The following is a 141,116-nucleotide window of genomic DNA, read 5'->3' on the forward strand; positions in this document are numbered from 1 at the left end:
CAACCAGGATCGACGTGATGGCAATAACGATCTCCGCCGTTACCTCAGGGAATGCGATCTACGCGATCGCATCAACCAGAGAGCCAACGATCACGCATCCCACAAGAGCTATCACCGTATGGAATATGACACTGCCCACGGCCTGCCGGGTTTGAAGCAGTTTATTCTGCAGCTTCGCCAAGTCATATGACCCAAGAACTTTAAGCTCGAGAAACTTCAGAAGTACGATGGTAAGGAGAACCCCGAATTATGGGTCATGCTCTATGAAACTGCGTGTAGACCAGCCATGGCTGATGAGCACGTCATGTCTAACTACTTCCCAGTCACTATTGGCCATGTAGGTCACCAATGGCTGGTCAGCTTGCCGACGAACAACTTTGATTCTTGGCAAGAGCTCAAGCAAGCCTTCATCGACAACTTCATTGCTACTTGCGAGCAACCCGGCAACAAATATGATCTGCAATGGATTCGAGATCGAAAAGATGAGCCACTGCGCGAGTACGTCCAGCGTTTCTCGGAGATGCGCATCAAGGTCCCATCAATCTCCGACAACGAGGCAATCGAGGCTTTCATCACTAGCCTCCACTTCCACGATGCCCTAAGGGACAAGCTCCTATGCAAGAGACCTGAATCGGTCACAGCGCTCCTAGCCACCGCTAAGAAATATGCGGACGCCGACGACGCTAAAAAGATAATTATCGAAGAAACAGCAAGGATTCCACGCTCCAACCACCCCCCACACCGCGACGACTACCGCGATAGCCATGGTCAGAACGACAATTTTGACCGCCGCAACCAGCGCAATGACTCCCGCGACCACCACGACCAACGTAATCAGCGGCGTAACCGCCATGACGATTACAGGGGCAAGCGTGCTCGGGAAGATGACGGCAAGGTCAACACCATTAAAAAAGGTGGCGGACATCATAACTATGAAGACGACTACGCCAAAGCATTGAAAGGGCCCTGCCAGCTCCATCCCAAGTCAAACCATACCATGGAGAATTGCCGTGTTCTCAAGTCTATCTACACGCGTCAACAGGCTCCGGATACATCCGACAAGCCTAACGATGCAGGGGAACAGCGCAATGAGGACAACGATGATGAAGACGCAGATCCCCGTCACAAGTACGTCAAGCCAACCGATCGCGTGCACACCATCATCGGAGGCAAAGTGTCCATCGAGACCAAACGAGAACGCAAGCTGCTCGCCTGCGCTTGCTTGAACGTGGCCAACACCGACAACCTGCTCATCGATCCGCGGCTCCCTCCATGGTCTCACTGCGAGATCTCCTTTAGTAGAAAGGACCAATGGGCCGTAATACCTAAGCCAGGACATTTTCCCCTGGTCCTCGATCCTTGTATCAACAAGGTTCAGTTCGACAGAGTGCTGATCGACGGCGGTAGCTCCATCGATATACTGTTCAAGAACAGTCTGCCCGCCTAAAGATAACCTAGGCGGATCTCAAGCCATATGAGGCACAGTTCTGGGGTGTTCTCCTTGGACAGAGCTCTACACCTCTCGGGCAGATCACGCTACCTGTGCAATTTGGGACCCCGGACCACTTCCGCACCGACTACGTCAACTTCATGGTCGCTGACTTCGACGGCACCTACCATGCTATTCTTAGTCGACCGTCGCTCACCAAGTTCATGGCCATACCTCATTATAGGTATCTGGTGCTCAAGATGCCTACCAAGAAAGGAGTTCTAACCCTTAGGGGCAACGTATACGTAGCTTATACCTGTGAGGACGACAGCTTCAAAATAGCAGAAGCTCATGACCTCTCTATTCGCATGGCCGAGACCATGCTCGACGCCAAGAAGACCTCCGCCGACCACCTGGAGATCCCAGAGCTCGAGGCTCCACGCAAGAATATCAAGTCCAAGGAGCACAAGGTGATTCAGCTGGTCGATGGTGATCCTAGCAAAACGGCCCTTATCGGGGCCAACCTGGATCCCAAATAGGAAGACGCGCTCGTCAGGTTCTTGAGGAGCAACGTGGATGTGTTCGCATGGAAACCTGCTGACATGCCTGGTGTACCTCGGAACTTGATCGAGCACTCCTTGAATGTCAATGGCAAGGCCAAACCTATCAAGCAGAAGCTACAACGGTTCACTCGCGACAAAAAGGAGACGATTAGGGTAGAAGTTACACGGCTTTTGGCAGCCTGATTTATCAAAGAAGTGTATCATCCGGAGTGGTTAGCCAATCCGATTCTTGTACACAAAAAGAATAATGAATAGAGAATGTGCGTTGATTACACTAATCTCAACAAACACTGCCCTAAGGACCTCTTCGGCTTACCTCGCATAGATGAGGTCGTAGATTCAACCGCCGGTTGCGAGCTACTTTTCTTTCTCGATTGCTACTCTGGTTATCACCAGATCGCTCTCAAAAAGGACGACTAGATCAAGACATCTTTTATCACGCCTTTCGGCGCCTACTGCTACATGACCATGTCGTTCGGGCTCAAGAACACCGAGGCTACCTACCAACGCGCTATACATGCATGCCTCAAAGACGAGATAAAAGATGACCCCGTCGAGGCTTATGTTGATGATATAGTTGTCAAAACCAAGGAAGCACATACCCTTGTTGACAACCTGGAATGCACCTTTGCAGCCCTTAACACATTCCAGTGGAAATTAAACCCAAAAAAGTGCATCTTTGGTGTTCCTTCTGGCATACTACTTGGCAACGTCGTCAGTCACGACGGCATATGCCCTAACCTGGAGAAAGTCAAAGCTATCTTGGACATGAAGCCACCCAAAAAGGTGAAGGATGTTCAGAAGCTTATCGGATGCATGGCCGCCCTCAGCCGTTTCATATCAAGATTAGGCGAAAAAGGATTACCATTTTTCAAACTGCTCAAAGCATTCGAAAAGTTTGAGTGGTCGGAGGAAGCACACGCTGCCTTCACATAGCTGAAACAATACCTTACGTCACCTCCGGTCCTCACTACTCCCAGAGAAGACGAAACACTCCTGGTTTACATTGTGGCTACTAATCGAGTGGTCTCCATGACCATGGTGGTCGAGCGCGACGAGCCTGGCCATGTCTACAAGGTACAGTGACCAATCTATTTCATCAGTGAGGTACTCAATGAGTTCAAGACCAGGTACCCACAGATTCAGAAGTTGATCTACGCCATACTGATAACATCCCGAAAGTTGAAACATTACTTTGATGGATATCGTGTGGTGGTCATGACTGAGTACCCTCTGCGAGACATCATTAGCAACAAGGATGCGAACCGGCGCATCGTCAAATGGGCAATGGAGCTATGCCCCTTCTCCTTGGAATTTGCAAGTCATACTACAATCAAGTCTCAGGCACTCGTTGATTTCATCATCGAGTGGGCAGACTTAAGCACGCCTGCCTCTCAGGGGTCCGATGAGTATTGGAAGATGTACTTCGATGGCTCTCTCAACATCGACAGCACGGGAGCAGGAGTCCTTTTTGTGTCACCATCCAAGGAGCAGCTCTGGTACGTCCCCAGGATTTATTTCCCAGCATCTAATAATGCTGCCGAGTACAAAGCATGCCTACATGGTTTGCGCATTGCGGTTGAGCTCGGTGTTAAACGTCTCTATGTCTACGAAGACTCGGCTCTAGTCATCAACCAACTCAACAAGGACTGAGACACGACCAGCGAAAAGATGGATGCATACTGCAAATCGATCAGAAAGCTGGAAGGCAAGTTCTACGGCATTGAGTACACACACGTGGTCCGGGACAAAAATCAAGCAGCGGATGCGCTGTCAAAGTTAGGATCATCCCGAGCCAAAGTCCCACATGGCGTAATCGTCCAAGACCTGCTCACGCCTTCCATCGAAGAGGAAGATTCAACGGTCGACAAGCCTCCAGACTAGCAATTGGTGGCTACGGTTCTGGTGTCGAGCACCACCGAGCCGCCTCCGACCACTCATGAGCCTGACTAGAGAATACCTTTCATCAAGTACCTGACAGATGGCAGCGGTTACACTGATCGGACAGAAAACGAGCGCCTGATGTGTCGCAGTAAGCAGTATCTGCTCGTCGATAGCAAGTTATGGCGCAAGAACGCAAAGGAGGAAATCTTGATGAAGTGTATAACCTAGGAGGATGGCGAGCATCTCCTAGACCAAATCCACTCTGGCTCCTGCGGCAACCACACGGCCTTAAGAACGCTGGTCGGTAAGGCTTTTCGAGCAGGGTTCTATTGTCCGTCAGCAGTAGCCGATGCAGAGAAGCTAGTCCGCCACTGTGAGGGTTGCCAGTTCTTCACCAAGAGAATCCACATACCAGCACATGAGATCCAGACAATACCAGCCTCTTGACCCTTCGCATGCTGGGGACTGGATATGATCGGGCCCTTCAAACCGGCTCCTGGAAAATTTACATGTGTCTTTGTGCTGATCGACAAATTTTCTAAGTGGATAGAATACATGCCTTTGGTACAGGCATCCTCAGAAAAGGCTGTCATGTTTCTCGACCAGGTCATCCACCGTTTTGGCATACCCAACAGCATCATCACTAATCTGGGTACTCAGTTCACCAGGAACGCTTTTTGGGACTTCTGCGATGAAAGGAGCATAGTAGTAAAATATGTCTCGGTGGCGCACCCTAGAGCTAATGGACAGGTTGAGCGGGCAAACGGCATGATTTTGGATGCATTGAAGAAGAGGATGTACAGAGAAAATGACAAGGCTCCCGAAAGATGGCTCAAAGAGTTACCAGCCGTGGTCTGAGGCCTCAGAACTTAGCCTAGTCATAACACCGGCGTCTCACCATACTTTATGGTTTACGGTGCCGAGACAGTCCTCCCAGTAGATATAGCTTTCAGATCAGCATGGGTAGAGAACTTCGACGAAGGCAAGGTCAATGAAGTATGGGAGCTAGAAGTGAATAGTGCAGAAGAGAAGCGGCTCGATTCTTGCGTACGTACAGCCAAATACCTTGCTGTTTTGCGCAGGTACTACAACAAGAATGTTAAAGAGCGGTTCTTTATGGTCGGGGACCTGGTCCTGAAGTGGAAGACGAATCAGGCTGGTGTCCATAAACTCGCAACCCTATGGGAGGGGCCCTTTCATGATCAAGGAAGTCACACGACCAACGTCTTACAGGTTAGCTCACCTGGACGGTATAGACATACCAAATTCATGGCATATCGACAAGCTTAGACGCTTCTATGCTTAACTACTGAGATATGTACTCATCTTGTACTTTCGATTTAATTCAATAAAGCTATTATGATTTCTCCGACCACTCTGATGTGTCACTTCGAATTTTACGGTTATTCTAACTTAGCCAGTCAAAGCCGACCATCATTCCTTCTAGGGTTTTCGGAGCAGGCCCTGTCTCCGGTTCCTCCCAACGCGTGCATGGGATCTGCTCTCTACGCTACGGGTGATCGGCAGGTCCCCCCTGGTTTGACTTGTCCGCGTCTACGTGTGCACAGGTCACGCACCTCACACTCCGACCACATGACAAATTAGGGCCGTACAAACTTTTCAGGATGATGTGTCGAGTAAAATGGTACAACTAAACAGAACGCTAACATGTTCTCACTTAGTTACACCAACATGGGTTTCATGCTTAAATATGTTTTATACAAAACAAACAAGCTTATGATGATATACAGTTACGTTATTACAAGCTTGCCTGAAGAGGCCCAAGTTTACAATAACACAACTGCATCCTTCTTCTACAGCTCTAGCCTATCCTATTGGCTGGTCGGGGCATGCAGCACCCACTGCTCGCTGCCCCCAACATCCTGTTCGAGTCTCGGGGACTCTTGTACTGGTCGAGTTGAAGAGGACGGCCCCACCGATGCCTGGCTAGTCGAGACTGCAGGTTTCGCCAGTTGGCTCGCAATTGATGGCCTTTCTAGCTGACTTGTTGATGGCGTACCCTGTACAGTTGCTGTCCCACCTCCACATAGGTTAATGTCGCCAATTATCTTTGAAGATAGGTCCAGCTGGGTCATCCGAAGCTCCTCGGCCTTGTCTGGATCTACCTCCTTCGGGTACCCAGCCTCTAGGCGCTTGAGATTGATCAGGGGGTAGTGGGAACGCACCATGCTTAGCACATGTGCGCCTGTGTACTCACCCGCCTCCTTCACGAACTCTTGGAACCATCCCCATGCCTTTCAGCATCTCTCGACCAGTCCAAGCTGCGGTGTCCTTGGCACTTCTTCTGTAAGCGCTGGGTCGATAAGGTCGAGGACGGGCAAAATGCCAGTTGCCACCTCCTGGCATCGGTTCTTCCATGTGTCCCGATCCTCAGTGATCTCTAGGCATCGTGCCTTCCAGCCATCACGATCTTTCATCATGGCTTCCAGATGCTTCTTGGCATTGACTTTTAAAACTGCAAACCACACAAGACATTAAAATGTCATGCCACGACAAGATAAGGCGGGTAACAGAGTGAGCAAGGTGGTCTGGAACACTTACTTTTTAGTTCCTCCTTCATCTTGGTTGTGCGGTCCTAGAGTTGCGACTGGTCGTGCACCAGTTTCTTGTTGTCTTCCTTCAGGCGACCACACTCTACGGCCACACGACTATTCTCCTCTTGGAGATGGACTACTTCGGCTTCTAAGCCTACACTACAGTTGTAACTACCAACAATGCAACAACACTTGGTGGTCGGATCTTGCTATGTCTCATCGGTGTGCTATCAAGCTGCTCCATGCTGTTCGAATCAGGGTGCTGATCTTAGACAGCACGTCTGGAGTCTTGATACGTGCATGTCAGATGATGTCGGTAAGCTTTCAGAATTCTTTTCTTTGACCTGCTACAAGATTCATTCTTCATCTTCCAGCAGACTTGGGGACGAAGTGGCTACACTTCACCTGACGATGAATGTAGTGCTTATTTCTTGATTTACCCTTCTTATTGACGGAGTCTAAGTGACTACACTTCTCCTAAGTGGAAGAATTTTCAAATTTTATCTTGAGCCCCTTACATCCTTCTAGCAAGCCTTACTTGGCTAAGTCTGAGGTCTCCTAACCAATTAAACTGGTTGGCATTGACTTTTACCACCTAGGTCACCAGTTAAACTAGTCGGTTTCGACTTCAACTGCTCGGATCACCAGTTAAACTGATCGGCTTCACGTCAAAGTGCTCGGACTTGTTCAAGACAGTGTTGCTCAAAGGATACAAGGCGCTCGGGGATTAGCTGTGGGGGATATGACTCCTGGTATCTATAAGACAAGACATGGGCCGCACCATCAGAGGTGGCCCAGCCCACAAGATCAAGGCATGCACGGCATTGATCGACGTGCACCGTAAGATATTGTATAGTTCCAAATAGGATACTTTCCTTGTAACCCTACCCCTCCAGAGTATATAAGAAGAGGCAGGAGTCTCCCTAGTCGACATCTACATACATCTCATATTCAATACAATACAACCAAAGACACAAGACGTAGGGTATTACGTTGATTATACGGCCCGAACCTGTCTAAATCGCTGTCTCTGCGCCTTTTGTCACCATCCGGTTCCTATCACGCGCACCTCCACCGATAAATCTACCTTCGTGGGATACTCCTCGGAGGACTATCAAGCATCTTTTGTCGACACTAGGAGAAAAAACCTTGGTCACATGTGCCGAGCGCTGCGAAGCCACCACAACCAAATCCTATTTACCAGGCTCCTAAAGGATAGCCCACGTACGGAACCAATGAATAACGAAGAAGATACAAAGAAGATGAATATTTTTTATTTTCAAAAATCATATCATTTCTATATAACCAAATCGACCAAACAGGTGGTGACAGCTCCTATTAGAACTAAGTGATTCAAATCTTTACTAATCCCTTCTATCCAATTGCCAAACATATTTGACACGTTACAAGGTTTAGCTACACCTAACACCTAAGAACACTTGAATTATTGACTAAATTGTCCAGGCGAATCGGCAATCAAAAGAAACAAGTGTCTAATTATCTCTTCTTTGTGATAAAATCAACATGTTTTTTTACCTTGCGAGTTACTTTTCATTGAATTATTTTTTGTAAGTACTACTCCTCTACGTAGATACCATAAAAAAATATTGACCTTCAAAGGTGCTTTTATTTGCCAGAAGTGTTGGTTTAAATTCTGAGACGGGCAAGTCGTCCACCTCTGACCAAAGGTTACCGTAAATCATCATTAAGGAGTCCTTCTTAGGTCTCAAACCTGCGACCTATTACTCTGCAATAGCAACTCCTTACCACTGCATCGCATACTTACTTGTGAGTATGTATATAAGAATACGTTAATTTAAAGCAAATATTTGAGACACTAAAAATTTTCAAATAAAAAACTTATTACTGACGTGGTTTTTAAAATTAACACATTTCAGGTTACTGACGTGGAGGTTAAAATGAGACAAAACCTTGTACTGACGTGGATTTTAAAACAACATCATGGCCCTCCTTACGTGGCAGTACACTACCATTATATCTTATTTAATTTAAACAACATCATGACCCTAATGACGTGGCAGGAGTTTACATGTTCTCACACAGTAAGTCAATGACACAACAATCCCCAGACCCCACACGAACGCCATCGCCGGATTACTGCTGCTGCTGCATCGCCGCGGCCACTGCTTTGACCTTGTCTTTCTTTGCAGTTGCAGAGAAGTGGCCTTTGAGATGCTCTATGCTCGGTAGGCACTGCATCACAGCTTCGTTGGAAGTGTACTCCTTCGCCCAGCAACGCAGAGCAGGAAAGTCGTCGTCTGCCAGCAAGCTCACGCCGGTCATCTCCTCGAACACAGCCATCCAATGAGACATTCCACTGAGTGCTATGTCCAGGTAGCCGACCGAGTCGCCTCCAAAGAATCTCTTGCCGTCAAGCTGCGCCTCCAGGAGGGCCAGGTTCTCCTTCGTCTCCTTGAGGAACCCCTCCTGCTGCTCGCCCTCCGTCAAGAACGACAGAACTAGTGGCGTCCGGCACTGCTCAAGTTCAGTAAAAAAAAAGTCTTCTGTCAGATCAGAAAACGCATGCATATGTTGCAGCCTTGCAGGAGGATGAAGCAACAAGCCAACAAGTACCTTGGTATCCATGAAATGTGCCCAGAAGCGTGCCATGGCGCGGTCGTAGGGGTCGGCCGGCAGCAGCGGCGGCCCGTCGAAGGCCTCGTCGACGTACTCCACGATGACGAGGGACTCGCAGACGGCGCGGTCGCCGTGCAGGAGCACGGGCACCTTCTTGTGGATGGGGTTGTTCGCCAACATTAGCTCGCTCTTGTTCTCCAGGTCTTCTTGGATGAACTCGTAGGGCACGCCCTTGAGGCGCAGGGCGGCTGCAGCGCGGTGCACGAACGGGCTGGCGAAATGGCCGATGAGCTTAACAGGTGGAGACGACGACATCTTTGCTTTGCTTTCTAGTTCTAGCTAGTTATGTACTTATGTTTTAGCTTGGCCATACAATGTCTCTATATATGGACGACAAATAAGAGATCTCAGCATATATTGTCGAATCTTTTGCTTCTCCTCCAAGAATGACTTGTGTTGTCAGTGAGTGTGTATGCCTTTCTTCTCAGTCATTAGTTCAGTCATTAGTTGTATATATATATGGATGACGAAGAGTTGTCAGCATATATTGTCGAATCTTTTGTGCTTCTTCTCCAAGAACGACTGAACTCAGATGTCTCCTTCAGTCATCAGTTTGTGCTTCTTCTCCAAGAACGACTGAATTCAGACTTTCTTTTTCACAAAAAAAAGGATTACGTCCCAAGGCAAAATCATACGTCTTAGGTTGATTCAGTCAAACATTTGGGTTGATTCTTCTATAGATGATTTCCCAGTTATTAATTTTCAGAGTCAGACAACGCAAGGGGTCAAAGTATTGTTTGGGTAGCTGTTCTCTAGAACTGCAGACTGTACAGTTATGTGTATCTGTTCTAGAGCTGTAGATTGTTCAATGTTGTTTGGCTAGATGTCTAGAGGACCTTAGTGTGATTTCTAAAACATCATTCATGTTGTATTTCATGCCATGTTCCGTACTGAACAGTACAAGACCCAACTTGCATGAAGCTTAATGTCACTAAAGGACTGTACATCTTAGTCCTAATAATATCATTCCAAGTTCTTGTGTCGCAGGTATGAGCGTGTCCTCAAAATAATGATTTTGAGTGTTCTGAAGAAGACGCAGAGGCCAGTGTAGTTTCGGTTCACAATTCTTTATTTATCTCCACAGCTCAAAGTACATGAACTGTCTTTGAGTTAGTTAGTTAGTTAATCAATTAACAAATGTTAGATAATATCTATTGTCTACCCATCCTGCTGCTAGGATGTCATACTGCACATGGCTCAGGAATATGGATTTGAGTTTTTTTAATAAAGAAAAATTTTATTACATTTTCAAGCACATTACATCGAGTTGATACAAAGTCTTAAAAATTAATTCTTCTGACTTCTACCTGACAAGAAGCACAAAAGCATCATAAGAGGGAACCACGCATACTCTAGTGACTGTCGATCCGAAGACTAAAACGTCATCCGTGTGCCTAGGAGAAAAAAACCTTGGTCACATGTGCCAAGGGTTGCGAAGCCACCGCAACCAAATCCTGTTTATCAGGCTTCTAAAGGATAGCCCACGTACGGAACCAATGAATAATGAAGAAGATACAAAGAAGATGAATATTTTTTTATTTTCAAAAATTATATCATTTCTACATAACCAAATCGACCAGACAGGTGGTGACAGCTCCTAGTAGAACTAAAGGATTGAAATCTTTACTAATCCCTTCTATCCAATTGCCAAACATATTTGACACGTTACAAGGTTTAGCTACACCTAACACCTAAGAACACTTGAATTATTGACTAAATTGCCTCGGCGAATCGGCAATCAAAAGGAACAAGTGTCTAATTATCTCTTCTTTGTGATAAAATCAACATGGTTTTTTACCTTGCGAGTTACTTTTCATTAAACTATTTTTTTGTAAGTACTACTCCTCTACGTAGATACCATAAAAAAATATTGACCTTCAAAGGTGCTTTTATTTTCCAGAAGTGTTGATTTAAATTCAGAGACGGGCAAGTCGTCCGCCTCTGACCAAAGGTTACTGTAAATCATCATTAAGGAGTCCTTCTCAGGGCTCAAACCTGCGACCTATTACTCAGCAATAACAACTCCTTACCACTGCATCACATACTTGTGAGTATAAGATTATGTTAATTTAAAACAGATATTTAAGACACTAAAAAATCAAATAAAAAACTTATTCCTGACGTGGTTTTTAAAATTAACACATTCCAGGTTACTGACATGGAGATTAAAATTAGACAAAACCTTGTACTGACGTGGTTTTTAAAACAACATCATGGCCCTGCTTACGTGGCAGTACCCTACCATTATATTTTATTTAATTTAAACAACATCATGACCCTAATGACGTGGCTGGAGTTTACATGTTCTCACACAGTAAGTCAATGACACAGCAATCCCCAGACCCCACACGAACGCCATCGCCGGATTACTGCTGCTGCTGCATCGCCGTGGCCACTGCTTTGACCTTGTTTTTCTTTGCAGTTGCAGAGAAGTGGCCTTTGAGATGCTCTATGCTCGGTAGGCACTGCTTCACAGCTTCGTTGGACGTGTACTCCTTCGCCCAGCGACGCAGAGCAGGGAAGTCGTCTCCGCCCAGCAAGGTCACGCCGGTCATCTCCTCGAACGCAGCCATCCAATGAGACATTCCACTGAGTGCTATGTCTAGGTAGCCGACCAAGTCGCCTCCAAAGAACCTCTTGCCGTCAAGCTGCGCCTCCAGGAGGGCCACGTTCTCCTTCGTCTCCTTCAGGAACCCCTCCTGCTGCTCGCCCTCCGTCAAGAACGACAGAACTAGTGGCGTCCGGCACTGCTCAAGTTCAGTAAAAAAAAAAAACTCTTTTGTCAGATCAGAAAACGCATGTACATGTTTGTGTGCGGGATTGTAATAGGTAATAACTATGAATCAACAAGTACCTTGGTATCCATGAAATGTGCCCAGAACCGAGCGGCGGCGCGGCCGGCGGGGTCGCTGGGGAGGAGGCGCGGCCCGTCGAAGGTCTCGTCGACGTACTCCACGATGACGAGGGACTCGCAGACGGCGCGGTCGCCGTGCAGGAGCACGGGCACCTTCTTGTGGACGGGGTTGTGCCGCAGCAGCAGCTCGCTCTTGTTCTCCATGTCTTCTTGGATGAACTCGTAGGGCACTCCCTTGAGGCGCAGGGCGGCCGCAGCGCGGTGCACGAACGGGCTGGCGAAATGGCCGATGAGCTTAACAGGCGGAGACGACGACATCTTTGTTGCTTTCTGGAGTAGCTAGCTAGTTATGTTAACTTCGCCATACAATGTCTGTATATATGGACGACAAAGAGCTGTCAGCATATATATTGTCGAATCTTTTGCTTCTTCTTCTTCTCCAAGAACGACTTGTGTTATCAGTAATTATTTATGCCTTTCTTCAGTCATCAGTTGTGTTATATCTCTGCCTGAGATCAGCAGCTAGCTTAATTAGGTTGCTTCGGGCCGAAGATCAGAACTTTTTTATACAAAGAGTATTATTGTTGTTATTAAGCAACAAAATTGACTTGCTTATCAATCATCCAGGGAAAAGTAAGCAACAAAAAGTATTTTCCCTGGGAAGGCAACAAATTGCCTTCTGATGGAAAACTTATCTTCACTAACTCCTGCCTGTCCAGTCTGCCTATGTGCACAATGGAGTTCTAGTTACTCCTGCCCACTGGGGTGCATGCTAAAATGGACTCCTTAAGATCCACATGCAGTAATTTAATTTGAGGAGTTGAGAACCATCCGGGGCGGGCAAGTCCACAAGTGGAGTTTGATTCTTCACAAAATCCGAGGCGATTTGATGTAAAGAAAATAGAGGAGATGAGTTGTACAATTTAGGCCGAGCCTGCCTATTGGGATGGCCCAGAACATGTTGGGCCTTATTGGCGGTGTCTGTTTGTTTTGGTTGGGCCATGTAATTTTCATTGGGCCGGAGCGCCACCTCTTTCATCTATCAACTCAGAGAACCGGCAGCCCGCACTCCTTAGCTTCCATTCAATTCAATGGGTGGCTGTACAGTACGTACGTTCCACCGACACGTACGGTGACGAAGCAGCTACAGATTTCGCAAGCGCGTCGCACGGTATGGTACAGGGAGGGAGAGTTGCCGTACCTACGTAGATCGCGCGGTACGTACGGTGTCGGTGTGACGACATGCGATGCACACGTATAGTACGTGCTAGAAGAACGCAGCTGAAGTACAGCGTTAGGCCAAAAACATGTTACGTTTAATATAATCAATCAAATTTATATGAAATCATAATAGATATTTTGTATTATTAGATTCGATGTGAAATTGCGAATAAGGTTTATAAATATCAATACTATTTGTATATAAAATTAACTAAGCCTAAAATATTTTGACTTAGGCTAAATATAGAGTTGTATTGTTTGTTGGATGGAGGTACTACCTTGATCCTAAAAAAACTTTATGTTTTAGAATAAACTAAGACATGTGTTATGTGTGAAAATGAGCATGAATATCTTTATCCATTTTTCTAGAACCATGGCAGCTAATGATTGGGCGAGACCGCGAGAAAGTGATCGAGAGTGTTTAAGTGAATCCTAGAATGTAAGTTTTATTGAATAATGTACTTGTATGCGTACACTACTTCTATCTGAAAAGAATGTGATTTTGTTTCTAGACTTAGTCAAACTATCTAAGATTTCACTAAGTTTTTTTTAAAAAAAAAACTATCAGTATGACACAAAATAGGTATACTATACGAGTTATATATTCTATGTCGAATCTAATACTACTATAATGGCTCCGTTCGGTTTACCAAGAAACCGGCTTGTTCGGTTTGTTTTTTCAGCTGGAACAGTGTTTTTCTCTCACAACAATTCAGCTAGAATAGTGGTTTTCAACCAAGTTTCAGCGAGCCGAACGGGGCCAATATTATTTATTTGGTATTATAATATTAATATTTTATATAACATAATTAGATTCACCATGGTTTGACTTGGTACTAATTGTAAAGTACACAGCGACACTCGCTTTTCGTTCTCGATCTGTTGCTTTGCCGGCGACCAACTGAATAGATAAGAGGGCACTGGGATGAACACCACGCACGTACTCTGCGCTCGTGTCGTCGTGTCCACTGTCCATATGGCCAATCCTGAAGCAGATGTACTGTATTATCCCCCGCTTGCATTTGTTCATTGTTCTTGTCTCCAACCTGCCATTTACCCTAACCAATGGAATGGAACATGCTACGTACTCGGCTGAATTTCTTTTCACCTGGCCCTTCTGTTTCGTGTAGGACGGCAAGGTCGGCGCATCGGTGCGTATGATGCAATTGTTACCTAGTCATCTCCCAAGAGATAATAAGACTATAAGAGGCCACCTAAATGACTCTGTCCTTGCCAAGCTTCTCGCACAGTGACCGGTTAGAGACGGTGGCGAAGGTAGAGAAAATTATAGGGTGATGTCTTGTGGGTGCATAGACAAGTTTAATAGGGGATACATATAATGTGAAATTTTAGTCAAATTCACTGTTTTTGTATTTTTTGGGTGGTGCATCTAAACATAACTTACCTTCGCCTTTGGTTAGAGCAATGAGCTCTGGGGCTCTCTCGTCTGACTTGGATTCAAAGCCTGGCACCTCCTGATTTCAATAACATAGGGAGAGTCTTCTCCTATAGTCTAGTTTTTACTGCATCTGTCCTTGAATTATTTTAAATTAAATATTTTTAAATTTAACTAGATTTATACCCCAAAAAATCCAAAATTATAATATCAAATTAATATCATTAGATACACCATAACATATGTTTTCATAATGTACTCATTTGGTATCATCCATATTTGAATATTTTTATTTGTCAAATATAAAAAAATGATTTATTCAAAGATAGAGATAATATATATTTGGGTCTACTAATGCTGATAGTTAGCTAACTAATAGAATTATTAATAAGAGACTACATTTAATATATAGATGGATGAATAGTGTATGTGAACCAATGGCCTCTTTCCCCTGGTAAGCGGAAGCCATGCGCGTACTCTTTCACGTGAGGCGCCGCCGCCGTCGTGGTTCGGCGACAGACGTCGAGTAGGCTAAGCATTCCCAACGTTTTGTCTTGTTGTACCCACGGTCGTAGATTATACTACCGTATAGTCATTTGTATGTGTTGTAGTTGCTAGGGTCTAGCTCTAGCTGGTCGACATTCTTGGTTGGTCCTGAACGCTAGTGTCTTGCCGGTGGGTTTGAAACAGCCATATCTTGTCAACGTCGTGTAACTTTAAATCTTTCATGTCCTCTTAATGAAAAACAGGCTACGACCCGATCGAGAGAAAAAATAGTGTATTTGAACAATTCGCATTCTCCACCAACTAATGAAGTAATAATGGGTTTTGTTATACTGTGTTTGACCACTCCATATGTTAATTTCTTTCCTTTTTACTTCCACCAGCTTGCATTGTTTGACTCAACCCGAGTTGACCAACCATCTGTTGCGTCGTTGATTTTTAGATTTTTGTTTCTTCTTCATGTCCGGGGGCTAAGGCTTATAGTCCATGGATGGAGGGGGAGTTAGGATACGATACCTTGGCATCCTTATCGCTTTTCTCGTGTTATCTGCATTATATTCTCAGGGACGGATTCAGAACAAAGAAACTTTGATGTCGCTAGTGTTAAAAACATTCTTATTGCTCTTGTTTTGTGTTAGACCAACAATACTTTAGCTTTGGGTTTTAGAGGATAATTGTTGTCAAGTGACATCACCAAAATAGCTTGGATCCGTCCCTCTGCGTTCTACAAACACCATCCAACTATGAACCTTACCATACTGGGCTCTGTTTGGAGCGTGAGAATTTTTTTTTGATTTTTGTGTTTTTTCTAATAAAGTTAAATTAATTTATGTAAAATTTCTATAAAATTAATCCGAAATTCCTAGTTTCGAAGTTTACCGCTGTGAATGAGTTTATACCTGCAGATTCTCTAGGGAGGTTCCAACACCAGCAACAGGGAGGCGAGCGTGGATCCCTCTGTTCCGGCGTGGTTTTAAAATTTGGATTTGGAAGCAAACGGCCTCGGAGTCTGGAGCCGGCGGGCGCTCCGTCCTCACGTGTGCTGCGTGACTTCCCAACACCAAAAAGAACTCGTTCATTTATGGACGGATGCTTATGCCGTGGCCCGTGGATGTCTCTGCTCTGTGGGCAGTGTGACCGGTTGGTTCATCCCATCCTCTTTGGATGACCGGTTTTTATTGAAGGCTTGAAATCCAAATCCAAAACAAAAATAAGCATGAGCTTACTGTATAAACAAAGTGACATGGTTTTAGCGTTAGCAAACGCCAAGGGTGTGGTACAACAGAGACCGACTGTCCGGCTAGAAATGTTAGGCTAATTACGAACGGGTTTTGTTTCGGGGTATTGAACAAGCTACACCACTTCATTTTGAGATTCTTGTGCTTATGCACTTGCCCTGCTAATCCACGACTCAGCGAGAACTAGAGGAATTTTTTAGCACCGGTATGGTCACAGTTTTTTTTAAGATAAAGCATGTCACGAATGATTTGACAAAACACACACACATAAAAGCAGGTTTTCTTGGACGACCTAAACATGCCTGCATCAATCCAAATCACAACAAAAAGATACGGTAACAAAAGACATTCGAATGTAGCTTTTTCTCAGTGACCAAAGCGTGGATGTGTCAATTCAAACCGTACCCCAAGAATACACTAACGATTTGGCAACAACAAAAACAAAAAAAAAACATGTGAAGTGAGATATCCCAACCAAACCATGGGCGTTAATCTAAACCGTGGCCAAAAGATACGGTAACGCTAAAGATTTGGTAGATGCACAATGGCATTGATTACAGTGGCTAACCCTGCCTGGCAGTGTGGTAAGCCCGGTGTAGAACAACATCGACAAATGGCGGAAGTGGCAACGATGGCACTTGGGCTACGTGGCTTACAACAGACTGCAGCGGCTAGCCCTGCTTGGCGGTGGCTAGCTCGGTGTGGGTCATCGTCGATAACAATGGCGCAAGCAGTGACTAGCTCGGTGCGGGATAGTGACAAATGGCATGTTGACTTGTTTGGCCTTGTCTTTTTGGTGATGGTGGTGCAATATGGCTTTGGTGAGCAGTGGTGTGGAGCTTCTAGAGAGGTTGTAGCTGTGGTTGTGCACTGTTATTCCGGTTTGTTTGTTAGTGTTAGAGAGGTGTTCTTCAGTTGTGTGGTGGCGTTGTGTGGCACGTGTCTCGGTGCAACCGGGTGTGGTTGTTGGTTTTTTTTTTTTTGCTATTGCTTTCGTTGTTGTTGTTGTTTTCTGTTGTTGATCCTTTTATGCCGTTGTACTGTGTTCTGGGTTTATCCTTCTTTTCAATATAATTAACAGCTCTCTTGTCTTATTCGTAGCAAAAAAAAACCATCAAACAAGTGGCAATCCTTGTACTGAAATAATTCAAGTATTACTACTAATGTGTTTAACGGTGTAATGCCTTTTTGTTTCAAAACATGGAACACCATGTAATACAGGCTTGAAAATCCTTTGATTTATTGACTCCTACTACGTGGCTTAAGGATAGTAAATCCATACATCATTAATACGGAGTAAACTACTGTATAAAGTAACTAAACTCAACGTTAAATTTTACCTTCCCAGAAAACGCAGTCTTAATTACCTTCCCAGAAAACAGCTACTGTACTCCTCCTATATAAGACGAGCAGTGCTCTGTGAGGAGTAGAACGAAGGGAGGCCACAAGAGTTGGTGCACAGGGTGCTCGGCCACAGAAGATACGGCGAACGCATTCAAAATCCAGCCCCCTCCGAGTCCGATCGCCCCTCTTCGACGATTCCAAAAACGTCGAGCCGATCCACCCGCCCGCACCTCGCCGCCGCCGCCGCCCTCCGAATCCAAAGGAGAAGCAGCAAGCCCAGCAACAACCCCACCCCGAATCTTGCAACGATCACCACCTGACCTTCCTTGTTCGCCTTCGCCCCCACCCTTGCCCGCCCACCGTCCAGCAGCCAAAGCTTCCCCTGCTCCCCCCGCCACCTCTTCGTCTCTTCCCTTCCCTCGCCCCTCGCCCCTCGGATAAGCAAGCGGACCGCTCCAAGAAACCTCCGCCGTACGCCCCCACGCCATGGTGCAGAGGAAGCCGGCGCGCAAGAAGCCCAAGGACCCCGACGCCGTGCCGGCTGGGGGCGGTGGCCCTGGCCCGGGAAGCAGGGGTGGCGGTGGCGGCATGGCCCCGGCGCCTCTCCCCAACTACATGAGGGCGACGAGCTGCTCCGGCGCCAAGGTCGGCGCCTCCGGGGCCCCCGCCGCGCCGCAGCCGCAGCCACAGCAGGGGAGGGCGAAGGTGGCGCTGACGGCTGCGGCGGCGACGGCGGCGCCGCGCGCGGGCAGGGCCACGTGCTCCTCCGCCATGAAGGGGCCCGGGGCCAACGGGCCGGCGCACGCGTGCCCGTACGCGTACTGCTCCTTCAAGGGCCACGCCCACGCGCCGGCCCTGGGCACTTTCGTGGCGGAGCGGAGGCGGCTCATCAGGACGCAGCAGAGCATGAAGCTCAAGGGCGCCTCGCCTTTCCGCAAGCCCAGCACCGCCGGAGGCCGCGGCTATTTCGTCGAGATACGCGCCGGGTCCACCGCGCCGACGGTGACCTCGGACGTGAGCCGCAGCGACATCTCTGCGGAGGACGCGCCGGAGGGTTTGGGTGCTGCTTCCGTGGATGACGGTTCATGCGCGTCCAGCGACGTGATCTCGGTTGGTTCGGTAGAGCTGTTGGGGACAACAGAGCATCGCGCCCGTGAAGAGAACGAGACCTTGGTGGTCATGGTGGATCATGAAGGCGGGGACTTCGGTGGCTGCAAGTCTGACATCTCCGAGAAGCTGCTGGATGCTAATCATGGAGGAAACATTCCTGAAGGTGAAGTTCCTTGCAATGCTTCCTCTATTCCTACCGCTCGTGCACATGTTGGAATCGAGAAGCAATTGTTCATGCCTGATGGACGACAACGACATGGCGATTTTGCAGGTGGCGTCGGCGATGCTCCAAAGGAATCATCAGTCGATAGCATTTCCAGCTCGCTCAGTGGGATAAGCTTTGAAGATGTTAGCTCTGCTTGTGTCTATGCAGCATCCTCTCAGAAGAAGAACAGGTCCAGCATTGCCAGGAGGAGGAGAACATCCGAACAGGGTGTCAAGCAAATTCGTCCTTTCAAACCCAAGCCTCCAAACTTCCTTCCTGCAGCCGGTCCAGAGGCGGAGAAAGTTGATCTCAAACATCAGGCGGTGGATGATCGGAGGGCCGCTGAGGAGTGGATGGTTGACTACGCTCTGCGGAAGGAAGTAAAGAAACTGGCTCGTGCTCAGAAGAGAAAAGTTGAGATGCTTGTCCAGGCCTTTGAATCTGTTCTACCCACGGTTGCAAATGAGAAGAAGCCCGAGCAACACGATAATGGCGACAAGAGAACATTCACTCTTACATGGCCTTCGCAAGCATGTAGCTGATAGATAGCCTTTTAGAGGTAAGGAACAGCGGCGAGGATTCCCCTGTTAATAGACTCTCCTTTGGTACAAGATTGTTGATTGAAATTTAATGCCGTTTTTATCTGTCTTGCAGCTTGTGGTTCGGCTGGAACTAATCATGATCTGAACTTCTGAAGGTTCTAATTCAGCAGTTGCTTCAATTTAGTGCCAGAGGATTGCTTACCACCATTATTTTCTTATCTGATTGATAGTTGAGCTACTAGGAGCTCGCTGAGTTGGGTTAGTGGAGGGCCTAGGCATGTACATATGTCTCGTGTGCTCAGTTTAGTGATGAGAAACGAGTGTAGGAGACCAGCACACTGGCAAGAACGTTGAGATGTTCCTTTAGACAGATTAATAAAGCTCTTATTAACCACATTTCTTTCCCGGTTCGGATGCTGGTCATATACATGGATACAATAACTTCAATTTCTTTGTCCTGATTCATATGAATATTCCATTGATTTTCTTATCAGTATCTCGTATAACTCATTTTGCCATGCCCGATTTCCAACATTTCAGTGATACTGAACAGCTGTAGTCCAATTTGACCCAATTGTTGATTTCTGAATATCTGAATATTTCTGGTGCTTTATGATCATTATGAAGGTACTATATAGGACACAAAGATAACTGATGAAGTTAATTATAACAGCCCTACTCTGGTCCTGGACTGAAACTGTAGACCATCACAGATTGGGGTGTAAGCAGTCTGCTTGTGCTGATAAAACAGATGGGCCAAACCTGGCACGGCCAGCAAACCAAAAGATTTGTACTCCTGTTCATTGGTGAACACTCCGAACAGGCTTCCTAGGAAAGTTTAAACACATCTTGGAAACCCTGATGAATTCAAATGCAAGTCAGCAAATTTGTACGGCTGGTGTGTGTTTTTAGATCAGGAGGAACCAATCGGTAGAGAAGATAAGATGTTCATCACCAAGAATGAATGGCATTGATGGATCCAAAAGTGCATCCAACGGATGAAAGTAGATCAAGCATTGAGGAAATACTCCTAAACGGCACCAGTATTGAAAACACAACTACTCCTACACAAGTAGGCCGTGACAACTTCAGGTAGATGAAACGTTTCAATTTCAATTCAGGCAAACATTAGACACAACGGATACAAGGTTTGATGCTCCCAACAACCATAACGAACTGAAAGAGCGACACTCGTCTTGCTGACCATCGCTCACATGTTGTGCGGTCAAACTCCCGTGGACCATTCAGAATGTCAGCATAAAACGATACAATAGGCCATGGCAACTTCTGGTGTAGTTGAGATTTTTTTTAAAAAAAATCACGCAGGAGAGTTGCCGACTATATCTATGGCCCTAAAAGGGTCAAGCACCAGTGATTATGAAATCCTCTTTGCCTTAGGCAGGATATAAGAAAAATCCCAATTTATCTTATCATAGTTTTTTTTCAAAAAATGAACGGCATTGATGAATAAACATAACCAACGCAACGGATACAAGGTTTGATGCTCCACCAACCATGATCTGAACTTCTGAAGGTTGTTGATTGAAATTTAACGCTGTTTTTATCTGTCTTGCAGCTTGTGGTCGGCTGGAACTAATCATGATCTGGGCTTCTGAAGGTTCTAATTCAGCAGTTGCTTCAATTTAGTGCCAGAGGATTGCTTACCACCATTATTTTCTTATCTGATTGATAGTTGAGCTACTAGGAGCTCGCTGAGTTGGGTTAGTGGAGGGCCTAGGCATGTACATATGTCTTTGTGTGTTCAGTTTAGGGGGTGTTTAGTTCCACCTCCTAAATTTTAGTCGTTGTCACATCGGATATTTGGACATATGCATGGAGTATTAAATATAGACTATTTACGAAACTAAATACGCAGATTGAGACGAATTTATTAAGTCTAATTAGTCCATGATTTGACAATGTTGTGCTACAGTAAACATATGCTAATGACGGATTGATTAGGCTTAATAAATTCGTCTCGTGGATTACTGAGGACTTCTGTAATTTGTTTTTTTATTAGTATTCGAACACCCCATGCGACACTCCATATGACATTTAATGTGACATCTCTTAAACTTTAGTTCCTGCATCGTGATGAGAAACAGGTGTAGGAGACTAGCACAGGCAAGAACGATTGAGATGTTCCTTTAGACAGAGATTAATAAAGCTCTTATTAACCGCATTTCTTTCCCGGTTCGGATGCTGGTCATATAAAGGGCGTACCTAGTGCAGAGAGCTCCCGCTCTGTGCGGCTCTGGAGAAGGGTGTCAGTGGCAAGCCTTACCCTCGCCTGTGCAATGCGAGGAGACTGCGACTCGAACCCGGGACCTTCCGGTCACAGGCGGTAAGACTCTACCGCTTGCACCAGGCCCGCCCTTCATGTTGGTCATATACATGGATATAATAACTTCAATTTCTTTGTCCTGATTTATGTGAATATTCCATTGATTTTCTTATCGGCATCTTGTATTGAAGAGCTGCAGTCCAATTCGACCCAAGTGTTGCTTTCTGAATATCTGAATACTTCGGATGCTGTATGATCGTTATTAAGTTAAGGTACTATAGTAGGACACATAGATAATCGATGAAGCTAATTGTTTACTGTTAACACCCAATAACAGCCCTACTCTGATATTGGACTGAAACTGTAGACCATCACAGATTGGGGTGTAAGCAGTCTTGTGCTGATGCAAACAGAATGAATGGCATTCCTGATGAGTTTGTACTCCTGTTCATTGGTGAACACTCTGAACAGGCTTCCTGATGAGTTTAAACACATCTTGGAAACCCTGATGAATTCAAGTGCAAGTCAGCAAATTCGTACGGCTAGTGTGTGTTTTTAGATCAGGAGGAACCAATCGGTAGAGCAGATCAGATGTTCATCAACAAGAATGAATGGCATTGATGAATAAACATAACCAAAAGTGCTTCCAATGGATAAAAGTAGATCAAGCATTGAGGAATACTCCTAAACGGCACCAGTATTGAAAACACAACTACTCCTACGCATGTAGGCCGTGAAAACTTCAGGCAGATGAAACGGTTCAATTCAGGCAAACACTAGTCACAACGGATACAAGGTTTGATGCTCCCACCAACCATAACGAACTGAAAGAGTGACACTCGTCTTCCTGACCATCGCTCACATGTTATGTTGTCAAACTCCTGTGGACCATTCAGAATGTCAGCAAAAACGATACAATAGCCATGGCAACTTCTGGTGTAGTTGAGAGGTTTCTCTCTCTTTTTTTTTTAAAAAAAACAATGAAGCAGGAGAGTTGCCGACTATATCAATGGCCCTAAAAGGGTCAAGCACTAGAGTGATTATGAAATCCTCTTTGCCTTAGGAAGGATATAAGAAAATCCCAATTTATCTTGTTATAGGCTTTTTCGAAAAATGAACGGCATTGATGAATAAACATAACTAACACAACGGATACAAGGTTTGATGCTCCACCAACCATAACGAACTCCAAGAGCTGACACTCATCTTGCAGATCCAACCACCGATCCGTTGTGAACTTGTAGTAGAAGCAGGCCACCGCTGACATGCCATGCTATCAAACCACCATGGACCATTCTGAATGTCAGCTTCAAACGTTACAATAGGCCATGGCAACTTCTGGTGTAGTAGACGAGGAGGGTTTCAACTCATCAAAATTGAGTATATTTCGGTGGAGTAAAATTCAGTTCAGCATAAACACCGTTACAGTAGGCCACAGCAATTTCGGTAGGAGGGACTCTATGTAGAAACCACTTTTATGCACGTCAGTGCAGTGTGTACTTAGTGATAATTTTTGCGCATAAAGATGAGAAAAACAGTATATATATCTCATAGAAAGACCGGCAGGTAACGAGAGCTTCAAACCTTCAACCATATACGCGTAGAGTGATGGGCATCTGCTTCCATGACATTGCAGCCATACCACATTGTTATAACTTAGAATTAAACCATGAGAGATACTAAGAAACTACCAGAATGCTTTGAGCCTGAGGCTTGTATCAAGATTTTCTTTATACGAGTAATAGTTACAATTCACAAAAGGGCAATATGATCAAAATATGGAACAACAGGTTTTACAGTTACATTCTAGGTCTCTGAAGTTCGAGCCTTCTGAGTATCAGATCCTTTGAAAACAAAATCGTTCATCTATAGCCCAGGTAGATGTTCAATAATCTGAAAACTCAATGTGATTCTGCCAGACTTGGAAAGTTCGTAGACCGTAGTGGTTGAAATTCCAGGCCAACTTGTTCATGAATCTCATGCAACCTCTTCACTTACCTTAATATCTGAGCATTCATGCAACAACAACACAAGATCCTTTGATAGGCTTTTCATCCTATTTGATTCTGTAGATCCATCTGATGTTGATGTTACATGTGATCCTGATCCCTCTGAAGGACGATTGCTCTGGCACATACTCTCATGGAACATCTGAAGAGCGCCATCTGCTGATATTTCTTGCACGGAGCTGTGCAGACCCTGTAATTTTCCTCTACACTGAACATCCGGCACCAGTTTTTCTTTCAAGCTGTCAGGAAGACTAGCTAATGCACTGCTTGGAAGGACCACAGATAGAAAAAATTAAAATCTGAAGGATCGTAACGGGCGACCAGAGGGGGGGGGGGTGAATGGTCGTGGAAGCCAAAAATTTCTAACAAAAATTTCTAACCCTTCCCTTAAACACAAAACCTGAATAAATCACGTTTTTCAAATCTGGACAGAACTCTATGTACCTAGTAAACCTGATGTGGACGAAAATCCGTAACTCCGATCGACCTAAAAATTTGTCAGATTAAACTTGATGAAATTACGAAACTAACCCAACTGGAATCACGTCAATCGGACTTACGGATCTTGAGATAAAAATAAAACAAGCAGACTATATCAGATGCTAACGAGAATTGTAAAGAACGAATCGAGATGTACAAGATCAATCATTATAGATGAAAGATTAAATTGAGTAATTGAACTTACAAAAGTGCATCTAGCCTCCGCCCGAACATCCTCCCTCTTTTAATCGGAGAGATCAACAAAAACCTCTCACTAGAATTCAAACCCTAGGCTAGACCGGAGAGAGGAAAACTGAACGTGGAACCCCAGGGCACGAGTACTGTTCACGGGTACTGTTCACGCGTGAATAGTAACTCGTCGGGAGTCCAAAACATCCTGAAACTCTCAACCCTAGGTGCCACATATTTATATCTCCAAAGAGTGGCACGACCTATTTTCACATAACCCTCTACGCTAAATAAATCCAACGTAGGGGCGTAAATTCCAATTACGTCCTCCATGGCAAATTCCGCGATGTCCGCGATCCCTCCATCTCCGCGATGTGATCCTCGCGATGTCGCCGCACGACCATCCGAAATCGTATCGCGATCGCCAGAATTTCCATCTTCGGCCAACGCACGCCGCACGAGCGTCCCGGTACGATGCATGGCTTTGTGGCTCAACCAGCGAACTCCGGATTTTGTGGCGTAATCTGGAAACCTCCCTCGACGTCCTCCCACCGTGTAGCCAGGTACAGTAGATGTACACCACACGATCGCCTGTCCCTCGAACGTAAGCCTCGATCCGCCCTTCTCCGCCCCCACGGTTCTTCGGCACGGCATCCTATCCTCGTTCTTCACTCGTCGCCACATGTACCTTGTCTCCACCTGTCACCTACAACCACAACCTGTCGAGAGACACGTCACACGCACACCGTGTTGTCAATCGCTCATCACCAAGGTGCTAGCTCACCGGCATCTCAATCTCCCACTTGATGAGTGCATTGACAACACCACACCGCACAAATTTATTGGAACAAAAAAAAATAAAAAGAAAGAAAAAGAAACAATCTTGATCCCCAAAGACATGGGCTAGCAAAAAAACTAGGCTCGACACAATCAAGACAAAAAAAATCACTCTCCCCAAAATGAATCAAAAGCCATATCAATCTCCCAAAAGCAACCTCAGCAGCAAAACTCAACAATGTCAGCAACACTCCCCCTCAACCCCTCAAAACAAGCATGCTAAGTCTCAGCAAAAACGAAATCAAACTCCCCCTGCAAAAATGAATTTGTGCGCTACTCACTCTCCCCCTTGTTGACAAAGCACTCCATCAAGATAAAATGCAAGGAACCAATTTAGAGAAAAGCATGTGAGAAAACACAAGTCGAAGCTTCTGAGACATATATAAAATATTTATAAAAGCTAACCAGCAACATGAGCTACTCAGAGAAGGAGCAACACAATGCCATGACCAATAGAATTGTAGAACTGAAATCTCTTTGAAAAACCAATTAGCCAGGCAAAAAAAATGCATATTCCAAAATTAGTGCCAAGCTGAAGACAAAACATATAGCAAGCTGACACGATGGATACACAGCTTCAGTCAAAGTTCACTGCAACGCCCACAAATGCATGCACTTGTCATATTTAATTCTGGCTTTTGTGAGCATGCCAAGCAGGGATATGGGAAGCAAGAGTTGTGCCCAGTCAGTTTGTTTAATTTTGATTATGAGCGAGAACCAGCAGGGACATAGGAAAAATCAGAGTTGTGCCCATATTTAAATTCTCAGGAAAGCAAGCAGATCATGAGCGAAATAGCAGAGATATGGGAATTCAGAATTTTTTTTTCGCTCACAACCATACCATGCACTCCCAAGTTAAAACTTGCATTGTGAGTTACATTTGCAATGAAAACCCATTAAAAGAAGCTAACAACCGAACCATGAGCAAGACATATGTCAAGTATTCAACAAGTCACTAGATCCAGAAAAGCAAGCATAGCCCAACGTAATTTTTTAAGTATATATCTGTGCTGTTTTCAAAATAAAAATTGGTCAAGCAAAACATTCAAACCTCTCCAAAAGCATCGATCGCAAACTAGCCAAAACAAGTATAAGGCATATGTAACTGAAGCAACTTACAATGATACTAGAATGGGTAACACACCCCGAACTCACCACGCAAACGTGCAAACGTGGTTTGATCGAGTGGTTTAGTCAGAATATCAGTAAGTTGCTGACTAGTATCAATGTATTTAAGCTTAATATCACCCTTCTCAGCATGATCCCTCAGAAAATGATGACGAACCTCAATGTGTTTCGTCTTAGAGTGAAGCACAGGATTCTTTGCAACACTTATAGCGCTAGTGCTATCACACAAGAGAGGAACGCGAGAAAACGACAAACCAAAATCGCGAAGGGTAGCTATCATCCATAAAAGCTGAGAACAACAACTAGCAGCAGCAACATACTCAGCCTCTGTAGTAGATTGAGCAACATTAGATTGTTTTCTAGAGGACCAAGAAACAAGCGAAGAACCCAAAAATTGGCAAGTACCCGATGTAGACTTTCTATCCAAACGACACCCAGCAAAATCAGCATCCGAATAACCACACAAACTGAGAGTTGAAGCAGCAGAGTACCAAAGGCCAAATGCAGGAGTAAATCGAAGATACCTCATTATGCGCTTCACCGCCTGACGGTGAGAATTCCTGGGGGACGCCTGAAAACGAGCACACATACACACAGCAAAGTGTATATCTGGCCTCGTAGCAGTCAAGTACAGCAGCGACCCAATCATGCTTCGATATTCCTTCTGATCCACGGGCTCTCCGTCCTCATCAGCATCCAAAGCAGCGCTAGTCGGCATGGGCGTAGAAATTGGCTTCGCATCATCCATCGCAAACTTCTTCAGGACATCCTTCGTGTACTTTCCTTGATGCACAAATGTACCTTCCGAAGTTTGTTTTATTTGTAAGCCAAGAAAGAAATTCAGCTCGCCCATCATAGACATCTCAAATTCTTTACTCATCACATCTGCAAACTTTTTCACAAGAGCATGAGAGGAACCACCGAAAATGATATCATCCACATAAATCTGAACTATTAAAGTGTCATTTCCTTGCCTGAGGAGAAAAAGAGTTTTATCAACTGAACCCATTTTGAACCCGTTTTTAAGCAGAAAAGTTTTCAATCTAGCATACCAAGCACGAGGTGCTTGCTTCAAACTATATAAAGCCTTTTGCAACTTAAAAACACGATTAGGAAAATTGGGATGTTCAAAACCAGGCGGTTGTTTAACATAAACTTCTTCTTCTATAAAACCATTCAGAAAAGCACTTTTCACGTCCATTTGATAAAGCTTATATCCACGTGAAGCAGCAAATGCAAGCAAAATACGAATGGCTTCTAAACGAGCAACAGGAGCAAAAGTTTCACCATAATCAATACCCTCTTTTTGAGAAAAGCCCTGAGCAACCAGCCTAGCTTTATTTCTAACAACATGACCATCTTCCCCTTGTTTGTTCTTAAAGACCCATTTAGTTCCAATTGGTTTACAAGGAGGAGGATCAACCAAAACCCAAACCTGATTCCGTGCAAAATTTTCTAACTCCTCATGCATGGCATTGACCCAGTTAGAATCAGATAAAGCATGTCCAACATCTCGGGGTTCAAAAGAGGCAACAAAGGCAGTATGCGCAAAGACACAATAATTTTTATTTTTCATACCTCTGTTCCTTGTCGTGCGTTCATCCAAATTACCTATTATGTTCTTGGCAGGATGACGATTCTGAATGTGTCGTGGTGCTGTACGTTCTGAAATCACCTCCCCCTCAACTGCAGCCGGTACATGATCAACAGTCGGTGAAGCTGCAGGCTCTGCTGTAGATGTACGTGTCGACGATGGTCCATCCTCTAAAGTGGTGGAGGGCGCCTGCTCAGGCTGGGCGCCAGGCTCCCCCTGCATCGCAGGCTGGGCATCATCGTCATCGTTGTCGTCACATCCATCTTCCTCTTTCTCATCCTCAAAAATATCCTGCCCGATCTCGTCATCACTTGCACACTCAAAAGCAGAAGAAAAACAAGGCATTGTCTCGTCGAAGGTGACCTCACATGTCTCATCGATGCGGTTAGTATCAAGATTAAGCACATGGTACGCTCGCCCTTGCAAAGCATACCCCAAAAATAACCCATCGGAAGAACGCGATTCAAATTTATCCAAATTTCCCTTTTTCAATATAAAACACTTGCAGCCAAAAACTTGAAGGTGGAAAACTTTGGGAGGTCGACCAAATCTCAACTCATAAGATGTTTTTCCCAGAAAAGCTCTCAGAAAAATGCGATTAGCAACATAGCAAGCGGTGTTGATAGCCTCAGCCCAAAAACGTCTAGGAGTTTTATGTTCATCAAGCATTGTCCTAGCCATCTCAACAAGCGTATGATTTTTACGCTCAACAACACCGTTCTGGGGAGGAACATAAGGTGAGGAAAACTGATGATCTAAACCTTGTTCTGAACAAAAAGCTTTCATGCGAGAATTCTTGAATTTCGTACCGTTGTCACTGCGAATTGCTCTAACGGCATTATTTGACAACTCATTTTTCAGCTTCAGAACAAGATCATGAACATGTGAGAAAGCCTCATCCTTAGATTCCAAAAAGAACACCCATGAATATCGAGAAAAATCATCCACAACGATGAGCACATACCACTTCCCACCAGCAGACCGAACACGGGCTGGACCAACAGTGTCCATATGTAACAGTTCACCCGGTCGTCTTGTCATCACCTGAGTCACAGGTGCATGAGAAGCAGCAACCATTTTTCCATGTTTGCAGGGAGCACAAATCAAATCCTTTTCAAACTTGAGTTTCGGTAAACCATCAATTAAATCCAATGAACTCAAACGACAAAGCAAATCAAAGCTCAAGTGGCCCAACCGACGATGCCACTTCCAAATCAGGGGGGAACCATGAGCAACTAAACAGCGAGTTTCACCAAAAGATTTAGAAAAATCAGCTTTAAAAATCCGTCTAAAAGGAGAAATCTTGCAAACAAGGTTACCAGCAGAATCAAGAACACACGAATTTCCTTTCTTAAAACGAACCTCAAAATCATCCTCAAGAAGTTGCGAAACAGACAGCAAATTATAATGCAAATTCTTTACCAATGCGACGTCCTTTAACATGTATTTATCTGTTACCTTGATGCAGCCATGCGCCATTACCTTACCTTGACTTTTATCCCCAAAAGTGATGTTTTCCTTTACGCTCGTGGGGGTGAGGCTGGAGAACCATTTATCATCTCCGGTCATGTGGCGCGAACAACCGGAGTCCATTATCCATATGTCCTCCTCGCCTCCAACCTGCAATCAACAACGAGAGCGAGGGTGAGCTAATGACTCAACACTGGGGTTAGGATAATATAATGAAAACCAGTGCTGAGCCACTTGCTCAAAAGAAGCATTAGCAAAATCAAAGCTCTCAAAAAAACGATGAGAACCACGAGGGGGAAAACGTGGTCTGTCATCCCGATGTTGTGCAAGAGCACGAGTACGTGAGCGAAAACCAGAAGAGCGAACAAATGGCTCACGTCTCAAAACAGGACGATCATGAGTACCACGTACAGGGTACTGCTCATATCTAAAAACACGACGATCATGAGTACCACGTGTGGGGTACTGCTCACGTCGTTCAGCACGCATCCTCCGATAACAGAACTCATAAAGATGACCATCATGACTGCAAAAATCACAATGATAAAGCTTGCGTGTAGGAGCGAAAGAAGCCTCAGCATTAGAACTAGAAGCAACAAAAACAGGCTTAGCAAAATGATCACAAGAAGAACCATTTGGCTTAGTATTTTGTACACCCTTGAAGTGTTTTGGCTTAGGCACCCAAACCTGCTTTTTAGGAGCAGATCTAGATGTCTCAACCAGCAACCCATCAGAGGTGACACCTGAACCCTTCCTAGGAGGTGGTCCAGTATATTTAGCCAAAGGTGGATTCTTCTCATCAACAGGCGGTCTACTTTTTTCACCAAAAACATGTTTCAAGTCATAACCGGGACCAAAACGCTCACCCCGTTTAATTTGAGCAATAGCCATACCAATTTGAGGCTCACGAATAGAACACCAACCAAGAATAGTTCTCAAATGCTTATTTTCTTCTTCCAAATCAGCAAGTTTGGCCCTTAAATCATTATTTTCAACAACAAAATTAGGACAAGTTAGGCATGAAGGAAGAACCGGACAAGTGTGTTTTTCCAACTCAACAATATGTGATTTAGCAACATTTAATTCAGATCGTAAAGTTGGACAAATCAAACAATCCGGCAAATCAGGACAAGTGTGTTCTTCAAAATTTTTTACCCGACATAAAGCATTATCCAAGTCAACTTTCAGAAGCGGGCAAGAAACACAAGTACCAAGCAAATTTGACCGAGAACGAAGTTCATTTAGTTCAGCATAAAGTTTATCTCGATCATCAACAATGGAAGAATACTTGGTTTGCAATTTAGAAAGCGAAATCATATGAATTGAGCATTCTTCACATTCATCAGGTTCAGCAGGATTAGATGCAGCATTTTTGAGAGTAGCTAGTTCAGCACAAGTTTTATCATAATTAGTTTTAAGTTTAGCCAACACTTTATTTTGCTTATGAACAATTTTAGTTAAATTAGCTATTCTTTGTTCTGCAGAAGTATCTACCTCATCATCAGAAGTTTCATCGTTGCTGTCGGTTGATGCATCACCCTCCAAGGCCATAGTACATATCCCACCATTGATGCCGGCGTCAGTGATGAAGCAAAGTCCATCTGTCTTCTTCTTGGGTGTCTCATCCTCGGAATCTGAATCGCTGGAGTCTGACGAGCCACCTGAAACATACTGTCCAAGAGAAGATAACAAAACATTTGCAGCCTTAGCGACTTGCTTGTCAGAGTATTTTTGTCCGCCTTTCTTCCATTGCTTATCCTTCTTCTTCCTCTCCCTGAACTTCTCCTGGCGCCTGGAGGAGTTATTGCCCTGCTCAAAAGATCTCTGCTTGTTTGGGCAATCAGCAGCAAAGTGTCCTCGCTCACCACAGTTGAAGCAGCCATCTGAACGTCTTCTATTACGCTTGTTGTCATACACACGCTTAAACTTGTTGGAGAGCAGTATAAGCTGATCATCATCTAGCACCTCCAACTCCTCATCTGCAACATGACACAAAGAAGACAAAGCAAAACTGGAAACATTTGGATTAGCATTAGTGTTAGTCTTATTTCTAGAAACCAAAGCCATTGGAACGTCAGAAGAAGAAGCAGCTGTGGGATTTTTTAATTTACGCTTAGAAACAATTTCAATCTCTTTTGATTTGAGCTTACTGTAAAGCTCATCAGTGGCGAGAGTCTCATAACCTACAGATTCAACGATCGCCTCAACTTTCATATCCCATTCATCATTAAGTGAATGTAATAATCTGAGAGCCCTAGCATGATCATCATAAGGCATATTGCTATTCATGGCCTTCATCTTATTAACAATCACTTGAAAACGTGCAAACATGTCATCAATAGACTCACTAGGCAATTGGCAAAAAGCATCAAACTCTTTTCGGTGAATCTCAAATTTTCGGTTTTTCACAGTGTTTGAGCCTTCATGATATTTTCTAAGTTTCTCCCAGATCTGATAAGCGAGATCTTCACTAGAAACCCGATCATATTCAGTTTTACAAATAGAAGCCTGTAAAATAGCAACAGCACGATGATTTGTTTCAAGAAGCCCGATCTCAGCGACGTCAGTCGGTTCCTCAGCTGGAATCACATATGTGGCATTTTGTGTGATTTTCCATAGCTTCAGCGACTTGCCTTTGAGATAGTTGGTCATACGTGCCTTCCAGTAATCATAATCAGTCCCATCAAAAAACGGAGCGCAAACATCAAACTTTTCATTGGTCGCCATAGCTTTCAGCACCGATTAAGGTATAGAAAACATAAACCAGCTTTGATACCAATTGAAGGATCGTAACGGGCGACCAGAGGGGGGGGGGGTGAATGGTCGTGGAAGCCAAAAATTTCTAACAAAAATTTCTAACCCTTCCCCTAAACACAAAACCTGAATAAATCACGTTTTTCAAATCTGGACAGAACTCTATGTACCTAGTAAACCTGATGTGGACGAAAATCCGTAACTCCGATCGACCTAAAAATTTGTCAGATTAAACTTGATGAAATTACGAAACTAACCCAACTGGAATCACGTCAATCAGACTTACGGATCTTGAGATAAAAATAAAACAAGCAGACTATGTCAGATGCTGACGAGAATTGTAAAGAACCAATCGAGATGCACAAGATCAATCATTATAGATGAAAGATTAAATTGAGTAATTGAACTTATAAAAGTGCATCTAGCCTCCGCCCGAACATCCTTCCTCTCTTAATCGGAGAGATCAACAAAAACATCTCACTAGAATTCAAACCCTAGGCTAGACCGGAGAGAGGAAAACTGAACGTGGAACCCCGGGGCACAAGTACGGTTCACGGGTACTGTTCATGCGTGAATAGTAACTCGCCGGGAGTCCAAAACGTCCTGAAACTCTCAACCCTAGGTGCCACATATTTATATCTCCAACGGGTGGCACGACCTATTTTCACATAACCCCCTACGCTAAATAAATCCAACGTAGGGGCGTAAATTCCAATTACGTCCTCCATGGCAAATTCCGCGATGTCCGCGATCCCTCCATCTCCGCGATGTGATCCTCGCGATGTCGCCGCACGACCATCCGAAATCGTATCGCGATCGCCAGAATTTCCATCTTCGGCCAACGCACGCCGCACGAGCGTCCCGGTACGATGCATGGCTTTGTGGCTCAACCAGCGAACCCCGGATTTTGTGGCGTAATCTAGAAATCTCCCTCGACGTCCTCCCACCGTGTAGCCAGGTACAGTAGATGTACACCACACGATCGCCTGTCTCTCGAACGCAAGCCTCGATCCGCCCTTCTCCGCCCCCACGGTTCTTTGGCACGGCATCCTATCCTCGTTCTTCACTCGTCGCCGCATGTACCTTGTCTCCACCTGTCACCTACAACCACAACCTGCCGAGAGACACGTCACACGCACACCGTGTTGTCAATCGCTCATCACCAAGGTGCTAGCTCACCGGCATCTCAAAATCAGAGGGAAGACTAGAAGAGAACGGTAATACAAGAAATCTATTCTTGGAAGGATATACACCTGGCAACCCCGGGAACAAGGCCCCACTTGTAGCCAACGTTTACAGATTGCCTGAACCCAACATTGAAGCCTTCCTGGGCAGAGTCCTTCTGCCCTTCTGTTATACCATCCCGATAGCCCATCTAGAGTGAAATCAAAAGCAAAAGATTTTAAACATTTCTGCTATCAGCAAAAACTGCAGAAGAGTAGCTGGCATTAACAACTGCATTATGGATAAACTCTAGGGTATTTAATACCTTTTGAAACTGGTTCTGACTGTGGGTCCATTCTCTGTCTAAGGTATACGCGTGCCGAGGAGAATCTGAAACGTCTTCCCATACATCATCGAGCTCTGCAGCAGCAACATCACTGCCATTAGCTGAGACAAAGTTTCGCATAATCAACTAACTGCAACACGAGATAAGATAATACTACTGCAAGCAGTACTACTAATTAAGCACAACGCATGGTACGGATTAACTATGAAAAGATCAAACAGCACCCAGGGTTGCCCCCTTGTCAAGGATACGCACGGTGCTGGGGGACTTGAGCCTCGATCGATGAAGGCGCTGCTTCTACGCTCGGCTCCCCCATGGAGGAGGTGACGCCCTCCGCATCGCCGGGACTGGCCATTCAGAAACTCCTCCAACCTGCAGCCTGAAGCCGGAGCACCGCCTGATGCGAGACTACAAGAGATCCGAAACGGAAGGAAGGGTGTGATCCATAAGCAGTAATTTCAGGCTAGGCTACGGCCGCTAAGCAAATCTACACTTGAATTCATGAACTGGAAATTTGGAATAGACAAGCCAGACATCAGTTAGTCACGCGCTCTGCGCTCACCACAGCAGAGATGCAGCAGGGCTGGAGCCAGAGGGCGTCTCTGCCACTGCGGCGGCGCTGGAGGAGGACTGGAGGAGGCTGGCTCCGCGCTGGCGCGGAAGGAGCGAGGGGCAGGGCAGGGAGTCTGGAGTTCGCCGCCTTCCCTCGGGGCTCGGTTCGCCGTCGCAGTGCTCCGGTCGTGCGTCTCTGGCTCGCGGATGTGTACCATGCACACGGTTGCACGGGCTGAACGGGCAGATTGGGCTAGGTTTAGGCACAGGCAGTGTTTTGGGCCTTCGAGCCCTCACAAAAATCTGCTACGCACCCTGGAGGCTGCTCCGTTTGGGACTGTGCTAATGGCCGAGAACCCACCCCGTTCCAAATCAAATTAATTATTTTTCAATTCCATGCCATCAAACAATGACTACACTACCTCAATCACAACCGGTTCCCACAGATAGTATTATCTGAGGTAGATCATTTTTCCCTCTGCTTTTCACCCATTACTAAAGGGTTAATTTATCTGGATGAGGTTTCATTCTTGTTTTGCTAAACGACATAAGAAAAGCTCTTATCATTATATTTCCATGGGTATGCAGTTCTGCTTTCTTGGGTTGCGTAGATTCCTGTTACATTACGGCACTAATCATCCGATGTCTAAACTGTGTTGAAATCAATTCAGGTTCTCCTTCAAAATTCGTTCAATCACGTCACGTGCATTAACAAGATCATTCAGGTTCTCCCACTCTCGTTCTAGCTTCAGCTCTCGCCAAACATGTCTGGCCAGCTTGCATTTCAGAAAGAGATGCCCCCCATCTTCATCTAGTCATTGGCATACTGGGCATTTGGTGTCAAGCTTCATTCCCCTCCTTGCTAAGTTTCTCCTCAAAGGGTGGCTATTATGTGCAAAATGCCACAAGAAATGTTTCACTTTGTTAGGGCAATTTGTCTTCCAGATTTTCTCCAAGATTAGATCAGGTACTTGGTTGCTGCCTCCCAGCGCACTCCCCCTATCTTTCCTGCGTAACAAGTCATTGCGGCAGATTTTGTAGGCGCTCTTCACACTGAACAAACCATGATCATCATAGTGCCAACTGCCAAGCAAGAAAACTTTCCCTCCCTTCATGGACGGGCAAAGCCAAAATAATCTCTGCATCCTGCTCCCAAAAAAATAGCTATGGACTCCGCTTGGACTCTCCCTCTCTCTCACTGCCGATGGGCCCCCCTCCCCATCCCCTTCTTCCTCCCGAAGGGGTTCCCCCGAAGGGAGCTACCACGACATGTTCCCTCCATGGTCTTAAACAATAAGGGTGTGTTTTGGTTTCCTGCATAAGTCATAACCGGGCTAGCAATAGAGCATGGCTAGTCCAGCCCTGGTTCCAGGAAGCCAAGGGGTTGTTTGGTTGGTGTGCTCCCCTTGGCCTAGTTCAACTAAGTTTTTGTTTGGTTGGGTGAATAAGCTCCTGGTTGCACAAGTGGAGCCAACCTGGGGTGTGTTTGGTTGGTTGTACACAGTGGGGTGCTAGCACCACTTCTGTCAAACGGTAGCCGGGCGGTGGGAGGAGAGTGAACAGTTTCTAGGAAACCCTAGTCGGGCGGTGAGAGTCGCCTTATATACGGTGGCCAACACGAGGCACCCAGGCCCACCACGAGGCGCGCGGACGGAGCTAGCCACTCTTCCATGGACGGTGGCTGATGACATGGTTCTCTACGACGGCCGTCTGTACATACCGCCGACCTCGCCACTCTTGCAGGAGATCGTGGCGGCTGTCCACGATGATGGACACGAGGGCGTCCAGCGCACTCTGCACCGTCTCCGCCGCGACTTCCACTTCCCCAACATGCGGCGTCTTGTGCAGGACTTTGTGAGGGCATGTGCCACTTGTCAGCGATACAAGTCCGAGCACCTCCACCCGGCCGGCCTCCTCTTGCCACTGCCGATCCCCACCGTCGTCTGGGCGGACATCGGCCTCGACTTCGTGGAAGCCCTGCCCCGTGTCAACGGGAAGTCAGTGATCCTCTCCGTCGTCGACCGCTTTAGCAAGTACTGCCACTTCATCGCCTTGGCCCACCCCTACACCGCCGAGTCCGTGGCGCAGGCCTTCTTCGCCGACATTGTGCGCCTCCATGGCGTGCCGCAGTCCATGGTGTCCGACCGCGACCCGGTGTTTACCTCGACGTTCTGGCGCGAGCTTATGCGGCTCATGGGCACCAAACTGCACATGTCTTCGGCCTTCCACCCCCAGTCCGACGGCCAGACGGAGGCGGCCAATCGCGTCATCGTCATGTACCTGCGCTGCTTCACCAGTGACCGTCCTCGACAGTGGCTGCGTTGGCTGCCGTGGGCTGAGTACGTGTACAACACAGCCTACCAGTTTTCGCTCCGGGAGACACCGTTCCGCGTGGTGTATGGCCGTGACCCACCCACCATCCGCTCGTATGAGCCTGGTGAGACACGGGTCGCTGCGGCCGCGCGAGACATGGAGGAGCGCGAGGCTTTCCTCAACGACGTGCGCTATCGTCTAGAGCAGGCGCAGGCTGTTCAGAAACGCCACTACGACAAGCAGCACCGGCCGGTTTCCTATGAGGTGGGCGCCTGGGCGCTTCTTCGTCTCCACCATCGCGCCCCATCGTCGCTTCCCCAGTCTACAACGGGCAAGCTGAAGGCTCGCTTCCTCGGGCCATACCGCGTCGTCCAGCTCATCAACGACGCAGCCGTGCGCCTGGAGCTGCCCCCGTAGGCTCGCATTCATGACGTGTTCCATGTGGGCACTCTCAAGAAGTTCATCGGGACACCTCCATCAGCCCCGCCACCCCTGCCAGACATCTACCATGGCGCCATAGTGCCAGAGCCGGCTCGGGTGGAGCAAGCTCGCTTGGCGAGAGGTGTTCGCTAGGTCCTTGTGCATTGGCGTGGCGAGCCGACGACCTCTGCTACCTGGGAAGACCTCGAGGAGTTCCGTGCCAAGTACCCAGATTTTCAGCTTGAGGACGAGCTGGACCTCGAGGGGGGGGGGGGAGATATCATGTGGGGACAGTCGTACAGCAGACGACGGCGCACCAGGGACGTGCGGCGTGCTGCCGTGCACGCGGAACGCGCGAGACTGGGCCAGGCCGAGCCAGCCACAGGTGGTTAGCAGGAAAGATAGGATTAGTTGCTATTCTTAGTCCTTAATTCTAGGAGCCGGTTGGCTCTAGTTAGTTAAGCCTCAGGCTATATAGATTTGTATGGGAGACAATTAAAGAAATAAGAAGGATATTACCATCTAATCTTCTATCTCCATCTCTCAACCAAGCCTGCGGCAGGGGGAAACCTCGCCGGAGAAGACGACGGACCGAGGCTACGAGTTGCGTAGCCGAGGGCCAGCTATCCGAGGGTTTGAGGCCCTTGACAACCTAGCTCCAGAAAAACGAGTGGCGCTCGTGTTTTTCCAGAGCCAGGACTGGGAAGTACAGCCGGCCGCCCCTAGCCAGGCCCCGGCCCATTTCCAAGCAAACAAACAGCCCAAACCTGACTCTAGGGAACCAGGCCAGGAGTTGGCCACCCAACCAAAAACACCGTAAGTGAACAAGGTACTAAGCTAGGTACTGCAGCACAAGCAAACTAATTCCAGAAAATTCATCTTAGTTTCTGTTAAGTACAAGCATCATAGATCAGGGATTCTGAGGTTGTTAGTGATTCTCTTTTCCCTTTTTTTTCGGGTTGTACCTCGTGGTTTGAACTATTACAGCCACATTCATTTGAGATTTATCACACTGGAGCCATATTCCACAAACTAGGTTCATTTGACATGTTACTATCGGCTTGTTGGTACTGGATAATTGAAGTTTATCTTTTCTCCTCTTGGAATTGTGTGAGCTTCTTTTTGTTTTTAATGTTGTTCTTGTAGAAATGTAAGATTGGTCTCTACATCAAGCAAACCGTGATGTTTTATTTGAAGGGACAAGTTGAGCAATGCTCCATCTGAGCATTCATGCAACAACAACACTTACATTAACATCTGAGCATTCATGCAACAACAACACAAGATCCTTTGATAGGCTTTTCATCCTATTTGATTCTGTACCTCCATCTGAGGTTGATGTTACATGTGATCCTGATCCCTCTGAAGGACGATTACTCTGGCAAATACTCTCATGGAACATCTGAAGAGCATCATCTGCTGATATTTCTTGCACGTAGCTGTGCAGATCCTGTAATTTCCCTCTGCACTGAACATCCGGTACCAGTTTTTCTTTCAAGCTGTCTGGAAGACTAGCTAGTGCACTGCTTGGAAGGACGACAGATTAAAAAAAAAACTAAAATCAGAGGGGACACTAGAAGAGAATGGTAATACAAGGAAACTATTCTTGGAAGGATATGCACCTGGAAACCCCGCGAACAAGGCCCCACTTGTAGCCAACGTTTACAGATTGCCTGAACCCAACATTGAAGCCTTCCTGAGCAGAGTCCTTCTGCCCTTCTGTTATACCATCCCGACAGCCCATCTAGAGTGAAATCAAAAGAAAAAGATTTTAAACATTTCTGCTATCAACAAAAACTGCAGAAGAGTAGTTAGCATTAACAACTGTGTTCCAGATAAACTCTAGGTTAATTAATACCTTTTGAAACTGGTTCTGCCTGTGGATCCATTCTCTGTCTAAGGTAGACGCATGCCCATGAGAATCTGAAACATCTTCCCATACATCATCTTCGTCGACAACGGCAACATCACCGCCATTAGCTGGGACAAAGTTTTGCATAAATAAATCAACTAAGTTCAGACACGATATAAAACTACTGCAAGCAGTACTACTAATTAAGCAAACAACGCATGGTTATGAAAGCACACGGTTGCCCCCTTGTCAGGGATACGCACCATACTGGGCGATTTCTTTGTCACCTGATGAAGGCGCTGCTTCTACGCTCAGCTCCCCCGTGGAGGCGGTGACGCCCTCCGCATCCCCGGGGCTGGCCATTCAGAAACTCCAACCTGCAGTGCGGGGCTGCGGGCGGAACGCCGCACGGTGGGACGCCGAACGCAGATCTGCAGCACCAGCAAGCAAGACCGGAGCGCGAAACAGCAGGAGAGCCGAGGGAGAAGGAAGGCGCGGAGGAGAAGAGAGGCGCCGGGAGCGGAGGCGGAGCCGCCGGTCGGGGCTGCGGCACGGGAGTTGGGCGGGGATGCGAAGCGGCGTGCGGAGACGGGAGATGCCACAGGTAGGGCTCAACCTCTGGGCTCCTCCTCCTCATGGGCTGTTCCTGGGCTAAGTTGAAGACTTGTCCCTAGGATTTGTTGGGCCCGCCCCGGGCTGCAGCCCCCAGCGCTTGAGCCCTGAGGCGAGACCGCGGGAGGTCAGAAATGCTCACCGAGGAAAACGGCTACAAGGCGTTTGTTGCAAGTCATTACTAGTATCCACTTATCCTTGCATCTTCATTCTTTACAAACTACAAAAGAACAGTTTAATTTAATATTTTACTGATGTCTAGAGTCAAATCACAAATGGTTATTCTCCGGAACGGAACATGATGTTGTGAGAAGTACAAATCAGCAACAAGGAAAACATAACCAAATGCGTAATACTAGGGAAGATTCGACAAATTAGGTGAGGGAGGGAGCCAGGGAGGCCTATGGAATTACATGTCTTTTGACTGCATAGAAGTAAAATCCTAACTGAAATCTGCAGGTGAGCAGCAATCATCATGCAGAGAAAAGGAAGAAGGAAAGCAAAGTATTGGAAATGCTATTCAAGATCATGTCACCAAATTTCTTCTACAGTGTTGTCCTGTTGTATGGAGTTTTTTTCCCCCCGTAAACAGTGTCGTATGGAGTTGTATATGTGACCTATTCACATGTGTATTTATACATAGCATCATGCTTACAAAGGCAAAAGGTTAATCAAGAGGGTTGGGTATTGAGATGACACATGCGTTGAATCTCACTAGTTCAGCTTTTTGTTTGGATACTCCCTTGGTCCAAAAATGGTTGATCCAATCCTCACATTCGTGCTACCCATTTCAATCTGCATAAATTTGACATTAGTTAATGGAACTCCAGGAGTCCTATCGTGTGCAAAAAAAAAAAAAAAACCAATTTCGTGGTCTGGTTTCGATGTTCCTATTTTACAAACCGCTTGCTCGAAGTCACCAGACATTCCCATGGAGAGTTCAAACTGTTCTGCTGGTATGTCAAGGGCCTTGCAAACTTCAAGCTTACAATTCACTAATGCCTGTATTCAAAGCACTTACAACAGGTTATGAAAGCCAACACAGATTGCTCGTTGTCGTTTGTGATGAAGTAAGACTGGATAAGCACCTTAAAATTTTCTGGTGTTGACGAGTAGTCTTTCATTCCTATTGTCATCAGACCTGAAAATATTAGGTGTGGACATGCTAGTTTCACATGCTTAGCAAGGTCGACGCATCTGGAGGGGTCGATTCCAGATTTAGCTGAACAAAAGAAAACGTTTAGTCCATGAAACTGCTATTGCAGAATGATAAGCTAATTATATGAAAGATAAATGTGAACATTGCAGAATGATAATGATTTGAACTTGGCCACAAGCTCACTTGTAATTTAGGGTATGCTTCTGAAGTAATAAACTGATTTCTCATTTAGCAAAATTAATTGCAAAACCAATTAATAGCAATAATAATAATCTATCAGATCAAGGCAAACAAGGAAACAAATAGCACAAGTGCTTTATCTGGGTAAATTAATCAAGAGATAAGAGTTCTGATTTATCAATATTGATTCTGCACTCACATTCTTCTCCACTAGTGTTCACTTGAACCAAAACTTTCAAAGGCTCCCTTCCCAAACTGTTGACAGCTCGATCTAGGTGGTTAGCAATCTGAAAAATGTAGACTCTATGTGTTAATAAAGAAATCCACAATCGTAGGTAACAGGTACAAGAATTTGAATCTACATAACAACTTAACAAGCGTTAAGCTATATATTAGTCTTCATCTTTTGTACAGACATGAGATAATAAATAATAAAAGGAACAGTACTTGTTGCTGATTGCTTACCTTTTCATTATCTACACCCTCAACCATATCAAGATTTGGAACAGTAGCTGAAAAAAAAAGAAAGAGACAAGGCTTAGCTGGCATTCTGGCAATACAAAAGAGAGATGATGTCAAGAAAAACACTATGAAAGAATTGTATTGATATTACTCTCATCATTTTCATATACTGTACACTGCTTAGTAAGTATTACTACCAATTGTCATGATGGTGCTAAGCAAGAACGGCTTTCCAGTACTAACTATTCATTACAAGGTGACGCAAGTGGCAAGCACTAAATAATCATAACATTTAGAACTTCAGTTTCTAACTACTTCTGAACAAACCAGCTTTTCTTCTTGATATACCTAACAGCGGTTTCACTTTGTTGCTCTGCAGGTGCCCGATAAAGTGCCACCGGACATCTTCCGGAAGCTGCAAACACGGTAAGATCGAGCAAGTCATTTCACTCCATTTCCACGCGATGGATGCTCTGCAAGTGCAAAGTTGAAGAGCGAACGACGCAATCGAGCTGGAGACAAGATCAGGACCTGGGGGGCCTTGGTTACGAACTCCTGCACGTAGTTCTCGCCGAAGCAGCGGTGGCCCGCGTCGTAGAGCTGCCGCAGCATCGAAACTGGCTTGGTCTTCGCCACCGCCACAACTCGGACCGCCTCCGCAGCGCGCCCCGACCGCTCCGCCGCCATCCCCGCCCGCGCCAGCACGGCTCGCAGCGCCGCCGCGGCAGACACGGCCGCCCCCTCCGCCGCAGGCGCTGCCATCGCCCCACCACTCCACCAGCCAGTCAGCCACCACCTCTCCTTTCTCCTCCTGCCTTTGATGCTGGTGGAGTGTCGCCTTCCCCGCCTCATCACAAGACGAAACAGGCCGGGCCGGGCCGCGTAGCCCAACGCACAAGGGGAGGGCTCATTAAAGGGGCATACCCCGTGGGCCTTGACAGGTGGGCCAAGTTGTGGCAATGCCCATGCGGTTGGAGGAATGGGGTTGCGGCGGCGCCAACCAAACGCGTCGTGCTCCGGGGAGGCCACGTGTCCCTCGAGGCTCCTCCGGCCACCACGTCGCCGCCCGCCATCGACCACCGCACTAATCAGCTGATTCCACCGGTGGGAAGCTGATCCTCCGCTGCTACTAGCGCAGTGCCCACGCTGGTGCAGCGCGCGTCGGATCAGCTGTGTGTGTGAGGACGAAGAAAAATGGACGCGGAGGGGTTGCTGGCGTCGGCGGCGATCAACCTGGGGCTGGCGCTGGTGGCGCTGTCGCTATTCTCCCTGCTCAAGAAGCAGCCGGGGAACGTGCCCGTTTACCGTCCCCGCCGGATGGCGACCGGCGATCTTGGTGCTGGTGGTGGCTTGCTGCCGCTCGGCCACGGGCGACTAACCCCGTCGTTCCGGTGGATCGGCGCGGCCTTCCGGCTCTCTGAAGAAGACGTGCTGCGTCGCCACGGCCTCGACGCGCTCGTCGTCGTCCGCCTCTTCAAGTTTGGGTACGCGAAGAGCGGTCGTAGGATTCATGAAGCTCTAGAAGAGTTGAATTGAATGACACGCATTTAATTTTCACCAACTGATCTTCTCTTTGTTATGACTGTTAATAATCTGGTCGACGATATCTCCCCGTTCGATGTGTAGGATCAAGTGTTTCAGTGTTTGCTCGATTGTTGGACTAGTGGTCCTTGCTCCAACAAACTATACTAGTGAAGGTCGAGCTGATATCAGAAGATCGAATTCCATGGAACTGTTCACGGTTACCAATGTAACACGGGGATCTAATAGGTTAGCTCTAGTCTGCATATTTTCGTTGTATTTTCACATTCGAGGTGTTCCTTTCAGTTCGAGTACTGTTTCAGTTCATATATTCAGCAATGTTGGCCAAGAAAGGCAGGTCACGCACTGTAAATTGCTCTCTGATTATATGAAATGGTGTTTAGTTTATTCTGATGTAATACAGTTTATAATGTAGCTAGAATCATGTTAATAAATTGGGAAAATCAGAGTTTGAAAGGTATGGCCTACCAAGTGGAAATTGTGTTGACTTCGTAACTGAAATTGTTTATGTTGTGCATGACAGGCTTTGGGTGCATTTTTCATGCCTTTGCTTTATATCCTTTTATGTGGTATATTTGCTTCATACGGTGAGTGATTTTGAAAACCTTTCAATCAATCCACTTGTTCTTTTTTTCTTTTTTCTTCAAAGATGTTGTTAGTATCATGGTTAAGGCCCAATAAATGCTTAACCAGTCTCCTTGTTGTTAGTATGTATAGCTATTCTATCTTTCATACAGAAAACTGGAAAACCCTGCATTTTCCGTTTTTAAATTAAGAAAACAGTATTTTGGTGGCATGGGATTAGGTTGTTATCTATTTAATTATTATGCCAGCAATTGGAATATCAAAGCAGATTATTGCTCTGTAATCCCAAAACAAAGATTTATTTTATTTTGTGTCAGTTACTTATATCCGTCACTGAAAAGTGTAGCCTTGTGCACATTAACTATAAAGCTCAGTAGGCGATTTGGTTAGAGAAGTGTTGGTTCATCATTAGTTGACGCTACATTGTTGAAGCATGGATAATCCGGATGGTGTCATTGAAATCTTCAATTTGATTTGAAGCAGTAATACAGCAAAATTACTATGAGAAGAATTGAGCACTTGAAGTATCACTACAAAAGACATGATCAATACACCATTTTGGTTCGAGGAATTCCAAAATGTCCAGATCATGGAACTTACGGGTGTTATGTTGATCACTTTTTCTCAAAGCATTATCATACATACCAATCATACCAAATTGTACATGATATAGGAAACATTGAGGCGTTGCAGGTGAGTAGATGAGGACCGTGATTCTGATTTGTGGCTGACTAGCAGGTTATCAAATCATAAAATGTGATCATATTTTCTGAACAGCGCACCAGTAAAATTATGACCATCAAAGTTTCCATGCTACTGTTTGTCACACATTCTTTCTTAGCATTATGGAAAAACAACTGCAGACATTACTAGTGCATCATCCTTTTTCCAATGCAAAATCTATACAGAACTCAACTTTTTTTTGTTCAGTCAAATTAAACTTAGCATGATAGTGTTTTTTTATTGGCTAGTCGTGTAATCATCATTACAGAAGTTGGCATCCTCCATTGAGAAACGGATACAGAGGAAAAGAGAGACCAGAAAATGTAATCTTTTGGGACGGATTTGGAGCAAGTTTAGGCCCCGTTTAGTTCCGAAAATTTTTGGCTTTTGGCTACTGTAGCACTTTCGTTTGTATTTGACAAAAATTGTCCAATTATGGACTATTTAGGCTTAAAAGATTCGTCTCACGATTTCTCGGCTAACTGTGTAATTAGTTTTTTTTTTCGTCTACATTTAGTACTCCATGCATGTGCCGCAAGATTTGATGTGACGGGGAATCTTGAAAATTTTTGGTTTTTGGCTTGCATCTAAACGGGGCCTTACTTTAGACGCAACAAATATTCACAACCATGAAGAAACACTGAAAAATGTGCAAGAGACTATCCGCCTCCTACAGTGTGAAAATATGCTTAAAAAAAAGGTAATAATTGTGTATCATTTACTCCATTTGCTTGTGCCAAGGGTATACCTTAGTAGTTTATGTAGCACAACAGACATATCGGTATTTCCATAAGAAGTTTAATATTAGTTTTAACTCTAGGAGGTACCTGTAGCTTTTGTCTCATTCAAATCCCGGTTGGATGCTGCCCAAGCTGCGGAGATGCAACAGCTTGTCAATCCACTGTCATTGGTTACAACTTATGCCCCTGAACCAACTGATATAATATGGAAAAATTTGTCCATTCCATTTTGGCGCATGGCTATGTACAAACTTGGAGTCTTCGTTGCTGCGTTCCTGCTAACAGTGTTCTTCACCATCCCTGTAACAGCCGTGCAGGGGATAGTGCAATTTGAGAAGATTAAAAGGTGGTTCCCACCAGCGAGAGCTGTGCAACTTATGTGAGTGCCAGAAACTTGAATTTAATTTTGGTTCAGTTGGCACTTGTGGGTATAACAATGTTGCTATATGCGAAATTTATTGTCTTGCAGACCGGGTTTGAATTCTGTTGTGACTGGGTATCTTCCGAGCATGATCTTAAATGGCTTTATTTACTTGGTTCCTTTTGCGATGCTTGGTATGGCTTCATTTGAAGGCTGCATTGCCAACAGCCAAAAAGAAATTAAGGCCTGCAATATGGTCTTCTACTTCTTGCTTGGAAACGTTTTCTTCCTCAGTATTCTTTCAGGTTCTCTACTCGATCAGATAGGAGAATCCTTCGAACACCCAAAGAACATCCCTAACCGTCTTGCAAGTGCTGTTTCTGCACAGGTAACTGCAAAGAAGATTGATGTATCACATTCTTATTTCTTGAAATAGCAGATGCTACGGTGTAAGCTTCAGGGAACATGGAGCATACCCTTATTTTTTTCCTACTTCCTTGTGATGCAGTCAGATTTCTTCATCACATACATTTTGACCAACGGCATGTCAGGGTTCTCTTTGGAGGTTCTTCAGTTTGGTTTGTTAATATGGCAATTTTTAAAGGCGCATTCACTTGGACACAGTGAGGAACCATATCTTTATGGCTTCCCTTACTTCCGAGTCGTGCCCATTGTTTCCCTTGCAATATTGATTGGAGTGGTCTACGCTGTAGTTGCACCCCTTCTACTCCCGATCCTTTTGATATACTTTCTGCTTGGTTATGCCGTGTACATCAATCAGGTAATTTGTTCAGTTCACATGATCCATTGTTGTACAGATATCAGTTTCTTTGGAGTTTAGTATGAGTCATTCCAACAATACACAACTCTTCTATCCTACTTTGTGAATTCAGATATATACAACCTGTGGTCAATATCAGTTTGATGATGTTATCAATAGCTGGTTAACCTAGGTTGTCACTGATGGTGATTTATGCTATACAGATGGAAGATGTTTATGAGATCACATACGATACATTCGGACAATATTGGCCCAACATTCACCACTACATATTCCTATCAGTAGCACTCATGCAAATCACGATGATAGGACTGTTTGGGCTCAAGTCAAAGCCAGGAGCTTCCTTCGCCACAATTCCCTTGCTTGTGTTGAACATTCTTTTCAATGAGTACTGCAAGGGCCGATTTCTTCCAACTTTCAGCCATCGACCAGTCCAGGTACATTGATTCCCTCCTTAAAGCATATTAGCTTTGTACAGTTCTTGTGTTGTTCTTCCCTTATTAGGTCCGGTGCTTCTACTAAATATGATTCGCAAATTGTCATAACTAACCTTGTGATCGCTCTTGGATATCTTCATAAGGTTGCCAAACAGAGTGATGAGCTTGATGAGGCTGAGGGTATGACTGAATGCAATGTGGACAATGCAATTTGCGCTTATAGGCCACCATGGATGCGTCCGACAAACCTGGAATCTAGTTCTGTGCAGCCTTTGAATGTTGGATCTGTTTTGCACGATAGAACCATGCACCAGCAATACCGGTGCTGATGTCAGTTTTGTTGTTTAATGTAAACTATGATTTTTTTTTGAACATCCTGTGTCAAAAGAAAGCACATGCAATATATTTCATATTGACCACTGCAGGTGTCGCCTTAGTCTGTCAACTCGTAAAGTACGCACAAGCATAGGCATTACGATGATAACTGGCACAAGTTCAGTTCATGTTTCTCAAAACTGCGGGAAAGAATTCTCTATGTTCCACATTTAAGCAGCCGACAAGTAATGACACAATTCGAATTACAGTATAAATGAGGCACTGACCTCCCAGTCGTAAATCACAGCACGAGATAGCAAAAATCCTAGCTGTCTGAGCAAAAATCGGGCAGAAATCCCTTGAATTTGCGGGAGAGTCTAGACATGCTGATATTGCTTGAGATGGATTACATGTTACAAATTCAGTGTCACGGAGACCTCTAGGTTCAGTATAATCCTTGTTTTGCTCCAGGTCACTGTGGTGCCGAGCCTCCTCGAGGCGGAGGGTGCTGTGGTGGCGGCGGTGTAAGGCCAACATTGCCCATTCCCTGCAGCAATCAGCAACACCAATGCTTCAGTTAATATAATCAATTTATAGTAAATGTGGCTAGATAATGCAGAAAGTTTAATAATACAGACGACTAAACCAAGTAGCCTCTAGGTATGACAAAATCAAGATGCAACATGCAGGCTTACCTGGTAAGAGCTTAGACCGGGAATGGATGTCATTTGTCCTTGTGGAGCCATTTGTCCCTGAGGACGATTATACATGCCACCCATAGGAAAATTTTGTATGCCAGACGAACCTGATGCTCCTTGGATGTTTCCCATCCCACTCGGGAACCCACCCATTGGGGGTACAGTACCAGGAGGCACAGAACCAGGATGCATCTGATTTAGACCCATCATGTGCTGTGGCATTTGAGGCATCATCTGACTCTGTGAACCTTGCATTGCCTACAAATATTATAATTGTCAAATACAATGTCACAGTAGCTGTAATTTACCAAGGAGCACAAAGAATCCAAATATATTCTAATCTGGTTCCTTTCATGTAACATCAAATTAAACAGTGAGTTCACAGTAACATAGAATCATGCAACAGGCAGTGTTGTGGAAGAAAAGTGTACAGTGATTCAGGTTTTGGGGACTAGAAAACTTACCATAGCAGTTACTGCATGTTTTCGAACCAACCAGTCAATACCCTTATTTTTTCTTTAAAAAAAAGGATCCAAGGTAATGCAGTATTATTCATAAAAAACAAGTTCACTGAAAACATTCTTTTGACGCAAACTTGCAATGGTTTGCAGACGAGGCATTTGGTTTTCGATTATCACTTATCAGGTAAGATAAATAGAGAGACAGCACACGTTAAGTAAACAGTTATGTCTCCCTCAGTTTGATAAAGGTATGAACAGTACCGTTGGGTGAGGCATAGGCGGAAGCGGTGGGTTCACTTGTGATGGCACTGATGGTCCACCCATTGGTGGAAGCTGGGGAAGAGTAGGCCGAGATCCTTGTGAATGTGAAAGCATGTGAGCTGGTGGCTGCAGTTGGGGCATGTTTGGAGGTGGTGGCCGAGTAAACTGGGGATGTTGCTGCTGAGGCATCTGTTGATACTGTTGCTGCTGCCCAAGAAGTGATGGATGAGGACCTGGTGGCAGCGGGGGTTGCCCAGGTGGAAGACCCGGAATAGATGGCCTCTGCTCTCCATCAGATCCATCAAGAGACTGGCCTGCCAAGGTCATTGCAACCCCAATGCCAGGGATTGTACCTTCACTGCGTGACAATCCAGGAGCAAATGGTCCAGGCGTTATTGGAGGTTCAGGCATCTGGAATCCACCCATACCACGAGCACCAAAAGCAGCATGTTGGTCACCATAACCTGAAAAGGTGATAATCTATGCATTAAGAATTCCTTCTTTGGAAGGAAAAGGTCACAAAGCAGCACAACACACCATTAAGCACCTGTGTCTGTGTGAAGCAAGTAATAGACAAGAATAATTATTTAATCTAACTAAATAGTGATATTCGAAGGCATGTGTGCATACATGTACATGCAAGTGCAAGAGTATCTGTCTACTAATATGTTAATGTTTTAGGACCAAAACGGGATAAATAAGATGAAATAACAAGCTAAATTCAAATTAAAGGCAACCTTGCATCTGGCCATTGTTGTATCTATCACGGGTAAGATCACCAGGCCTGTTTCTACACCAGAACTTTGTAGCATGATCATTTCCCCCACTACAAAAGAATCAAAGTGTAAACGACTTTTAGTGAGTTCACATACAACTAAAGCATTAAACAAATAAGATCACACAATGCACAGGAAATTGTATTCGAGAAGAAATTCAGATTATGTATGCATAACAGTACAATCTAAAAAACTATGCAGAACAGAAAAATAAGCAAGCAGCATATCGGAAAGTGTTAAATTACAAAATTCAAAAGCAAGCCAAGTACCTGCAAAGTAGATAGCCTACAGGATGCCACGAAAGATCCCAGACACTACTGTCATGTGCGTTACTTATTTCAACCTGTGGAGCTTCATGGCTGCCAAATAAATGAAACAGCTTGTTCATCAAGTTGAGACTTGCGACATTATTCTCACGCCACAAAAGATGTAAAAAGTTGTGCATCGATTTTGGAGGGTGAAAAGAATTGAATAACTTAGCACAAAGTAGCAAACTCCTAGGCTGACCAAGATCAGTAATTTCAATAATGCTATGGATATCTTACCCGACCGACCAATGAAATATAGCTCCATCAAAGCTCCCACTAACAAAATATTCTTCATGAAATGGATGCCATGCCAATGCTGTAAAAATGAAGGAAACGAGTAACCAAATACATATTCAGTACAACCTTGGCAAACAAGAGTGAGCACCGTATTTTCCTAGAAAATTTTTAGCCACTGTTCTAAGAATCATAGAATGTATGGTTACAGTGAACAAATGAAATGCTACATCTAAAACTTGTGTCAATTTTTGAAGCTTAAATTATGTGAAGGAACATATAAAAATCTTGACATTGTAACAGTTATCTAACCAGTGACGTCCTTAGTATGCCCACGGAAGGATTGCAGCTCTTTCATGGATCTAATATCATACAGCTGAAAAATGAATTAGCAATAGAATTAGCAAGTGCACCAAAAGTTAATAATTTACTGGCATCAGAAAACAAAGTTATTGATCATTTGATCACAAGGATGGATTGACCCATCTCCATAGACATCACTAGAATTTTGGTTATAGAGTGTACACTGCCATCCGACAATTCTTTGAAGACAACAAGAAAAACAGACCAAGGTACAAAAGTACAAGCCACAGACCTTAATAATCTGATCCTTTGAGGCAGTCAGTACCCAGTTCCCATTCTGATTCCACTTCACACAGTGCACAATATTTTTATGACCATGGCTGCAGATATAAATCATAATGTAACACAGATCTTTAAGAATTAACAAAATATGGAAGTGGCAGGAATACCGACAATGAGCTCAGCTCTCTGCCACTTTTTGCATCCCAGAGTTTCACAAGATAGTCTTTGCCACCTATGGAGCACAGAATTGAATAAGTTCCACATGATTGAACACATTGAACAAGTACAAACATATACTAACCTGAAACCAGTAAAGACTTTGTAGGATGCCAATCGACAGTTTTAACATCCCAACCGTGGCCTGGCTGAGTTGAAGGGAAATTCAGGCCATTTGACGAAAAAACAAAGTCATATCACATAATAACTTCAGATGATGAGATGTATGCCAGATTAATATTTGCAAGAAAAAATTAGCAACATTACCAGTCAATGACTTTTCCTCTTGGCATCTTGCGAAGTCCCAAACCTTCACGGTTCTGTCATCGGAGCAGGAGCAGAACTTCAAGTCTGTTCTGGAAAAACTGTTTGAAGGACATGTTTCAGCACACACCACACATTGAACATGAACTTTGTAGCAAACAAGAAAAGGTGCATCAGACAGCCATCACCTTAAACCACGAACCGATTCTCTATGAGCTGTTTTATTCACTTTGACGTTGTTCATGTTACTTTGCCAATACCTGGAGAAGAATTCAAAAGGTTCAGCTGAAGGGTTAAACAATGTAGGAAGGTACAAAAACGAAGGGACGCGTACTTGATTGCGCCACTATCATCGCCCGTCACCATCCAGTTTTCATTGTGACTCCAAACCATTGATCTCACAGGTAGATCATGAGCCTGATTGTCAGGTTTCTCCAAAAAGTAAGTTAAAACTACCAGCATTTTAAGTCCACAAGTAATTAATGTGGAATACCTGAAGGATCATTTCAAAGTTAAAAGATTGCCCATTCCATAGCGTAAATTCACCGCTTTGTGATCCAGTGATAAGTCGACGGCCTGTAGGGGTCCACTTTATCCACAAATAAAATTGTATTATACCCCAAGTGGATGAAAATAATAAAAGTAGATGTTGATTGAACTGATGATTATGCTACATAATTGACAATAGTCAACGCATTAAAATAGCCAAAATTAATAAGACAATACAGTTTCTTGACAATATTTACTTGGCTGGTACTAATAAAAAAAAAGGGCAGACCCAGTGCCGGAGGCTCCCACAGATCATCTGGAGCAATTTTTACCAAGATCACAAGACAAGGCTTGGATAAATTTACCAAAATGCAATAGTAATTTGCATGTAGCATTGCAATTTTGAAATTCTGACTAGTCATCAGTCCAGGATATAAGTGGTAGATTCTAATATTGTGTTCTTGTTAATCATGAATGGCATATCAATGAGCATATTTATCCAAGGGCTCTAATAAACAACAACTTCACAATACTAATTCTTAATCCATATGGTTGAAATATACACCTAGAGATGGATTAGATTTCATAGAAATCCTGATAGAGCTAGCTACGCAGTCAGAAAACGATAATAGTTTTGAAGGAAAGCAATAAGATTTCAGTAAGTGGAAGAAAGGCTTCAAGATGATATTTTGCTGCAATCATGTAGGATAAAAGTGTCTCTCAGATGGCTCAAGTTTCTTCTATAGTGTATCTCTACTTTAAGAATTTTTTTTCCTTTCCTTTTGCCACCATGCCTTCGTAGAACATTTATTTATTTTTCATATGTATATATCATGGCATACATAAAAATATCACTTGGTATTGCATTTATGTATAATGAACAGCAAAGACAGCTATTCACGTGCATGAACCTTGATTGCTTCTGATGGGTTTCAACTCTAGCCTACCCCCAACTTGTTTGGGACTTAAAGGCTTTGTTGTTGTTGTTGTTGTTGATGATTGCATTTATGTATAATGAACAGCAAAGCCATTGCTTCTGAGAAATACAAGTATGTATAACAGCGAAATGTTCAATGTGGACTATTGGGAAAGCAGAAAAATAGGTTTTCCAATACTCAGTTACTCACCAAAACACGGTTAATAGAGCACCGGTTCTTATTGATTGATGAATGTACAAATTTGGCAGCAAAACTTGTGGAGGGATTGTCTGGATATGCGACAGATGGTAACATCTGCAATTGTCACAGCTATCAAAATATGTTTGTAACAAGAAGTCATCAAGATCTTTGATTAGTTATTAGGATTAACAGGATTTTCTGCATAACATAGAGTACACTATCCATGCTAAGATTAACAGACGAATTACTAGCATGATAATCATTCGTATGCACTGTTTTATCGAACTTTGGTATTATGGTGCACAATAGTATTGTGTCCATTGTATGCTAGCTAGATGCACATTTAACACTTTAATCCATAAGAATTTCGTATAACATCTGATTGTTCATGGTTTCATACAGATAAAGGTATTTATCATAGCATAGGTACTATCTTCTAAAGCTTAAAGTCTTAAACCAATCAATATTCATAGCATAAGCAACTACTGCTCCATCTTTTTAATATATTGCGAGTCAAGGAACATACATCCAGGACAGCAGCTGGAGTTGGCTGCAATATGAATCTGTCCCTAGCGTCCCGCTGCCACATGCGAGCCTGCAATTGTACATAGTGGAAGTCAGCACTACTGATGGGAAGGAAACTGCAGGTACCGGATGATAAGCATGCATTACAAATTCAAGCCAAGATTTAAACACAAACAGAAAAAAAAAACATAAAGGATCAACACTTCGGAGCGCTCCTAATCCTAAATAAACCCTGTATCATTATGGATATCCAAACATAAAAAAAAATAGCAATCCACAATACCTGAACATGACGGACAACACTGCTTGTGTAGTCCACTGTTCGTCGCTGGACAGGCTTCCGCATCCTTTTAGCACCAAAATTGTCACCATAAGCTGCAGAGAAACAAAATTACAATGTGATTTGTGTAGTTATGATAAGATAAGGAGGACCAAAAAGTCTACAGTTAAATCACAAGGAACTCCCCGTATGTTTAACTTGTAAGTGGCAGTTTAGCTCACACTCTTGAGTTAAGACGGACTGACAGTAATAAGGCAATACCTGCAACCTAATATAGGCATCTAGCTACTCTTCTCCTGACTCTAGAATGGAACAACGACTACCAATGAATGAGATGTTTAGCTGTTACCGTCATAAGGAGGCTGGTGCTGCTGCTGTGGCGGGGGGCCCGGGTGTGCGGCGTAGTCAGACGGAAGATTGGTGGAGGACGCCGCGGACAGCTGCCGCATCGGCGGGCCGCGGTAGAACTCCCCGCCGCCGCCGCCTCCGGCCTGGGGCGGTGGGTGCTGCGGCGGAGGTGGCAGCTGCTGTTGCTGCTGCTGCATCATCTCCGCCGGTCGCCGAGGCGGGGCTAGGGTTTTGGATCCGTGCGGCGGGAAAGGGGTCGGCGGCTTCTGGGTTCGGCGTGAGTGAGCGGGGTGAGACGATGGGTTCGGCTGTCCATGAGCCGAGGTCGAGGGAGCCTAGTTTCCCAGCTCGAGCTCAGCCGCTAGCTCGAGACGACCGACGGCGCGTGTTTTCGGATGGCTCGATACAGACTCGGCTCGAGTTATAAACGAGCCAATCTTTGAGTCGGGGACTCGGGGTCTAGCCCCGTCTAGGCCATCTGTGGTGTGAATGTGGGCCGACTCACTCAACTCAATTCATACGCCATGGAGCCCAAACATATTTGGCTTGTTTGCAACCAAATCTTTTTTACAAAAAATTCTTACAATACTACCCAGGTATTTTATTTTTCACACAGATGTGCATTTTGGAAAATGGTATGACGACTTATTTTTTAGCACCTCGACAACAACACCGTTAAATCCCAAAATAAATTTAAAAAATACTTAATCAATGTCATTAGAATATATTTTCATAATTTACTTATGTGGAGTAATGAATATTAGTATTTTTTATTAATCAAAATCAAATTAAGATAATTTAACTTTAACCAAACCTACAATTGTATTTCTTTATTGTATATTTCTTGGGACGGAGGTAATAGTTTTGTATCACTAAAATTTTGAATATGCAGAGAAGGAACTAGGATTTTCGATATATACAACTCTAGTCAGATTCAACCAAAAAGATGACTTCTTTAAAGAGGGAAGACTGATTTAAAACAATATTGGCCAGAGGCGGCATAGTTCTCTCTATAAGTAACCATGGTGTCTATTACTTGGCCAGGTCAAAAAAAAATCACTAAAGATAATATTTAGTCAATACATAAAAATACAATCATTAAGAACTTTTAAATTGTTCTGCAAGATAAAAATTTTTAGTTCTAAATTTGTAAGCTATATGCATGCCGAATTGTTTTGGAAAATCATGGCAAAATCTCACAAATGTGAAGGATTTGACAAGAATAGTACAATATTAAAGAAGAAATTAATTATCTACTTCTTCTGTCCAAAACAAGTAACTCCTAAAAACTTTAAGATAGATTCAGGACGATGGCGAAATAAACATGTATTGTTATTTTTTTTTATTTTTTGGAGGGTTTCTCTTGGATTTCATAGTTACCGTCTATACGCCCCTATGATTAGATTCGGCATTAGGAGACAGTGTCCTATGTTCTTGTAGAATGTTATATTTGAGATATGTTTTAAATATCAGACAGATATTTATTTTGAGACGCGACGAGTAGTTCGCAAAATTCGGAAAATGTCATTCAAATGCCAGAAAATAATTTTGGAAAAAAGAATGGCAGTTACATTGTCATTTTTTATATAAATACATTGTCATGTTTTACAAGTGTATCCAGTTGTATATTAAGGCCCCGTTTGGTACAAATTCTTGGCCGGCTTCTGAATCCGTTTTTCGGCTCCACCTGCCAAGTGCCTCTGACCTGCTCAGATCTTAGGAAGAAGCCTTGGAATTCCTGCTGAGACAAGGGAGGAGAGAGATTAGGAGCTGAAATTTGTCACCTTTTCCGGCTTCCTCTAGCAGTAGCGGGCCCCATCGTGGCCATGGGTCTCCTTTGCCCTTGGCGCGTCTGCGAGGGCGACGGCGGTGCGTCTGCTGGACACCGGCGCCGGATCCACTGGAACCAGGAGCGGGGCCCGCCCGGGCAGCGCGAGGCGGCGGTACTGGTGAGGCGCGCAGCCGTAGAGGTTGTGGGGCGCGCGGGCGGCGAGATGCGGGGGTAGGGCTAGGGCGATGCACGCTCCTTGGGAGGCGTCAGGAGCCGTGGTCTCGACACGAGGAGGCGCGACGAAGCCGACGCACGGGAAGAGGAACAGGGGAGCAACGACCTACGCGAGGCCTATCTATGTGCGGGGTGATAAGGTAGTGAGAAAAAAATAAATAAAAAGAAATAAAAGGAGAGAAAAAAGGAAAAAAAGGTATTATAGACATTTCGTCAAGAAGAAGCTGTTTTGTCGAACGCTTAAAAAAACAGATTTAGCTCCTTATGTGAATTGACAAACGGGGCCGATATATTGCGATGATCCCCACGTTGTGGTCGCATTCGGCGTTGCTGATGATGGACGCCCACATTCTGTGTCTCGTTCAGACAGTCAGACGACCGAGCACGACCCCCAACTCATCCCCACCCGCCCCGCGAGCAGTGCATTCCTCGGATTCATTCGGCCCTCTCCAGCCCAGCTCGGATTCCAACGACCACCGCTCCTTCCTCGCCCCAGCCTAGCATCGCAGCGCAGGCCCTGCGCCGCCCTCCGCGCACGTCCAGTCTAGGTATCCTTCGACCGCAACCGCGCGCACCTCTCTTCCTCGACGTCGTCGCCTCTGCCAAGGAGTTGTACGTGTGAACTTTCTGGACCTCCGTCGGTTCCTTCTGTCCTGCAGAATCTCGGCGGCGCTGCCGTGACCCGTGGGCACTGAAATCCAGACGCTCCTTCCTGGGATGGACGCCCTTGTGTCATCCGGTCTGTGTCTCGGATTTTTTCGCTGACCGCCCGCACTGAGCCCGCCTCCGAGGCTCCGACAGTACGATGTAGAGGAGCGCAAGAACGGGAGGCGGCGTTGGGGACGAGAAACGAGAAGATGGAGGGGCGCAATCCCATGCAGAGATTTGTTGATAGCCCAAAGCCATATAACAGAAGGTACGTTGATGTTCTTTGCATCCCCGATTTCGCAACTGGATTGGTCGTTTCATGATTGCGGTTGTCGTTTTGTGCATCCATTCTGGTTTTTCAGAAACTGATGCAGCCATTTTTTTCCTCTTCCAGGAAAGCGTGCGGAATGCAAACAAGGATGGATTCTAGTGACCATGGCGATCGCCAAGGTTCGAGAGCCAGTGAATTGCCAGGCAAGATGGACAATGACCGTGCCGATCGTCAAGGCTTGAAAGCCTGTGAATTCCCAGCCAAGATGGACAACAACCATGCCGATCGTCAAGGTTCAAAAGCCTGCGAATCGCCAGGCAAAGCCTGTGAATTGCCAGGCAAAATGGATAATGACCACCCCGTCCGTCAAGGTTTGAAAGCCTCTGGATTGCAACTGCAACCCAAGATGGATGCTACTGACGATGGCATTTGCCAAGGTTTGAAAGCTTGTGGATTGGCAACCAAGATGGATACTAATGACCAAGTCGACCACAAAGGCTCCAAAGTATCTGGGGTGGCAACCAAGATGGATGCTAATGCTAGTGACCAAGGCGATTGCCAAGGCTTCAAAGTATGTGGCATAGAGGCCAAGATGGATGGTAACGACCATGCCGATCACCTAGGCTCCAAAGTCTGTGGAATGCCAACCAAGACAGATGCTGATGACCAATGCAGTAACCAAGGTTTTGTTACATGTACTGCTCCTATTTCTCTCCCTCTGTAAATTGTAAGCCTGCATTCTTTGCTTTGGATAAACCTAGATTCTACCCTGTATTTGATTGCAATTATAACCTTTTTTACCAATGCATATAGTTCGCAATTCCATTAATGAATAAAACACTTCAGAATTTCAAGTTCTAGCATTATCTGGATGCTTCTCAGTTATAATGAAACTGTACCCAGTTTCAAAAAAAAAAATTTGAAACTGTACCCCTTCCTTCTTTTTAATCTTATTTTTATTAGTATAACTAGCACCCCTTGAGTATAAAGAAAAAAATACAAAAACTAGATCAACTAAGGATGAACTAGACGGCTCTATAAGAAATAAGCACAAAAATTCGTCTTGATCGAGACTCGAACTTGAGTGTCTAGGCACGACTCCACACACTGACTATACTAGGCTTAGTTTTTTTTAGGAAACTAGGATTAGTTTCTATCATAGACAATCTGCAAGTTTATTTTATTTTGGCTATATGTGTTTACTAAATCAAGAAAAATAATCATCTTGACTAAGCTGGCCGCCTGGCCTCCTGCCGCTACATGAAAACTAGTAAAAGTTGTTGCATATACATCTTCCGTTTGTCATATATTCATATCGACTGAATCCATGTGTTCTCGAAAATACTATTGACCCTATGTGCTTCCATGATTGCTATCAGGTCCCTTTAAGGCAGCCGAGAGGCTAGATCATCTTCTAAACCAACCAGCAAACAGATCTTGTGCTGATTGTGGTGCTCCAGATCCAAAATGGGTGTAAGTATCCATCAATTCTACTAATTCTTTTTTTTTTGTGTTGCTGCATTTCTTTTTATCCATGCATTATTTCGAAAAAAAAATACCATATGTTGGTTGATATGAAAGAAGCAGTGAATTGCATGTCCCTCTGCTTTACTGAACCTGAGCTGAAAACACTAAAATGCAAACTTGGGTACCCATCTCCACCTGGCCATTTTTTATTCACATAGACTCATGTGACAATTTTCTTGTGTTACAGGTCTTTTTGTGGTAGAAATATCTTCTCTTTATCAACGCAGTGAACAACCTGCATACTGCATGTTACCATTTCATCCAATGTTTTTTTTATGTTTGCAGGTCATTGACTTTTGGTGTTTTCATTTGCATCAAGTGTTCAGGAGCTCATAGAAGTCTTGGAGTACATATATCCAAGGTAAGACATGTCTTAAAGTGTTCTATTATGACCTTTGGAGCACATACCAGTTCACACTAGCCATTTGTTTTTGGTCTCCCATCTTTCATGGTCATTATTTAATAGATTTGTTCATATGAATGGCTATTGGATGTGTTGTTACCACTAAATACATAATGCACGTGAATAGTCCTGTGAAATGTCTTTCCAACACGGTTGTCACCATGAATCACTCGAGTTCAGTGAGAGGCTGAGAACTAGAGCATGCTCAAATCTACCTTAGTTTAGTGGTTCTAATATTCACTGTTCGGGGTTGACCAGAAATCTGTCTATTTCAGGTGGTTTCGGTGAAGCTAGATGAGTGGGCAGATGAGCAAGTTGATATTTTAGCCGATTCAGGTGGGAATGCTGCTGTAAACATGATATATGAGGCATTTGTGCCTGAAAACTGCACGAAGCCAAAGCAAGATTGTTCAGCAGAGGAGCGTAATGATTTTATTAGGTAGACGTTAATTTCAATCTTTTGATGTCTTTCTTGACACATTTGCATAGCATGTTTCTTTATTTATATACATTTGCCAGATAAATGATCTTTCGCCTTCTTATCTGCATATATGTGCATGCAGGCGAAAATACGAGGCTCAACAGTTTTTGACTAACCCCCAGCTTTCATGCCCTCGGCGACGCAACGACAAACATAATCACCAGCCCCATAGTACTAGTTCAAGTCGACATGGTTTAGGCCTTTCATTCAGGAACAGCTGGAGGAGAAAAGAACATGAGTCCAAAACAGCAAAGAAAACAGTACGATTGCATTATTCCAAATTCACTTTAGTCTGCTTTAAATGTTGAAAACTATTTGACCCTCTGCTATCTTATAGATCGAGGTGGGTATGGTAGAATTTGTAGGATTGATTAAGGTTGACATCCTAAGAGGCACAAATCTAGCTATCCGTGATGTCATGTCAAGCGATCCTTATGTTATTCTTAACCTAGGACACCAAGTAAGCAATTCCAAATTCACCAAAAGTGCATCCGAGGTCTATGCAAAGCCTTTCTGTTTCATGACTCATGGTTCCTTTTTTTCACCTGTGCAGACAATGAAAACAAAGGTGGTAAAGAGCAGCCTAAATCCTGTATGGAATGAAAGACTTATGCTTTCAATACCTGACCCGATACCGCTGCTTAAACTGGTAAGCACTGTTACTGCTTCTCTTAAGGTGCACAGGAAATTCATCAGATGTGCTTGCTTACTTTGGCCACCAGCCTTACGTGCTTGAAACCTCCTGACAGCAAGTCTATGACAAGGACACGTTCACTACTGACGACCGGATGGGGGAGGCTGAGATCAACATCCAGCCGCTGGTTGCCGCAGCCAAAGCCTTCGAGACCTCGGCCATCACAGACACTGCCCAGCTTAACAAATGGATGGCGAAGGATGGCATCTGGATCCCGAGGGACAGCGCCATCTCCATCATCAACGGCAAGGTGAAGCAGGTGGTCAATGTCAGGCTTCAGAATGTTGAGCGTGGCCAGCTTGAAATGGAGCTCGAGTGCGTCCCTCTCACTCAATAGCTGCGCCTGCAGAAAGGGGCTGCCCACATCACACGAACAACTTCGTTACAATGCATGAGACCAGAGTTCAACCATGCGTTGAGGTTTCCATGTGTGGATTGTATATTTGTATCTGTAAAGCTGGGAAGGGATATTATAGGATGGAAGTTGTGATTTGTTCAGGTTTAGGGGAATGAGAAGTGAAGACCATTTTAGCACAGCCCTGCTTTGGTTTCGGGCGTGGCCCTGTTCGTTTCGCTGAAATTTGGCTTATACAGATTTGTTATAAGAGGAAAACATTGTTCGTTCGCTGAAAAGTACTGCTGAAGTAGTGCTGCAGAAGTCCAGCTTGGTTGTCTACTTCATTAGCCTCTGTTTGTGACAACCATCTGAACTGATGCAAATACTTTAGAACGAATTGGGAATGACGATTCTGTGTTGTATGTGTGGACAAACGAAACAAGATATACCAGTCCCATTCCTGTTGAAATGCGAGACTAGTATATTCCCTATTCGCGGCTGGCCGAAACCAACCAACGAACAGGCTGATTATCCGATGGCCTGATGCCTGCGTCAGGCATCTGCATTTTACAGTTTTCTGCGCTATCTATGGAGCATTTGCTGCAAGTGGGTGGAATAATCCGCCGGGTTTCAGCGTCAACATCACCGATGGCTGCTGTCCCTTTCTAATGCGAAGTCATGTTGAACTTTTTTTGTCAAGGGAATACTTAGGACGTGTTTAGATCCAAAAATTTTTGGGTTTCGGGTACTGTAGCACTTTCGTTTTTATTTGGCAATTAGTGTCTAATTATGGACTAATTAGGTTCGAAAGTTTCATCTCGCGATTTCTCACCTAACTGTGCAATTAGTTTTTTTTTCGTCTATATTTAGTACTCCATGCATGTGCCGCAAGATTCGATGTGACGGGTACTGCGCAAATTTTTTTGGTTTTTGGATGGAACTAAACAGGGCCTTAAGATAATCCACCAGATGCTCTCATCCAAGAAAGATTCACCACTGTCTTCACGTGCAGGATTTTTTTTCCAAAAGAAACTTCACGTACAGAATTACTACTACTTCTTAACTGGAGTAACCGAAATTCGCAAATTCATTTGTTTAGATGCAGAATTCAGTGACAAAGGAAAAAAAACGCACACACAACCCCACTACAAACAGGTTCAAATGCGTTTTCTACGGGTACAATTTCTCTCTGTAACGTCTGTGGGGGCATCCTCTCATCCTGTCCGTCCATCCAAAGCTCCAGGGCCACCCAACCGATGGCATCAATCACCCATTCACTGCCCCCCAGGCGTTGCTCTTGCGCAGCAATAAAGCCACCACCTCCTCTCGCTCCGCCGCCGCCGCCGCCTCGCTGTCGCCCACCACACCTCAGTCTCAAACCCCCGCCGCCGCGGAAAAACCCTAGGCGACCATGGACGCCGCGGCGCTGGAGTCGCTCATCCTAGACCTGCACGCCATCGAGGCCGTGAAGCTGGGCTCCTTCGTGCTCAAGTCCGGCATCACCTCGCCCATCTACCTGGACCTCCGCGCGCTCGTCTCCCACCCGCGCCTGCTCTCCGCCGTCGCCTCGCTCCTCCACGCGCTCCCCGCCACGCGCCCCTACGGCCTCGTCTGCGGCGTCCCCTACACCGCGCTCCCCATCGCCGCCGTCCTCTCCGTCGACCGCTCCATCCCCATGCTCATGCGCCGCAAGGAGGTCAAGGCCCACGGCACCGCCAAGTCCATCGAGGGCTCCTTCCGCCCCGGGGACACCGTCCTCATCATCGAGGACCTCGTCACCAGCGGCGCCTCCGTGCTCGAGACCGCCGCCCCGCTCCGCGCCGAGGGGCTCGTCGTCGCCGACGCCGTCGTCGTCGTCGACCGCGAGCAGGGCGGCAGGGAGAACCTCACCGCTAATGGGATCACGCTCCACTCGCTCATGACCCTCACCGAGGTGCTCGCCGTGTTGCTCAAGCACGGGAAGGTGACCGAGGAGAAGGCGCAGGAGGTGAGGCAGTTCCTGGACGCGAACCGGAAGGTGGCAGTGCCGGGGGCTGCGCCTGTTAAACCCAGGGTGCTCAGGAAGCCATATTCGGAGAGGGCGAAACTGGCCGCCAACCCTATGGGGAAGAAGCTCTTCGAGCTGATGGAGGCCAAGCAGACCAACCTGTGTGTCGCTGCTGATGTTGGGACAGCGAAGGAACTCCTTGAGCTGGCTGACAAGGTAGGAGCGTATTACTTTATTTAGTAGTTTTGCACTTCTGATGTTGGTTGGTAGAGGGCTTAAGACTTATTAAGGACTTGATCGATTAGATCATGACTTGATTTATACTCTTGGATGCGTATAATTAGCTAGCTTGTCAATATGTTAATCAAGAATTTTTTAGTTAATGGTGGTAATCTCTGTCCTCTGCACTAAGTAGGGATGCAATTTATAGGTGCAACACAAATTTGGCAGTGTGGCCTTGTGTAGTACTGTGCAATAGGCACTCGCATAAGCTCTTGATCTGTCAAGTTATTAAGTTTAGGTATGTGAAAATATTGAGAAGTGAATGTGCTGCCATATGTCTTCAACATTTGGCACAGTGAATAGTGTGTCCCGATTCAGTCATTATATCACAGCATACCATTCTGTCTGCTTAAATACCTTTTGAATTTGCTAAAAATAGTAAAAGTAGTACTTAATAGTAAAACAGTTTTGTTCTTCCTCTCATTTCTCACATCTTTTGGAAGAATGAATCCCCAGATTTGATATGTACATTTACTTACACTATTATCAAACTGTTTTGCAGGTCGGCCCTCAAATTTGTATGTTGAAAACCCATGTGGATATATTATCTGATTTTACACCAGATTTTGGCTCTAAGCTCCGCTCGGTATGTGCACTCATGATGCTATACTGGTTTTTGCTCCAATCCATATCTTAAGTTGGGTTCTTTTTTCTTCTTCTTTTTGTTTTTAATTAAAAAAAAAACAGATGTAGGTTCTTTTTGCCTAGATTGTTGTGATGATTTCACCTAGCCTGCATCAGTGCATTCAGTATCCTTGAGTAGGAACCATGCCTTTTTGCCTAGATTGGGAACGGTGGCCATCATTCACGCATTCCGTCTGTGCAACTGTGCGTTTGTGTGTGTGTGCGCTGGGTGGGTGGGGGGGGGGGGGGGGTGCTCCTTGCCCTCTTGTTTTCTATTTATTCATCTGTAAAGAGATCCTCATTGTGGTGGGAGTTTTGCTTGCATTAGGAGGAGGTATGACACCTGGTGATATTAGCCTATTAGGAGGGAACTGGTGGCTTAGATAGGCTACTGGCTTGAATGTGAATGGGGCGGAGGTGTGGAGCCAGGAAAGAGCAAGGAAGGGTGCTGTGCAAGTGGAGATGTCTCGGGAGGGTGCTAAGCCTTTGTTCATGGCATGACTTTGAGCTCTTAGTCAAGAGAGTTAGTGGTGTTTCTTTGGGCCAGACTGGTGCTAACAGCCCCCCTAGCACCGTTGCTAGCTCCGCCCATGCGTTGGGATAGTGGCCTATTTAAGTGTCTTGTGTGGCTCATATGTACATGTGCTAGTATATATATGTGCAAATATTGTAGGTGGCCTTTTTTTTTTGCAATGGGACTGGATGGTATCCCAATCGAGGTGTGGAGATGCCTCGGGGACATAGCTATAGTATGGCTAACAAAGCTGTTCAACCATATTTTTCGATCGAACAAGATGCCTGACGATTGGAGAAGTATATTGGTACCGATCTGGGTGGCAGGGTGCTGTTGGTACTGTAGCCGCGTAAAACACTGTAGCTACAGACTTTAGTCAACCTGAGAAGGTGCCGAACCAGCTTAAAAGTCTGAGCCTGGGAGGGAATTAACTCCGGTTTGAACTTTTTGCACGAAGCGAGGACGAAAGCGCAAGCGAGTTAATTAGCAGGCGTGGTTCATTCAACGTGTAGAGTGGATCTTAGCCGTCTTCCCGGGTTGGAGCGTTACATGGCGCCAAGCATCTGGTGTCCTATGTGACAAAAAGGGTACCACAGAAGCTAAAAGGCAAGTTTTATAGGACGGCGATTAGACCCTGCTATGTTGTATGGTGCAGAATGTTGGCCTACGAAAAGACGACATGTTCAACAGATAAGTGTCGCGAAAATGCGTATGTTGCGTTGGATTTGAGGTCATACAAGAAGGGATCGAGTTTGGAACGATGATATACGTGATAGATTAGGGGTAGCACCAATTGAAGAAAAGCTTGTCCAACACCGGTTGAGATGGTTTGGACATGTCCGACGGAGACCTCCAGAGGCACCGGTGCGTAGTTGAATCCTAAGCCAGGATAGTAACGTGAAGAGAGGCAGAGGAAGACCGAAGTTGACTTGGGTAGAGGCAATAAAAGGAGACTTGAAAGGATGGAATATACCCAAAGACTTAGCCTTAGATAGGAGTGCTTGGAAAACAATTATTCACGTGCCTGAACCTTGATTGCTTCTGCTGGGTTTCAACTCTAGCCTACCCCAACTTGTTTGGGACTTAAAGGCTTTGTTGTTGTTGTTGTTGATGATGATGATTGTAGGTGGCCTGCCTAGTCGCCTGGTTGTACTTGCACCTTGTGCCACTGGCTGGCTGAAGTGTCAAAGCAACTATCAGCAGAATACAGTGTCTCTGATGATACGGTTATATTAGGGCCTTGTTTAGTTGGCGAAATTTTTGGCGAAATGGTACTGTAGCACTTTTGTTGTTATTTGACAATTAGTGTCCAATCATAGTCTAATTAGGCTTAAAAGATTCGTCTCGTGAATTTCGTCTAAACTGTGTAATTAGTTTTATTTTTTATTTATATTTAATGCTTCATGCATGCGTCCAAAGATTCGATGTGACGGGGAATCTTGAAAAATTTTGCAAAATTTTGGGAACTAAACACTACCTAGGTAGTATTCCCTCCATTCCAAATTATAGTTCATTTTGGATTTGTCCTAAGAAGTTTACTGCTCTAACTTTGACCAAGCTTATGTTATATCTAATTACTTTCATAAATTCTTCATTAAACATGTTTCGATATTGTGTTTATTTGAACTTGTAGATGCTAATATGTTTTTTTTTTCCTAAAAGCTTGGTCAAAGTTAGAGAACTTTGACTTAGGAAAAGCCAAAGTGAACTAATTTGGAACAGAGGGAGTATGTTCAATTTCTGCACTGATTAGAAGTTTCTTTGATCCATTCAGTGTCCCCCTGTCATGGTTTCCATATTCTTTTACTTTCACTTTGGGAACAGTCTACCTATACCAAGACAATGTCAGAATTTCCTAAACCATACTTTGTTTGTTTGATAAACTACCAGAATTTTTTTGTCATAACAATGAGATGTTGCTATTTAAGATGCTTAAATCACTACCTGGCTTCCTTTTACACGTCTCCTATTTAATTGATTCCTCACATTTTGTTGAAGATTGCTGAGAAACACAACTTCTTGATCTTCGAGGACCGCAAGTTTGCTGACATTGGAAATACAGTGACCATGCAATATGAAGGGTGAAAAAGAGCTTTAATATCTACATGCTCATTCGTATGTTGCGTCTTTATATTTGTGTGCTATAATTTTTTCCCTGCTTTGGTTCAGAGGAATATTCCGCATATTGGACTGGGCCGATATTGTTAATGCGCATATAGTACCTGGACCTGGAATCGTAGATGGCTTGAAGCTGAAGGTATCTTATGCTTTATGTATATTACTTGCATGGCAACTATTAATACTGACTTGAATAAGTTACTGTTGCATATAATAATAGCTGATGAATCATTGTACTCACACCAACTGTTGTGTTCTGGCCTTGAAGGGTTTGCCTAAAGGAAGAGGGCTACTTCTGCTCGCTGAGATGAGCTCTGCTGGCAACCTTGCTCATGGAGATTACACTGCTGCTGCTGTAAAGATTGCTGAGCAACATTCTGACTTTGTGATGGGATTTATCTCAGTAAATCCTGCATCTTGGTCAGTAACACCATCAGGCCCGGCATTTATCCATGCCACACCAGGAGTTCAGATGGTCGCTGGAGGAGATGATCTTGGGCAACAATACGACACTCCTGAGTCTGTAAGTACAACTATGCCTGTACTGTCTGTTTGTGTGGCTACTGGAATATTGGTGTTTATTTGCACATCTTAATGCTTTTAGTTTGTTATACCTGTGCACATCATTGCAAAATTTAAATTTGGTAACATCACTACATTATACAATTTGCAAAGCATCAGTTTTGTTAGTAGGCAGGTTTTCCTTTGACCCATGTGGAAATATATTTAGATCATAATGGCCACAGCCATTAAAAATCTGTCATTTTGTTTAGTACCAAAATTTTACTTTACATATTGTTGGAGCTGTGTTGATATCTATTGTAGCATGGACCAATATTGCTGCTGTGAGACTATCCGCCTTTTGAAAAGTTCAAATCAAATCTTGACATATGCTTCAGTTGGAGGTTTTCTTGCCTTCAGCGTTTGTGACAATCTGAGCACTTATTTTTTTCTTGTAACGTTAGCATTCCCTGATACATCATGGATTTTGCAATTCAGGTGATAAACTACAGGGGCAGTGACATAATTATAGTTGGACGTGGGATTATAAAGGCTAGCGATCCAATGAAGACGGCATGGGAATACCGCTTGCAAGGGTGGCAGGCATACAAGAACAGCTTGCTGTGAGGGGGGCGCCGTGAGCATTCCAAGTGTAAGGGCAAATCCAGGCGATTGGCGCAATAAGAGCATGCGGAAAGGTCCCCCTACAGTTGAGTCAGGGCCTAATTGCAATCAGACTCACTGCAGAGGAGACTCATCCAGAGCATACTACATCATCGTTTGTGTTAGAATAATTTCCTCTTGGTTCACTCCGCTCGTGTTGATTGAGTTATTAGGCATTGTGATGCCTGTGCTGGGTTAGATCGTCTTGTTGCCACTCTGGGTTAGCTCCGGACTCCCGAGTAATGTGATGTATGAGTCCACGTGTGCTTAACTCGGCCTTCGTCTAATGCTTTTCACCTCCCACTCCCAGTGCTTCTGTGGTGACAGTGCTTGTCGCCTGAACCTGAACCGGGTTGGTAGGCGGTAGCCACTGCCACCGCGATTGCTTGATGTTTGTCTTCAGCCAGAGACTCCGCTGCAAAAAATACTACCTCCATCCTAAAAAAATATAACTATAAGTTACATGCCATGTAAAGTGGTTCAAGTTTGATTAAGTTTCTTGTAAATAATATTCATATTTATAAAATTAATTTATTATAAAAATATATTTCATAATTAATCTAATAATATTTATTTAATATTATAAGTATTTATATTTTTTATTTATAATTGATAAAGTCGATATACTGACACGTAGCACTGGAAGGATGTAGTACTTTTCACGCTTGCCGCTTGTGCAGATTCCGCTGCAAAGGCAATCAAAAAAAGATTCCGCTGCAAAGACTTGCCACGTGCGGGTGGCGCATCGTCGTTCTCACTTCTCGGTTCTCGCACGGTCGCACCTGACGAGTGACGACAGGCCTCAACTGCCGTTGGCGCTGTCCGCCGCTCCGGTGTGGGCCTGTGCGGGCAGCAATCTTCTCCGGGACGCTTCTGCCGTTGGCGCAGTCCGCTTCCCCGGGACGCTTCTCTCTGGTGACTCGGGGTCTCGGACATCGCGATCCCGACGACCGATGAGCTAGCTTGCTTGTCGGCTTGTGTGTTGGTAGAAGAACATTTCTACGGGCAACACAGGAACGAGAGAAAACACAGAAATAGAAAAAGACTATAGGTGTAAAATAGAGGATTGAAAAACACAGGAATTTTATAGAAACAAGTGTTTGAAACACATGAATACTAATGGCATAAAAGTTTCCATGTCATGTATTTGTTTATTCTCAAGAGTGAGTTCGTAAGCGACAGAGCACAGAGGAAAGATTTCCCTATGCTCGGAGCTTATTTTCTATTTCACAGGTTATTTTGCCTTTCCTATGGAATGGTTAAAGTTGATTCCTTTGTTTCGAACGGTGTTACAGTGATGAAAACTATAGGAATCAGAATTCTCCATTTTTCCTACGTCATTCTCGTGATCTAAACAAGCCCTACAAGTAGTACTCATTTCCACAAAGAAAATGTCGAGACTAGGACGGAAGTAAATGCGACTTGTGGTTGTGGTGTTCATGGGAATCATGGCAAACGAGATAAAGGTTAATCTGCACTTGTTTATTTATTTATAAATCGTATTTTTTTAACTAATTAGTTAACAGTACTTTCAGAGCCGTATATGGTGTTGATTTCTCAGTTGGATTTTTCAAAATGAATTTTTGCGCTTTGATTTCTCAGTAGGATTTTCTCAGTTGTGTTTAGCCCTTGTTTAGTTCCACCCTAATATTCCAAAAAGTGCTACAGTACCTATCACATCGAATGTTTGTGGTCCATGTATGAAGTATTAAATGTAGACGAAAAAAAAACTAATTGCACAGTTTAGTGGGAAATTACGAGACGAACGTGCTACAGTAGCCAAGCCTAATTAATCCATGTTTGAACACTATTTGCCAAATAAAAACGAACGTGCTACAGTAGCCCCAAATTCCAACTTACTGGAACTAAACGCAGCCTTAGTTTCCCCTAAACTTCTGAATTTGGCACTATGCAAAAAGAAGATTTCCCGTCACATCAAACTTACGGTATATGCATGAAGTACTAAATGTAGACGAAATCAAAAACTAATTGCACAGTTTGATTGTACTTTGCGAGACGAACGTTTTGAGTCTAATTAGTCAATGTTTGGACAATTATTACCGAATACAAACGAAATGCTACACTGTGCTACAGTGCGCTACAGTATTTGGCGGCGCCGATTCCGACCAGCTAAGGGCCTGTTTAGTTCTCAAAAATTTTTACGTAGTACCCATCACATTGAATCTTGCGGCATATACATGGTGTACTAAATGTAGACGAAAAAAACTAATTACACAGTTTTGTGAGAAATCGCGAGACGAAACTTTCGAACATAATTAATCCATAATTAGACACTAATTATCAAATATAAACGAAAATGCTAAAAAAAATTTCATCTAAACGCGCCCTAAACGAGGGCGGATTGTTGCGCTAGGCTTGTTTAGTTCCCACCAATTCCAAACTTTGACAGAAGATTCCCGTCACATCAAACTCGCGATACATGCATGGAGTACTAAATGTTGACGAAATCAAAAACTAATTGCACAGTTTGGTTGTACTTTACGAGACAAACGTTTTGAACCTAATTAGTCAACAATTAGACAATTATTATCAAATAAAAACAAAACGCTACAGTACAGTATCCAGAATTCAGTCGGCGCCAAACTAAACGTGCCCTCGAGCGTCCGGGCGCTGCCTTTCTTCCCCGCTAGTCTGTAGCCTCCGCTCGCTCGCACAGCACAGTCAGCCACTAGCCCACTATACCCACGCTCAGACAGTCAGACAGGCGCAAACCCCGCCCACCAACACCATGGACGCCGGCGCCAAGGAGGCGCTGATCCTGGATCTGCACGCGGTGGAGGCCGTGAAGCTGGGCACCTTCGTGCTAAAATCCGGGATCACCTCCCCGATCTACCTGGACCTACGCGTGCTCGTGTCCCACCCGCGGCTGCTCGCCTCCGTCGCGTCCCTCCTCGGCTCCCTCCCCGCCACGCGCCCCTACGACCTCCTCTGCGGCGTCCCCTACACGGCGCTGCCGTTCGCGGCCGCGCTCTCCGTCGCCGCCTCCGTGCCCATGCTCCTGAGCCGCTACGACACCAAGGGCGTCGAGGGCGCCTTCCGCGCCGGCGGCGGCCAGACCGTGCTCATCGTCGAGGACCTCGTCACCAGCGGCGCGTCCGTGCTCGAGACCGTGGGCCCGCTCCGCGCCGAGGGGCTCGTGGTCGCCGACGCCGTCGTCGTCATCGACCGCGAGCAAGGTGGGCGGGAGAACCTCGCCGCCAACGGGGTCGCGCTGCACTCGCTCATGACCCTCACGGAGATGCTCGCCGTGTTGGTGAGGCACGGGAGGGTGGGCGATGAAAAGGTCGCCGAGGTCAGGCGGTTCCTCGACGCCAACAGGAAGGTGGCGGTGCCCGGGGTGCCTGCTGGACCGCCCAAGCCGTCGGGTACTGCTAGGAGGAAGTCCTTTGCGGAGAGGGCCGGGTTGGCCTCGAATCCCATGGGGAGGAAGCTGTTCGAGGTAATGGAGGCGAAGCAGAGCAACTTGTGCGTTGCGGCGGATGTTGGGACAGCCAAGGAGCTACTTGAGCTTGCTGACAAGGTATTTCTATTGTTGATTTTTTTTTTCACTTGCGATGCCTTTCTAGTATTTGCTAACAGTGGTTTAATTTGTTCGCCCCACTTGTGTAGGTTGGTCCAGAGATTTGTATGTTGAAAACTCATGTTGATATCTTGTCTGATTTTACACCGGATTTTGGGCCCAAGCTTCGCACAGTATGTTCTCTTCTGACAGCATCTTTCTTATCTTCTCTTTTGTTGCATTACTGATCATCATTCTTGTATTGGATGACATGTTTTGGTTTCTATTTTCACGAAAAGGATGATAGTGTCCATAATAACCCAGTTGGACTTCTGAAGTTGTACTTTGTCTGTCAGAAATCAGATGTCGCTCCTCTCATTATCAGTTGTACTGAAAGACAAAATTCCTTTACCAGGCCAATCTACTGGGTTCTTTAGCTTGATTTTATTTTATTCATTACTAGAGGTGTTTTGGGTGTTCCTGTCCCAATTGCTGAAGCTATACTCTGCATCTGGTTACTGCATAGCTTACTCGGTATTGCACTGATTCTTATCTTTCAATTGAAGATTGCTGGGAAGCACAACTTTCTGATCTTTGAAGACCGCAAGTTTGCTGACATTGGGAACACAGTAATTATGCAATCTGAAGGGTGAGAAAAAGGAATTGTAAACTATTTATCTTTTTTTCCTTTCTATACATTTGTGTGATATACTTAGACTTTTTACTTTGGTTCAGAGGTATATTCCGCATATTAGACTGGGCGGATATTATTAATGCTCATATAGTTCCTGGACCTGGGATTGTAGATGGTTTGAAGCTGAAGGTACTTTATGACATATATATACATAGGCCTTACACAACTACTGAGTTAAAGATACTAGTTAATGCTGCAGCTGCTAATAGCTCATACATTGCATTGCTCACAGTAACTGTTGTGTTCTGGCATTGAAGGGTTTGCCTAAAGGAAGGGGCCTACTTTTGCTTGCTGAAATGAGCTCAGCTGGCAACCTTGCTTATGGAGACTACACTGCTGCGGCTGTAAAGATTGCCGAGCAACATCCTGACTTTGTAATAGGATTTATATCAGTGAATCCTGCATCTTGGTCACTAGCACCATCGACCCCAGCGTTTATCCATGCCACTCCTGGAGTTCAGATGGCTGCTGGAGGAGATGCCCTTGGGCAACAATATAACACTCCCTTTTCTGTGAGTGCGCTTTTGCTATTCAATTCTCGTGTGATGGCTCACTGCTGTGGTGTTTTGTTCAGAAATCTTCAGAGTTGTTATATATCTTCAAAATTGCTAGGTTAGATTAGTTATACCTTATACAGCGGTGCCAGTTCTTGAAAATTTTAAATAAAACATGGCATCGCCTTAAAAGGTTGGTATCAGTTTGACAATATGAAAGTAAATGTAGATAATATTGGCTATAAGTATTATAATATATACTTGCACTGCTGAGTGCTTCTATATTTTAAATGATGACAGTGGTGCAGTGCTGCAAACAAACATCAACATAACTTCCGTATTTCTGATTTATTAAAAGAATAGATATTGGATGTGTTTGTGTTCGGAATATAGATACCCCCTTTAACTTGCAAACTGAATAATAATATGTTTCTTCTTTATTTATATATTGAGACTTTGTCAGTAGGATGTCATAAGACTAGCCTAGTTTTTCTTTGTTCTTTACTTGAGTGATATGAACTTCTGGCATGAGATTAGTGCTATTCAAAACAAATAATAAACTTGATAGTTGCATTTAACTGTAAACTGTACCGTGTGTTTTGATTCACACAAAAATTATCCCTCTCAAACTTTTTGTGTGCCTTGGCATATCATGAAGACATGAACTGTGTGCTTGAATGTTGAATTATCTTGTGGCCCACTCTCTTTGATTGTCTGCGTCATAATCTTTTCTTTTCATTTTTAATCGGGTGATTTTGCTTGCTAATTTAAGTGGATATACGTTGGTAGGAAATTTCAATTGTATTCGTTTGGGTCTGATTTCTGAAAGCTTCAGAATTTTTTTTCTTTCAAATGCATTACCTATGAGCTTTTCTGACTTGCAACACTGTTGTGTGATACCAGGTCATAAGCGATAGAGGCAGTGATATAATTATAGTCGGACGAGGGATTATAAAGGCCAGTAACCCTGCAGAGACCGCGAGGCAGTATCGCATCCAAGGATGGCAGGCATATCAATCCAGCTTGTCTCGAGGAACGTAACCGGAGCCCGGTGGGCATTCAGGTGACTGTTGATGTAATAAGAGTATGCCCCATCTATGCATGCAACTGCGTTTCACCTGCCCATCATTCTCACGCAATGATTTCGGTAATTATTCTCACTGAGTCACTGTACCCCCGGATGCTAGAATTTGAAATAAGGGAATGCCAAATTGTAGCTGAACTTTTCATATGTATGTCTCTCATTGGCGATTGGTGATAGTACTAGCTTCTTCTTTTCGCATTTCGACCGAATTTTATTCATGGGATTTCCACATTTCCTTACAAATAGGCAGGCCTTCAAATAACTAGAAAAAATTATGTAGCTGACAGCTCGAATAGCTCAGTTGCATGCAGCTGTGACTCACCATGCATATGCACATACATACACTAGCTAAAGATCAATTACAATTCCACGGAAAATCAGTACCTGCAACCGAGAGCCAATACGATCCAGACTATTAATGAACACTTCTATGTAATAATGTCAGCAGTCAGCACATGTTTGTGTACTTGCTACCATTGCTAAACCATAAACCATCCTTTGCAAGGGTGGCAAACCATTTGTGTGTATGACAATGTACTCATAATAACTATTACTATGTAGCTTTAGCAACTGATAATAACTTTCCCCTCATAACACATAACAGATCACAAATTCAACATATCAAACCTACGCGTGCAAGGGCACGCGCCAGCCACTAGTATAAGATGGGTTAGTGTACACTGTGCAGTAGTGTGCAAATACGAGGTCTCCGGCGGTGACAGGATCAGTTAACAAGCCATGCAACAACACTAGAGTAAAAATCAAGCAAATATATTATGTTGGGTGATACAACATTAATGACAATTGAGGTTTACAGTACTAGTATGTTACTTGCTAGCAGCCGAAAGTTGTGAAAAAAAATTCCACTAAGAATGTCTTTCCAGTACCAAGAGTTTTCACCATAACGTGTAATTCATGGTGAATTCAAGAATTGGGAACCTGAATGTCCAGATTAGTTTTGAATGTCAGAAGGAACACAAACATCTAGATAGAATTTCGAATGCCAAAAACCAGTGCAACAAGAAAAGTTTTTTTTTATCTCGCAACAAGAAAAGTTCGATACAAATACAATCTTCGATTTTTGCTTCAGTCAGGCACCTCCGGACTCGGGAACAAAAAATCCAGGCTCCAGCCCAGAGTTCAGATAGAAAATAAAAAAGGGAAGCCCAAAATAGGCTCTAACCGAAAAGCCCACGGTCCACACAGTCCACACGCAGTAACCTAAGCCCGAGAGACCGACTGGCCGAGATCGATTCGTCCGCCGCGGCGCCGACGCCGCATATGGCTGACGATGACCATCGCCGCCGCTGCCCCAGCGAGGATCGCCTCAGCAGCCTCCCCGACGAGCTCCTTCACGTCATCATCCTCCGCCTTGGCTCGACCTGCGCCGCCGCTGGCGTCACCCCTGGGCCGACGTGCCCGAGATCGTCCTCGTACGCGGCCCCGACGTGCCGCCGGCCTCGTTCCACGACGTAGTTGACGCCGCCCTCGACGCCCACGCCGCGTCAACCCTCGAGCGCCTCCTCATTTGCGTCAGCGACGCTTCTGAGGCCATCACGAGCGGACGTGCCGCGCCGTGGCTGCGTATCGCGGCGGAGCGCGTGGCGGGCGCGCTCCTCCTCCTCGTCCCTCCGCGTCTGTCATCCCTGCTCCCGTCGCCGTGCAGGAGCTCGAGCTCCCCGCGTGTGTCCGTGCCAAGACGATCACGTTCAAACTCCAGGACACATGGCTTCTGCGGCCCGCCCCGGCCGGCGGCGTGTTCACGGCGCTGACCGCCCTGACGATTCTCTACGGCTGCATGGAAGGCAGCGAGCTCACAGCCCTTGTGTCCACGCGGTGCCCGTGCCTCAAGGACGTCAGGCTCCGCCTCACGTTGGTGGATGCCTCAGACGTCTCCATTCGCTCTGACACGCTGCGCTCGCTGTGGTTCTGCATCAATTCACCTCTGATAGAGGTGGTGGCCCCAAGACTGGAGAAGCTGTGTGTATATTACGCCTTCAAGGCTCATTTCTTGGTACCCATGCTTTCAGAGTTGGTTTGGATAGGGGGATTATGCCAATGATAGTCATCAGTTTGTCAATGTCAGCCGTAGCCTTCAGCTGCTACACATTAGACGGGATCAAAGATGGGCACCCACGTCCCTGCTAGAGAAATTTAGTCAAGTTGACGAGCTGAATCTGATTATCTGCAGTCCGTGGGTGCGTTGGTATCAACAGAATCTCCTCAAAACCAATCGAATTTCTTATGATCCAGTGCTTTACTTTACTTTGTTTCTACTCGTGGGTCATGACAGGGAACAGCAGGGTATGAAAGCTTCTTGAGTGAGACAAGCAAGCTCCCCAAATGTAGAACCCTAAACATATCCTTGGAGCGGAAGGGCCATGGCCTGGCACCAAGCATACTACATTTCTTGAGGAATTGCAGTAGTTTTTTTTAATAGGAATTGCAGTAGTGTAAAGAAGGTTTCTGTCAGACTGCTTGATCTTGATGACGACTCACAGGTGATTTCTAATAAGCTTCTATCCCCTGTATAAGAATCTTAATTTTAATCGTTAATTGGTTTGACTTTTTCTTGTTATGTGAGAACGGAGAGTTTCCTAATCTGCTTTTATCTTGAGGTGTAAATGTTTGTTCTTCTGTGTAACATTAACCTATTGCTAAAATGGTGGTCGGCATTGGTGTACATTAACCTATCTATGCATGATTTAAAGCCAAATGAAATCACATCGGAAAAATGTGTATTTAGTTGATTAGCACTACCTGAAACCCAAACAGCTGGTATAACATGCCCACCACCATTTTAGACACGTTAATGTTAAATAGATCCAAACCATGAAAAAAAAAGAGCAGACCCAGTGCCGGAGGCTCCCACATGAGTTGGGTCTGGGGAAGGGAAAGACCGAGGCAAGCCTTCCCCCCACAAAATCTACGGATAGGCTGCTTCGAATCCATAACCTGGTGACTCAGTGAGACAGCTCTCACCACTGCACCAGGTCCATGCAACTAATACAAATATTATTTTCTTATATTCAGCAGTATTCTTGCCCGCTATCTTGCTCATGTCGCTTGGCAGAGAGTCACAGGGTTGATGACATTATTCTCAGCTCACTTGAAGAGGTAAAAATCAGTTCCTGTACAAGCTCTCATGAAGAATTGGAATTTATGGAGCTGTTATAAAAATGCGATGCCACAAATCTAAAACATTTGGTCATTAACTATTACAAGAGGAAGTTCCAAGCTCCTCTAGAACCGATTTTTTTATAATTTGACCATTTTTTGAAAGTTTCTCACAAATAGACCTCTGGCGGAAAGAATTCAGGAAATAGACCCTTAGCTCGGCGCCATTGATGCTGGCGCCAAGCTCGGCGCCACCGTCACTAGCGCCGAGCTCCTGGGCACGGGGCATGGCCTGCCAGGGGGCTCGGCGCCAGAGTGACTGGCGCCGAGCTCCCTGCAATTAACCCCAGCCCAACCTTCTTGCCCGAGCGTTCTTCCTCTTCTTTCTCCTCCCTCTCGGGTTTTTCTCTCCCCACTTCACCCTACCTCACGAATCGACATATTGGACCTTGAAAACCTTGATTTGATCTGTAGATCTTCGAGAGCAAGGTATACTCGCTCACCTCCTTGTTTTTTTCGCATCGATTCGTTATATATTAGTCGGATTTTTGAACCTAAGAATCGTCATCACTTAGGGTTTCATTGTATCCCTCAATATATGTATTATACACCGTAGGTTGATTCCAAGGCGTGGAAAAAGCTAGCAAACCTAGACGCGTGTAATTATGTTATGGGTTCATTGTTGTGGATCAAATGAGAAACCCTAGGTTTATGGTATAATGTTAACTGCTTTTGGTTCTTAGAACGAAATTGGTTGTATTGTAGTTATGGTTCTCATTGATATTTTTTGTGATGTTTTGATTTATGTTTGTTAAATTACATCCGTTTTGTTAGATGCAAGAAATATTTCGTGAGGAGTTTTGGCGAAAACGGGGTCGTCCTCGAGAATTATACCTCGACGCGTCTAGCAAAGATGCCCCCGTCCCTCCTGACCTTCCTGTCCCTAACTGTGACTGTGGTTTCCCGGCCCATGTTTTTCAATCGAAACATCCGGACACAGCCGCACGTTGCTTCTACACATGTAGTCGGTTTAATGTAAGAAATTGTTTGCACTATCCTTTTTCTTTATTTGTTTAAGTATGGTACTAATATTTTGTTGAAATCTCGTTGTGTAGGACCATGAGAGGTGCTTTTTCTTTCAGTGGATCGATGGTGCAGACAAGTTTGATCCTAGGTACCTCTTTTTCGATGATTGGTTTAGAGGGAGACATCCACGTGAGCACTTCAAGCGGTGGGTTCCACCCCCTAACCCTCCGGCAATGACAGCTAAGGAGAAGCACCTAGCCGTAGTTAGACGACTCGAGGAACCTCCTCTGTGCGATTGCGGAGATCGAGTTGTGATAAACCCTGAGAATATGTTGGAGTTTGTGTGTCCAAACAAGCATGAAGTAAGTGCAAAGTGTATATGTTAAAATCTTGAGCTATATGTGTTCATGTACTAATGTCTCATTATTTAGGTATTTTCAATGGCGAAGTGTCGTTTCAAGGAGTGGTTGTATGGTCCTAAGAACCAATGGCCGGAAGAACCGCGGAGGGTTAAGGAAAAGAAGAAAGAAAGGGTAATCTACAAAGCACCTCCTGTCATGTGCGAATGTGGTGTAAAATCCAACTATGGCCTAGTCCATTCGGAGCTTAGAATATGCCATTATTACGGCCATATGATTGAGTATGATGAAGTTCGTTATTTTTCTGGTAAACATGAAATCGTATTTTATTTATTTTGCTAAGACATATATGATATAATATTTCTTTTGAACAGATCACTAGGAAATGCAGTTGGGAATGTTATGATGGTCAAGCTAAGTTCTTGGATGAACTGAAGAAGAGGCAACTAATTGCACGGAAGAGGGGATATGCACCTAACTACATCAACCTATTCGTTAAACATCATAAAGAAAAGATGCGTGAGTTTGCTAGACAGCGCGGTATTTGTAACCCGATCGATGTTGGGCTTAACAAATGGGGATTGGAGAGACGGATGACGTTAGAGGAGGAGAGGGTAAGGAATGAGGCAAGGGAGGAGACAAGAGTACAGATGCAGGTCTTGAACGAGCATGTTGCTACATTATGTGCCAGTGAGTGCTTGAAAACCTTTTTTTTCGTTGCCTGGTTTTAAATGTAATATAATTACGTTGCTAACTGATTGCATTTTATACATGAAGGGATTGGTTGCAGCGGGGAACATGCCGCAGAGGTGGCTCGTGCAAGGTATGAGGAGAAGAAGTTAGATGGCCATAGATCACGAGCTGGTCGCACCGTTCAATCACCGATTGTGTTGTCTGATGAGGGAGACGAGGATGAGGACGACACTGGCAGACTGAGTGAGCTCATTGCTCTAGCAGAGGCGGGCATACAGGCGCAGGAGGCTGAGGACGATACTGACAGACTGAGCGAGCTCATCGCTCTAGCAGAGGCGGGCATTCAGGCGTAGGAGGCTGACGACGACACTGGCAGACTGAGCAAGCTCATCGCTCTAGCAGAGGTGGGCTTACAGGCAGAGGAGGATGACGACGCGTTCTTCACTCAGGCCGCAGCGGCCGTAGAGGAAGCGAAGGCCGCTTACTACAAGCGATAGATAGGTCAGAGCAACGCAGTTGAGCCTAGCCACAGCAACAGGATTGTAGTAGAGGACTGGTACACGGATGATGAGTTGCTTACTCAGTACGTTTCAGACTGAGGATTTGAAAGTGCATTTGCCCCTATGTCTACTGTCGACACGTAGTTGTAGTATTAATATGTTGTGTAATGTGGCATAGTATCGAACTTTTCATTATATGGTTGTTTTCATTATCTATGGTCTTAATATTCCGCTTAATGATACGGACGTATTTAAATTTGAACACGTGCTGCAAAAAAACTTAACGACGTACGCCATTATATAAATCAACACACGAAACACATTAAATGGCATGTGACTACATGTACCGAACCTGGGTACAGAGTTTTCTTTGACTAAACCTAACATGCCTTAGGTAATTAAACCTAACATGTCTTAAGTAATTAAACCTGGGTACATGTGAAAAAGATAAAGTCATCCTAGTAGTGTGGCCACATAGCAAATTGTATTGCACCTTCTCCATAGTAGCCTCACGTTATTGGTGGTGGTGGTGGCAGGGGTGACGAGGGAGGCCTCTTGTTCTTATGGTTAGGGCAGGTGCAACATGGATCATTGCAGAGTGCCTCCTGTGAATCGGCACCATTATTGATGTCGTCCTGTTCATCGTCCTTATAACCGCTGCTAACTTCCCTTTCTAGATCGAAGATACGGTCCTATAGGTAGTAGATGTACTCCGCATACAGATAAATAGGTCGAGGATCGACCCACCTACTGAACCCACAATTTTCTTCGGCCAAGGAAGACTACAATAAGTATGTCGTGTAAGTGATATACAAGACAAACATATTGAAGAAACAAATAGTAATAACAATTACCCATGCTCGCGGGCATTTGAAGAAACGACGACCTCCATCTATTCCCTCGGTGAACATCTGCACTAGGCAGTCCTCACCATGCATGCATTTTGGCCACTCTTCTTTCCTTTCATCGTATCCTCTCAGTGGTGTCTCTTTGGTGAAATCACTTTTGCTCTCAACTGAGAATCTCTCATAAAGAGCTTCCTCAAAGAAATTGGGACCAAGAGGACCCTCCCACCCCCAGGTAGTTTCCTTCCCTTTTCCTCTCCCTCTGGACGACCCTCCAGACATTGATACTGCAATAAAAGCAAATGCTGAGGAGTGTTCTTCTTCCTTGTTGTTTATGTGAATGAGAGGGAGTGAGTAGTTATTTATAGGTTGAGAGGAGGAATGGAGGCCTCTCAATGTGCCATGTCAGCGATCCGTGTGCCTCTTCACCTCAGCCCTTGGATCAAACATTCATAATATGGATGGTGGAGATAGAGTGGAGTTGTGCTTCCTTGCATGCCAGTACTATATCAGTGATGTGATAATTCGATGCTGTCGGTGTATCTGAAAAGTCTATATTTATTGTCTGAAAAGCATAGATTTCATTCACTGTTGCTTGGTAATCCTAGATTCATCTACAAAGCGTATGTACAATATTTCCAGGATTATACATGTTCTAATAAATTTATAGTTAATATGTGTACTATATTTGTGCCTTTGTACAAGTGTAGTATGATTAAAGGTTCACGTAAAAAATTCGCAAGATACGGTCTTGTATTAGGAGCATCCACAGTTATAAACAGAGACATCAATATATATTCCAAACATTTAATCATCCTACGAGCATAATGCAACCACAACAAAATATCACAACCAACATAATATGTCATGCAAAGTCCAAATAGTCCACAATATCCATATAGTCCCGAATAGTTACAGAAAAGTAAATACAAAATTCATAATAGTTCATAGTAACACCTACCACATCCCTCACTGCCTCCTACTCTTGCCCTTACCCTTGTGACCTAGAGCGCTGGTGCCTGGAGTGTAAGGGTCACGCGGACAGCATCGCCTAGTGCCTAGAGACGGTGTAGGATGAGTCGAGGGAGTGTCATGGAGCTGAGAGGGGCCTCTTGTCCACGTCATCGTCGTCGTCGTCCTCCTCGTCCTCGTCCCCGTCCCCTGTAGCTGCTTGACTAGAGGAACCCAAGCCTCCTCTTCCTACGGAAGGAACGTACACGTCTTGCGTCGTGTCTGTCCTGCAACCACAACGACCAGCCGCACGGCGTAGACGACGTGACAGCCTCTGTTGTACAAAACTATGTTAACTGAAAGAATATAACGTATTAATGATATGTTTGAAAGAATATTTTAAATCTTACGTCTAGGAAGCCAAGTATGTAGTCGTCATTGACTCTCGGCCGAACGCGCTCGATCTCTTCAACTGAGCATTTCAGTGTATTGCCCTGCAACAAAGTTCTCAATAATAAGACTTTTGAACAGATAGCATTTAGTTTTGTTTTCTTTTGTACAAGAATCTAACTTATTATAAGGGTTATACGGCTTGAAGGTTGCAATAACTACAATAGATAACTCCTAATGTCGGTCCAAGAACGTTGAATATATTGTTATGTAACTCAACGTAAAAAAATAAGGCGATTGGCTTACCACTCTGTCCAATATCGGTCCTGCCTCCACCTGCCTTCCTGCACGAGTCGACTGGTCATACACCGTGTCTTCATCGTCGGAGGACTCGATGTCAGCGTAGTCAGTTTCAGTCCACTATAGCCTTAGCCTGCACCGTGTCGCACGCTGGTACCAAGCTTGGTACCGCCTGAACTCATGGTTCATGTGCGGCTCGTTGTTGTCGTCCACATTGTCGTGTATCTCCTCCCATTCCTCAATGTAGGACTGGTGGTGCCTCTCTCAGTAAAAAATCTTCTTGTTCCTCTGACGATCCAATCTGCACGTATGTCATCGTTACATTAATCTACGTACGTGGCACCATATTATAAGAAATGGACCATCATCATGAGACATTTGAAATATCAAAACACTTACTTGTGTAAGTCAACGCCAGTCGAGAACAGAGCCATAGGTCAAAGCTGTCTCACTCCAAATTGGCGTGCAACCCTATCTGGTAGGTGGTACTCGACAGCATAGAAACAGATTAGAGGGCACCTCATCCTATAGACGTAGTCGTCGGCCCCATAGACGTTGCTCAGCTGAAAAGGAAGTGTGTCCTCTCTACCATATGGCTCCCACTCCACCTGCAACATGTCCAAATAAGATGTTAGATGGTATACTAATCCTTTTCAAAGCAGCATAGAAAATAAAATTTACTTACACTAGACGCCGTCAGCGTATCTAGCTCGTTCGTGTACTCAATGTACGCCTGGTCTATCCTCGTGTGCGGAACCCTGACCTGGTCCCAAAGGTACGCCCACATCAGCTAGTGACTTGGAGGCTGACCTTGGAACCACTCACGATGAGCCAGAACCTCTGGACGACCAACTGGAAGATGAGCCCACATCCACAGCTGTAACAGGTACACGCATCCACCAAGTGACGGGTTGGACATAGACCGATGACACCCCTCGCATAGCTGCCGATATAGAAAACACAAGACTGCAGAGCCCCAGCTGTACTGACCCGCCTGGTCCTAGTCACTGAGGCAGTGGATCCACATCCAGGACGCACTGTCACCCGTGGCGTCGGGAAAGAGAACGTAAGCAAAAAGGTGTAGGATCCACGTCCGGCAGTAGTACCCAACCGTCTCCTCATCTGCCTCCTTGGGGCACTGTGCGAACTCTACACGTAGCCATGAGATGGGAACTCCAGAAGTGCGAGCCCCTTGCTCGCCAAGCTCATGCCCAAGGAAGGCCTCCACTCGTGCTCTCCAGCCCTCTGACCTGCACTGCCTGGTGACTGGGTTCCCATGAATCCTTAGGCCTAATATCTTCTGACAGTCCTGGAGCGAGACTGTCATCTCCCCGAAAGGTAGGTGGAAGCTGTGAGTCTCCAGCAGCCACCTATATTTAAGACAAAGCAAGATTACTTGTCAAAAAGTCAATCGCATGAACAAATGGCCATGAATAGAGGCAATGATTCACTTTAATACCTGTCTACCAATGCAGTTATCGTCGCTGAGTTGAACTTGGGCAACCCACGATGAACCTGAAAGGAGATGACATCTAGGCCAGCTCTTTGCAGGAAAGGAGTGTACCTGTCGTCATACCGAATGTCCAAGAACCCACTGTGGGTCCTAGAACGAAGGTGCGGAAGGTCCTGCATCGAATAAAACATAGTCATATGTTACTTCACGAACACATGTACGAATAAAACTTATAGATTATTACCTGCCCCAGCGCAACGAGACGTCCTCGGTGGGTCGCCTCGTACGTCGGGTCGAGCAGGTGGAATTGCTCCATCCTACAAAAAAGTGAATGAATTAGAATTCCAATATACAATGAAACATGAACTTATAAATGTATAAGTAATTGACACAAATACAAGCATAAATTGAGACATGCATAATTAAATATATGAATACGACAAATATAAAATAATACTATAAACCAATAGTCCTACCTCACTAATCTGCCAACGGCAACTTCGTGAGTTGTGGCCAAGTCTACCGTACTTGCCGCACTCGTACTGCTCGGGATCAGTAACAAATGGAGTTCCTCTCCCACGCCTAGTTCTTCCGGGTATCTGATCCATAACCATCATGTGCCTCGTCCTCTGCCTTGATCCACGCTTGTTCCAACGGTAAGCTGGATCCGCAATGTACTTCGGCCCATCATATGGAGGCCACTCTCCAGGGTCTCAGAAAGGCACGGAGCGGGGTCTTCATGTGTTAACAAGCGTGTTGACACTGAACTCGTGAGGTATCCTCCTCTCGATATTATAGTTGCGATGCCTAGCTGCTGCCACCAAATGAGAACATACAAAGTGCTATTGCCTTGGTTTACCACAAGTGCACTTGAAATATTGGAGGACAACCACATGTATCCTCGACTCTCGGACCTCACCGTCGAACGTTGTACCGCCCCTATGCTCGACCTGATAAGTCCCTGTGGCGTGGTCAAAGCATGCAACCTCATGTGTGCCAGCCCTTTCTTTTGCCTTCTCTAGATGTGCCTTTGGTTTCGAAGCCCATATGTCTCCATCACTCCTCAACTGCAATGCATGGGCGTGTCTATCGTTGAACCAGGAAACAAGCTTATAGAAGGTGAATTGAACAATTGCATTCACGGGCATACCACGTATCCCCAATAGTAACTTATTGAATGACTCTGCCATGTTGCTGTACTGAAACTCATACCTCCAGCCACCAGCGTCGTGAGCTCTCGTCCATTTCTCCAAATCCCTCATCAAACCAGTGAGCCATTGTCTACCTTCTGCATTTGATGTGGCTCTGACCTGCTCCAACTTTTCCTTAAAGTACTTGTCCTCAAGCTGTCGAGCAGCCTCCTACAACAGATCAAAGTTACCCTTGACACCATCCTTCCGGAATAGATTCTCGGCAAGGTGCCGAGTACACCAATGATGGTGCAACGGTGCATACCCCTCTATCTGCTCTCGCATGGCATTAAGTATGCCCTGATGTCTATCAGATATGATGCCAACCTCCCTGCCAGGCCCAACCACGTGTATCCGGACTAGCCTCAAGAACCATCCCAAACTGTCATTGTTCTCCTTCTCAACCAAGGCAAATGCCAAATGAGCCAACTTGTTATTCGCATCACAGGATATGGCTATAAGAAGTGTGCCCTGGTATTTGCCAATCAAGAACGTACCATCAATGGAGAAGATGGGACGACAGTGCCTAAAGGCCTCGACACACTGAGAGAAGCACCAGAAGACATGGAAGAATATCTGCCTCCCATCCTTCCATGCATTAGGTTTTGGGATGTACTCATAATGCATGCCAGGATTCACTGCTTTGATTGCATTGAAAAGAACTGGCAGCTGCTCATACCCATCCTCCCAGTCCCCATATATCATCTTCCACGCTCGCTGCTTAGCCCTCCATGCTTTACCATAAGTTATCACATATCCTCCATACAACGCTTCAACGGTCCTGATAATTGTCCTCACCTTCATGTTGGGTTCTCCCTGCAAAATTCCCATCAACCGCTTGGCAATGAGGGTAGATGTCAACTGCCGATGTCTTAGTGTCCGCTCATGGTCAGCACAATTGTGTGGCCCGACAACTTTTGTGATCTTCCATTTTCCGGTTACCTGTTGCTTCCTTGCACAAACCCTCCATGGGCAGCGTTTCTTGTTAGACACAACTGTGTAACGACGCTCCACATATTAATGCAATACCCTGTAAGGCCTCTTTCGTATCACTGCAAAAGCCTACAACCACCTCTTCAAAGCAGGGAGGTCATTGAACACCCTCCCATTCTCAATTACCATGTTAGGACCGGCCTCAGGAGCTTCTAGGAGCTCATCATCACGTCCTTCTGCAAACGTCTGATCGGAATGAGCAAGATCGTTGAACTCGTGAACTCTAGGATCACGGCGATCGGGAAAGATACGCCTCATCATCTCAATGTCACTCTCCGTCAGCTCTTCAACAGGGCGATCATCATTAGAATCAAGAGCCCTAGCCATCTCATATGGCTCCGAATCATGCATAATTTCAACATTATTTGACCCATAGAATCCATCTCCAAATTGCACTTGCGCAGCAATAGGGGGCACATCCACATTCTCAGGAATGTCTCTTGCAACATCATTACAGAAATGAGGAAAGAATGAAAGAAATAGATGTAAGGAAAGGGGTAAGCTCCCAAAAACCATGCGGTTAAGACACTTACTCGGATGATTCTGTGTCAAAGGGATCTCATAAGGAGGATCTGCCACGGAAAAATGAGTCTGACAACCATCTCCAAATACCGTATTGGGGGCAGATTGAGCATCAGGAACTGTAGGTGCAATCTGCACATGCAGGTAAGGTTTCGGAACGGGAGGGTCGATGTATGCCTGATGATCCATTGTTGGGGTAAATCCATGAGGGATGGGATCAACTAACACCCGACGCACAACCACGTCCAAACATTGCAGCTGGCTCTTCATAGCCGATCTTACATAGTTCTTCCACTGATCCGCACAACTAATTGAGATCATTCGCCTGAAGATGTTTGGAGGACAACCTAGGTGCAGTACACCATCAACTTCAATGCCATCATCTCCAAGGCAATGCAGCTCCTCCCGAGCCCTTGCAACCATGTCACTAAATGAAGACCTATAATTGAATAGCACAGGCACGCTTTGCATGTCAAGAAACTCAACATATCCATAGCGATCGCTTTCAACGGTGCCTCCATGATATATGGTCACTAGATTATCCATTTATTTCAAACAAGTAACGAAACACATTTCCTTTAGTCTAAATTAGACGATAGATAGTACCTAACAAGTACTTTCTAACTACAAACTAAGTAATCAAGATAATAACTACGAATATATTTACAATGTACTCAATAAATAGCTAGATCATAGGTACATAACTAAAAATGTAACTACATATCTAAGTAGCTATCTAACTATATCTATGTACATATGTGTCTATGTTTCTATCTATCTACATATATATCTCACTAGATCACTAACTAAGTCAACTATCTGAGTAATCACATTAACTAATAAATAACAAATACCAACTAAGTAGGTACATTGCATATTCATAATTTTTATCTGTCCGGGCCGGCGGACGATGGCCGTGGGTCAGGCCGAAGATAGACGACGGCGGTGGCGCGACAGACGGCAGCGCGCGTGGCGAGCGCGGGATGCCCGGGGCTACGCGCGACGAGTCCGGCTCGACGGGCGCGGCCTAGGGCCGACGGTGGAGGGTAAGGCAAGGCGCGGCGGCCAACCACGGGAGACAGTGCGGCGAGGGGCACGGCGTGGGGCAGGGGGGCGGCCTTGGCGCGGCACGGGGCGGGGGGGCACGGGAGCAGGCGCGGCCTCGGAGCGGCGAGGGGCGCGGCGCGGGGCGGGGGGGCGGCCTCGGCGCGGCGACGGACGCGGCGCGGGGTCGAAGCGGCGAGGGGCGCGGGAGCGGGCGCGGCGGCGCCGGCTCGGCGGCGAGGCGCGGGGCGGCAGCGCGCGGTCGGCGCTGGCTAGGCGCGGGCTCGGCGCACGGCGGCGGCGCGGCGCCGAGCAGTGGTGCGGGCGCGGAGGTGGCCGAGGTGGCGCGGGCGCAGAGGCGGCGGCGTCGGCAGGGCTAGGTCGTGAGAGGAAGAAGAGGGAGGACCGGCGCGGGCCGGTAGATATTTCCGAGCTCGGCGCCAGAGTGACTGGCGCCGAGCTCGGCGCCAGTCACTCTGGCGCCGAGCCCCCTGGCAGGCCATGCCCCGTGCCCAGGAGCTCGGCGCCAATGACGGTGGCGCCGAGCTCGGCGCCAGCATCAATGGCGCCGAGCTAAGAGTCCATTTCCTAAATTCTTTCCGTCAGTGGTCTATTTGTGAGAAACTTTAAAAAAAAAGAGCCAAATTGTAAAAAAGGGCCCCTCTAGAAAGCAAGGAGATATGTATGAAGATCTGCAGCATGTATGGACTGAACGTTGAAGTTGAATTCTATGTTGTTGGACAAGGGAGGCGGGTGTGTTTCGACTGGAGGCTTGTGAAAAATGTCAGCAGAAAGATGGTGACAACAACCTAGCGATCATCAAGATTGTCAATATGTTGTGGGATGGGCAAGCAGCCGGGAAAGTGCTCGTTCCAGGGACCAACTGAATTTCCAAGACCCGGTACTGTGAGCCTGTGACAACCTTATTTGGCATGTAATAAGAGGAGATGAACTCGCAGTTTCTATGTTCATGAAAATGATGGTAGTGTCCATAATAGCCCGGTTGGATTTTAGAAGTTGTACTTTGTCTGTCAGAAATCAGATGTTGGTCCTCTTATTATCATGTAAACACAGTATCCTTATGTGTAATCGGAATGGGTTGTCCATTACTGAAACGCAAAATCCCTACTTGGTTCTTTAGCTTGATTTTATTTTATTCATTGTTACTGAAGGTGTTTTGGGTATTCCTGTTACAATTGCTGAAGTTATACTCTGCATCTGGTTACTGCATAGCTTACTCGGTATTGCAGATTCTTAACTTTCAATTGAAGATTGCTGGGAAGCACAACTTTCTGATCTTTGAAGACCGCAAGTTTGCTGACATTGGAACACAGTAACTATGCAATCTGAAGGGTCAGAAAGAGGAATTATAAAATGTTTAAGCAACTCTCCAAAATGTAATGGAGGGCATTCAGGCGACTGTTGATGTAATAACAAGAGTATGCCCCCATCTATGCATGCAACTGCGTTCTTTCACTTTCATCTGCCCATCATTCTCACGCAGTGATTTTCAGTAATGGTTCTGACTGTACCCCCGGATGCTAGAATGTGAAATAAGGTAATGCCAAACTGAACTTTCCATATGTATTGGCAAGCAAAGCAGTGATAGCATTACCTGTTTTAATCGGAGCTCTGTAGAGCAATTTCGTGTCATATAACCATTCGATCTGGAATGCTGTACACGGTATTTGTATAAAAAAAACAACCTAATCCTGTTTGAAAAGGTGGTAGTATCTTCATTTAAAAAAATACAATTTTAGATTTGAATTGAGCCGAACTTTTCTAATTTTAACTAAATTTAAAAAAGTGTCATTAGTATTTTTTATTCTAAAAAATGGATATACTTTTAAAATACATTCTATAATTAATCTATATTTGTTCAGTATCATAAATGTTAATATTTTTACAGATTTAATCAATTTTAAAACTGTTACTCCTCGAAAAATTCTTGAAAGAATTGTATCATCATTTATGGAGGGATGATGTGTTTCTTGATACTCTGGGCTCCTGAGTCCACACTGATGGCCCAACTGAAGTACTAGCCGCTAAAGTGCCTCTTGTGATTGGGCTTCCTGTCATGATCTGTGCCGGCCCGTGTCGCTGTCCCGCCTCCTTATCCGCACAGGCAGCCCGCCTTCCATCCTCAGCGTCACCGCCATCTCGTACGGCGGAGGCGTCTCCATGCTCGCCGCCCGCACCGGCTCGACGCCGAACCTCCTGACCACGGCGGCCACAACGGTCTTCATCTGCACGTACGCCATCTCCTTCCCGAGGCACGCCCGCGGGCCGGCGTGGAAGACCGGGTTCCTCGCCGCGTCCACCGCCACGAACTCGCCGCCGCCGTCGAGCCACCGCTCGGGGTGGAGCACGCGGCAGTCATCGCCCCACAGCCGCGGCATCCTCCCCATCGCGTACGCTCAGTGGTCCGAGAACCAGCCGGCGCGCACCGTCGTGCCGTCCGGCAGCACGTCCCCCGCGGCCGCCACCCGCGACATCGCCTCGATGATCGCCGCGTGCAGGTAGTGCATCCCCCTGAGCTCGTCGTAGCCGCCGTCGACGTCGTCAACGCCGTGGTCCTCACCGTGTCCGTGGAGCGAGAGCGACGACGCCGCCTCCTCGTACACGCGCCGCTCGCAGCGCGGGTTGTCGGCGAGGAGCCAGAAGAACCATGTGAGCGCGGACGACGTGGAGTCCTTCCCGGCGAGCACGAAGCTGACGACGATGTCCGCAGGAACCGGCGCTTCGCCCCCGGCGACTGGAACATGGCGCCGAGCTCGCTCCGCTCGTCTTCCTCCATCGCCGCCGCCGTCGCCACGCGACCGCTCCTCCGACTCCATGATCGCCGCGACGTGCTCGTCGACGACGCGGATGGCCTCCCGGAGCCGCCTCTCGCTTCCGACGCCAGCGAGCCTCATCGCCTTCCACACCACGGCGGTCGGGTGGAGCATGCGCGCGAAGGAGATCTCGACGGCGTCGTCGAACGCCTTGAAGAACGCATCGTGCCGGCGGGGTCGTCCCCTGCCCCCGCCGTCCTCCTCCCCGAGCTCGAGCAGCGTCGAGGCCTCGACCCCGAACGCGACGCCGCAGATGTTGTCGAAGGCGAAGCGCTTGAGCACGTCCTGCAGGTCAACGACCTCGCCGGAGTCGGCCGCGGCCGCGAGTAGAGGCAGGAGCCGGCGGTGCAGGTGGGCGCGGAGGACGCGCCCCGAGAAGCGGCGCAGCGAGCGGGACGAGAAGGAGTAGGACGCGAGCTTGCGCTGGAGGCTCCACAGGCGAGGAAGATGCCGCTGCCGAGGAGGTCGGCGAAGGGCCCCGCGAAGCGCGCGCCCTTGACGTAGTTGAGGAACCCGGCGCGCAGCAGGTGGTCGACGACGCCCGGGTCCGCGGTGGCGACGCCGTTGCCGAGGCCGAGCGCGCCGCGCACCTCGATGGTGGAGGCCGGGGCGGCCGCGAGCTGGTCCGTGGCCCAGTCGAGGAAGCGGTGGAAGTTGCGATGACCCGCGCCCGCGCGGCGCCGGAGGCCCGGGAAGAGAACGACGGCGACGGCGACTGCGAGGACGAGGAGCGGCGCGACAGCGGCGGTGTCCATGGCGTGATCACGTGGCTGTGCTCAGTCGTGTGGTTGCCGGTGGCTTGGCTTGCTGCTCGTGTCAATCCACTTGCCACCTTCACCATCCACGGTGAAGTAGTGACGTTGACTTTTTCAGACAGAAGTGCCCTGCGATATGGGAATCTCCATGGTTGCTTGCGTTTGCGTAGCTTTGTGTATTGTGACATGAACAAAACAGGTTTTAATAACGGTAATTCTAACTCACACTCGAGTGTTTCTCCCGCACGCAGCACTCAGATCGGGTTTCTACAGCAAATCCGGCCCCTTACTGTTTATCATCTCCAACTCCGACAGTCTTAGAAGAGGCCGGCCGGGGGAGGCAGGCTGGCCAGGCATTTGAGACAGCTGGACGGTGGACCAGGTCGGGGTGGAGGCGCCATGGCCGGAGATCGGATTTCTTCCTTTTGTTCAGTCCTTTTGTACATAATTATTCTTTTATTTAATGAAAAAAACAAAAAAAATATTGGTACGGAGTTTCCCTACTGATTCGGTCAAAAAAAAAAAAAAAAAGAAGCCAGAGACCGAAGAGGGGAAGAAGCAGTGACGAAGCCAGGAAAAAATTTAGGAGGGGCTGAACAAAAGAATAGAGGTTTTTTATCTTCTCTTAACCTTAGCCCCACCTACCTAATACATGTATGCATAAAATTTTAAGAGATGGCTTAGAGAAACTCCACGTGTTTAGGATGGGTAGGGGGGGCTGAAGCCCCCCTAGCCCCACCGCTGGATCCGTCCATGGGAAGAAGGAGGCCGCCCTGGGCGCGACGGGACGACGGACGGCGATGGGGGCGACGAAGATAATGAATAGTGCATAAACGAATCGAGTGTTATGTGACCCCAAAACACTTAGACTAGACATACTCTTATTATTAGGGTGCGGCTATCTTTCAATTGCTTGAAAATGGTGTTGCGTGCATTGTTCTCCCAACAAATTTCAAATTTCAAATGCTGTGAAAAAAGCAAGTTTCAAATCTAGTTGGCGTCAATTAATAGTGGGGTTTTTATTTTTATTTATACTGGTTATTAGTGGCAGGCGACCACGTGACTACGTGAGCAAGAGGTCGTCTTCAGTTTTTGATCTCCTCTGGCCTGTGCCACTCGTGCGGGGGATTTGAGGTCTTGTGTGGGGATTTTACTACTGTTCCTTCTTCCTTGCACCAAACTGAATACTAAATTTGGAGAAATTTGGCTCTATATGTCAGCACATCAATAACGTGTCATGGTTTGTTCTAGGTTAGGGAAAAAAATGCAAAATGTATGTTTAGTCATTATATCCAGCAATGTGCAAGTGATAACTCTGAATACTGGTTCGGACTTCAGAGGCAATCAGGCAAGGGGGGTTATTGACTCTGGTGAGAAAAATGAATTCAGAACATTCAGGTGGTCCGTGAACTGGGTACTGGAAAAGCTCCAACTAACTCGGTAGGCCTTAGTGTGCTAAAGCAATATAATCAGTATTGAAGGATTGATTTTGTTTTCCAAGTTTCCTGGTACTCTGTAGCCAACTTATTTATTTTTTTGGCTTTCTGTATTCAGAACACACTGACATTAAATTGGGTTATTGTCGTGCTGCATCACAACTCAAAATGCTTAAATAAAAGCATATTAACAGTTCTTTTTTCATGCTTTTCATGCCTGTTACGTGGCTGCTAGGATTGAGAGAGAGAGAGCTAAGGGAGAGGCAGCGTCTGATGGGGCTACAGTACCGGCGGCTGGGACTGTGATTGTGGCGGTTGGGACTACGAGGGAGGTGGGAGGCCGGCCGGGGGCCTTGCCCAAGGCCGAGCAAGAGGAAAGGGATTTCCTTCTTAATTCTTGCTTGATTAAATTAATACATCTCCTCTCTTTATATAGAGATGTTTATTTGACTCCCAAGCAAGGCTTACTTGACCCTTAAGCAAGCGACCCTTATCTTTAATTAACCCTAACACTAGTGGGCTATACTGCCAGCCCAGGTCCAATAGGCTCATGACGTACTCTAACACTACACCCCACCTGGACATGCAGCTCGTCCTCGAGTTGCAACCTATCGAACTTATAACGCTGGCTCGACTCCTAACACTTAAAAGCAAGCCTTTTACATCTTGGCTTATTTTATTATTCTCAACCTGAAATGGACTGGGACTCTTTATTTTTGACTCCTGAACATAAGGTGGACACCATCCGCACGCCAAACCTGCATGTGTACAGCCTCCTGGATCACATGGACACCATCTAGACGAAAGGGGTGCATGGGTATGACCACCTGAAAGTGGTCGCAACAGCGACCAGCGGAGGCGCCCTCGCGGCGGCCAGTGGCAGAATGCGACAGCGCTACGCGGTGCGCTCTCGCTGGTGACCCCACGCCTTCTCCCCGCCAGACGACTGTTGGTCTGCACCGCACAGAGAAGAGCGGAGGGCTTTCAATGGAGAACGAGGTGGAGGGATGCGCCTCCCCAACCGCCGCCCGCAGGGAAAATGGCATCTCCGCCGCTCGTGGGGGAAACCACATGCCCGAGATCCCCGACGCTGCGGACGAGATCGAGGTCCTCCGCGCAGCGAAGCGCAACGTGGAGGAGTTGCGAAGGGGTGCAGGGCGGAATCAACTATAGATCGCGCATCTCCCTCACCCGCCGACGTGCTAGGAGGCCGTGCGTAGCAGCCTGCAGCCGCACCGCAGCTGACACCTGGCAGGTAAGCATCTTCCCCGCGAAGGGATCCGGCAGTGGCTCATCGGAACCTAGCATCGGGAACTCCAACTTGTAGAAGCGCGGAGGGTGAGCGCCGTGGCTAACACCCGGAGCGGCTGGTTCTGGAGCAAAGGCTGCGGATGACGAGGCGCCGTGGTGGTGCTGCATGTTGCCGCCGTAGAGTAGAGGGCCATCAACGCCTCCATAGAAAAACCCCTCGGTGTAGGAGGGCTGCTGTACTGCCCCACCGTAGTGGATCATGGCGCCTGTGGTAGGGGCTGGGGCAGCCAACGTCGTGGTCGTCGAAAACGTTGCCATCGTATACACCAGCCCTACCGTCGGAGCCAGGGCATAAGATGGGATCGGCGACGGGGAAGGCGGCATCCGGAGGAGATGGATGGGAACGCCCGTCGTGCTGGAGTAGGGCATCCTATACGACAGCACCGCTGGCAGGGTGGTCACAGCCGATTGTGGCGGCGGCGCATAGGGCCCGACGAGGAAGGCCTTGATGCCCTCCACGGCCTGCCCTAATTCCAGGACTGCGGCCGTCATCTGCTCTGGGGTGAGGACGAGGGCGGACGGCGCCGGGGCAAAGAACGCAAGCGCCCCTGAGGATGCCAGCGCGCCCAATGCCGGCGCGCCCGCTGTGTGGGGCAGCAGCACCGACGAAGACGCTGGTGGCGGCGGGTGGGTGTGCGGCGGCGGTGGGTGGGAAGAACTCGGTAGAGGGCTGGACATGATCGAACCAGAGATCTCTGATACCAGATTGTTATGTGGCTGCTGGGATTTGAGAGAGGCGGGAGGCCGGCCGGGGGCCTTGCCCACGGCCGAGCAAGAGAGAAGGGATTTCCTTCTTAATTCTTGCTTGATTAAATTAATACATCTCCTCTCCTTATATAGAGAGGTTTACTTGACTTCCAAGCAAGGCTTACTTGACCCTTAAACAAACGACCATTATCTCTAATTATCCCTAACACTAGCGGGCTATACCGCTAGCCCAGGCCCAATAGGCTCATGACGTACTCTAACAATGCCCTTGAGCAATAAAGCATCTCCAAGAGTATCCTATTTTTTTCTCTAAAAAATATGTAGTTTTGTAACTCCTAAAAAGGTATTGGGAGGAAAAAAGAAGACCATCTCCAAGAGTTTCTAATAATCCACTCCTAAAATATAGAAGACAATTTTACATCAGGAATCCTATACTATTTCTAAATTATCTTAACCACTTTTGTATATTCTTTCACTCTCATACATTTATATCAGGAACCCTTTTCTACTCCTTATTCTTTTCGACAACCTTCCACCTCTAGATTGACCGATCGATACGCACGAAAATAGTATCAGCGCGACCGCTACTACGCGCAAAGTTACGCAATGATGGGGGAGGATTTCCCAAAAAGGGCGTACCCAGTGCAGAGAGCTCCCGCTCTGTGCGGGGTCTGAGGAAGGGTGTCAGTGGCAAGCCTTATCCTCGCCTGTATAATGCGAGGAGACCGCGACTCGAACTCGGGACCTTCCGGTCACAGGCAGTAAGACTCTACCGCTTGCACCAGGCCTTCCCAAGTGCGTAAATTTTAGGAGTATGGATTAGGAGTTGTTGGACATGAGTTCTTTCTCATCTTGCTAAAATCAAGGATTAGAAGGGAAAATAGGGTACTCTTGAGATGGGTTTTAGGTTATCAGAGAAAAGGACACCCCATCTTCAAGCCTGGAGCAGCAATTATAAAATATACCACTCCCATTCACATTACCATTCACACTCTTTGGCTTTATACTTTATGGTCGTAGAGCATCTCCAAGAGTACCCAATATTTTCTTCAAAAAACACGGAGTTTTATAACTACTAAAAAAGTATTGAAAAGAATAAAGAAGGCCATCTCCAAGAGTTTCTAATAATCCATTCCTAAAATATAGAAGACAATTTTACATCAGGAATCATATACTATTTCTAAATTATCCTAACCACTTTTATATATTCTTTCTCTCTGGTACATTTGCATCAGAAACTATTTTCTACTTTTTATTCTTTCCATATACTTCTACCTTTAGATTGTCCGACAAACACGCGCTGGGAGAGAAGATACACGCGACTCGAAAGGGTGTAACTTTACGTGGAACAGGGTGACATTTTTCAAGTTCTAAAAAAATAGGAGGATGGATTATAAATTGTTGGAAAGAGGTTTTTTCTTATCTTGCTAAAAAACAAGGATTATGAAGAGATTTAGGGAATTCTTGAGATGCTCTAATGAGTTTTTCCAACTGTCTCTGCTTGGCTTAGCCAGGAACGGACAAGCCTGCACCTCAAGTTGTGACCATTGATGATTCCCACTTTTGTTGGTAAGCAAGACTAATTTCTTCAGTGTCCCTAAACTGTAACTAATTCAGATAATTGTGTTCATCTGACCTTCCTATGGTTTAAAATAGTGCCAACCATATCTGATAATTTGAATTTCATAAATATATTATGTTATTAGCTCTGAAAACCTGTCAGCACTCAATTTTTTTTGTCTACTTAAGTGCAAGGGCACGTGCTCTTAGCACATCTACCACTGGATTCGCATTGAGAAATGTGCATACACACATCTCCTCACTGCTGCTGCACTTGAATCAGGTCAATCTTGCCATAGTACCAAACCACCAGGGCAGCTTACGTTTCACTAGTTTTCTGCTGCTGCTTGCCTCATGAATTCAACAGCCAATAAGCTAAGTGTGACCAATCAAATTCACGCAAAACGGTATTTGTCTCCGATGTGCAGTGCAGGTGGCAACAACAAGGCATCTGCTTCCTGCTTCAGTGAGATGGCAGGATGATCAGGTTGGGAGGTAGCTCTGGTCACAAGCCCAACCTAGTGTTAGAATAATAGGCAATTTCCATGTCATTTTAATTCCATAATTTAACAGCATGATGATGACATATAAAGAAATATTAATAATTGAAATCATGATATCGATTATCTCCATGGTGAAAATACATGCTAGATCATGTATCATGTGAAACATATAAAAAACAGAAACATGTGAACTTGATTCATAAATCATAACAGAGAGAAACTGGCATGATATACATCTCAGATTTGCAACAAGCATAAGGCTACATATGAAGCAACATGACTGTAACGATAAAGCACATACATGGAGCATATATTTGACAGAGAAGATGAAACGATCATACCCTCCCGTCCGTGATTCCGAAGTCGACATGCGGTAGGAGAAGAATCCTCGACGAAGAAGACGCCGGTGATCGGGAAGAAGACGAAGACTCTTGGGCAGTCGCGTAGACGCTCCCCAAAAACCTAATTGCCGATCCCCCGTGCAAGGTCCCGAACGACAAGGGCTTCGGAGGCACCTGCCCTCTCGCTCCTCCGCGCGCGCAGAGTTACGAGATGAGGAAAGCTATCGAACAACTGAACCGTGTTTCTGGAATGAGTCTCTCTTTTATCTGGAGATGAAAGAATCGCAAGGGAAGCCGAGAAGCCTCGGAGGCATGCGCCGGGAAAATCGAGAGTCTCAGGGAGATCAAGCGTCAGGTCGAGTTAGTGGGTGCTAAAAATTAACACACCACACCACGCCTACCTGCCTGCCTCGCCTCGCCTCGCCTCGCCACGCCACGGCCCGGCCCGAGCCCTTGTCCGTTTCTCAACTTCTCAAATTAGACGGATCTCTTCCAATCATTTAAGTTGAGTCAACGTCCTTTTAACTTCCAATCCGGTACAAATAATAATACCCACAATTACAAGTCATAGAGTTATTGATTTATTAGATATATAAATGGGCCTAGCCCATAATAAATCCAACAATCCCCACCAAACTCTAGGGTTTGTAACTGTATAGTTCCAGAATCATAATTCTTTGATATACCAGTGTTTCGATGGAGACTGTTAAGTTGAACATCCACCTAGAACAAGAGTTTCACTCAGTCACAACTGAACAATGGACTATGCCTTGAATTGACAGTTTTGTGTGAGGTGAGATTCACTCAAGTCCTTTGCTGGTACTAGGTTGCAACAAGCATCCCCGCTGTTTGAAGCATATAAGTCACACTTCTATGCCTTTCATGAGTGTTTAGGGATAACCCAGGTCCCATAGACTGTGACCAGTAGTCTGACTCATATAGGTGTACTTCTCAAAAGATGTTCTGTAGAACAACATCTCATCTTTATTAGACTTTCGAAATACATTAAGGTAAACACCATCCTGCCTTACAGAAAGAAAGATATGCATCAGAGATAGGTTCATAGGGAACTTTCCTCTCAATCTACTTATAGCTTGTTTCACCACTCTACTTCACGGGATCTCCGATCACATAGAGCAGGTTACCACTACAGTAGACTTTCACGTGGGTCTCATACCCATCTCTCTCGATGCACTTTCTATCACATTTCGTGACAGTCCCTTAGTGAATTGATCTGCCAGATTATTCGACGTGTGGACATAGTCCAACGTTATAACTCCGGAGGTTTTCAACTTTCTGACAGTCTTTAATCTTATTTTAACATGCCTTGTGGACTTTATGTTATTCCTGGAACTGTTGACCTTTGTAATCACAGTCTGGTTGTCACAGTTCATTGAAATAGCCGGTATCGGTTTTTCAACTACCGGTAAATCCAACAGGAAATCACGAAGCCACTCGGCCTCAGCTCCAGCAGTGTCCAATGCAGCGAGTTCTGCTTCCATTGTAGACTTCGTTAAGATAGTCTGCTTGCAAGACTTCCAGGAAACAGCGCCACCTGCAAGCAGAAACACATATCCGCTCGTGGCATACAGCTCATCAGCATCAAAAATCCAGTTGGCATCACAATAGCCTTCCAGCACTTTTGGATGTCCAGTATAATGAATACCATAAGTCATAGTACCTTTCAGATAACGCAACACTCTCTCAAGAGCACGCCAGTGATCATCTCCCGGGTTTGACACAAACCGGCTCAGCTTGCTCACAGCATATGAGATGTCAGGCCTTGTCGCACTCACAAGGTACATGAATGAGCCAATGATCTAGGAGTATGTCAGTTGATCCCTTGCTATTCTTTGATTTTTCCTCAATAGCACGCTAGGATCATAAGGCATGGGAGCAGGATCACAGTCACTAAAACCAAAGCGACTTAATACCTTTTCCACATAGTGGGACTGTAACAGAGTTACCCCACCATCACCTTCTCTAATAAGCTTGATGTTTAAAATAACATTAGCTTCTCCCAAATCTTTCATTTCAAAATTGCTTGACAGAAGTTTCTTTACTTCCATAATCACATTGAGATTTGATCCAAAGATCAGGATGTCATCAACATATAGGCACAGCATAACAGCTTCACCCCCACCATATCGATAATATACACACGTGTCAGCTTCATTCACAGAGAAACCATTAGATGTTAAAGTATTATCAAACCTTTCATGTCATTGCTTTGGTGCTTGTTTTAGGCCATATAATGATTTTAACAACCTGCACACCTTGTTCTCTTGACCATCCGCAATGAACCCTTCTGGCTGATCCATATAGATCTCCTCTTCTAACTCTCCATTCAGGAAAGCTGTCTTAACATCCATCTGATGAATGATAAGACCATAAGAGGCAGTCACGGCAATTAAGGTGCGAATTGTAGTCAATCGAGCAACTGGTGAATAGGTATCAAAGAAATCTTCACCCTCTTTTTGGGTGTATCCTTTGGCCACAAGCCTTGCCTTGTACCTCTCAATTGTACCATCAGGCCTAAGCTTTTTCTTGAAAATCCATTTGCAACCTATAGGTTGACAACCATAAGGACGGTCAACGACCTCCCAAGTTCCATTAGACATAATAGAATCCATCTCACTCCTTACTGCTTCCTTCCACAAGTCAGCATCAGGAGAAGAATATGCCTCTCTAATGGTGGTTGGTATGTCTTCCACAAGGTACACTAAATAGTCATCACCAAAGGATTTTGCAACCCTCTGTCTCTTGCTCTTTCGAGTGACTATAGTGTCATCCTCCTCAGGGATGTGCACATGAGAATCTTCAGCATGATCTGTTGGAATAGACAGTTCGTGTTCATGGGGAATTATAGTCTCATGACTTGTTTCACTAGGTGTATTCTTCATTGGAAATTCATTCTCAAAGAATGTAGCGTCTCTAGATTCCATGATTGTATCAACATACATATCAGGAACTTCAGATTTTATAATTAAGAACCTATAACCAACACTGTGAAATGCATAACCAAGGAAAATACAATCAACAGTTTTAGGCCCAAGTTTACGCTTTTTGTTGATTGGCACGTTTACTTTAGCCAGGCAACCCCAAGTGCGCAAATATGAGAGATTTAATCTTCTCTTTTCCCATTCCTCAAATGGTGTGATCTCTTTGTTCTTTGTTGGAACTCTGTTCAGGACATGACATGCTGTCAAAATCGCCTCACCCCACCATTCCTTAGATAATCCCGCTGTACTCAACATGGCATTCACTAACTCTGTTAGAGTGTGGTTTTTCCTTTCATCAATCCCATTGGATTGTGGTGAGAATGGCGGTGTCCTCTCATGAACAATACCATGTTCCACACAAAAATCATCGAAAACATTAGAGAAATATTCTCCACCTCGATCGGACCTTAACCGCTTTATTTTCCTCTCAAGTTGGTTCTCAACTTCAGCTTTATAGGTCTTAAAATAATTAAACGCTTCATCTTTTGTTTTTAAGAGATACACATAGCAAAACCTGGTGGAGTCATCTATAAACGTGAGGAAGTATCTTTTACTGCCTTTAGTCAAAATTCCATTCATTTCGCACAAATTAGAATGGGCAAATTCTAGAGGTGCTAAATTCCTCGCCTCAGCAGCCTTGTGAGGCTTGCGGGGTTGTTTTGATTCAACACATACATGACACTTAGACTTTTTGACCAAATTGAATTTAGGAATTAAATTTAGATTTACTAACCGCATAAGACAGCCAAAACTTGCATGACAGAAACATGAATGCCATAAATCCGACTCATCAGAAATATTAACACAATTCACCATTTTATTACACACATCATGCAGTGATAAGTGAAACAAGCCTCCGCAATCATATCCTTTACCAACAAAGGAACCATGTTTCGACACAACACATTTATTCGACTCTAGAATAATTTTGTAGCCATCTCGACATAGCATAGACGCACTAACAAGATTCTTCTTGATGGAGGGCACATGCTGCACGCTCTTCAATGGCACCGTCTTTCCCGAAGTAAACTTCAGAATAACCGTACCAACACCAAGAACATGAGCACGCGACCCATTTCCCATCAACAAGGCGCCAGACCTCTCGACCTGGTAGGAAGAAAACAGAGAAACATCAGCACACACATGAATATTTGCACCACTATCCATCCACCACTCAGGTGAATTACATACTAAAAGAACAAATGGTAAAGAATTACCATACCCAGTTGCTCCTTCTCCAGTATCAGTAGTGATAACATTTGCTGATTTCTTTTCCTGCTTGAACTTGCGCTCAGGACACTCACTTGCCTAGTGCTGTTCACTACCACAAACAAAGCAGCCTCCATCTCTCTTGTTGTTGTTCTTCTTTTTAAACTGTGCTGTTTGAACAGGCTTAGTTGTGTTCTCTTGCTTGTTCTGGTTTTTCTTCTTTTTATACTTGCGGAATCCAGAGTTTCTCTTCTGTACCACATTAGCAGTAGAGGTCTCAACACTCTTTCCATTGTCTTTTGCTCTCGCTCTCTCCTCAACATCAAGAGTACCAATGAGCTCTTCAACATTGAACTCCTGTCTCTTATGTTTGAGTGAGGTAGCAAAGTCCTTCCAAGAAGGTGGTAACTTGGCGATTATACCGCCAGCCACAAACTTGTCAGGTAAGACACATGGAAAGAGCTCAAGTTCCTTAGCTAGTGCCTGAATCTCATGAGCCTGTTCCACTACAGATCGGTTCTCAACCATCTTGTAGTCATACAGCTGCTCCATGAGATACAGCTCGCTACCAGCATCGGTAACTCCAAACTTTCCCACAAGTGCATCCCACAGCTCTTTCCCTGTAGGAAGGATGATATAGCTTTTCTGGAATTTTGGATCAAGTGCGCTAATCACTGCACCTCGAAAGAGGTTGTCATCAACCTTAAACTTAGCCTCATCCTCAGGAGGCAAGTTAGCAGGTTTGCCATCAGAGATGTGATAACATGACATTGCAGTGAGCCACAATTCCATCTTAGCTTTCCAAACCAAGAAGTTTTTACCATCAAAAGGATCATGCTTTAACACAGCAGCAAAACCTCTGATAGAAAAATGCCTATAATTAGGTTTTTGGAATGTTAGAATAATAGGCAATTTTCATGTCATTTTAATTCCATAATTTAACAGCATGATGATGACATATAAAGAAATATTAATCATTGAAATCATGATATCGATTATCTCCATGGTGAAAATACATGCTAGATCATGTATCATGTGAAACATATAAAAAACAGAAACATGTGAACTTGATTCATAAATCATAACAGAGAGAAACTGGCATGATATACATCTCAGATTTGCAACAAGCATAAGGCTACATATGAAGCAACATGACTGTAACGATAAAGCACATACATGGAGCATATATTTGACAGAGAAGATGAAACGATCATACCCTCCCGTCCGTGATTCTGAAGTCGACATGCGGTAGGAGAAGAATCCTCGACGAAGAAGACGCCGGTGATCGGGAAGAAGACGAAGACTCTTGGGCAGTCGCGTAGACGCTCCCCAAAAACCAAATTGCCGATCCCCCGTGCAAGGTCCCGAACGACAAGGGCTTCGGAGGCACTGCCCTCTCGCTCCTCCGTGCGCGCAGAGTTACGAGATGAGAAAAGCTATCGAACAACTGAACCGTGACACCACGCCCGCCCGCCTGCCACGCCCCGGCCCGGCCGGCGGCGGCGGCGGCGGCGCGCGCGCGCGCGTGGCACGCCCTTGTCCGTTTATCAACTTCTCAAATTAGACGGATCTCTTCCAATCATTTAAGTTGAGTCAACGTCCTTTTAACTTCCAATCCAGTACAAATAATAATACCCACAATTACAAGCCATAGAGTTATTGATTTATTAGATATATAAATGGGCCTAGCCCATAATAAATCCAACACCTAGCCGCAGTAACAACAACCAGCTGGCAAAGAGCAAACAGGTAAATAAAATTGTAGCAGCAACAACCCTCTGTTCTTGACAACATCCCCAATTATTCCCCATTCTCTAAGCATCTACTGCTTCCCTTTTTAGTTTTTCTCATTGAGACGTCCCCAATTCTTGTAGGTTGGGGGCTTGGACAACAAGCTGTTGCTGGATAGCTTATACGAGCATTGATGCCTATGGAAATGGCCATATCATAATGATCCTTCCCCATAATGGTCCGATGATGATTCGAGTCTGCTTCCTGATCTGATAATTAGAATTGATCGTCTCCTTACCACTTTGATCTGTGTGCTTATCAGACTATATCAACTGCATTCTTTTGCAGGCAGCAGTGCCGTGTAATAATTGAATACAACTACTGACTACTGTCTAACGGACACTAAACTGATTCTGTAGAAGTGAAGTGGGATGCAACACTATTGGTCTGTATGTAATCGGGTCAGGCCAACAGGCAAAAACTAAATTCGTCGCCGTTGGCTGTCCATCAGGTTCAGGCCGAACCCATTCCACGCACACAAATAATCATGCATTGTATGTTTTTAGGCTACATGATCGACGCCGCTCAAAGGGTATACCAAGGGAGGAGAGCGCTCCAGCAGGTGGCGGGGCGGCAGAGGGTAGACATAGAGTACGTAGAAATGATCGAACTCTTCGAAGTCTACCCACCTGGTTTTGCCTATCGGCCATTGGTTGTCCAACACCTCAATCTGGAGCTTCTTCCCTCTCTTGCTGTACCGGTACGCATAGCAGACCAGCGCGTGCATGCCGAAACGACGCGGATCCATCTTGATGAGCATCTCCCGATCCTCGCGGCGGCAGCCCGGGATGCTGAAGAGGGACCCGATGCATGGGCCCCGCTGAAAGATGAGGCGTGCCGCTGTCTGATGCGTGAGGAACTCGTCGTGGCTGTAGCACGTCCAGTCGGCGAGCGGGAGCAAGAATGGCGCCGGTGGTGGAGCGTTTGTGGTGCGAGCACCGCCGAGCTGCTTCAGCTTCGTCAGCATCCGGTCCATGTAGGCGCCCTGCCCCGGACCCCACGTCCTCCGGAACTTGCCGGTGTAGCTGTTCCAGTATACATCGCGGAGGCAGGCTACACGAAGCTTCCGGGGCGATGCAGCTCTGCACGGAAATGTTCCTCGCCCGTACTTCTGCTCGAACCTGAGGCGGTGCTGTGCCTCCAGGCAGACCGTGGCGGCGACCAGTGCGCACGTATCTGTACGATCATATCCACGACCGCATATCGAGCTTGTTGTACCGTACCGGCCGTATAAAACTTACCAGGTACGATCTGCGGCATCGGCGATCCCAGTACGTGCTCCCAGCTAAATTCTTGGGGCACGGGCACGTCGTCCACCCAATCCTCCTCGTCACCGTGCCGGCACGCGGCGATGATCGGCGGGCGCACCAACTCCTCGCCGGCGTCGTCGTCGCCGAACCCGACCTCCGACTCCGAGAGAAACCTCACGTGCCCGAGCAACTCGCCGGTGTCGTCCCGGAGCTCCAAGAACACATCGGCGGGGTGGACGAAGGCGACGCAGTTGACGACGTAGGTGCTCTCCGAGTCGCCTTCCCCGTAGCAGACGACGATGCGGTTCATACCCGTCTCCGTCGTCTCCTCGCCGGCGTCCCTGAGCTCCAAGAACACATCGGCGGGGTAGAGGAAGCCGACGAAGTTGCTCTCCTCGTCTTCTTCCCCGTAGCCTACGACGTCTCGGTTCATACCGGTCTTCGTGTGGCTGTGCCGCGGCGGCGTGGCGGACTCGGCAGCGCTTCTTGGTTTTCTTGGCAATCCATCGCTCGGCAGCATTATGTCCGTCCGAAGGTGAAGGTGAGCATCGGAAGGATGGGGGAGGACGACGAGGTAGACGCAGTGGAGCGGGCGCAGAGCTCCCAAGCCGTCCCCCTGGCCGTCGCCGTCGACGCCGACGACGTACGACTCGCCGTCCCCATAGCCCTGGTGGTCGTCGCAGTCGCACATCTCAATCACAGCCATTTCTCGTCTTCGTCGCGGCTCTGCAGATGCACGGCCTGGAGGAGGTCCGCCTTGCCGGCTTGGTGCGGCGTCGTGTGCGTTTCTTGCTCCTCGTTCCGAGGAGACGAGGAGGGGAAAACCGGAGAGGAGAGAGAGAGCGGGCGGGCGGGATGGCGAGGCTTAAATAATTTCAGGGGAGGGGAGCGCTGACGGGGCGCAGGTGGTTGACAGGTGGGCCCCGTCAGTCAGCCTCGTGTACAGAGAGGGCTGACCGTGGGCCCTACGACGCCGTCTCTCTGTCCTCGCCGAGGGTCTACTGCTCCTGCTGCCACCACCGCTCGCTTCCTCCTCCCCTGCGGCAGCGGCGGCCTGGCGGGCACCGCCTCGCAGTCGCCGCCTCTTTCCGGTGGCATCATGCGCTCCAATGCCCGGTGGCATCATCCCCTGCAATGCCTCCTCTCCGTGTGCCATGCGGCCATGCCCTCGCCGCGCCGGTGATTCACTCCGCTCCGCTCCGCCTCTCTGTCGGGCCCTGATGGCTCCGCTCCGTTCGACCCCTGCGCCCCTCGATGAACAGCACGTCAGCGTCACCCGGCTGCCCGCGCCTTGACGGCCGCCTCCACTAAAACCTCCTGCTACATCCGTAGTCGGCCTCGTCTTTCAGGTGCGGCCGCCTACCCGTGTATGCGAATTTGGGTGATGAATTTTGGTAGTATTTTTTGGCAAGTAAGTCTTCTGCTGGTTGACGCTACCCGTGTATGCGAATTTGGTTGCCCTCCCCTTCTTTTGTATATGACGACGGTTTCCATGAACTTGGGGGAAAAGGTATAAATACAACTTCTTTGATCGGTTCATCCTAATGCAGATATTATCTTCAGATGATTACCTGGAAAATAACACCTGATTGAATCCTGATTGGCATCAACTTGTGATTGAATAGATCTAATGAACCATAATTTCGCCTTAACAATTTTATCGAAAACTTTGCATTGTGTTTGAAGGTTTATTGTTTCATATGCACAATATCGATTTGATGTTAACATTTGACTAAACCATGCTTTTATTATTAGGATGGGGTTGTTCTTGGGGCAGGCACAAGGGCAAGTGAGGGAGTTTTTTGAGGGGGGGGGGGGGGGGGGGGGGGGCGCTATAGTTGCTGATAAGAACTGTGAGAAGATTCACTTTTTGGCACCAAACATATATTGCTAGATGATCACAACAGTAAAATCTTGATGCCCTTTTCAAACTCTCATTTCTTCCGTTGAATTCCTTACTGACATTTGCCTCTTTTACTTCAGACATGCTCAGCTCCCAGCTACAGCTGCACCGTTATGCAACGGGCCATGAATCAAGAGTCATAACTGCTCTTACACTGTTGAAATCACACCTCTTCAGGTGAGCTCCTCTCACAGTCACATGTACAATTTTCTTGTCATTGTGTCAATATCTGACCCGCTTATGCCATTATGTTAGGTATCAGGGCCATGTCAGTGCTAACCTTGTTCTTGGTGGAGTGGATTGTACATTAGTATTGTCATGGGCTCATGGCAGCATGATAGGCCGGCGCTCCTCCTTCCGTTCTTCACCAAGCTCCAAGCACCAGCTCGGGTAGGGACTGCAGCCCTGCTTTTCTTTGATTCTCTCCCCTTCTGCAGCATAGATTTAGAGGTTTTTTACTTGTTTACTTGTAGTGTCAATACTAAGTGAACTAGATGAAGCAAGTTGCTGCTTTGATAGTTGTTTGCTGGTTATGAGCACCTGTTGTGGACTTGTGGCCAGGTTAATATGAAAGTTGACCATCTTCGTCTTTGGTCAGGAACTTTGGCTCAGGCTCGAAAGTTTGATGTTGGCCAAGAGGCTTACTGCTCATGAAGCTATGGTAAGTGTCTGCAAAAGTTTAGTGGAATAGAGATGTAGCTGGACTGAAAAAAAAATTAATGCCACTTATATGTTTTGTGTCCAAGAAATTGTGTAGTGTTAACAATGTCCGCTGATGCTCCAAGTTAAGGATCTGAACTTTTAGTACTGGTTTTTTAGTGTTAGCTGTATATGGTTTGACATAGTACTATAATGGTAGAATTAGTTCAGATATCCATCTCTTTGGAGCGACTTGGTGGTTGCGCCAAGGTCGGCCTCGCCATGACCCATGAGCTTGCGACGTCCCTATCGCCACTGTCACAACCATCCACGACGTCCTCCACTTCCCAGTGACCAGTACAGGCTTGCCAGCGCCGGGCATCCTCAAGCATGCATCCGACCTTCATGGACAACACCGAGTTCTGCTCCTGCGCTCCACCAATCCCCTTCCTGTTGTTTCCGCCATGGCAAGGGCCTCCTCATCTTTCCAAAGAAAACGCAGATACCGCGTGCCATACTTGCTGCTCCGTTCTTGCCGCCCGTGGACCAGGCCACTCGCCACACCTAAGTTGGTTTTGATACCTTGCTCCCTGCACTGCTAATGCTTGGTCTTTACGTGTTTGATGAAATGCCAGTTTAAGCTGATAAACTCATTGTGTCTTTTGTCAATATATGTTGTTAATTGCCTTTTTTTCATCTTCCGATGGTTGCACCTTTTCTATTAGACTAGCAGCATGGGGACATTTGAAAGAATTAATATCTGCTTCAAGAGAATTTTCAGCCAATAGTGATTGGATGCCTGGTGCAAGCGGTAGAGTCTTACCGCCTGTGACCGGAAGGTCCCGGGTTCGAGTCGCGGTCTCCTCGCATTGCACAGGCGAGGGTAAGGCTTGCCACTGACACCTTTCCCCAGACCCCGCACAGAGCGGGAGCTCTCTACACTGGGTACGCCCCTTTTTAGTGATTGGATGCCAATGCTAATGGTTCTTGACCAGTGCAACCTATCTGTCTAGCTTTGCATGCTTAATTTCCTATCTGAAGTGTACTTTTTTTACAAGGATCGCCTGTCTGCTGAAAATTTGGTAACCGAGTGAGCTTATGTAATTCCTATCTAATTATTTTAGTTTGACTTGAAGTATATTATGTTGCGATCCCTGGTTCAGACCTTTCAGTAACTCTTCCTCAAGTCATACTTGATGCACGTCCAACTGGGCTTCATTGCTCCAAAGTCCAAACTAAATCAAAACTGTTTAATTGCTTTGGATTTGGATAAATAATATATTATGACATGGTCTTTAAGTGAGCTAATAATTTTAATATGGCTATATTTCTTGCTGTTCGACCTTCTGCTTCTATATGTAGCAATCAGCAGTACATAAATTGTATGGTCCTGTTAGATTATTGACAGAGCTAAATAAATTAATTAGTTTATATGTGCCATATAAATCTGTTTGAAAGAATATTCACTTTTCCAGTTATGAGTTCTTCATCATTTATCTCTGAAAAAACATCTGACGATAAGCACAAGGTCAAATTTCAGTCCGTCCAACAGCACTCTGCGTGTATGTGATACATTAGGCCAACCTGTTAGTTAAAAAATGAATCAAATGTGATACATATCCCGTAGGCTCTACATAAAGGATTTGTCAACAGATATGTGATGGCTGAGATAACCTACTCGCACTTTTTTCTACCGGGATCATGTAGCCTGCTGCATGGGCCTGGATTACATGTCATTTCACCATTGATTCCTGCCTATATAATACATTGTTGTCTCTGATATTCTTAGACTGAAAGTGGCAAATGATTGTTTGCCTTTTTACAGTCCATCCTTATTGTTTGCTAGCGATTCAACCCCCATTCGCCATACCCAACCTAACCATGCTTCTACATCCCATTAAAGCTTACCTTTCCCTGTTTACTCTCGTGTATAGCAATATGATTGTCATCTTTGCATAATCTTTTTATTGCGCTAAGTAAAGGTTCTTCATTTTTCAGATGTTTGGGTGGCAAACTCCTACAGATCCGATTAATTTGTAGCTTCCCAGCCATCTCTGCTGGCTCCTGGGTGAAGAACAGTTCAGGTACTACTTATTTTCTGTTGTAATGATATTTATGCTATATTTTGTATGCTTTAGATATGAAGCATAAATAATAGGTTTCTTAAATGTTTACATTGCTGTTTTTGGTGGTGGTGTTCTTGGTAGATCCGAGAAACTAATTATTTAGCACAAGGACAATATCTTCTGTTTTTTCATCATTAGCCAATCTAAATCCTTTACCTATGTGCAAAATTGATATGGATGTATAAAATAAACATGCAGGCAATTCTGCGACATATTAATTGAGCTGTGCAAGTTCATTTAGTCAGGCTTACACTGAAGTGATAAAGTTTGGCAAACAGAGCACGATTGTCTAATGGCATTCATGATTATCAGATAATTGCCGCTTCATATTTTGGTATATGTCAGTGCTACGGCATGCCATGATCCTCAAATTAATCTATTCTGTGTGTACTGATACATACACAACCAAATATTTGATTGCCAACCTTCCCTCCCTGGACCCTGGTAGTACTTTAAAGTTGCCATTGAAGCATGGCATGTCAGAACTATAGGTAACTGGAATTATTTTACTTATTGCTGCCTTTTTACGTGTCAATTCAGTGCTTTCTACAACACATCAAGTGCAAGTGAATGCTTCCTCAAATCGTTTGTTTCCTTGATTTCAGGCGCCTTTGTTGTTGTTGCAGAAGACGTTCCTGCTAACAGTTGAATAATCAAGGATGGGCATGCTCACATATTGGCGGCTGTTGTTTCTTTGAATCCAAAAATCCAACAAAACAATCGAGAAGATATCGTTCACAGTTTCCAATCCAACAAAAGAACAGACAAGTTATAGCCAGTGTAGTTACTGATCAGTGTGTCTTCTTCATTGTAAAGATGAAGCACGAATGTGTTCTGTTCATGTAAGGTTACGTTTGCCTTAAAATGTAAATTCGTATTTGGCAATCCGCTGAGATGTTGTTGAATACATGGAGGAAAATGTCCCTGTTACGATACGGCTAGTATGAGCACTATGTTCCATCAACACACAATGTAATAATAATATAAAAAATATGCCAAACTTGGTTGTCAACACAGAGTATGATTCGATGGCAATTGGCAAGGCACGTGCTGACCGTTGTCCGCTAGAGTCTGGCAACACGTACGGAGTCGGTACAGATCGAATTAGCCGACTCGTTTTCAGGTCGGTCTTTCACCCAACTCCGATCCGACGCCACGCGATCACCTCGCATCGCAAGCAATCATATATATCTCGTGTAGTCGTGTTGTGTCCATACTAGCCGCCGCTGGTGAGGACGTACGTGATCGAGGTTCATCCGGAGCCGGAGGATCGATCGGATCGGAGAACCGCGCGCCCCACTCGTCCGTCGCCCGTCGCCATCACCCGAGCCGCCGATCGAGATGGTGCTGGCGCAGCTGGGAGAGAGCCTCGTCGGCGCGCTGGCGCGGATGGCCAAGGCGACGGTGGTGGACGACAAGGTGGTGCTGGACTGCCTCAACGACGTCTCGCGCGCGCTTCTGCAGGCCGATGTCCGCTTCGAGACGGTCCGGGCCGTGCAGGCCAGCATCAGGAGCGCCGTCAGCCTCCAGTCCCTCGCCGCCGGCACCGACAGGCGCCGCGCCATCAAGCATGCGGTCGTCGACGAGCTGCGCAGGATGCTGGACCCCGCGGCCGGGAGCGGGAAGCCGCCCTGCTTCGTCCCAAGGAAAGGGAGGAAGCCCGCCAGCGTGGTCATGTTCGTCGGCCTGCAGGGCTCCGGCAAGACCACCACCTGCGTCAAGTACGCGGACTACCACCGCCGGACGGGGTTCAGCCCCGCGCTGGTGTGCGCCGACACGTTCCGGGCCGGCGCCCTGGACCAGCTGAGGCAGAACGCGGCCAAGGCGGCCGGCATCCCTTTCTACGGATCCTACACGGAGTCAGACCCTGTGAGGGTCGCCGTCGAGGGCGTGGACAGGTTCAGGAACGACCAAGCTGCTGAGGGATGCGACCTCATCGTCGTCGACACGAGCGGGCGCCACAGCCAGGAGGCCGCTCTCCTGGAGGAGATGCGTCAGCTCGCGGAGGCCACGCGGCCGGACCTGGTGGTGCTCGTCATGGACGCCAGCATCGGCCAGGCCGCGTTCCACCAGGCGCTGGCGTTCAAGCAGAGCGTCGAGGTTGGCGCCGTCATCGTCACCAAGATGGACGGCCACGCCAAGGGCGGCGGCGCGCTCAGCGCGGTTGCAGCTACAAAAAGCCCCGTCATATTCATCGGCACCGGGGAGCATATCGCAGACCTGGAGGCCTTCGACGCCAGGTCCTTTGTGAGTCGTCTGCTAGGCATGGGATACTTGCCTGGCTTCATGGACAAGATCGAGGACGCCATGACGATGCCCATGCCTCCTGATCAAGGACAAAGACTGGAGCAGCTTCTGCACGAGCTGACGACGGTTGAAGGAGACAGCTTCACTTTCACTCTCAGGGCTCTGTACAGTCTGTTCCGGTTAGTGCAGAGCACGGGTCCTCTAAGGCATCTCGTCTCCTTCCTACCAGCTGGATTATTGGGAGACAAGGGGAAGCAGGAGGAGGAAGGGCAGCAGGCCAAGATCAAGAGGTACATGACGATGATGGACTCCATGAGTGCTGCAGAGCTTGATGGGGCCGACCCGATGAAGATGATGATGACGAAACAGCAGCAGTCACGGATGAACCGGGTCGCTCGGGGCTCCGGCAGGCCCGTCAGCCAAGTAGTGGAACTGCTGGAGGAGCACAAGCGAATGGCCAAAATGTTGAGCAAATTCGCGCCTGCCCACGTCAAGAGACAGAGACCTATCAATAAACATATAAAGCGTAGATTCAACACGTCTTGCTGAAACAAGACAAGCCCAGGAGCCCAGGAGGGGTGTTAATAGCCTAGTTGGAATTTAGAAGTTGTACTTTGTCTGTCAGAAATCAGATGTTGGTCCTCTTATTATCGTGTAAAAGGTGCCGACGGGTTTTGAGGTCGAAACTGAACTGTCCGATGAGACGTCGTTTGAAGAGTTCCAAAAGGCGTTTGCGCCACCGTTGTCGCCCTCGAAGAAGGAGGCAATGCGCGTGCTTTTCCCTAGTAGGCGGAGCTTGCGCGTGCCGGCCAAGAGTGCCGTGTAGGCCACTAGAGATCCTTGTCTTTGGTCGTGTAACAGTATGGCCGTATAGTCCTTTTTTTTTAATATTGCTGATTCCTTCATCGCACGGTCAATCTCGCCTTTGTCTTGCTAGTGAGATTGTGTCGATATGTAACGTTTAAACTCCTGACTTCTTAATGAAATACGGGCTAAACCCCGCTCGCGAAAAAAATAGTACCCTTGTGTGTAATCGGAATGGGTTGTCCATTACTGAAACGCAAAATCCCTACTTGGTTCTTTAGCTTGATTTTATTTTGTTCATTATTACTGGAGGTGTTTTGGGTAATCCTGTTCCAATTGCTGAAGTTATACTCTGCATCTGGTTACTGCATAGCTTACTCGGTATTGCGGATTCTTAGCTTTCAATTGCAGATTGCTGGGAAGCACAACTTCATGATCACGATTCTCTGTGTGCCATTAAAAAAGATCGCAATGTCCTATGTGCATCTGGAAAAGTTCAGCGGTCTTCAGCGTCACTACTCTAACTTTTTTGTGTCCTCCATGCCACTTCTGTCAGTTTGGGCTCTAACGCCGTCAAACTGCAGATGTGAAAAGACGAAAATACCTTTAAGTCTAAATATGTTATTAATTTTTTTAGCATCTTAATGACTTCAAATGAAAAAATTCAAAACTAGAAAGTTGTAGATCTCGTCGAGATCTATAATTTTTATATAAAAATTATTTTTATTTAATTCCGCAAAAAAAAAATGATTTTTCTAAGATATATTAATCATATCAAATCATTTTTTTTGCAGAATTAAATAAAAATATTTTTTATATAAAAATTATAGATCTCGACGAGATCTACAACTTTATAGTTTTGAGTTTTTTCATTTGAAGTCGTTAAGATGCTCAAAAAATTAATAACATATTTAGACTTAAGGGTATTTTTGTCTTTTCACACCTGCAGTTTGACGGCGTTAGAGCCTAAACTGATGGAAGTGACATGGAGGACACGAAAAAGTTAGAGTAGTGACGCTGAAAATGGCTGAACTTTTTCAAAGACACACAGAGTATTGCGATCTTTTTTAATGGCACACAGAGAATCCCCCGTGATCTTTGAAGGCCGCAAGTTTGCTGACATTGGGAACACAGTAACTATGCAATCTGATGGGTGAGAAAAAGGAATTATAAAATATTTATCTTTATTTTCCTTCCTTCTTATACGTTTGTGTGATATACTTGACTTTTTTTTACTTTGGTTCAGAGGTATATTCTGCATCTTAGACTATATATATATATATATATATATATATATATTATAGAGAGAGAGAGAAAAAACTACTACCCTGTAGCTAGCTACAAAATAACTTATTCTGTAACCACTTTGAATTACGATAATTACTATATTAATTTACGAGATTATAGTAACTCCTTACTAAGTGGTTTACTATAACGTTATGGTAAATATCCGTAGCCACCTCCATTTACGATAATTTTATATACTAATTTACGATAATGTCAATACATATTTACGATAGTTGGGTTACTATAACACATAAGGATATTTACCATAACGTTATAGTAAACCACTTAGTAAGGAAGGAGTTACTATAATCTCGTAAATTAATATAGTAATTATCGTAACTCAAAGTGGCTACAGAATAAGTTATTTTATAGCTAGCTACAGGATAGTAGTTATATATATATATATATATATATATATATATATATATATATATATATATATATATACAAGCCGGAGGTGGTTTCCCGAAGGAAACACCGTCCACGTCGCCCGAAATTCATGCAACCGTCCGATCTGCCGATCAACGGTCCAAAAAAAAGAAGCGGATTCCGTCGGAGGCAGCTTCTCCTGCTTTATCCGGCTTCTCAGCTGCTTCGTCTCGGCTTCCCTGGCTTCTCATCAGAATCCGGCCTGGCAAATATATACTTGGGCTTCCGCTTCTCGTTCCAGGTTCTTCTCCCAGCTTCCTCTCTCCCTCACCCGTCGGTCTCTCCCTCTCCCTCTCAATCTCCATGGCCTTCCTCTCTCCCTCACCCGTCGGTCTCTCCCTCTCCCTCTCCCTCTCAAACTCCACGCGGACAGGGGCGGCGACGACGCGGGCGGGCACGGCGGCTGCGGCCGGCCTCCTCCTCCTGTCCCTCTCCTCCTCTTCCCCTGGCCTCGCGCCGTGCCGGCCGTGCCCGCACCGCCCGCTCACGGAGCGAGGCGCTGCCAGGGCGCGGGCCTGTGGTGCCCGTCCCTGGCCACGGCGCGGCGCAAGCGGGCGAGCCGGTGGCCGCAGGCGTCGCTGCCCCTCGGTGATGCCTCCTCCCTCTGCTCTGTGTGTGCTCGACTGCTACAGGAAACCCTAGCTGTCCGTGCTGGAGGTCGCGAGCGCCCAGCGCCGACCCCACCCCTGGCGGTGGTGCCCTGCTTCCGCGTGGAGACGCTCGCCAATGACAGCAGCGGCGGCTACGTGGACGACGAGGTAAGCTCCCAGCTCTCCTCTCTCTTGCCCTCACTTTCTCTATCTTGATGAAGCTCACATCTCGCAGCATAGACCTTGTTTGCCCAAATATGCCTCCAAACTGGCCCAGGGAAAAAAGTTCTGGGAGTTTGGCTCTGTTTAGCACGAGCTAATGCCCGTCCTGTGCTATAAGAAACCCTATCTACCTGCCTGTCCTCATATCTTCGCAACGGTTCTTAATGACACAGTCGCATACAACAGGTCCGGCAATCTTACCAATCCTAGGTGGCCAATAATGTTGGTTATTCCTACTGACACATGATAGTAGTTCAAGGTTACTGAGAGTTGGAAATTTATCTGACCTTTTGATTCTGCTCCATGTCTTACCTATAGCTGCCAAATTGCTTTATGTTAACAGAAAATGATTATAGCACATTGTTTCTTTCCATATTTTGTTTCATATTATAGTATTCCTTGGAATTGTGGTATGGTCAGGCCTAAACGACTATACACATTTCCAACACATGCGTATTGGATTCCAAAAAAAACGTGCATATTAAGGTTTCTTAATGCATTTGAATGCTTTGTGGACTGGATACATCACCTGCGTATTTTTTTTCAGCAGGAAAATGCTACTAACATCCTCTATTATGTGTTGGCAGTGAAAGCACCGCCATGAAAATGAAAGGAGACTTTGCACAAATTATCTAACAAGGTCCCGCCAACAATTTTACTTGACATTCCAGACTTCAGGTGCTATCCTAAACCTAACATGGACTGCATTTTTTCAGTGTTGCTCTTCCTCAGTTTAGAGGTGAATGAGTATTAAAGAGTTCTGAAATTCGTTTCAGCATTTTTTTAAGCATTTTTCATAATTTTGATTCATTTGCAAATGACTCATAGGACACCTAGACCTTCAAATGTATAGGCAGTACCATGTGGAAGAAACAGGAAGCGGTTTAATGTGTAGAGAGCACCTGCATTTTAAACGAAGCTTTGCCAAGTGTCTAATTTTCTTTTTATAACCTAGCATGGAGGTTCTTGTCTGTGTTGGCCTGCCTCAGCTTTCAAAGTAGATGAGTTTTAGGAGTTCTGAGATTCTTTTCAGCATTTTGTTAAACATATTTCCCCTTAGTTCTTCAATCCAAATATTGAAGACTCATAGCCTTTTTATAGTAGGCCTTGAATTCAAACTCTGCCTCTCAAATGCATAATGGCACATACAAAAAAAACCTGTGTTCTTGCTTTGTCATCAGATAGGTTGAAAAACCAAGCTGTTAAGATATATCCCCCCCCGCCCCGCCAAGCATAGTAGATACGCAGCAGTCACTCCAGCCTATTGTACTCTAGCACAAAAAACTTGATGAACTGAACAATATGGACCTATTTTGATTTTCCGGTATGCATTCTACCTGAATACATGTGATGCCACCTGTTTAGTCTATTTTAGGTTTTTGGCTCGGTTGTTCTACGCATCGCAAATTAAGTTACAGTTGGACTGCTGCAACCAAGAAAACAGAGGTACCATGTTGTACCTCTGTTGTTTCATATCAAGTCAGTACCGATGATACTGCCTATTTGGCCTAACAGGGTTTCTGAATAGATCTGGTATACACATTGGGATGGCTTGGTTTCATTAGAACATGGATATATAATTTCATTTGCCTTCAGTGCTGCGGTTTGGTTGTACTAAACAGCCTCCCTTTAAACGAACAATTTTGCTAAAATTCTATATGCATCTCGCTTTCCTAGAATAGATGAAACTGCAATGCTGGACCTGCAACAATCTTACTTTTTATCAAATATATATGTCCAGTTTTAGTTCAATACAATGAAGTATCCATTTAGAGTTGGCCATTTGGATATGGTTGTGCTTAATTAGCAACAGCCCTTAGTGTTTGTTGGAGTACAGTGTCGTACTCTGGCCTTTATGCTTTTAGTTTGTGGTTTACTGTAAAGCCAACTTAGATAAGGTGTGTTGCACTCTAAGGTTACGAACAAGGGAAAGGCACGGATAATTTTTGAATCCATATGAGCCCATGGTCGACGTTATTTTGTGGTGCAAATGCTAACAATTTGCGTATTTAACGGCTCTCCTTTGACGATTGATAATTGTGTTCCAGTCCCTGTTGCTCGTGTTCAGAGAGGCCGCCTACATAGAGCCTCATATACCGTGCTTCCTAAGGACGCGGATCTACAAGCTATGTTTTTGGGCACGCTTTACCTTTTCGATAAAATGAAAACAGAGATAGCTGTACATGGTGTCCTTATATATGAAATTGGGAAAGTATAAACTACTACTATTTGATTCTAATTTTTTTTCAGATTAGTCTGGAGTCATAGGATGAAACAGTTAATTATTTGTCACCCGCGTTTATGTAATAACAGAAAAATATTTATGTATTCTACCACACACCAATAATAGTATTATGCAATAAAACTATTGATCCCACCTAATTGGGAGTACAATCCTACGGAAACTCATAGTCATATGAAGATTTTCTTTGCACTACTTTCAGGTACATCCCTCAAATCATGTGTCAGGTTGTTGTTCTGAGATACTAAACCAGAGGTGGATGAGGGATTGGAGCCAGGTGTTTAGTTTGCTTCCTTTCTTGGCTTCATTTAGGTTCACATGCATTCTGGTTGTACAGCAATGCCAGGCAAGAAACTTGCCTCCCAGCTAGCAGTAACGTGGATACCATGCTCTTCTGGTTGCACAGAGGTTGCCTATCACCTCTGCATTTCAAGAAGGTAAAGTGTTCTTATCATATCTCCTATCCATACTTTTCGCCTTTTGTTCTGTTGCCACCTTCACAGTTATTTGCCAACATCATTGTGGATTCTAAAAGTATACTTGCCTAGCTTTTAGTGTTAAAAACTAATTAATTATGTGTGGCTGTTTTAGTTCAGTCAATACTTTGGTTTAGATATACCTCAGCTAAACATTTGCACTGTTTTAATTGTTTCCTCATACTTCTGTCACTAACATAGCAAGTTTGTGAATTGTTAGGCAATTGAGACCTTCGTAGTACCCATTATGGCTTCTAATGCTGTCGCTCCTGGTACACCTTGGCATTAGTCCTATACCTTTTTGTGCCTCTTCTCTCCTTCGTGCTGGTTGTAATTTCATTATCCCTATCTTTTATTTTATGCTATGCTTCATCTGTATAGTTTCATGCTTAGACTGCTATTTGTTCAATCCACATGACTGACAGCGTTGTACTAAATCAAAATTGTTGCTGCCACAGATTCAGGTAAAAAAATTCTCTAAGCATGCAATAATTTTTATTTTGTAGCCAACTTAAAAGATATTGTAACCATTGCATGATTTTGTAGCTTGAAAAAAGGTCAAAGCACGATTTCTTATCACCAGTATAAAAAAAATGTTACCGTTCCCAAACAAATATATCATATATCATGATTAGTATGCTTCGTACCTTCCTTCACTGTACCTCTTGTGCTAATTTCATATTATATGTGCACAGTTACCTAAACAGTACTAAAATATAAAATAATGGTTAGAACAATAAGTCACCTGAATGGCTTATTTCTTTTGGTAACCTTATTTCTCTTTTTAAATTTTCAAGCTACATTGCGATATTTCCTTCCTGATGGGTCCCTTCTTAGCAAAGAAGTTATTATTGGATGATGTATTTTGCTTACACCTGATAGCTATTGCTTCAGCACTTACCTCCTTTATAGTTCTTTTTTACTGATCGGTACTTTTCAAAGTAATCTACTAAAAGACAAATGGTACATCACCTCACCAGATTCCATTATAGCACCATCAAAAATTATCTCTATATTTTTTTGGAGTACCACTAAGCTAATATCAGTTGCTGTGCGGTTAGCCTGTATATAGGTTGCAGCAACAGTGCAGCGCCTCATGATATCTTTTGCTTTCTAATAATAGCTTCTAAAAAGCGGTCAGCTTAGCAATGTATTTTGGAGTACCACTAAGCTAATATCAGTTGCTGTTGCGTTTGCCTGTATATAAGTGGCAGCAACGATGCATGGCTCATGTTGTCTTTTGCTTTCTAATAATAGCTTCTAAAGAGCGATCAGCTTACCGATGTAGCCTTCTACCTTACTGCCTATGGTGCCTTTTAGCAAAGCGATCACCTTATCAACTTAGGCCTGCGTCTTCTTGCCTGTATTTTACAGGGGAAAAAGTGCTTCTTTGTACGCCTAATTTGGCTGGCCAACATTAGATGCAACGAAAAATAGATGTTGGAATCAATAAAGATCCATGGTGAGAGTCCTTGCTATATAGGTTCCTGTGGTTTGCAGTGATTGTGCGTTAATAGAGGTTGAGTCATTATCAAGGTACACTTTGTGAAGGTATACTGTTTCCAGTCTTTCGCTGCGCTGACGTTTATATTGTCTTTTGTTGTTCAGAGTGTAAACTTTCGTATCTTCTTTACGACACTTCTATTCATAGCAGTGGTATGTCATACCTCTCTGTTTGCCTCATTCAGTCTAATTGTCTTAGGTAACCTCCCAGAATTTAGGAGACGACTTCTCCGGCTTGCAGAAAATCTGACAGTTGATGTTGATGCTCAGATTAGTCTTTTTGAGGTAATGCTATTTGATTATTTACGATGGTACACACAGGATTTTGAGAATCAAATCAGCTCTGCCTTTTGTCATTGTTTTTTTTGGCTATTCAGTATAACATGGAATTTTTCTTTCCCCTAAACAACTTTTCTCTGCGTGTAGCTTGCAGAAGGTGAAGCTTATTTGTTGATCATGGATGCTGTCCAAAAAAAGACTTAGTTCACTCTTTTTTCTTCTTCAACATTTCAGGTACTGATATTCTGGTTTTTGTTCAGTGTGTTCCGAATATTAGCTTGACTGCACTTATCTAAAAGCTAAGTTCATTTGCTGGTTCCAAGGCTCAAGACCTATTATGACTGCCAAAAATAAGTTTGGTGTTGCAGCGAAAATGAGCTTGACCCCTCCAGCCCCCACGCAGGTATGCAAATTTTTACAGCAATCATGTCGGATTACTTGATTATTGTTCATAAAGGTTAGACACCATGAAGCAATAGCTGTGATTTATTACTGTGACTTTGAAGTGTTCAGCTATGCCCTGTAACATGGAATTTTTCTTTCCCCTCAGCAATTTTCTGTGTGCATCTTGCAGGAGGAGAAACTTATTGGTTGATCATGGATACAGTCAAAAAAAGAATTAGTTGAGCCCTTACCTCCTTTATAGTTTGTTTTAATAATTGGTAGTTTTCATTGTGATTCATGAAAACACATGTGGTAGATCGCCTCACCAGATTCTATTGTAGCACCATCCAAAATTATGTCTCTATTTTTTTAGACTACCACTAAGCTAATATTGATTGCTATATGCCCTGTAACATGGATTTTTTCTTTTCCCTCAGCATCTATGTTTCACACCCAGTCGACGCGCGCAAGGGCGCGCGCAATATACTAGTATATATATAATACACACACAAACTTCCATGGCTGAGTGCTTCTATATTTTGAAATGTTGACGACCCTTCAAAAGAAATATTTGAAATGATGACAGCAGCGCAGTACTGTAAACAAACATCAACATAACCTCGGTATTTCTGGTTTGTTAAAAAATACTCCCTCCATTCCAAATTATAAGTCATTCCAAGAATTTTGGAGAGTCAAAACATCTCAAGTTTAACTAAAATTATAGAAAAAAATAAAAAGATTTGTAACATCAAATAAGTATACTATGAAAATATAATTAATGAAGAATTTAATGATACTTAGTTGGTACTATAAATATTATTATTTTATCATATAAATTTGGTTTAACTTGAGATTCTTTGACTCTCCAAGATTCTTAGAATGACTTATAATTTAGAATGTAAGGAGTATATTGGATGCATGCAAACTGAATAATAATACGTTTCCTTTTTGTTTATATTGAGACACCAACTAGGGATTTTCACAGTATCATGTCATAAGACTAGCCTAGTTCATGTTTCTTCTTAGTCAGTGATATGAACTTCTGACATGAGATTAGTGCTGTTCAAAACAAGGGTGGCAAACTGGCAGGCGTATCAATCCAGCCTGTCTCGAGGAGGATGTTTAAGCAACTCTCCAAACGTAGCCGAAGGACATTCAGGCGACTGTTGATGTAATAATAACAGGGGGAAATTGGCTACGGGACATCCAAAGTGACTCCTCTTTGCTAGCGGACATGTAAAATGAAGCGATTTGCTGGTGGACACTCTGCTTCTTTACAAATTTGCTGGTGGACACTCCGCCCAATAAAATATTAATTTCTGACTGCTGAGGAGAGAGAAGGGCGGTAAAATGTCCAATTTGCCCCTGCCCCTCTCTTCTAGCTTGGTCTCCTTGGGAGGCGCCCATGGCCAGGGTGGCAGCGCCCATGTCACGGCCACAGCATGGCGCGGGCGCACCAGCACGCGCCCACCCGCCATGGCCACTCTAGCTCCGGCCATGAGCTCTAGCGAGACTACGTCCAGAGAGGTCGTCCCAACTGGCCGCGCGACCCCTGCCCCAACCGCGCCACACACGCCCTGCGAGTCCTCCCCGCCTGCGGCGTCCTCCACCGCGGCCGACGAGACCCACCCCCACCGCAACCGGTCTCGCCCCCACCACGCTAGCGAGCACTGCTGCCACCACGGACGGACCCATCCGCTAGCTCCCCTGGCCGCGCATGCCCCGCGAGTCCTCCCCGCTGTCCATGCAGCCTCCCCCACCGCAGCCGATGAGACCCGCCCCCACCACGTCGGCGAGCACAGTCGCCGCCGCGGACGGACCCACGCATGCCCCGCGAGTCCTCCCCGTCGTCCCTACGCCCTTCTTGGCGCTGTCGGAGCGGAGGAGCCTGGGCGGCGCGGCGCCAGTCGAAGGGAGGAGCGCAGCGGGGCCGCACGGGGGAGCCTGGCACGGCGGTGCTAGAGGAGTCCGGGCGGGTCCGGCGCTGAGAGAAGCGTCGAGAGCGCTGTTGCCGGGGTTCTGGACCCTGGCGGCGCATCGCTCCGGACTCGGTCCTCCGGGTCCAGTCGGCCCGCAGCGGCTGCGTAGCAAGGTAGCATGCGCGCTCGTGCGTGGGCGGCAGCTTCGGACCGCAGGCAGCACGGGTCCGCCCCGTAGAGACCACAGGTCTGATCTTGTGCATAAGCGGGCCGAGGCAGCATAGCGGGGCTCTTCGTTGGCGGCGTCGGTCTGCTGCGTCGCGGGTTTGACCTCGCTCGCGCGGGGCCGACTGGCGGGTCTGGTCTTGGCTCCTCGTCGCGGGCAGAAGGAGGGCGAGCGCGTGGCGTCGATCTCTGTGGAGGCCGCGGCCCTCGGGCCTCGGCCACCTCGCTGCAGTCTCTGGCCACGATGCAAGATGGCCGGACCAAGCTAGAAGAGAGGGGCAGGGGCAAATTGAACATTTTACCGCCTTTCTCTCTCCTCAACAGTCAGAAATTAATATTTTATTGGACGGAGTGTTCACCGGCAAATTTGTAAAGAAGCAGAGTGCCCACCAGCAAATCGTTTCATTTTACATGTCCGCTAGCAAAGAGAAGTCACTTTGGATGTCCCGTAGCCAATTTCCCCTAATAACAGTATGCCCCCATGCCCCCATGTATGCATGCAACTGCGTTCTTTCACTTTCATCTGCCCATCACTGTCACGCAGTGATTTCAGTAATGTTTCTGACTGTACCCCCGGATGCTGGAATATCTGAAATAAGGTAATGCCAAATTGTAGCTGAACTTTACAAATGTATGTCTCTCATTGGCAAGCAGTGATAGTATTACCTGTTTTGATCGGAGCTATGTAGAGCAATTTCGTGTCATATAACCACCCGATCTGGAATGCTGTACACGGTAATTGTAGAAAAAAGACAACCAAATCCTGTTTGAAAAGGTGGTAGTGCCTTCATTAAAAAAACAATTTTAGATTTGAGTTGAGCCGAACTTTTCTAATTTTAATTAAGTTGAAAAAAATATCATTAGTATTTAGGATTCTAAATGGATATATACTATTAAAATTCTATAATTAATCTAATATGATATTTGTTCAGTATCATAAATGTTAATATTTTTACAGATTTAATCAATTTTAAAACTGTTACTCCTCGAAAAATTCTAGAAAGAATTGTATCATCACTTATGGGGGGGGGGGGGATATTTTACAAGAATATCCAGGAAGTTGTCTCTTTCAGATCTCTATCTCCTTGAGACCTCGACCCATTTCGATGTGTTTCTTGCTCGCTCGCTCGCGCTCTCTCTCTCCCTTTGAGGGATGATGTGTTTCTTGCTACTCTGGGCTCCTGAGTCCTGACACTGATGGCCCAACTGAAGTACTAGCCGCTAGAGTGCCTCTATTGATTGGGCTTCCTGTCATGATCAGTGCCGGCCCAAGTCGCTCTCCCGCCTCCTTATCAGCACAGGAAGCCCGCCTCTCATCCTCAGCGTCACCGCCATCTCGTACGGCGGAGGCGCCTCCATGCTCGCCGCCCGCACCGGCTCGACGGAGAACCTCCTGACCACGGCGGCCACAACGGCCTTCATCTGCACGTACGCCATCTCCTTCCCGAGGCACGCCCGCGGGCCGGCGTGGAAGACCGGGTACCTCGCCGCGTCCACCGCCACGAACTCGCCGCCGCCGTCGAGCCACCGCTCGGGGCGGAACTCGCGGCAGTCGTCGCCCCACAGCTGTGGCATCCTCCCCATAGCGTACGCGCAGTAGTCCGAGAACCAGCCGGTGCGCACAGTCGTGCCGTCCGGCAGCACGTCCCCCGCGGCCGCCACCCGCGAGTTGATGGGCACCGGCGGGTACAGCCGCATCGCCTCGGTGATCGCCGCGTACAGGTAGTGCATCCCCCTGAGCTCGTCGTAGCCGCCGCCGTCGACGTCGTCGACGCCGTGGTCGTCTCCGTCTCCGTGTCCGTGGAGCGAGAGCGACGCCGCCTCCTCGTACACGCGCCGCTCGCAGCGCGGGTTGGCGGCGAGGAGCCAGAAGAACCATGTGAGCGCGGAGGACGTGGTGTCCTTCCCGGCGAGCACGAAGCTGACGACAATGTCCCGCAGGAACCGCCGCTTCGCCTCCGGTGACCGGAACATGGCGCCGAGCTCGCTCCCCTCGTCTTCCTCCATCGCCGCCGCGAACCGCGACAACAGGTGCTGCTCGTCGTCGCCGAGCCCGCGCGGCCGCTCCTCCGACTCCATGATCGCTGCGACGTGCTCGTCGACGACGCGGATGGCCTCGCGGAGCCGCCTCTCGCTTCCGACGCCAGCGAGCCTCATCGCCTTCCACACCACGGCTGTCGGGTGGAGCATGCGCGCGAAGGAGATCTCGACGGCGTCGTCGAACGCCTTGAAGAACGCATCGTGCCGACGGCGTCGTCCCCTGCCCCCGCCGTCCTCCTCCCCGAGCTCGAGCAGCGTCGAGGCCTCGACCCCGAACGCGACGCCGCAGATGCTGTCGAAGGCGAAGCGCTTGAGCACATCCTGCAGGTCAACGGCCTCTCCGGAGTCGGCCGCGGCCGCGAGGAGAGGCAAGAGCCGGCGGTGCAGGTGGGCGCAGAGGACACGCCCCGAGAAGCGACGCAGCGAGCGGGACGAGAAGGAGTGGGAGGCGAGCTTGCGCTCGAGGCTCCACAGGCGGCCGTCCGCGAGGAAGATGCCGCTGCCGAGGAGGTCGGCGAAGGGCCCCGCGAAGCTCGCGCCCTTGACGTAGTTGGGAAACCCGGCGCGCAGCAGGTGGTCAACGACGGCCGGGTCCGCGGTGGCGACGCCGTTGCCGAGGCCGAGCGCGCCGCGCACCTCGATGGTGGAGGCCGGGGCGGCTGCGAGCTGGTCCGTGGCCCAGTCGAGGAATCGGTGGAAGTTGCGGACAAAGGGCACCACGTTGCCGAGCACGGGGTTCGGGTAGGGGCAGTGGTTGCGGTGGCTCGCGCGGCGCCGGAGGCCCGGGAAGAGAAGGACGGTGACGGCGACGGCGACGGCGACTGCGAGGAGCGGCGCCGCAGCGGCATCCATGGCGTGAACACGTGGCTGTGCTTAGTCGTGTGGTCGCCAGTGGCTGGCTTGCTGCTCGTGTCAATCCTCAACTTGCAGGCGGGCTCGTTCGTGGCCGGCCGCTAACCCGCCTCGCTTGCCGCAAAGTTTATTAGCGGGCTTGCGGCTTGCCACAAAGCTGCGAATCTTTCGAACAAGTGTTCCGCGGATACAACAAAATTGTATGCAAAACCCGAAGACCCGCAAGACATACAGTACAGTATCTATGTATTGAAGATCGAAACAGAGTAAACGGTCCAGTTGATGAAGAGCTCGGACAGCATGACACCAAGGAGTCCGAACAGAGCTCCTGAAGCGCCGACAGAGATGGTGTTCCTGATGAACAGAGATGAGAGCACGTTGCCTCCAACGCCAGAATCAAGGTAGATGATGTCAATTCTCACTGTAAGGAAACGGGAATGCAGATCCAGATCAGACATAGTTCTACTCAAGCCGGGCGGTGTTAAGTTCCTACAGCTGTGCATACCGTATCCAAACTGTTGCTCAAGTCTGAGTCCGATGAGCACGAGGCTGATCATGTTTGCTAGAAGGTGGGCAACACCGGCGTGCAGCCAGATGCAAGTGAGGAGCCTCCATCCTTGGTGCTCCTGCACAACTTTCTCCCATACAAGTGCCCCCAGCTTCTGCAGCCTGCGGGAAACAAGGTGCTCTGATCAATGTGAGAAACCGTTCATCGTCCATCCATCGATCCAAACAATTTCGAGTTGCGTTTACTTTGGGCAAAGTAAATTTATACTTGAGTGGCAAACCAATCAGAGATAGTAGAGCAGAATTGGTGATGGAATCTTTTCTCTATATGAATCCATTACGATCTGTATGTAGCATTGCTATATCTGAGATAGTCGCCGTTCCTCCCGCCCTTCTCCACGTCGTAGCGCGCGGCGGCCATGGCGGTGGTGGACTGGTGCTCGTAGCGCGTGGCGGCCGTTGCGGTGAGGTGGGTTCGCATCCGGTGCAGCGGTGTTGTGTGCTGAAGCGGCTGTGACGAGGTGGTGGTAGGGTTAGTTGTTGCGGGTTCTTGCGAGCTTTGTCTATTGTCCAACGGACTTGGCGGGTTCAAAGACGTTGGGCCACAAAAAATTTATAGCTGGGCCACTACAGTCACGAAGGGAAACTTTATGGGACGAGTGTGCGGGTCTCGTTAAGAGCCCGCCCCACCTGCAACGTGAGTCAATCCACTTGCCACCTTCACCTTTTCACGGTGACGTAGTGACGTTGACTTTTTTCAGACAGAACTGGCCTGCGACTGCGATATGGGAACCTCCATGGTTACTTACTTGCGTAGCTGCAGATGTGTATTGTGACATGGCAAACAAAACAGGTTTTAGTAAAAGGGTGCGGCTGGCTATCTTTCCATCGCTTGAAAATGGCGTCGCGTACATTTGTTCACCCAACAAACTTCAATTTTCAAATGCTGTAAAAAAAACAAAATTCAAATGTAACGTCAATTAATAGAATTTTTTTGAGTTATGCATTTTATTTTATTTATACTGATTATTAGTGGCAGGCGACCACGCTTGAAAGAGGTCGTCTTGAGTTCTTGATCTCCTCTGCGGCTCTGCCACTCGTGCGGGATTTGAGGTCTTGTGTGGGGATTTTATTACTGTTCCTTGGACCAAACAGAATACTAAATTTGGAGAAATTTGGCCCTATATGTCAGCACGACAAAAACATTTCATTGCTTGTCTAATTTTGGTTACGCACCAAAAAAATATGCAAATGTGTATGTTTAGTCATTATATCCAGCAATGTGCAAGCGATAACTCTGAATACTGGTTCGGACTTCAGAGGCAATCAGGCAAGGGGGGTTATTGACTCTGGTGAGAAAAATGAATTCGGAACCTTCAGGAAAGGTTCCTGAGTTCAGGTGGTGCGTAAACTTTTAGATAATTAGGTATTTTCATGGCCAATTTAATTTAGAAATATAACATCAGCATGTTCGTGGCGGCATATAGGTGCATGTGTATATCTCTAATTAACACTAAGTAATCACAGAGATTAGATTGTATCCAGCGGAGGGTCCCATGCCGAGGACATCGGAGGCTCCATTCGCACTAGTCGACATAGTGCGTTGCTCGAAGTCGTGGACCGCAGTCGATGCAGGAAGGTGTTCGCAGTGCAGTCTCACGAACGGTCACCAGGAAAAAGACGCCTTGATATTCCGCAAGCAATCGCCGGGAAGAAGACGGGTTCCGAGAGCGATCACCACTAGGAAGAAGACGTACGTGGACGAGCAGTCGCGGATCGCTCCCCAAAAACCTAATCGCCGCTCACCCCGTGCAAAGTTCTCAGGCGGACGAGGGTTTCGGAGGCACCTGCTCTCCGGCTACTCCGTGCACGCAGAGGTACAGGACGGAGAAGCCAGAGGGCTGCTGAGATGTGGTTTCTCTCAGGAGCGGTTGCGGGGGAAGAAAGGACTGACGGATGATTGCGGATATATAGCTGCGACGGGAAGGGAGAAAGGCAGCGGAGAATCCCAGGAGACGGAAAACGAAAGTGACGGTAATTGGCGCAATCAATTCGTCTCCACCATCAAGGAGGCCTCGCCTCGCCATGCCACGCCACGCCCACGCCCTCGGCCTCGGCCCGGCCCGCGGCGGTGGCGGCGGCGCGCGCGCGCATGTGGCACGCCTATGTTCTTTTCTCAGTTTCTCAATTAAGATGAAAAATTTTCGACCATATAAGCTGTCGGGTACCATAAAAAGGGGTTCCCTAAGCGAAAACCAAAAAAATCGCTTAGACCCTGTCAAAATCAAAGCCAAGAGACAACTATTGGCTAACCCTCGGCCTTGTCCGAGGCCACCGACTCTCCGCCTCGATCGAGGCCTCGCATGAGAGGCCTCGGACGGCCTACCGAATCTCCGCCTCGCTCGAGGCCTCGCACGAAAGGCCTCGGACGGTCTACCGATTTTCCGCCTCGCTCGAGGCCTCGCACGAAAGGTCTCGGACGGGGAACCGATTCTCCGTCTCGCTCGAGGCCCCGCGCGAAAAGCCTCGGACGAGATGCCGATTCTTCGTCTCGCTCGAGGCCGGCTCGGCAATAACCCCGTCGCCTCTGCCTCGACCGATCTCCTCGACAGAGCGTCGCGTCTAATTAATGCGACCAACCACTCCCGCGACATCAGCCGGACGACGGCTCGACACTGCAGAGCGGCCGACGGGACGGGAAGTCGCATCAACACCATACCGTCCGGGACAGGACAGGGCAGGGGTTACCGTCCGCTGTGCTCGGTACTGTGCCCACGACCGGCGCCCGCACTACACTGTGCTACCTAACCCCTGCTCTAGGAACAACGCGGCGTGGGGGGTCAAGTCCGGGTCACTATAGCTACGGAATCAGTGTACAGGACCAACTGCTCCCTCCAAGCCTCGGTAATGCACTTCAGGGTCTCGGCAACCTCGAGATTCGCACCCGCCGAGCCCCCCACGATGGCTCAGCCTCGACACCAACTGAGCCTCGGCTCTTTACGCGGTCAACACAAAGCGACCGGCACATCGCCCGCCATGCCCTGTGTCATGCTATCACTGGAGCTCCCACGTCGCATAGGATCGGGTGTGACCGGTGTGTCGCCCCAATGCATCAAGAACGAGGACCGCTCCGTCGACCATACCGCCACAGTGACAAGCTACAGGGCTCGGACATGTCGCCTCTGTTCGCACGACGCTACGTAGCGACCTCATGTATCACCCTTGTCCCCCTTCAACTATAAAAGGGGAGAGACCGGGGCCGTTTCTAGGGACGAGCACACGACACGAACAGGCACAAACGCAGACAGACAAACTCACTCGCACACAAGCGACACTCTGTAACACGCTCTCTTCCCCGTTGCCTGAGATCAACATCTCAAGCAACTCGCACCGCTCCACGCAGATACCTGGGATTCGCTCCCTCTCTCGCCCTGCTTGTAACCCCCTACTACAAGCACTTCGGTGCAAGGAATACAAGATCGATCTCTCAGACTGGACGTAGGGCACCTATTGCCTGAACCAGTATAAACCTTGTGTCTCTTTGCATCACCATTCGAGATTAGGGGCACGCAGTACATTTTCACTAGTTGGTTGAGGGCCCGCCGGTCCAAAACACTGACAGTTGGCGTGCCAGGTAGGGGCACTCTACTGCGTGTCATCTTCGTCATCCCAACAAGTTCCGGATGGCAGACCCCGCGCGACCACTGCGTCTCGGCACAATAATCTGGTTTGGGAGCCTAGAGTTCATGTCTCTAGGACATGAGTACGATATGGTACTCCTCTCACCCAGAGTCCCACTGACCGTCGATGACATCATGCCCCAGCAGCCTAGGCGTAGGCGGCGCCCAGGCCGCTGCTCTCATCACGCTCGCCAGGCATGGCACGGCCGGGACCACCCTGGCACCGCGCAAGCTCAGGGCGACGCACCGCGCTCCACCGGTATCCCATGCCCAGCTGTTGGCACAAGGTCTCTGGTTGGGGACCTGTCTAGCCTGAGCCTAGACAAGGGAAAGACGTCGGTGGCGTGTGGCGACGCCCCGTCATCAAGCTCTGCCCCGCCACCTCCTGAGGAGTCGACTTTGGCGAAGCAAAGCCTGGCGATGGCACCATCCCCGTACCCCTTTGGGTTGAGAAATGCCACCGCCACCTATGCTTCCGCCTATGCTTCCACTCACGCGGAGCCCTCAGGATGCCACCAACGCTTCGCCCTCGACTTCGACACCACAACTTTGACCCACACCCACGCTGACTCCTCAGAGGAGGACGAGGTGTGGGCCAGAGCGGACTTCTCTGGACTTCACGACCCTGAAGCCATGCGCCGCTTCCTGGCCAAGAGCGACTACTGCTTCGGCTACTCCGACTCTGACGACGAAGGCACTTACGACCCCACTCGTGAGTGTTTCCACGTCGGACTCGGGATGTCGAGCATAGGCGATGAGGACGAAGGGACGGGTTCTCGCTCCCCGCCCCCCAAAAGGGCAGGCGGCGTCGCACCCCCACGCATCGAGCCCCGAGCAGCGCGGAACGAGAATCTTGCCCCCAAGCAACTTCGACGACTGGACCTGGAGCAGCTCCGTGAGCTTCAGGCCAAGGTCAAACAAGACCGGCTCCTTCTGCAGCAGCTCCGAGACACTCTCGAGCAAGAATAGCGGGGTCGCGGTGAGGGCGGAGCAGCCCGATGGAGGGCTCGCGACGTCCACCGCCGCATCAACAACGACGGGGGGACGAGCAACCCCCTATCTTCCATCGCGCTAGCCAGAACGTCGTGGCCACAGCGATGCTTCTCCGAACGATGCCCAAGCCCTCTACCATGATGGGGCGACGGGTCCACGGTGAGCTCTGGGACCTCCTCGAGACCGCCATGGTGCAGCAGGCATTGTTCGCCTAAACGGTCGTTTAGCCCGTTTAAACACCGTGTAAACGCTACACTGTGGTGCGCCGTTTCCGTTTAATCACCCGTTTACCCCGTTTAATTGGCCGTTTAGCCCGTTTAATGGGACGTTTTGCCCGAATAATGGCTAAACGGTAGATGACCGACTGTTTACCATTTAGCGTTTAGGAAAACACTGCCAGCAGGCTGAGAGCTTCTCCTCACGATGGCATGGGGGCACTTCGGAACTACCCACGACATCGCTTCGGCGGGATAGAGAGGCCTCGGTTCGTCCTGAGCCTGCTCGGGCGCCAACAGCCAATAGGGCCCCCTCGGTGCACGACCGCCTCAGCGCCCGACGCGAGGCACAAGGCGACCACGATGTGGTCAGCAGGCGACGGCGCCACGACAATGAGGGACCCACCCGAGGCTACCATCCGCACTGAGGTGGCCGCTACGACAGTGGGGAGGACCATAGTCCTTCTCTTGAGCCGCCTGGCCCTCGTGTCTTTAGCAGAGCTATCCGCGCTGCTCATTTCTCGGCCCGATTTCGACAACCGGCCAACCTCATGAAGTACAGCGATGAGACCAACCCCGAACTTTGGCTGGCCAATTATCGCCTGGCCTGTCAGCTAGGCGACGCGAATGATGACCTGCTCATCATCCGCAACCTCCTGCTATTCCTGTCAGACTCGGCGCGAGCCTGGTTCGAACACCTCCCTCCCTCGTAGATCCACGACTGGTGCGACTTGGTCAGGGTCTTCGTCGGGAATTTTTAGGGCACATACGTGCGCCCCGGGAACTCCTAGGACCTTAAAAGTTGTCACCAGAAGTCGGGTGTGTCTCTCTGAGACTTCATTCGATGCTTTTCCAAGCAATGCACCAAGTTGCCAAGCGTTGGTGACTCAGAAATCGTCCAGGCTTTCCTCTCCGGCACCACTTGCTGAGACTGGTTCGGGAGTTAGGCCGAAACATACCGACCTCGGCTTACGCACTCCTCGACGTCGCCACCAACTTTGCCTCAGGCGAAGAGGCTATCGGAGCCATCTTCCCCGACAACGAAGCCAGGAGGAAATAGAGGGATGAGGCCCCCAAGGCCTTGGCTCTCCACCTCCCCAAGAAGAAGAAGAAGGGTCGCCAGGGGAAGCAAGAAGTCCTCGAGGCCGGCCTGGTCGTGGCCGCAGAGCGCAAGAATCCCCGAGGCCCCGGGCTCTTCGACAACATGCTTAGGAAACCTTGCCCTTACCATCAGGGCCCGGTGAAGCACACCCTCAAAGAGTGCACCATGCTCTAGTGTTATTACGCCAACCTTGGGCTCCCCAACGACGACGCTAAGAAGAGGGGCGCCAGCGACAGGGACGACGACAAGGACGACGGGTTCCCCGAAGGTGCATAACGCCTTCATGATCTTCGGCGGGCCTTCAGCGTGCCTCACGGCGCGCTAGCGGAAGAGGGAGTGCCGGGAGGTCTTCTCGGTGAAGGTGGCCACTCCCCGGTACCTCAACTGGTCTCAGGAGGCGATCACCTTTGATTGGGATGACCACCCTGATTATGTCTCAAACCCCGGGCAGTACCCACTTGTCATCGACCCCATCATCGGCAACACCCGGCTCACTAAGGTGTTGATGGATGGAGTGTCGGTGTTTTGGACCGGTGGGTCCTCAACCAACTAGTAAAAACGTGCTGCGTGCCCCTAATCCCGGATGGTGATGTAAAGAGACACAAAGTTTATACTGGTTCGGGCAACGGATGCCCTACGTCTAGTCTGAGAGATCGATCTTGTATTCCTTGCACCGAAATGCTCGTAGTAGAGGGTTACAAGCAGGGTGAGAGAGGGAGCTAGTCCCAGGTCTCTACGTGGAGCGGCATGGATTGCTTGAGATGTTGATCTCAGGTGGCGGAGAAGTGCGCGTGTTACAGAGTGTTGAGTGTGTGTTCATCTACCTCTTGAACTCGTCTGTCTCTCTCGTTTTTCTAAAATGGCCCCAAATCCCTCCCTTTTATAGTTGAAGGGGGACAGGGGTGATACATGTGTTAACTACGCGGCGTCGTGCAAATAGGGGCGGCATGTCCGAGCCCTATAGCCTATTACTATGACAGCATGGTTGATGGAGACGTCTCGCCCTTGAGTGCTGGAGCAACGCGCCGGTCACAGCCAATCTTGTGCGACGTGGGAGCTCCAGTGATGGATGGACACAGGGCCTAGCGAGCGACGTGCTGGCTGCTATGCGTTGACTATGTGAGAAGCCGAGGCCCAGCTGGTGCCAAGGCCGAGCTGTCGTAGGGGGCTCGTTAGGCATGAATCCCGAGGTTGCCGAGCCCCCAGAGTAGACTACCGAGGCGTGGCGGGAGCAGTTGGTTCTGTACACTGATTTCGAGGCTATAGTAACCTGGACTTGACTCCCCACGTCGCGTTGTTTCCGGAGCAGGGGTTAGATAGCACAGTGCAGTACAGGCGCCGGTCGTGGGCACAGTACCAAGCACAGTGGTCGGTAACCCCTGTCTAGTCCTGGACGGCGTGGCATCGATGTGACCGGTGTCCAGTCAGCCATGCCACTACGTCGAACCGTCGTTTGGCTGATATCGCGGGAGCGGTCGAACGCGCCGGTCGGACATGATGTCTTGTCCGAGAAGTTGGTCGAGGCGGAGGCGACGGAGTTGTTTTGCCGAGCCGGCCTCAAGCGAGGCGGAGAATCGGCGTCTCGTCCAAGGCTGTACGCGCGGGGCCTCAGGCGAGATGGAGAATTGGTTCCTCGGCCGAGGCCCTCCGAGCGAGGCCTCGAGCGAGACAGAAAACTGGTAGGCCATCTGAGGCCTCTTGTGCGAGGCCTTTGGTGAGGCGGAGAGTCGGTGGCTTCGGACACGGCTAGGGTTCAGCCAATAGTTGTCCCTTGGCTTTGACTTTGACATGGTCTAAGCGATCTTTTCGATTGTTGCTTAGGGGACCCCTTCTCGTGGTACCCGACAGTAGTGCCTGAGTCTCAGGGAGAGTGTAAGAGCTCTCTTTGAGGTTTTGTTGAGACTCGGCTCGCAGTAGATCCTGGCGGGATAGTGTTCCATACTCGAGGCCTCGGTGGGTGCGTGCGAGCGCACCCGCCGGGTGTAGCCCCCGAGGCCCTGGAGGAGTGGATTCATTCCTCCAGGGGCTTTTCTCATGTTGTGAGAGGGGTTTTATTGCGTTTGCTGGGCCCATGAGTACGGGTTTGGGTCGCTGAGCCTTAGTAAGGTTGCCGGAAGAGCCCCCTAGCCTCTGCGCGGAGCGAGAGGGCTGTCAAAGGTTCCCCTGGCTTTTTGTATGGCCCTCATGCATCCTTTTTATTCGGAAGGAGGGGTGGGGGTGCCATGCTACCCTCGGTGGGCGTGAGCAGTGACACCCCCGGTGAGCTGTTATCGGGTAAGTCCGAGTGGAGGCCCGAGCCCTGTTTGCTAGGGGTCAGCTAGCGGTCCAGAGATGCACTCCAAGAGTACTAGAGGGTTTCTCTAGTGGGTGCCGGGGCCGTTCACTGGGCCCTGGTGGCTCGGTGCCTCCCTACGGTGGGATCCTATTCGGAGACCTCCCTGCCAGTCTCGGACACGACTTAGGGCATCTCGAGCAAACATTTGCTCGGGCCTCGGCCATGCACGGGCTCACCCCCAGTCGTCCCTAACTCTGTTGCCCTAGGGCAGCTGTCGAAACCCTCAGGGGCCCAGCCTTTGTACCCCTAGACCGTAACAGGCTCGATGCCCTTTATCATGTTTTTTCGGGTCTTTAAGTGCGAGCTTAGGTCGCTTGTCTTCGTCGTGGGTGCAGGAAGAGCCCCCGAGCCTCCACACGGAGCGAAAGGGCGGTCGGGGGTTCCCTGGCTTTTTGTGCCACCTTGTGCGTCCTTTTCGTTCGGATGGAGGGGTTGTTTGCTGAGCCCCCTCGAGTGCGAGCCTGGGTTGCTGGGTCTCAATAAGGTTGCAGGAGGAGCCCCCGAGCCTCTGCACGGAGTGAGAGGGCGATTAGGAGTTCCCCTGGCTTTTTTGTACGCCCCTCGCGCATGAGGGTTTGTTTGCCGAGCCCCCCTCGGGTGTGAGCTTGGGCCGCGGGGTCTTGGTATATTTGTAGGAAGAGTTCCTTAGCCTCTGCATGGAGCAAGAGGGCCATCAGGAGTTCTCCTGGCTTTCTATACGACCCTCGCGCAACCTTTTTATTCGGAAGGAGGGGTTTGTTTGCCGAGCCCCCTCGAGTGCGAGCCTAGGTCGCTGGGTCTCGGCAAGGTTGCAGGGAGAGCCCCTTAGCCTCTGCACGGAGCGAGAGGGCTGTTAGGGGTTCCCCTGGCTTTTTGTACGACCCTCGTGCTTCCTTTTCGTTCGGAAGGAGGGGTGGAATATGCCAGGCTACCCTCGATGGGCGCGAGCGGTGGCATTTCTGGTGAGCTATTATCAGGTAAGTCCGAGTGAAGGCCTGAGCCCCATTCGCTAGGGGTCGGCTAGCGGTCTAGAGGCGCACTCCAAGAGTACCAGAGGGTTTCTCTAGTAGGTGCTGGGGCCGTTCACTGGGGCTCGGTGACTCGGTGCCTCCCCACGGTGGGATCCCATTCGAAGACCTCCCTGCCGGTCTCAGACACGACTTAGGGCGTCCCAAGCGTTTCGCTTGCTTGGGTCTCAGCCCCATATGGGCTCACCCGTAGTCGTCCCTGACTCTGTTGCCCTAGGGTAGCTGTCGAAACCCTCGGGGGCCCAGCCTTTGAACCCCTGGACCGTAATAGGCTCGGCACCTAGTTTCTTCATTTGAAAGGAATAGGGTGGGGGGATATCTCCCCCATTGGCTTGACAACGGTAGGCGCGCCTTTTGTGGTGATTTTCTCGGGGAGGTGGAATGGCGCTTGCCGCTGCAGCGGTTGGACGTGACGTTGTGTCAGCGGGTGGAGCATAAATGTTCACATGATTAATGAGGAAAAGGTGGGCACATGGGCGGTAAAATTGGATTTAGATTAACTATGCTGGATCTGAGGGAAACTTCCCCGATTTCGTCGCCCGTCCGTTTCGCCTTCTCCCTACATAAATACGTGACGAGCCTCGCCCCTTCCCTCTTTACCTTGCCTGCATTAGCTTTTGTCGCCCTTGACCCATCGCCAGAGCGGAGAGCACTGGGAAGAAGAAGGGAGACGGGCATGGTAGAGAGAGAGGGAGAGAGAGAGACTCACCGCCGCAGGCGAATTCTCCACCGCACTCATGGCCGGCAATGTTGTTGTCATCAAGGCAGACCCTTGGGGCCCGTCTAACATATCCGTGGAGATGCTCCAGTCACTCGTCGACGATGGTCTTCTCTGTCCGGTTACCGACTCCAACAGGGCGGAGTGGATTGCTCCATTAGGTGAGCCGGAGCCGAGGCCCCACGACGGCTACATCGTGAGCTTCGTGTCTTTTCACGAGTGCGGCCTCGGCCTTCCGGTGGACCAGTTCATGTGGGCGCTCCCGCACTACTACGACGTGGAGCACCACAACTTCAACCCTAATTCCATCACGCAGGTGGCCATCTTCATCGCTGTCTATGAGGGGTATCTAGGGATTGCTCCCCATTGGGAGCTGTGGCTCGACCTCTTCCAGGCAGGGCACACCACCAAGCCAACGGGTACGTCAGGCACGAGGAAGGCGGTGAGGGCCGGTGGCTGCACTCTCCAAGTGCGCTAGGACCGTCAGCACCTTTACATCCTGGCCTAGCTCACGTCAACCAATCACCACTGGTACACTAGTTGGTTCTACCTTCGCAATGACGACAGTGGACTCCCCCCCCCTACACCGGGCGAATCATGGAGAGCTGTCCAGAGAAGTGGAAGTATGGCGTCCCGAGGGAAGATCAGCCCAAGCTGCAGCCGCTCCTGGAGGGGCTAGAGAGGCTGCAGGGCCATGGCCTTACTACGGCTATGGTCGTGGCCACCTTCCATCACCGAAGGGTGCTGCCGCTGATGGCTTGGCGGCGGTGCCTATTTAAGATGAGGCTGGATGAGCCGGTCGAGGGCATCCGGATGTCTACCTCCGCCCTCTCCGACGAGGAAATTCTTCGTTGGGTGAGGGATATAGTGGAGGCAAAGCTGAGGAGCAGTGGCCTAACCCCCTTCGCGATGCACTCATCGTGGGGGTTCCTCTCGCTGGTAAGTCATGCGCCGCTGCGGCCCCTGAGGCCTCCCCATTTCTCACCGTTTCTTGTTTTCTTATCCGTGTTCACCGTTCCTGTAGGGGATGAGGGATGTGCGAGACTCCCCACCGCCTGTTCCCGAGGACGCATGGCGGCGGGCGGCCAACCAGGCACACGCCGAGGTGCAGAAGAGGTGGAAGGATGACGAGGTGGTGAAGCGTACGAGGAAGATCCTTGCGCGCGAGGAACTAGAGAAGCGCCGCCGGCAGCAGAGGTAGGACGGTCTTCCAGTGGAGGCGTCCCCGTCATCTTCACTATCGGAGGACTCTTCGGATGGGGATGACGAGAGTGAGAGGGGGCAGGGTCCCCTGGACCATCTCCCTAACATCGGGGAGACGGCGCTCGGGGCGTCGACGAGCGGCCCGGCGCTCCTAGGAGGAGGGGGAGGAGACGCCTCGGGGCCGGTGATCGCCCGCCCCAGGGCTGAGGCCGACACGCCCGAGGTGCGGGCGTTGGGAAAGTGCGCCATCAGCCCGGTGGGCTCGACGGTAGTTGTAACAGAACTGACCAAATCATAAGAACGTAAGTACAAAAACAATCACCAAAGTGATCAAATTCCTGTACTTAAGCTCCCATAATCCCGGTAGTCCGGAAATCACGAAGGATTTCAACCAACTTTCGACATACAAACCAAGACCATAGTGATTCAACACAACATATCATTCGTTACAACATTTCACAAGTAGCATTCGGATTACATCCCTCAGAGTCGAATAAAAATATTACAAACCAAGTTCAAATTTGCGGAAGCAACATAGTTTAGTACATAACTTCATAGTTTCAATTACATTGCCAGATCTGAGTCATGTCCCACAAAAGCATCATCAGGTACGAGAACTATGAGAGACCACACCCAACAGTCTAGTCTTCATCCCTAGCTGGGAGAAGGCAATACTTGTAGCAACCAAAGTAGAACTGGTCATCTGCAACAGGTGTGGGATAAACCCTGAGTACGAGAAGGTACTCCGCTAGACTTACCCGTATTGCCTTCAACAATATATATATGTAACAATAATACTTTAACTGCATTTCAGAAATTAGGAGGCTTAATATGCTCTGGGGCTTGCCTTTCACAAAGTTGCACGGACGGTGATCCGGGCACTCAACGGCGACCTCGTCTGGCACTTCTCCTGAAGGCTGCACCTCCTGAACTTCTGGTGTCGGCTGCTGTTGCTCGCTCGTTTCCTCGAATTCCAGCAGTGTTACTCCCTCTGGTACACCTATTGCACGCCGATGCATAAGATAAATACCATGGATGCATAAGGAATGACATGATGCTCATGATGAATGAATCACAGTAAGTGTTTATGAAAGCATCACTGGACACTCGTTTACCGAGTAAGAATAGTTCTATTCAAATCACTTTAAAACAGGTATCTGACTTAACTTGAAAAACAAGATCAACTTACCTAACTTGCACAACCTAAGATAAAGATGCTCATCTTCAGTTAAAGGCCTAACACCTAGGAACATTACCACAAGTTTAGGAAATATTTAAGGCATACTTAAATCAAAGTGAAGGTTTTACATGCAACGAGTGGTTCCTTAATTCAATCATAACCAGAGTTCTATAAATCCAAATGACTTGCATGAGGACATTTTGGAAAGATTATGAAATTCTCTACAAATCATTTGTAACATCAAAGCATGATTCTTACGTTAACCAAATCGAATTCTAGTAAACCTAGAATCTGTCCAGAAATAACAGGGTTACTAAATTAATTATTTAATGATGATGCAAAAGTATAATTGGACCAAACCAAGTTTACCAACATGTTTTGCATACTAGAGAAACATTAGAAAGTATAGTGCCAACTTCTAAATAAATTATTTAATATCCTTTTCAAATTTATTTAGTTAATTAGGTGATTAAAGCAATATATAGTAAAACTGTTCAGAAAAATCTACAAAAATTATAGTAGCTATCTCATGCTTCACATAGACTATCATAAAAATTTCAAAGCCATTTAACAAGCAGAACTTACTGTATCCAAAATAACAGGTGGCATGTCTATTTTTAGCATAATTAGGAAACCCAATTGAAAAGTGTCAAGCAACAGATTTCTCATTTTTCCTAGCATCATTCTAGCATAAGAACAGCACTCACCAAATTTTACCCTTACTGGATCTATAGAAAAATTATGAAAATTTACACAAGATCCATCCATGCAAATAAGAGAATTTTCTATCTCCTACATACAGTGTCCAAAATATATGAAAATTTAACTACAAGCTATTCATGACATGAGAAGTACACCATAAAAATTTCATGCCATTTGGAGCTACATAGAAAAAGATATAATTATCCCTAATTCCTCCATGATTAAAAGAGATAAATAGAAACTCCCATTTTCATTACAGAACATGGCATAAATCATATTTTTAATATAAACTAGACATTATCATGAACTCAGCAAAATTGGAACCACATCATTTGAAGCTACCAACTAGGAGATGCATATTTTTGAATCTATACACAAATCTATGAAAAGAATAAACCAAAAATAAATTTGAAACCCTACTCTACTGCTGGGCCGGCCCGGTCAGACTCGGCGGCCCACGCAACACGCGCTGGCATGGCCTAATGCGACGCGGCCCACGCTGGCTCCCGCCTCCGGCCCGACGACTGACGAGTGGACCCTACGCGACAGAGAGACAGACAGGGGAACGGAGGAAGACGACGGCGCAACACGTCGCCGGTGGCTCCTCCGGCGAGGTCAGCAGTGCTATGGCGGTCACCTCACCCGTGCACATCTAGTGGTGCCCTCAATTGAAGCTAGTGCTGTAGCTACAGGGGGTGACGACGATCATGGCGGCGCACGGCCACGGCAGGGCCGGCTCCGGCGAGACGACTGCGTCTCGGCCCTAACGGGTGACTCTACGAGCTTTGGTAGCGTTCACCGGACCTAGCGCAAGGGGTAGAAGAGATGGCAAGGCTGCAGTGGCAGTTGGCCACGTGGAGCACCAGCTCCGGCGAGGTCAGCCATGGCGGCGGTGGAAGAAACGATGAATTCGCCCTTACCAAGGCTCAAGTGGACCGACTGAACGGTGGAGGTGGTAGAGGGGATCACGGCGAGGCTAGGAGCAAGATGGCCGGCGTGTTTTTGCAGTGACGAGCGTGCACGACGACGGCGACGCTCGGTCAGAAATGGAGGGCGGCTGCGGCTCGGCGCTGCGCGCGGTGAAGGCGAGAGAGGGGCAAATGGAGCAGGCGAGTGCGTCGGGCAGGCGCTGGCCTTCTTCTGGAGTGCGGACACGCGACGTGGAGACTTCGGCTGAGCATGCATGCCACGCGGCGAGCAGCTCCTACGCCGTTCGGCCACGGCGAGCTCTGACCGTTTTCTGAAAATTGCGATTCAGTGTTCACGATGATGACTGACAGCGCGACTTCAACGTCTGAGTACGGCTAAACCGTTGATCCATTGCAAAAATAGTGTACATGAAAATTGTAGGTCTACCATCCATCTACAATTTCTTTTCAAGGACCATCATCTAATTCGCCATGGATCTGAAGTTACATCGAGCCAAATTGGGCTTGATCCAACTGAAAATGCAGTTATGACTTAGAATATTTTTCAGTGTTGAATCCACCATCAAGAATGACTTGTGGGCCATGTTTGAGGCTGTTCCACACATTTTCATGAGTTGATCATAAAACAACTTTTGTTCCTTGATAAATTAGCTACAATTTTGGTAAAGAGTGCACAGCCATGAAGAGTCTCTAAGTTGGTCTTTTGAATCAGTCAAACAGTGGCACTCTAAGGGTCAATTCAAGTTAAACCTCCACTTGAGGGCATTTTTGTCATTTTGATCTACATGAACAATGTTCCAACAATTACCCTAAGTGTAGTTAAGGTGTATTAGACCATAATCAACCACTTTACACAATTGTTATACCAACTTCTAATGATCACATGTGATAAAGCAAACAAAAACAACCAATTCACTCAAATGTTGCAATTTCATGTTTCACATGTTTCATGACCTTGTTGTTATTTTATACTTGTCATATTACTACCATGTTGCCATCTTTCAAGGTATAAGAAACTCATGTTGCATTCACATGTGGCACTACTACCATTCATAAGCAATCAAGTATGAAATAAACAGAATTTGCGAATGTTGCATATGTATGTTTCCGTGACAATGGCATGGTGACATGGATGATGCATATGTTTATGAAATGAAATGCACTTTTGTCGAAGCCAAACACCTAGGGTGTTACAGCAGTGGTGGAGTAGGTGGCGGTGGGGGCGACGCAACTGCCCCCGCAGAGGACCAAGGGGGTGCCGGGGTCCGTCGAGGATCGGCCGACGCCAGCGGATACAGAGGACGTGCCTCTACCGCCACCACCGCCTTCGTAGAGGAGGGTCATCATGCCGAAGCAGCTATAGCCCCGCTTGAGGTAAGCATATGTTCGGTAGAGTTGCAGTATTTTCTATTCGTTCTTCGGTCTCATGCTGACCCCGTAAGTATTTTGTCTTCAGCCGGAAGCGTCCTGCGGAGGTGCCCACCTTGGCACCACTTAAGGCGCTCAAGGTGAGCCCCAGCTCTACCACCCACTGGGTGGCAGAGGTGCAAGCCACCCTACAACGTGGCGCAGCATCGGTGAGGGCTGGCCCGAAGGAGCCGGTCGCCCAAGGAGGGGCTGCCGAGGCGACCCCGACACAGACGGGGGAGGGAGCGCCTCCGCCCCATGAGGCCAAGGCTCATGAGTCAGGTGGGGCCGAGGTGCCCTCAGTCACTGAGGTCACCGAGGTTGAGGCCCCTCGGGCCTTTGACGCCGAGACGATGGAGGCCGAGGCGCCTAGGACCGCCGAGGCCGCAGCGGCGGGGGCCAGAGCCCCTAGGACCACCGAGGTCGTGCTGGCAGAGGCCGGAGCCCCTGGGACCACCGAGGCTAACGTGATCACTGTGAAGCCATAGGCCCAGGAAGTGGAGATGAAGGCGGTGGAGGCCTCAGTGGCACCCCTGGTCCAAGGCCTACCGCTACTGTGGGAGAGCGCCCGGGAGGTAGAGGTCTATCCGATCTCCTCCGATGATACTTCCTGGGCGTAGGAGGTGGCCGACGCCGAGGTGGCCTGCACCGTGGAACAGCCGGCTTCGACCCAAGGCAAGGGAAGCTCGGCCCTTGTACGGGTACGACCCAAGCCCCGCAGGTGGGATCACCCACGTGTCCTGTGGTAGGGCTGGGACGACCCTAAGGGGGAGCCCCTATTCGCCCTCGAGGATGCAGCCGAGGGAGGGCGCTGGGCCACCTTCAAGCAATACCGCCAGCTGGCAGAACAGTCGCTACGGACGGCGCTGTCCGTGGTGGCCGACAATCTGCCCGAGGTCACCCAGGTTCGTGCCTTCCTTTATAGTGTGGTGTCATCTTTTTCTGAGTTTTCTTACAGTGCATGACCGCTATTCCGCTTATCTAGGAGCTTGAGACCCGGTCTCTCGGGAAGTCGGTCTTTCTTCGGCAGGAGAGGGACGTCTGGGACCAGCTCTAGCAGTAGAAGGGCCTGCTTACCAGCGCCAAGGAGCTTCTGTCGGCACGAAGCGCGGAGGTGGAGGACCTCTGCCTTCATTGTGCCGATGTGAAGGCTGAGGCGGCCACGGCTCAGGAGCAGGTCGCCCCTTTGGTGGCGCGGGTCAAGGAGTTGGAGGAGGAGCTGGCCCGGGTGGCTAGCGATCAGGACGCCTTCAGGTCTCGGGCTGGAGAAGCCATGGCCTCTGTCAAGGCCCTTGCTGGATAGCTGGGGACGGAGCAAGGTGCGCACCAGCTGACAAAAGGTGCCTTGGATGAGGCCCTTAAGGCAGCTGAGGCTTCCCGGACCGAGGCTGTGGTCTAGAGGGGAAAAGCCGAGGGTGAGTCTTATTCCCCTTGTTTTATGTGTTCTTCTTGTGTTTGGCCCCTAACTCCTTGGTGTGATATAGAGCTGGAGGGAGAGGCTTCCAGGGCAGCCGAGGCCTCCCGGGTTGAGGTCCAGCGCCTGAAGGAGAAGGCCGAGGCATCTCGGGTCGAGGCCCAGTGCTGGAGAGAGAAAGCCGAGGCCTCTCGGGTCGAGGCCCGACGCTGGGAGCAGAAGGCCAAGGGTGAGTCCTATAGGCTTCCATCCCTATTTGGCTTATTTTCCTTTGTGCTCAACCCCATTCTATTTCCTTTGGCACAGAGTTGGAGACGGAGGTCACCCGGGCAGCCGAGGCCTCTATCGCCGTGCAGGCGGTGCTTGAGACCAAGATCGGGAAGCATGACGTGCTGAAGAGTGCCACCCATACCACCTGTGAGGCCCTGGAGGTCAAGGGGGTCTAGTCAGGAAGCTCCCTCAGGAGCCACCTAATTGCGTTGAGTGGCCAAGTGCGCGAGTGACTCCGAGGGGCGCTGCATATGGGTGTTAAGCGCGCCCTGGCCGTCATCGCCTCGCACTACATCGGCATCGACCTCAAGGCCATTAGCGATGGCTACGTCCTGCCTGATGATGACAGAGAGGCCGACGAGGAGGTATTGAAGCTGATGGAGGCGGCGGTGGACCCCAACACGGCGTTGGCCAAGCTGTTCGAAGAGGAGGTGGTCCCTCCTACGCCGTCCGCCGATGCTGGAGACCTTGAAGCTTGACCTAGGCCCAAGAGGCCGTGTAATTAGATTAGGGATTATGTTACCCTATCATAACGCTGATGGCCATCGAGGCCTTTTTAAAGTAATCGTGCGTCTACGCTTTTTTAATCGTTTTTCATTGTATTTCCGAGCCTCTGCCCTCTGTCTCGTTTCTGAACAAGTTTCTTGCAAAAAACTTCCTCAAAGCGCAAGCTGCCCCTCGGGCAAAAGGCGGTGAGGGAGTGCCGTAGCTCGAAGGCGTAGGCCATCTCGTGACTCAGCCGGCCTTCTGGCCTTGAGACAGTCTTTTGGTCCTTAGGTTTTTTCACAATCGACTTGTCAGAGTACGCTAGAGAGGTTGGCATGGGAATTTTTTCGAAAAACGACTAAAAATGGTGCATGGGACTTAGTGGGGCCTCGAGCGAGCTAGCCTCGAGCTAGCCTTGAGCGAGGTAGCCTCGAGCGAGGCCGAGAATCGGCGTCTCATCCAAGGCTATACGCGCGGGGCCTCGGGCAAGACAGAGAATTGGTTCCTCGGCCGAGG

At 47.1% G+C, this 141,116-nt stretch overlaps 10 protein-coding genes, 2 long non-coding RNA genes and 4 pseudogenes across 14 annotated transcripts; 9 read left to right on the plus strand and 7 right to left on the minus strand.

Moving 5' to 3' along the window:
• Positions 1-8,384: 8,384 nt before the first annotated feature.
• On the minus strand, positions 8,385-9,392 carry LOC136459908 (probable glutathione S-transferase). The gene is made up of 2 exons (XM_066459759.1): positions 9,027-9,392; positions 8,385-8,927 (listed from the first exon to the last, which is right to left on the minus strand). The coding sequence occupies exons 1-2, from the start codon at positions 9,342-9,344 to the stop codon at positions 8,547-8,549; spliced, it is 699 nt and encodes a 232-aa protein (XP_066315856.1). The 5' UTR covers positions 9,345-9,392; the 3' UTR covers positions 8,385-8,546.
• A 1,982-nt stretch (positions 9,393-11,374) lies between these two features.
• On the minus strand, positions 11,375-12,361 carry LOC136459909 (probable glutathione S-transferase). The gene is made up of 2 exons (XM_066459760.1): positions 11,944-12,361; positions 11,375-11,836 (listed from the first exon to the last, which is right to left on the minus strand). Exons 1-2 carry the CDS (start codon positions 12,259-12,261, stop codon positions 11,456-11,458), a joined length of 699 nt encoding a protein of 232 aa, XP_066315857.1. The 5' UTR covers positions 12,262-12,361; the 3' UTR covers positions 11,375-11,455.
• Positions 12,362-18,020: 5,659 nt separating this feature from the next.
• LOC136459910 (calmodulin binding protein PICBP-like) lies at positions 18,021-19,897 on the plus strand. Its single transcript, XM_066459761.1, has 3 exons — positions 18,021-18,919; positions 19,028-19,520; positions 19,616-19,897. Exons 1-2 carry the CDS (start codon positions 18,133-18,135, stop codon positions 19,501-19,503), a joined length of 1,263 nt encoding a protein of 420 aa, XP_066315858.1. The 5' UTR covers positions 18,021-18,132; the 3' UTR covers positions 19,504-19,520; positions 19,616-19,897.
• A 3,603-nt stretch (positions 19,898-23,500) lies between these two features.
• On the minus strand, positions 23,501-42,277 carry LOC136457136 (uncharacterized; annotated as a pseudogene).
• Positions 42,278-42,427: 150 nt separating this feature from the next.
• LOC136461371 (CSC1-like protein At3g54510) lies at positions 42,428-46,806 on the plus strand (annotated as a pseudogene).
• A 154-nt stretch (positions 46,807-46,960) lies between these two features.
• On the minus strand, positions 46,961-53,642 carry LOC136459911 (flowering time control protein FY-like). The gene is made up of 18 exons (XM_066459762.1): positions 53,357-53,642; positions 53,011-53,102; positions 52,729-52,797; positions 52,212-52,316; positions 51,089-51,184; positions 50,930-51,012; positions 50,784-50,855; positions 50,599-50,696; positions 50,417-50,476; positions 50,287-50,347; positions 50,126-50,213; positions 49,843-49,906; positions 49,534-49,612; positions 49,258-49,347; positions 48,950-49,038; positions 48,213-48,676; positions 47,488-47,748; positions 46,961-47,339 (listed from the first exon to the last, which is right to left on the minus strand). Exons 1-18 carry the CDS (start codon positions 53,553-53,555, stop codon positions 47,265-47,267), a joined length of 2,145 nt encoding a protein of 714 aa, XP_066315859.1. The 5' UTR covers positions 53,556-53,642; the 3' UTR covers positions 46,961-47,264.
• A 2,113-nt stretch (positions 53,643-55,755) lies between these two features.
• Positions 55,756-60,111, plus strand: LOC136459912 (probable ADP-ribosylation factor GTPase-activating protein AGD11). Of its 2 annotated transcripts, none has more exons than XM_066459763.1 (9): positions 55,756-56,276; positions 56,403-56,974; positions 57,659-57,752; positions 58,092-58,167; positions 58,485-58,648; positions 58,773-58,950; positions 59,028-59,150; positions 59,244-59,339; positions 59,440-60,111. In XM_066459763.1, exons 1-9 carry the CDS (start codon positions 56,218-56,220, stop codon positions 59,719-59,721), a joined length of 1,644 nt encoding a protein of 547 aa, XP_066315860.1. In that variant the 5' UTR covers positions 55,756-56,217; the 3' UTR covers positions 59,722-60,111. The 2 variants fall into 2 exon arrangements, with proteins under 2 accessions (XP_066315860.1, XP_066315861.1); XM_066459764.1 differs by having other exon boundaries at positions 56,403-56,962.
• Positions 60,112-61,012: 901 nt separating this feature from the next.
• On the plus strand, positions 61,013-66,681 carry LOC136459913 (uridine 5'-monophosphate synthase-like). Its single transcript, XM_066459765.1, has 6 exons — positions 61,013-61,924; positions 62,493-62,576; positions 65,127-65,209; positions 65,298-65,385; positions 65,515-65,769; positions 66,246-66,681. Exons 1-6 carry the CDS (start codon positions 61,133-61,135, stop codon positions 66,372-66,374), a joined length of 1,431 nt encoding a protein of 476 aa, XP_066315862.1. The 5' UTR covers positions 61,013-61,132; the 3' UTR covers positions 66,375-66,681.
• Positions 66,682-69,072: 2,391 nt separating this feature from the next.
• Positions 69,073-72,349, plus strand: LOC136459914 (uridine 5'-monophosphate synthase-like). The gene is made up of 6 exons (XM_066459766.1): positions 69,073-69,951; positions 70,041-70,124; positions 70,497-70,579; positions 70,666-70,753; positions 70,882-71,136; positions 72,022-72,349. Exons 1-6 carry the CDS (start codon positions 69,160-69,162, stop codon positions 72,157-72,159), a joined length of 1,440 nt encoding a protein of 479 aa, XP_066315863.1. The 5' UTR covers positions 69,073-69,159; the 3' UTR covers positions 72,160-72,349.
• Positions 72,350-73,249: 900 nt separating this feature from the next.
• Positions 73,250-74,985, plus strand: LOC136459915 (uncharacterized; annotated as a pseudogene).
• A 1,236-nt stretch (positions 74,986-76,221) lies between these two features.
• On the plus strand, positions 76,222-76,858 carry LOC136459916 (uncharacterized). Its single transcript, XR_010760278.1, has 3 exons — positions 76,222-76,354; positions 76,435-76,707; positions 76,777-76,858. It is a non-coding gene; the product is annotated as an uncharacterized lncRNA (long non-coding RNA).
• Positions 76,859-87,597: 10,739 nt separating this feature from the next.
• On the minus strand, positions 87,598-89,303 carry LOC136459917 (cytochrome P450 CYP94D108-like; annotated as a pseudogene).
• Positions 89,304-103,186: 13,883 nt separating this feature from the next.
• LOC136459918 (uncharacterized) lies at positions 103,187-107,648 on the plus strand. Of its 2 annotated transcripts, XR_010760280.1 has the most exons (6): positions 103,187-103,634; positions 104,269-104,365; positions 104,444-104,578; positions 104,787-104,849; positions 106,826-106,911; positions 107,559-107,648. It is a non-coding gene; the product is annotated as an uncharacterized lncRNA (long non-coding RNA). The 2 variants fall into 2 exon arrangements; XR_010760279.1 differs by lacking the exons at positions 106,826-106,911; positions 107,559-107,648 and having other exon boundaries at positions 104,787-105,197.
• A 509-nt stretch (positions 107,649-108,157) lies between these two features.
• LOC136459919 (signal recognition particle subunit SRP54 2-like) lies at positions 108,158-109,872 on the plus strand. Its single transcript, XM_066459767.1, has one exon. The coding sequence runs from the start codon at positions 108,295-108,297 to the stop codon at positions 109,747-109,749; it is 1,455 nt and encodes a 484-aa protein (XP_066315864.1). The 5' UTR covers positions 108,158-108,294; the 3' UTR covers positions 109,750-109,872.
• Positions 109,873-120,629: 10,757 nt separating this feature from the next.
• LOC136459920 (cytochrome P450 CYP94D108-like) lies at positions 120,630-123,193 on the minus strand. Its single transcript, XM_066459768.1, has one exon. It carries the CDS (start codon positions 122,450-122,452, stop codon positions 120,818-120,820), a length of 1,635 nt encoding a protein of 544 aa, XP_066315865.1. The 5' UTR covers positions 122,453-123,193; the 3' UTR covers positions 120,630-120,817.
• Positions 122,695-123,440, minus strand: LOC136461372 (RHOMBOID-like protein 3). Its single transcript, XM_066460692.1, has 3 exons — positions 123,301-123,440; positions 122,958-123,121; positions 122,695-122,873 (listed from the first exon to the last, which is right to left on the minus strand). The coding sequence occupies exons 1-3, from the start codon at positions 123,438-123,440 to the stop codon at positions 122,695-122,697; spliced, it is 483 nt and encodes a 160-aa protein (XP_066316789.1).
• Positions 123,441-141,116: the final 17,676 nt, after the last annotated feature.

Source organism: Miscanthus floridulus, chromosome 6 (genome assembly GCF_019320115.1).
Source record: "Miscanthus floridulus cultivar M001 chromosome 6, ASM1932011v1, whole genome shotgun sequence".
Taxonomy (NCBI): Eukaryota; Viridiplantae; Streptophyta; class Magnoliopsida; order Poales; family Poaceae; genus Miscanthus; species Miscanthus floridulus.

Bases quoted from the DNA above. Each gene is read 5' to 3' on its own strand.
- LOC136459908 (XM_066459759.1), bottom strand. From the start codon at position 9,344: ATGTCGTCGTCTCCACCTGTTAAGCTCATCGGCCATTTCGCCAGCCCG. The intron at 8,928-9,026 runs GTACTTGTTGGC...GAACTTGAGCAG, and splicing joins CACATTTCATGGATACCAAG to TGCCGGACGCCACTAGTTCT.
- LOC136459909 (XM_066459760.1), bottom strand. From the start codon at position 12,261: ATGTCGTCGTCTCCGCCTGTTAAGCTCATCGGCCATTTCGCCAGCCCG. The intron at 11,837-11,943 runs GTACTTGTTGAT...GAACTTGAGCAG, and splicing joins CACATTTCATGGATACCAAG to TGCCGGACGCCACTAGTTCT.
- LOC136459910 (XM_066459761.1), top strand. From the start codon at position 18,133: ATGGTGCAGAGGAAGCCGGCGCGCAAGAAGCCCAAGGACCCCGACGCC. The intron at 18,920-19,027 runs GTGAAGTTCCTT...GCGATTTTGCAG, and splicing joins TGGAGGAAACATTCCTGAAG to GTGGCGTCGGCGATGCTCCA.
- LOC136459911 (XM_066459762.1), bottom strand. From the start codon at position 53,555: ATGATGCAGCAGCAGCAACAGCAGCTGCCACCTCCGCCGCAGCACCCA. The intron at 49,613-49,842 runs GTTAGATAACTG...TCATTTTTACAG, and splicing joins GCATACTAAGGACGTCACTG to CATTGGCATGGCATCCATTT. The intron at 48,677-48,949 runs GTTGCCTTTAAT...TCACCTTTTCAG, and splicing joins CAACAATGGCCAGATGCAAG to GTTATGGTGACCAACATGCT.
- LOC136459912 (XM_066459763.1), top strand. From the start codon at position 56,218: ATGGAGGGGCGCAATCCCATGCAGAGATTTGTTGATAGCCCAAAGCCA. The intron at 56,277-56,402 runs GTACGTTGATGT...TTCCTCTTCCAG, and splicing joins CCAAAGCCATATAACAGAAG to GAAAGCGTGCGGAATGCAAA. The intron at 56,975-57,658 runs GTACTGCTCCTA...GATTGCTATCAG, and splicing joins TAACCAAGGTTTTGTTACAT to GTCCCTTTAAGGCAGCCGAG.
- LOC136459913 (XM_066459765.1), top strand. From the start codon at position 61,133: ATGGACGCCGCGGCGCTGGAGTCGCTCATCCTAGACCTGCACGCCATC. The intron at 65,386-65,514 runs GTATCTTATGCT...CTGGCCTTGAAG, and splicing joins TAGATGGCTTGAAGCTGAAG to GGTTTGCCTAAAGGAAGAGG. The intron at 65,770-66,245 runs GTAAGTACAACT...TTTGCAATTCAG, and splicing joins AATACGACACTCCTGAGTCT to GTGATAAACTACAGGGGCAG.
- LOC136459914 (XM_066459766.1), top strand. From the start codon at position 69,160: ATGGACGCCGGCGCCAAGGAGGCGCTGATCCTGGATCTGCACGCGGTG. The intron at 69,952-70,040 runs GTATTTCTATTG...CCACTTGTGTAG, and splicing joins TACTTGAGCTTGCTGACAAG to GTTGGTCCAGAGATTTGTAT. The intron at 70,125-70,496 runs GTATGTTCTCTT...TTTCAATTGAAG, and splicing joins TTGGGCCCAAGCTTCGCACA to ATTGCTGGGAAGCACAACTT.
- LOC136459919 (XM_066459767.1), top strand. From the start codon at position 108,295: ATGGTGCTGGCGCAGCTGGGAGAGAGCCTCGTCGGCGCGCTGGCGCGG.
- LOC136459920 (XM_066459768.1), bottom strand. From the start codon at position 122,452: ATGGATGCCGCTGCGGCGCCGCTCCTCGCAGTCGCCGTCGCCGTCGCC.
- LOC136461372 (XM_066460692.1), bottom strand. From the start codon at position 123,440: ATGCGAACCCACCTCACCGCAACGGCCGCCACGCGCTACGAGCACCAG. The intron at 123,122-123,300 runs GTAATGGATTCA...TGTTTCCCGCAG, and splicing joins AGCAATGCTACATACAGATC to GCTGCAGAAGCTGGGGGCAC. The intron at 122,874-122,957 runs GTATGCACAGCT...GTTTCCTTACAG, and splicing joins TGAGCAACAGTTTGGATACG to TGAGAATTGACATCATCTAC.